Source organism: Salmo salar, chromosome 20 (genome assembly GCF_965601325.2).
Source record: "Salmo salar chromosome 20, fSalSal1, whole genome shotgun sequence".
Classification (NCBI taxonomy): Eukaryota; Metazoa; Chordata; class Actinopteri; order Salmoniformes; family Salmonidae; genus Salmo; species Salmo salar.
Window position 1 is genome coordinate 44373389 of NC_138310.1, and position 105347 is coordinate 44478735.

General features: G+C 42.3%; 3 protein-coding genes and 1 pseudogene across 4 annotated transcripts; 2 read left to right on the plus strand and 2 right to left on the minus strand.

Moving 5' to 3' along the window:
• Positions 1–28058: 28058 nt before the first annotated feature.
• On the minus strand, positions 28059–33807 carry spcs2 (signal peptidase complex subunit 2). The gene is made up of 5 exons (NM_001141370.1): positions 33743–33807; positions 29342–29425; positions 29066–29226; positions 28568–28702; positions 28059–28426 (listed from the first exon to the last, which is right to left on the minus strand). Exons 1-5 carry the CDS (start codon positions 33779–33781, stop codon positions 28240–28242), a joined length of 606 nt encoding a protein of 201 aa, NP_001134842.1. The 5' UTR covers positions 33782–33807; the 3' UTR covers positions 28059–28239.
• Positions 33808–50711: 16904 nt separating this feature from the next.
• Positions 50712–64312, minus strand: rnf169 (ring finger protein 169). The gene is made up of 6 exons (XM_014161980.3): positions 63915–64312; positions 63145–63218; positions 62756–62842; positions 62537–62631; positions 62212–62314; positions 50712–54005 (listed from the first exon to the last, which is right to left on the minus strand). The coding sequence occupies exons 1-6, from the start codon at positions 64300–64302 to the stop codon at positions 52770–52772; spliced, it is 1983 nt and encodes a 660-aa protein (XP_014017455.1). The 5' UTR covers positions 64303–64312; the 3' UTR covers positions 50712–52769.
• A 16313-nt stretch (positions 64313–80625) lies between these two features.
• Positions 80626–87930, plus strand: lipt2 (lipoyl(octanoyl) transferase 2). Its single transcript, XM_014161983.3, has 3 exons — positions 80626–81395; positions 81502–81747; positions 83773–87930. The coding sequence occupies exons 1-2, from the start codon at positions 80951–80953 to the stop codon at positions 81735–81737; spliced, it is 681 nt and encodes a 226-aa protein (XP_014017458.1). The 5' UTR covers positions 80626–80950; the 3' UTR covers positions 81738–81747; positions 83773–87930.
• Positions 87931–88215: 285 nt separating this feature from the next.
• Positions 88216–93977, plus strand: LOC106580701 (glucose 1,6-bisphosphate synthase-like; annotated as a pseudogene). Its single transcript, XR_014381788.1, has 4 exons — positions 88216–88355; positions 90572–90752; positions 91298–91392; positions 91780–93977. The product of XR_014381788.1 is annotated as a glucose 1,6-bisphosphate synthase-like (transcript).
• The last annotated feature ends 11370 nt before the right edge of the window (positions 93978–105347 follow it).

The window sequence follows — 105347 nt, forward strand, 5'->3', positions numbered from 1 at the left end:
ATTGGAGCACAACCCATGAGCCCACCTCATGCATTGCTCACACCTAATCCAGTCACCACCTGTGACTGAAAACAGGGGGAGAGATGCCAATTGAAAAGCTCTCTTAAAAACCTAGCTATCTAGCTATATGACATAAAATGCTGTGTAAAATATTTAAAAGGCTATAAAGTCACATTAACTGTAAAGCAATCAGTCACTAGTGGAAACATTTACAACTGCAATTAAGTTACGTTATATTTTTGTATATTTTACCTCAGACGATCTGGTAGTAAGGTTGCTAGCTAGCACTCCTAGCAGCTTATGCTAACTAGCTAACTGGCTAGCATTTACTGCTAGTGAAGTTGCTAGCTAGCAAGTCAGCATAAACTAGCGCTAACTGAGCTAGTCAGTGTCTAAGTGACAGGTAGAAACACATTCATAACCATAAAGGGGTAACTATCCCCCAGGGGCCAGTTACCCATTAGTAGGGGGGCGAGTTGCCCCCAACATACTCATTCAACATATTACTACTTTACTCAAAAATTATCTACATTTTTCTCTCTAAACAAGTGGATTACTTATCTTAAGGCTTTTCTGCTTGTATATTTAATTATAGATACAGTGGCTTGCGAAAGCATTCACCTCTCTTGGCATTTTTCCTATTTTGTTGCCTTACAACCTGGAATTAAAATTACCCCAGGGGGCTAGTTACCCCCTGGTACCCTACAGGACATACATAGTTAGGCTACAGGTAAGCGTTTTCAGAATTGCCATTTTTACAAGTAGGTCTACCCACTGGGCGCACACTGGTTGAATAAACGTTGTTACCACGTCATTTGAATGAAATTACTTTGAACCAAAGTGGAACAAACTGCACAGTGGGGTAGGCCAATCAACAGATGGCCACTCAATGTTGTTGCTATCAAATCCCTCAACCAATCAACAGGCCTACTAAACTCTGTCTCAAAAGAACAGAGTTGAACATTCCTCAGCTACTAAGGAAAATGTGATAACTGCATAAGATGGGGAAGGGAAATTGTTCTAAAAACATATCAATTATAGTTTTGATGATATTCCCATGAAATATCACATAGGAAAGGATAACCCTAAAATTATAGGCAACATTCATCTTGTGTTCTCTTGTTGTAGGCTATAGAATATATTTTTCATGGACAAAAATGTTATTTGTTATTATGGGGAACAGGGCTCCCAGGTCAGTCAACAGGTTTAGATTTGAGGACAGTAATCTTAACACTCCCTCTTGTGGATAGTTGTGCAAACAACCATCGCATCAGTCATGTTTGCCTAGTGTTCATGAATATTTATACCAGGGACTGCAACTATACTAAACAAAAATCTAAACACAACATGCAACAATTTAAACTAGTTACAGTTCAGCTAGATGTTCTTTACCATTCGGCCATCAGATTCGCCACCAAGGCTCCTTATAGGACACATCACTGCACTCTATACTCCTCTGTAAACTGGTCATCTCTGTATACCCGGTCGCAAGACCCACTGGTTGATGCTTATTTGTAAAACCCTCTTAGGCCTTACTCCCCCCTATCTGAGATATCTACTGCAGCCCTCATCCTCCACATACAACACCCGTGCTGCCAGTCACATTCTGTTAAAGGTCCCCAAAGCACACACATCCCTGGGTCGCTCCTCTTTTCAGTTCGCTGTAGCTAGCAACTGGAACAAGCTGCAACAAACACTCAAACTGGACAGTTTTATCTCAATCTCTTCATTCAAAGACTCAATCATGGACACTCTTACTAACAGTTGTGGCTGCTTTGTCTGATGTATTGCTGTCTCTACCTTTTTGCCCTTTTGTGCTGTTATCTGTGCCCAATAATGTTTGTACCATGTTTTGTGCTGCTACCATGTTGTGCTGCTACCATGTTGTTGTTATGTTGTGTTGCTGCCATGCTGTGTTGTCATGTGTTGCTGCCTTGCTATGTTGTTGTCTTATGTCTCTCTTTATGTAGTGTTGACTCTTGTTGTGATGTGTGTTTTGTCCTATATTTATATTGTATTAATTCTTTATTGTAAATCCCATGCACCCGTCCCCGCAAGAGGCCTTTTGCCTTTTGGTAGGCCGTCATTGTAAATAAGAATTTGTTCTTAACTAACTTGCCTAGTTAAATAAAGGTTCATAAAAATAAAACATAAATATAAGGAAAACAGTAAATTGAAATAAATGAAATAGGCCTTAATCTTTGGATTTCCCATGACTGGGCAGGGGCACAGCCGTGGGTGGGCCTGTGAGGGCATATGCCCACCCACTTGGGAGACTGGCCCACCCACTGGGGAGCAAGGCCTTGCCAATCAGAATAAGTTTTTCCCCACAAAAGGGCTATATTACAGACGGAAATAGTCCTTAGTTCCATCAGCTGTCCGGGTGGCTGGTCTCAGATGATCCCACAGGTGAAGAAGCCGGATATGGAGGTCCTGGGCTGGTGTGGTTACACGTGGTCTGCGGTTGGACTTACTGCCAAATTCTCTAAAACGATGTTGGAGGCGGCTTATGGTAGAGAAATTAACATTCAATTCTCTGGCATCAGCTCTGGTGGACATTCCTGCTGTAAGCATGTCAATTGCAAGCTCCCTCAACTTGAAAAAACTGTGGCATTGTGTTATGCGACACAACTGCACATTTTAGAGTGGTCTTTTATTGTTCCCAGCACAAGGTGCACCTGTGTAATGTAACGTCATTCACATGAAGAAAAGACGGAAAAACAGGGGGCGGAGATCGAGGTGCCTTGTGAGAATTGGTCGGCAAGTGGGTAACCTGTCTCTACCATCCGTTCTATTGGCTAATGTGCAATCACTGGAGAATAAACTGGAGGATCTCCATTAGAGACTATCCCACCAACGGGACATTAAAAACTGTAATATCTTATGTTTCACGAGTCGTGGCTGAACGACAACACGGATAATATACAGTTGGCTGGGTTTTCCGTGCATCGGCAGGACTGAAGAGCTACGTCTGGTAAGACGAGGGGTGGTGTTGTGTGTGTCTATTTGTCAATAACAGCTGGTGTGCTATGTCTAATATTAGGCGAGCAATACCTCTAGACTTCCTTGAGGTAGAGTACCTCATGATAAGCTGTAGACCACACTATCTACCAAGAGCTTTCATCTATATTTTCATAGCTGTTTATTTACCACCACAAACCGATGCTGGCACTAAGACCACACTCAACGTGCTGTATAAGGCCATAAGCAAGCAAGAAAATGCTCATCCAGAAGCGGCGCTCCTAGTGACCGGGGACTTTAACGCACACAAACTTAAATCTGTTTTAACTCATTTCTACCAGCATGTAACAAGTGCAACAACAGGAAAAAAACTCTATACCACCTTTACTCCACACACAAAGATGCATACAAGGCTCTCCCTCGCCCTCCATTTGGCAAATCTGACCATAATTCCAACCTCCTGATTCCTGTTTACAAGCAAAAACTAAAGCAGGAAGTACCAGTGCCTCGCTCAATACGGAAGTGGTCAGATGACGTGGATGCCACACTACAGGACCGTTTTGCTAACACAAAAAATGGAAGGCCCAAAAAATGATAAAAGACTCCAGTCACCCAAGTCGTAGATTGTTCTCTCTGCTTGTTCTCTCAAGCAGTAACGGAGCGCCAAGTCTAGGTCCAAAAGGCTCCTTAACAGCTTCTACCCCCAAGCCATAAGACTATTGAACAATTAATCAAATGGCCACATGCCACATTGATTAATACATTGACACCCCCCCCCCCATTTTCTTTTTACACCTCTGCTACTCGCTGTTTATTATCTATGCATTGTCACTTTACCCCACCTACATGTACAAATTACCTCGACTAACCTGTACCCCCACACGTTGACTCAGTACCGGTACCCCCTGTATGTAGATTTGAATTCTAAATGAAAAATCTAAGTCAAATATTAGGAGAAACCACAATGTCAGAGATGTGTAGGCTGCTAATATAGTTGTAAAAGGCAATGCAGTAGCCTATTTTGTAGCAGTGCTCTACCCCTCACTGGGGTGCTGTGCATGTGGCAGAGGGAGCCAGTCATGTGCCTCTGCTGCTGATGCTGTTGCTACTGCTGCCTGGGATGGGTCGTGAATACTACATTTCTGCTGACAAGGCTGTGTATAGTTCTCCACAGATATGTTTATCGTAATGTTGAAATCTGCAGTGACTCTCAGATATGAACGTGAAACCATCATTTAAGAACTGGTGATAGAATGAAGGACCACCAGGATTTATACTAAATATTAATAGTCCCAATTCTATCTTTTTCACTTACGCGCCATATCCAAATATGGGTTTTGCAAGCTAGTCGACATGAAGCTAATGAAAGCAAATTAAAGCTAATCAGGTATTTTGGCTCAAATGTTTAACAACAGAAAAAGAGGTGGAGTAATCATCAGCAAACACAGGATCTACAAAAGACAAAACTAACCCTGTATAATTTTTCCCTATTTGGTATAGTGATTTAATTTTATCAGGGAAAACAAAAATCCTTGATCACAAAATAGTCTACAGTACAAGTTAGATTGATCACAGCAGTCTTGATCAAATTGATAACACAGTCTTTAGGTCCTCCTCTTCACAGCCATTGTAGCCTGTGTCTTTTGTCAGGTCTCAAGTCTCACTCTCATTCAAGATGATGAAGAAAATTAAGAATGAAAAAGAGGATGGCTTTCTGATATTGATCACAAGAGCAGCTGCTCACTGATTTCACCACTCCAACACAGTTCCACCTCCGACACCGCCAAAACATCCACTATGCGTGTGTCTGCTATCACCGGTTAACACTTGTTCTGATTGAATTCAGGCCCTAGACAGATAATAAAAATTGTGTGTATTTCTTTAATTTAATGTTTGCACTAACATAATGATTCACAGCACCAGATACCAGTAACGGTCTATCATTCTGTCATACAGTACACGCTTGTATTTTTCATACAGTGCACGCCTTCTACATCTAGCTACTGTACATATTGAGCATCCTCTCAGGCTAGGGGCACAACAATGTATGAATTAATGGTTGGATCAGAATCCCCATTATAATCATTGGCAAGTACAGAGAATTAAGTAAAACCACAAGTCCAAATCCCTATCTCCATCCGTGGCTAATTTTAGAAAAGGGACCGTTTTAGCTAGCTAGCTAGCCACCGGAGAACAACAACACAAGTACAGTCGTGGCCAAAAGTTTTGAGAACGACACAAATATTAATTTTCACAACGTTTGCTGCTTCAGTGTCTTCAGATATTTTTGTCAGATGTTACTATGGAATACTGAAGTATAATTACAAGCATTTCAGCATTTCAAGTGTCAAAGGCTTTTATTGACAATTACATGAAGTTGATGCAAAGAGTCAATATTTGCAGTGTTGATCCTTCCTGCTGAACAAAAATATAAACGCAACATGTAAGGTGCTGGTCCCATGTTTCATGAGCTGAAATCAAATAACCCAGAAATGTTGCGCACACATTTATTTACATCCCTGTTGGTGAGCATTTCGTCCAACCAGTCTCAAAACTGCAGACCACGTGTAGCCATGCAAGCCCAGGACCTCCACATCTGGCTTCTTCACCTGTCGGGATCGTCTGAGACCAGCCACCCAGACAGCTGATAAAACCGAGGAGTATTTCTGTCTGTAATAAAGCCTTTTTGGGGGGAAAACTCATTCTGATTGGCAGGGCCTGGCTTCCCAGTGGGTGGGCCTATGCCCTTCCAGGCCCACCCATGGCTGGGCCCCTGCCCAACCATGTGAAATCCATAGATTAGGGACTAATTTATTTATTTCAATTGACTGGTTTCCTATGAACTGTAACTCAGTAAAATGGTTGAAATTGTTGCATGTTGCGTTTATATTTTTGTTCAGTATTGAAACACCGGATTTTCAGTGTAAAATAAAGAAAACATTTTTATTAATAACATTCCACCCATGAGGCCACTAGGTCATTTGACTGCAGGAAATGGTTACTGGATGCCCTTGACACTATTTGTCCCAGCTCCACTGCTCAGAGTACATGCAACAGTGGAAGGGTTAGGCCAGGTCACGTACTTCACCCCCCCTCCCCCCAGATGTCAGTGGGCCCGGCTCTCTCTCGCTGAGTGTTATTGGTGATTATTGTTGATTCCGTAAACTCCCACAACTCCTCCCCCTTGGGGGGTGAAATTCTGTATATAACAGCCACAACAGAGGCAGGCACAGTGCCTGAGGAGTCAGGAGTTTATTGAAGAAACAAAATGAGGAGACTGGGTTTGGTCATGGTAGTTCTGCTGCTGCTGACAGCAGTGCAAGGTATTGTATACTTCAAGATTAACAGAGTGGCATTACTCACAAGACAAGAACTCAATATGTTGGTCATAAAGGGGTACTTTCATTCATTCATCCCAGTCACGTTTTGTTCTATTTTTCTTACAGCTGATGACACAAAGGTTCAGGGCTGGACCTGTGGCTACAGAGGGGCTTGCCGCAAGTACTGCTATGCCCAGGAGTACATGGTTGGCTACCATGGCTGCCCACGCAGATTAAGGTACTATAGTGTGTGTCATGATGCAGACCTATATCAAGCATATTTCAAAAATATTTTCAAAAACTTGGTGTGTTTGATTTAGGAGTTTGCACCTTTGGGACTACTCCATTGGTTCCATAGTACCAGGTGAGCCAAATCAAGCACACCTCAAGTATTTCATAAATATATTTAACCCAGGTCTGGAATAATACCATAAAATGGATAAAGCATCATATTAAAGGATTGAAAATTAATGTATAACATGTGACTCGAACCACTCATTATTCCTATGCAGATGCTGTGCTTTGCGTTTCTAACCTGACATGATACATGACTGCAGGAGATCAACATAAACAATCTGGAGCCAAATTCTGTGACCTTTTTTTTATCAGAATGCATTTGGGAACTAGGAATATTAACCTATAGTTTAACTGCTATGAGGATCCCGTTTCATATCAAAATAGTGCATTAGTGCTTCCTAACAAGGGACTAGTCTCTGTTGAGGCAAGCACGCATTCAGTATGAACATGTAATGCGTCTCTGCTTAGTATTGGCTTTAATTGGATTAGAGAAGTCAAAGCAGCTCTACATTTTACATTTTAGTCATTTAGCAGACGCTCTTATCCAGAGCGGCTTACAGTAGTGAATGCATACATTTCATTTCATGCATTTTTTTGTTTGTTTGTTTTTGTACTGGCCCCCCTAGTTTTATGGTTGTCACGCCATGCCCGGCATTGTGAAGTTCCAGGACAATGACAATTCACTTACCCAAGTTCTGTCTGTTAGCACTATGCATACGATTAAAATAATTGTTGTTCATAGATATTACTGGTGTGAAGAAAATGTTGGAAGCTTTTTCCTTGTGAACTCTTATATTTGTGACAATACATCTGATTAATTGTATTCCATTCATTATCTAACTGTATTAGTTCAAATACAATAAAATATTTTTTACTGTTCATACAGTTTGTTTCATAGTGTGATTGTAATATAATTTCATTGTAACAGAAAACTTCAGGTTGTTGTGTTGTGGAAATACAAATACATGATGCAGCTGCTGAGCAAGAATTGTCATAAGGACAAATGAAAACACTGATGCAACAATTGTTGGGCTCTATATTCTTTTCAACTTGGTAGTGTAACAGTACAGTAACACAGGATTACTTTAGTAAAAAGGATGAGCACTACTGTACATTAAGTAGCTTTCCTCATATAAATATAAACACAGAATATATTGGTTTTTCTATCTTCAGTGCAAAAAATATGCAGCTGGGGGTTATGCTGAGGATAAGACAGCTATTCCTGCACTTGCAGCAAAGCCAGGCAGTTTTGAATCAGAAAAAAAGAGGGTCTGGTCAGACGGGTTCAAATACTATTTGAAATAATTTCACATACAGTACCCTTCAAAAGTATGGACACACCTACTCATTCATGGGTTTGTCTTTATTTGGACTATTTTCTTCATTGTAGAATAATAGTGAAGACATCAAAACTATGAAATAACACATATGGAATCATGTAGTAACCAAAAAAGTGTTAAACAAATCAAAATATATTTTAGATTTGAGATTCTTCAAAGTAGCCACCCTTTGCTTTGATGACAGTTTTGTACACTCTTGGCATTCTCTCAACCAGCCAACTGCTTTTACAACAGTTTTGAAGGAGTTCCCACATATGCTGAGCACTTGTTGGCTGCTTTTATTTCACTCTGCGCTCCAACTCATCCCAAACCATCTCAAGTGGGTTGAGGTTGGGTGATTGTGGAGGCCAGGTCATCTGATGCAGCACTCCATTGCACTCCTTGGTCAAATAGTCTTACACAGCCTGAAGGTATGTTTTGGGTCATTGTCCTGTTGAAAAACAAATGATAGTCCCACTAAGAGCAATCCAGATGGGATGTCATATCGATGCAGAATGCTGTGGAAGCCATGCTGGTTAAGTGTGTCTTGAATTCTAAATAAATCAGTGACAGTGTCACCAGAAAAGCACCTCCACATCATCCCACCTCCTCCACCATGCTTCACGGAGGGATCACACCTGCTCCTCCATGCTTCACGGTGGGAAACACACATAAGGAGATCATCCGTTCACCTACTCTGCGTCTCACAAAGACACGGCGGTTGGAACCAAAAATCTCAAATTTGGACTCATCAGGCCAAAGGACAGATTTCCACCGGTCTAATGTCCATTGATCGTGTTTCTTGGCCCAAGCAAGTCTCTTCTTCTTATTGGTGTCTTAAGTAGTGGTTTCTTTGCAGCAATTCGACCATGAAGGCCTGATTCCTGCAGTCTCCTCTGAAAAGTTGATGTTGAGATGTGTCTGTTACTTGAACTCTGGGAAGCATTTATTTGGGCTACAATCTGAGGTCCAGTTAACTAATGAACTTATCATCTGCAGTAGAGGTAACTCTGGCTTTTCCTTTCCTATTGCGGTCTTGATGAGAGCCAGTTTCATCAAATAGCACCCCTACCTTGTCACAGCACAAGTGATTGGCTCAAACGCATTAAGAAGGAAAGAAATTCCACAAATGAACTTTTAACAAGGCACACCTGTTAATTGAAATGCATTCCAGGTGACTACCTCATAAAGCTGGTTGTGCGAATGACAAGAGTGTGAAAAGCTGTCATCAAGGCAAAGGGTGGCTACTTTGAAGAATCTGAAATAGAAAATATATTTTGGTTACTACATGATTCCCTATGTGTTATTTCATAGTTGTGATGTCTTCACTATTATTCTACAATGTAGAAAATAGTAAAAATGAAGAAAAACCCTTCAATGAGTAGGTGTGTCCAAACTTTTGACTGGTACTTTACTTTAGATGTGCAATGGACCCAATGGAGATCTCCCAAAAGTGCAGGTTAAAGCAAACACTCAAAGTATTTGAAATATTTTGAATAGTATTTGAACCCAGGTCTGGTGAACATAATTTGCTCCTGTTCTACATGGCCTGAATGAAAAACACAATGCATTCTGGTATGGGAGAGGGAGCGTCTGCTAAATGACTTAAATGTAAATGTAAATGTAAAGCCATTCGTGGATTGCCATTCGTAAATATAGCTGCCTGCTGCATTGTCTAGGTTATCTCGCCATACCTCTGCTATTCAGTCAGCACAGCGTGACACTACTACAATGGAGTAAACCCTCACAAATCTGTTTGCATGGGTTTTGCCTCTGACATCACAGCTGTGTCTGAAAACATTACTAGCGGTCAAATCCTTGCTTCCTCCGTCCTTATTTTCTCAATTCCTCTCAAAGCTCATTGGAGGAAGCGTTCCGAGGGAGGAACATCGGTTCCTGTCCGCCAATGCACTGTGAGTGGAATTGAGGAGATGAGTATGGAGGAAGCAAGGATTTGACAGCTAGTAAAGCTTTCAAACACAGCCCACAATAACATCTCTGGAAGATCCCCACACAGAGGCCCATGAGGTCCAAACCCTGTGATGGTTTTTAGGGGGTGTGGAGAGAGGCATGACCCTACAGAATTCTTAATACTGTACCAATTTAGATAGATAATGTAATTATTATCCTTAGATTATTTAAGGTCTATATAAGCAGGAGCCACTTGTATTGGAAGTCCACACAAGATATAACTGACAATTAACCCGTAAGTCTATGTCGTTGTTTTTTGTATGAATTGTTTACGTGTTCGCTATGCAGGGGAAATGATAAAACAAGCGGAACTACGTGGCTAAGAACTGTTGTAACGGGGATTATTATCGTAGCAACACACCTTTGGAGTGAAGCCAATCCCGCGCTGTGTTAGCTAAATTTTCATGTTTTAGGGTGTAGTTCGTAAAGGTTGCAGTGTGTATGTTAGGATGGTAACATTATAATAATTAAGGATGAAAGGTGAATTCATGCCAGGAATAATAAATGTGAAGTTTTTGATTTCCTCCCATCTGTAATAAGCAGCCAATGAGGTATTTTTCCTTTAATCATGTGTTTAATCTGATACTGTTATAGCTCCGGCTAAACTGTTTTCTGTATGAAGCATTTCAGAGTTATATCAAGCTAATAAGTCACTTGTAAGACAAGTTGTAAGAGTGTGCTTAACTGTATTTTCATTTACTTTATAGTTCTCACGGAAGGTGATAATTCTGACTAAAACTACAGAATAAAGGCGCCAGTTAAACATCAAGGAACGGTTGTGCTCGTGGTTACTGGAGGGTGCTACACAAGATTAGCATTGTTTTCAATTGATGCTGCTGCCTGATATTTCTTTAATGTGATTTATCTGAATTGTCTTTGGGACAAATGATTTGTTTTGTTGTAGTTTGTTTTTCCAGAATTGGAAGAGAACAGCAGAACCCACAAAATTCATTTGGGATCCTGTCATTCCCTAGGAGCAATGGAAAGGCTTGTTTGAAACGTACCTGCTAGCTATAGGACTGGATACTGTTGCCGACACCAGGAAACATGCTATATTCCTACACTGCCTCGGAGAGGAGGGGCGCAGCATACAAAGAAACAATAGCAGCTCTTAACAGAATGTTTTTTAAATCTGAAAACGTTCTACTGAGACAGCTTCTGTTCAAACAACTATGTCAGCGAGCTGATGAGTCAGCTAGCCAGTTTATAGCTGATTTGAAAGCTCTAGCACGGTCATGTAATTTTGTAGCAATACAAGACGAACTGATAAGAGATCAGCTGATTGAAAAAATGTCCAACCCCCGGGTACAAGAAAGACTGTTAAATTGAAGATGCTAATTTAACCCTTGCTACTTCACTCACGTTTGCTCTACAAATTGAATCAGCCACTGAATGTGCTGCTAAAATAGGTGAAATACAAGCTTAACCCACAACAAGTGCTAGCATTAGGGAGCAGTCAGTGCAGTAGCTACATACTAGCTATGAAGTGTGTGACACAGACTCAACCATCGCAATACAGCTAGCACGGCCTCACCAAGGGTTCCAGCAGAAGCGCTGTGGAAATGGTGGATCTACCCATCATGCTTCAAGGGCTCCAGATTACCCAGCCAAGGACAAGACATGCAGACGTTGTCAAAAGTTGAACCATTTTGCAAAGTGGTGCCGTTCCACATCCGCCAACGCATCAGTGTAACCACGTGCCTACGACAGCCACAACACACAGGCAGTGATCCATACAGTGGGGCCCCAATCAGTGAACTTTACTATGTGCCCTCCACCTGGAAGAGAGCTGCATTCCCACTCTCCTTGACATCAGTGCCAAGGTGTCTTTGCTAAATGCCACAACATACAACCAGTTCTTCCTGCACGTACCGCTGCAGCCTCCGTCCACCACACTCTGTGGCTACGGTCAGAGCGAGGTAGATAGCCTTGGCCTTCTCCAACTCCCAGTACGTTATGGTTCCAAGGCCTTAGACTCTTTCCCGTTTCACGTCACATGCCAGGGTACAAACATCATGGGCCTGGACCTTTTTGTCAGTCATGGATTCTCTCTACAGCACAACAGTGGGGCCAAGATACTTCATGTGTCTTCTCCATTGTATCAACAGTATCCAGAGCTGTTCAGTGGTTTGGGATGTCTGACTGCATTCACACACAAACCACTCTTTGACCCCAAGGTTCCTCCTGTAATTCAACCGCCGCGTCGGATTTTCCTGGCCCTCCGCAAAGGCGTCGAGGGGGATCTCCAACGTCTCGTGGCTAAGGATCTAATCGAACCCATCGATGCCTCCCTGGGTGTCGAACTTGGTGATCGTTCAGAAGAAATCAGGGGGCATCAGAACCTGCGTTGACATGTGAGCAGCCAACAAAGCAGTGTTGCCTGACAAATATCCACTACCCACAATGGAGGAGCTCACAACACACTTCCATGGCTCCCATATCTTCTCCAAGCTCGACCTCATCCGGAGAGCAGGAACTTAACGGCCTTCATCACTCACACTGGACTGTATTGTTTGTGGTGCATGGGTCAGACGTTGCCACTCATGATGAGCGTCTACGACAGGTGTTCACCAGCCTCAACCGCCATCTCCTTAACCACCATCAGCCATAGACTTTGAGGGGTCCTGGGTGTCATCCCAGGGCATCTCTCCGCTGCAGTTAAATGTGGATGCCATCCTCAAAGTGCCGCCCCTACATCAGCTTCACGGTTGGCATCATTCCTAGGTATGACCGCCTACTACATGTGATTTCTACCAGAATACTTGTTCATCATGTCGCTGCTGTGACAGCTTCTACAGCAGGATGCTCCTTGAAATTGGACTCAGGCAGCGATCGAGGAGCTAAAACGTCTGTTCACCACGTCTCCAACCCTGGCTCATTTCCACTTGAACTGCCCCACGCTGATGACTTGCGACGCCTCAGCAGTGGTTATGGGGCCAGTCCTGTCTCAGCTGCATGATGGCCTCTCGCGCTATCAGTCCGACAGAGCAAAAGTACTCAGTAGGGGAACGTGAGGCTCTCGCTTGCATCTGGGCGTTTATCTGGGCTTGCATCTCTACCTTTATGGTCGCTTCTTCACCCTCAGAACAGACCATCAAGCCCTGATAGCTCTGATGTCCACCACTGACAGGAGACACAGGTCTCTCCGTCTCCATAGGTGGTCAGATTGCTTACAACAGTACGATTTCCAAGTACAGCTCCCTCCAGAACTGACAATGTTGTAGCAGACTTCCTGTCCCGCTCCGTCAACACACAAAGCTCATCTACTCAGATGGTGACAGATGATGAAGAGGAGTTGGTGCATCTTGTCTACTCTCCTCTACAGAACACTGTGTCCCTGCACGAACTCGAGGACACATTGATTGCAGAATCATCATTTGGCACACTCATTGAGTACTTCAGGAAAGGATGGCCTCCCCATGTCCCATTAAAGGTCATCTCAGCATCATCAAACTGAAACAGAGGTATCGTGACATGGTGTGGTGGCCTGGCATAGATCGTAACCTTGAAGATCTCGTCAGGTCCCGCACGTCATGCCTCATCATTGGAAAGACTGGCTCACCTGCTCCTCCCCCTCTACATTCCCTGGACTGGCCATTTGGACCTTGAGTGCACCTACAGCTCGACGTCTGTGGGGAGCTACACAACGTTCCACACTATCAAAGGTTCCTCATTGTGCTGTATGATCTTCACTCGAAATGGCCCAAAGCCATTTCAATGGGCACAGGCACAGCGGAAACCATAGTCAATTTTCTGGATCAGGTCTTCGCTCACTGGGGCCTGCCTCGGCCGTTAACATGGACAATGGACCCCAGTTTCTGTCAAACCACTTCACCTCTTTCCTCGCAGCCAAAGGTGTTACCCACATCCGTACTGCTTTCTATCACCCGCTGGCTAACATGGGGGGTAGGAAAGATTGAATCAGTCCTTAAAAAATGACTGCGCGGACATGGCCGAAGGTTGCTCTCTGGGGACTGCACTCTCCCAGCACCTTCTCCACTACCACGCAGTTTGTCACTCCACTACAGGAGTCTCCCCCACCTCACTCATGTTGGGGCGTGAGCTTGTGCTGCCCTTCACCAAGGGCACTGCTTCACCCACCAAGGGCACTGCTACCTCGCTCACCAGCTGGGTCTTCAGTGCGGAAGCATCAGCATGAAATGAAGCAGAGGTTCGACAAGAAGCACAGAGCTCAGCCATCAATCATCAATGTGTCTGACTGGGTTAGAGCCCGTCGACCTCATCGGGCCAACAAACTGGTTCTCTCCAAGTCAGGTCAGTGTTCAACTGGTTCCAGTGACATTTCATCTGGCAGATGGATCTCGTTGGCACCCCAGCTGTCTACACAGGTTTTCTGCTCCTGTGAACATACCAAACGTGGCCACTGCTCCAGTGGTCAGGCAGGACTTTTCTGTTGCTATGCCACCTGCCCAGCCTCCTGAACAACAGTCAGCTCTGGCTACCCCTGAGCCCAGACCTGTCAGGGCTCATGCACACCCTGGGTGTTTTCAAGACTGTTATAGTATTTTTCATACATAGACTTTGGGGGTGGGGGTTATGTTTGTTATTTAGCTCCTATGAGTTTGTTGTGTGGGTCTTTTGACTCACTATATTGTGCTCCTGAAGGGCCACCGTACTTATCCGAGCTCAGGAAAGTGGGAATGTTACACCATGCCCAAACCGGACGTCCGCATGCGCCATCGTGCGCAAATTGATTTTGTCCCCCCACACCATATGTGATCACGACACGCAGGTTGAAATATCAAAGCAAACTCTGAACTAATTATATTAATTTTGGGGACAGGTCGAAAAGCATTAAACATTTATGGCAATCTAGCTAGCTAGCTTGCTGTTGCTAGCTAATTTGTCCTAGGATATAATCATTGAGTTGTTATTTTACCTGAAATGCACAAGGTCCTCTACTACCGACAATTAATCCACACATAAAACGGACAACCAAATCGTTTCTAGTCATCTCTCCTCCTTCCAGGCTTCTCTTTCTTCTTTGGACTTTATATGCCGATTGGCAACTAACTTTCATAATAAGGTGCATTACCACAACCGACCTCAGTTCATCTTTTAAACATCCACGTGGGTATATGTTCCTAAAAAACAATGAGAAGATGGCACGTTCGTATATGCTTCTAAAAACCAATGAGGAGATGGGAGAGGCAGGACTTGCAGCCCGTTCTGCGTCACAAATGGAACCAACTTCTATTTTAGCGCCTGGCAACGCAGACGTTTGTTGGTGTGCGCGACCAGTGTGGGTGCAATGATTGAATAGCATGTACAGTGGGGAGAACAAGTATTTGATACACTGCCGATTTTGCAGGTTTTCCTACTTACAAAGCATGTAGAGGTCTGTAATTTTTATCATAGGAACACTTCAACTGTGAGAGATGGAATCTAAAACAAAAATCCAGAAAATCACATTGTATGATTTTTAAGTAATTAATTTGCATTTTATTGCATGACATAAGTATTTGATCACCTACCAACCAGTAAGAATTCTGGCTCTCACAGACCTGTTAGTTTTTCTTTAAGGAGCCCTCCTGTTCTCCACTCATTACCTGTAATAACTGCACCTGTTTGAACTCGTTACCTGTATAAAAGACACCTGTCCACACACTCAATCAAACAGACTCCAACCTCTCCACAATGGCCAAGACCAGAGAGCTGTGAAAGGACATCAGGGATAAAATTGTAGACCTGCACAAGGCTGGGATGGGCTACAGGACAATAGGCAAGCTGCTTGGTGAGAAGGCAACAACTGTTGGCGCAATTATTAGAAAATGGAAGAAGTTCAAGATGACAGTCAATCACCCTCAGTCTGGGGCTCCATGCAAGATCTCACCTCGTGGGGCATCAATGATCATGAGGAAGGTGAGAGATCAGCCCAGAACTACACGGCAGGACTTGGTCAATGACCTGAAGAGAGCTGGGACCACAGTCTCAAAGAAAACCATTAGTAACACACTACGCCGTCATGGATTAAAATCCTGCAGCGCACGCAAGGTCCCCCTGCTCAAGCCACGCATGTCCAGGCCCGTCTGAAGTTTGCCAATGACCATCTGGATGATCCAGAGAAGGAATGGGAGAAGGTCATGTGGTCTGATGAGACAAAAATAGAGCTTTTTGGTCTAAACTCCACTCGCTGTGTTTGGAGAAAGAAGAAGGATGAGTACAACCCCAAGAACACAATCCCAACCGTGAAGCATGGAGGTGGAAACATCATTCTTTGGGGATGCCTTTCTGCAAAGGGGACAGGACGACTGCACCGTATTGAGGGGAGGATGGATGGGGCCATGTATCGCGAGATCTTGGCCAACAACTTCCTTCCCTCAGTAAGAGCATTGAAGATGGGTCTTGGCTGGGTCTTCCAGCATGACAACGACCCAAAACACACAGCCAGGGCAACTAAGGAGTGGCTCCGTAAGAAGCATCTCAAGGTCCTGGAGTGGCCTAACCAGTCTCCAGACCTGAACCCAATAGAAAATCTTTGGAGGGAGCTGAAAGTCCGTATTGCCCAGCGACAGCCCCGAAACCTGAAGGTCTGTATGGAGGAGTGTGCAAAAATCCCTGCTGCAGTGTGTGCAAACCTGGTCAAGAACTACAGGAAACGTATGATCTCTGTAATTGCAAACAAAGGTTTCTGTACCAAATATTAAGTTCTGCTTATCTGATGTATCAAATACTTATGTCATGCAATAAAATGCAAATTAATTACTTAAAAATCATACAATGTGATTTTCTGGATTTTTGTTTTAGATTCCGTCTCTCACAGTTGAAGTGTACCTATGATAACAATTACAGACCTCTAAAGCTTTGTAAGTAGAAAAACCTGCAAAATCAGCAGTGTATCAAATACTTGTTCTCCCCACTGTATGATATTATGACGCGACCAGTGTAGTCAGCATGTTAGAGTGATAGCGAATATACTCGTGTCATTGATAAAGAACAAAGTCTTGTTCTTCCAACACAAGAAGCGCATAGCCCCTCGTTGATTATCCCTTACATAGACTACCGATCGCAGTCCATGGTGCTGAAATTGCGATGCGTCAATGCGGCTGCCTATCGAATCAATCATTCGCTTTCCTGTGGTGCCAGGGCATGTAGCCTATAACTTTGCTTTAGCTAATGCATAAAAGTTTATTGGTAGGCTTATTTGGTCGTCCTTTTTTCATGTTAAGCCTAACATTTCATGAAGCTATGTGTTGCAAGGCTGCCAATTACACTGCTGGCTGGTGGCAATAATGTAATAACTTGTTCAGTAATTAAAGTTGGAAATTCAAACATTGCAGATTGCAAAATACATTTTTGATACAACAGCATACTAATCAGCAACAAATGGATAACAAATAAAAAATACAACTGTCCTGTATAGCCTACTTAAGGAAAGACCTACTGGGCACAGACATCAATTCAACGCATGGCCGGCTCCAGGCATAATTGATATAAGCATTTTTACTATTTTCTACATTGTAGAATAATAGTGAAGACATCAAAACTATGAAATAACACATAGGGAATCATGATAGCAACCAAAAAAGTGCTAAACAAATGAAAATATATTTTAGATTCTTGAAAGGAGCCACCCTTTGCCTTGATGACAGCTTTGCGTGCTCTTGGCATTCTCTCAAACAGTTTTATGAGATAGTCACCTGGAATGCATTTCAATTAACAGGTGTGCCTTGTTAAAAGTTCATTTGTGGAATTTCTTTCCCTCTTAATGCATTTGAGCCAATCACTTGTGTTGTGACAAGGTAGGGGTGGTATACAGAAGATAGCCCTATTTGGTAAAAGACCAAGTCCATATTATGGCAAGAACAGCTCAAATAAGCAAAGAGAAAAGACAGTCCATCACTACTTTAAGACATGAAGGTCAGTCAATCCGGAAAATTTCAAGAACTTTGAAAGTTTCTTCAATTGCAGTCGCAAAAACCATCAAGCGCTGTGATGAAACTGGCTCTCATGAGGACCACCACAGTTTAGGAAAAGCCAGAGTTACCTCTGCTGCAGAGGATAAGTTCATTAGAGTTACCAGCATCAGATTGTAGCCCAAATAAATGCTTCACAGAGTTCAAGTAACGGACACATCTCAACATCAACTTTTCAGAGGAGACTGTGTGAATCAACCCTTCATGGTCAAATTGCTGCAAAGAAACCACTACTAAAGGACACTAGTAAGAAGAAGAGACTTGCTTGGGCCAAGAAACACAAGCAATATACATTATATATTATGGCTACCACAGTATTCTGCAGCGATACACCATCCAATCTGGTTTGCGTTTAATGGGACTATCATTTGTTTTTCAACAGGACAATGACCCAAAACACACCTTCAGGCTGTGTAAGGGCTATTTGACCAGGAAAGAGAGTGATGGAGTGCTGCATCAGATGACCTGGGTTCCACAATCACCTGACCTCAACCCAATTGAGATGGTTTGGGATGAGTTGGACCACAGAGTGAAGGAAAAGCAGCCAACAAGTGCTCAGCATATGTGGGAACGACTTCAAAACTGTTGGAAAAGCATTCCTCATGAAACTGGTTGAGAGAATGCCAAGAGTGTGCAAAGCTGTCATCAAGGCAAAGGATGACTACTTTGAATTATCTAAAATATATTTTGATTTGTTTAAATCTTCTTAGGCCTAGGCGTCCCACCATCGGGACACCTGTCGACAACTTCTGGTGAAATTGGAGGGCGCGCAATTAAAATAAATAATCATAAAAATGATGTACATTAAACATTTAGGTATATACAAGTGTCTTATATTGGTTAAAAGCTTAAAGTCTTGTTCATCTAACTGTGTTGTCCGATTTACAATAGGCTTTACAGTGAAAGCATGTCATGCGATTGTTCGAGGACGGCGTCCCACATCGAAATATTTTTCAACCAGTAAAAGCTTCATAAAATCACAAATAGCGATTAAATATTAACTTAATTTTTGAAAATCTTCCTCTGATTTGCAATCCAAAGGGTCCCAGCTACAACATGCAGAATTGTGCGCGTCCTTTTCTTCAAGTGCACTCAGACTGATTTCCAACTCTGACTCCCAGTACTAAAACTCTAAATTCTTCCTCATTTGGGAAGAAACAAGCCTGAAACCTTGAACAAAGACTGTTGACATCTAGTGGAAGCCATAGGAATTGCAATCTGGGAGCTGGATTTGGATATGACCCTATACATTCCATTGGAAGAGCATGGGCTCTCAAAAAAAAAAATTCTGGTTAGTTTTTCTTTGGATTTTACCCTACCATATCTATTGTGTTATAGTCTCATACATTATTTTAACATTTCTATAAAATTCAAAGTGTTTTCTATCCATTGGTACCGATTATATGCATATCCAGGCTTCTGGGCCTGAGTAACAGGCAGTTTACTTTGGGCACGTCAGTCAGACAGGAAGTGGAGAAAAATAGACCCTAGCCTGAAAGAAGTTTTAACACTTTTTGGGCTACTACATGATTCCATATGTGTTATTTCATAGTTTTGATGTCTTCACTATTATTGTACAATGTAGAAAATACTTTAAAAAAAGAAAAACCCTTCAATGAGTAGGTGTGTCCAAACTTTTGACTGGTACTGTATATATTTTATTTTTAGGAATTCAGTCGGTGTCTCAACTATTGAGAGCACGATTCATAAAATACACCAGGTGCAATTTCAAAATGTGGTTGTGCATCAGTAGTTTTTCTCTTGTTATGTCAGTCATGGGCCTTGACCTCTAGGGGGCCCCAATTGATTTTGTCATTCTCACTCAGATATCAAATTAACATGGCATAAGTCATTGCAAAATGTGTAGAATTGTAGGATTTTATCTTTAAATGCCACCCCCAGAGGGCAATGCCGCCCCTATTTCAAAATAATTCCTGTCCTATAGTGGAAATTCTCATTTAGGTTCCACTTCCAAAGAATGACGCAGGCTGCTAATACCTATTCAGAAATTGGGGTTGGGAACGTTGTGGCGATTTCTACGGGGAGTGGAGAAATAACAACAAGTAGAGTACTGACAGATGTCATTGTAGCTATCAAGCATGCTAATCTTATCTGCATAGCTAGCTAATGTTATCTGTTGTTGCTACACCGTATTCAAAAGATTAGCCAGCTGGCTAGGCTATGACTGGTTCTGGAGCTGGATTTTCCATAAGCATTTATGGACAACTTCACCACGGATTGATAGGGGAAAACCAGCATCTTTGACTTTGCCATCTATTGTTATCTCCAAAGTTTTTGCATGTTCCATAAATTGCAGCCGCGAATCCACCATAGAAATAGAAAGAGTAAGATGAAGCTCTGGTTATATGAATAGCCTACTGTAACTATTGAATGGTTTGGACTAGAGACACATTTCTCTACATTGTAATGGACACGGTGCAACATTTGATAGGCTGCTGTAAGGCTATGCGGCTGTGCTACAGCAATACAAGGTCAGCCCATGCTCATGCTATGGTTCTCACAGCTAGGGGAAGTAAAATAATAGGCTACAATGACTTTGCTCCAGTGGCATGTATTCATGGATGCCAAGGGAAAAAAGTCTTCCCCAAATATTTGACCAATACATTTTTTTTTTTTATTATAAAATCATTTCTCTTTCATCTCTTTGGGTTTTCATAATTTTCCTTCAATTTGCAAGTGGCTGAATCTCACCGGAGAAATCATCAGAGCGAGGGAAACAGCGCCCCTCTGTCTCAGTATCTGTAGCTCATAAGTTCAATATGTAGCCTAGATGTAGTCTAGTAGGCTGAAAATATATATATAAATGCCACATGCAACAATTTCAAAGATTTTACTGAGTTACAGTTCATATAAGGAAATCAGTCAATTGAAAAAAATTAATTAGGCCCTAATCTATGTATTTCACATTTATTACAGACATAAATACTCCTCTGACGATAAATACTCCTCTGACAATCCCAAAGGTGAAGAAGCCAGATGTGGAGGTCCTGGCTGGCGTGTTTACACATGGTCTGCGGTTGTGAGGCCTGTTGGACATACTGACAAATTCTCTAAAATGACATTACGTTTTCTGGAAACAGCTCTGGTGGACATTCCTGCAATCAGCATGCCATTTGCACGCTCCCTCAAAACTTGAGACATTTGTGGCATTGTGTTGTGTGACAAAACTGCACATTTTAGAGTGGCCTTTTATTGTACCCAGCACAAGATGCACCTGTGTAATGATCATGCTGTTTAATCAGCTTCTTGATATGCCACACCTATCAGGCGGATGGATTATCTTGACAAAGGATACAATTCTCACTAACAGGGATGTAAACAAATTTGTGCACAACATTTTAGAGAAATACGTTTTTGTGCATATGGAACATTTCTGGGATCTTTTATTTCAGCTCATGAAACATTGGACCAGCACTTTACATGTTGTGTTTATATTTTGGTTCAGTGTAGCTAGCAAACTTAGCTGGTCCATTGTTGCCCAAGCACGGATGTTTTTCTAGCTAGCAAGCATTTTAGCTAGGTAGATTATGACAACACAAACTAAATGCGTACTGTATGACAGAGCAATAGACCATTTTGCCAACATGAAAAAGATGAGGATGGCATTCAACTAGTCTAAAAGTAGGTTGAGTCAACTTTTTTTTAAACTTGCGCACACACACAAAGACAGAAATAAGTACCATGGACAGCCACATGATATTTAGCTACATTGATTGGACTAAATTGTATTTGGTTATTGGTATCTTTATGTTTGTTTTGTATTTGTATTTTGTATTTATTATGGATCCACATTAGCTGCTGCCAAAGCAGCAGTATGTGTGTTATCGTGTGAGTGTGTGTGTGTGTGTGTGTGTGTGTGTGTGTGTGTGTGTGTGTGTGTGTGTGTGTGTGTGTGTGCGCCAATGTTTGTGTTGCTTCACAGTCCCCGCTGTTCCATAACGTGTTTTTTTAATCTGTTTTTTAAATCTAATTTTGCTGCTTGCATCAGTTACTCTATGTGGAATAGAGTTCCATGTAGTTGTCATGACGTTGCCCTCTTTGAGTACAGGGAGGACCGTTGACCCCCTCCCCCTTGCACCATCCCCCAACCTACCTCCCCCCACCCAGAGGGGTTGGGGGGAGGTAGACACAGAGGGGTTTCATAGAGGGGTTTCATAGAGAGACAGGAAATTCTTCCAACTCACAGAATTGGGGAACCGAACGACATTTATGTTCTGGAGAAGGTATAAAAGATTGGTGAAGAATCCAGCTACGAACTGGTCAGCTTGGTACAATTTTGGGATACTCAGAAGAGACAATATAGCCATATTACCATAAAACTGTTTATATAATAGCCTCAGCTATGGGACTTGCATCCAAATGGTTGTATAAAATGTATTAATAAGGATAAAGCTATTTGGAATACGTTGAGATGCCATGTACTGATGTTAATGTGATAGAATGTATTTCTGTTCAAAGCATCGGCACGCCCCCATGGACACAGACAGGACCAGGCATCATGTGACAAGCCTGTTCTATGTTCACGTATAAAACCCCACCCTGATTTACTTTCTCCAGACCAGCTTACCTCAGAAGAGAGAGCCAAGGTTTGACCACCCAATTCCTCTACTGAAAGTTACCTATACCACGTGGTTAAACTTTTAGACTATCGAGACCGACAGAATAAGAACAAGTCTTTGATATTAATTATTAGTCTGCAGCTAAGTAAATTATATAATTGAACGCGAAGACCAACGAAACATCCATTCTAAAACGACATTAATGAATGTTGCTTTGAAAGATCCATTCTAACCGAGAGTGAAAGAGAGAGAGAGAGAGAGAGAGAGAGAGAGAGAGAGAGAGAGAGAGAGAGAGAGAGAAAACTCTCCAACAGAACGACTCTCCAACAAGGATCCCGACGACACACTGAGCGTAAATATATATTGATTGCAATTGTTCCCGAATGAGTGAGCGTTCATGTGCAAAGGCTTAGCATATCAATTGTTAATATTAATGAACTCTGTGTGCCTCCTCAGCTGCCCTTTATGACCCTTTGTTTAACAAGACACCAGCCATGCCTGTTTAGCCCACTAGGGCACATTACTCTACCAATTCTTTGTGATGATAATTACTGTTTGTATGCTTTCTGTGAATTACTTAGTTTAGTAAATAAATTATTTTAAGACAATTGATGTATGGATGACTTTAGTAAAGGCTGGATTCGTGCAGATAGAACAATTTACGACGTTTGGAATGAGACTGGACACGAGGTAAAATACACCATTTAAACCAGAAGATAATCGGCCTATACTATAATATAATATAATATACTATACTAATATATAATATAATATATAATGTTATAATATTAGGAAAATTATAACTTTGTAATCTGAATATTTTCCTTGGTGCCCCGATCTCCTAGTTAATTACAATTAAACGATTAATCAGTTTAATCGCGTGATAATAATTACAGGGAGTTAATTGATAAACATGTCTTCAGTTTAATGGTGCCCCAAAGACACGACATAGTCATGGCTCTATGTACATTTACAGTTACGTCATTTAGCAGACGCTCTTATCCAGAGCGACTTACAAATTGGTGCATTCACCTTATGATATCCAGTGGAACAACCACTTTACAATAGTACATCTATATCTTTTTTTGGGGGGGGGGGTTAGAAGGATTACTATATCCTATCCCAGGTATTCCTTAAAGAGGTGGGGTTTCAGGTGTCTACGGAAGGTGGTGATTGACTCCGCAGTCCTGGCGTGGTACTGTGTGCCTCCCATAGTCTGTTCTGGACTTGGGGACTGTGAAGATACCTCTTGTGGCATGTCTTGTGGGGTATGCATGGGTGTCCGAGCTGTGTGCTAGTAGTTTAGACAGACAGCTTGGTGCATTCAACTTGTCAATATCTCTCATAAATAAAAGTAGTGATGAAGTCAATCTCTCCACTGTCAGCCAGGAGAGATTGACATGCATATTAGGAAAATTGCAATTGGCTCAGAACAGGGCAGCACGGCTGGCCCTTGGATGTACACAGAGATCTAATATTAATAAGTCCTTTTTTGTGGCACCTGACCACATGACTGAACAGTAGTCAAGGTGCGACAAAACTAGGGCCTGTAGGACCTGCCTTGTTGATAGTGTTGTTAAGAAGGCAGAGCATCGTTTTCTTATAGACAGACTTCTCCCTATCTTAGCTACTACTGCATCAATATGTTTTGACCATGACAGTTTACAATTTTGGGTTACTCCAAGCAGTGTCCCTCCCGCGGGACGGTTAAACTAACGTAGGCTAATGTGATTCGCATGAGATTGTAAGTAACAAAAACATTTCCCAGGACATAGACATATCTGATATGGGCAGAAAGCTTAAATTCTTGTTAATCTAACTGCACTGTCCAATTTATAGTAGCTATTACAGTGAAAGAATGCCATGCTATTGTTTGAGGAGAGTGCACAATTATAAACTTGAAAATGTATTAATAAACCAATTAGGCACATTTGGCCAGTCTTGATACAACATTTTGAACAGATATGTAATGGTTCATTGGATCAGTCTAAAACTTTTCACATACACTGCTGCCATCTAGTGGCCAAAATAGAAATTGCACCGGGACTGGAATAATTCATTATGGCCTTTCTCTTGCATTTCTAAGATGATGGTACAAAGAAAATCATGTTTTTTTCTTTGTATTATCTTTTACCAGATGTAATGTGTTATATTCTCCTACATTCATTTTACATTTCCACAAACTTCAAAGTGTTTCCTTTCAAATGGTATCAAGAATATGCATATCCTTGCTTCAGGTCCTGAGCTACAGGCAGTTAGATTTGTATTTTTAGGCGAACATTCGTTATTTATTATCATGTTTAGTTCATTTATAAGGACTTAGCACAACAAAGTGTAATTATCACCAATAAGCAGTAAAATTAGATATACTTGCAATCATTTAGTTAGCTTTTTTGAGAATAGTCTTACTTATTCATCAAGTGATGAATAATGCTTCAACTGTTGGCACTAACAACACAGATAACATTGTGACAGCTTGCCCCATACCCGCTACGGGGCAAGTTGTCAAAACTGCTCAGTGTTTATCAGTAATAACTTAATTTTGCAATAAGTTTTGAGAAAAGTGAAAGTGCACATTTTTTGGCAAGACTTTGATCTATTCATCAATATTTAGATTGGTCTTAATAGATATACCAATGCTGAGAAATCTACACTTCAGTGAAAAGTGTGACAACATGTCCCGGTCTCTCCTAAATTACGCCTCAGGTGAAATCATTGTCAAAAGCACAAGAGATACTGTTGCATGTGGGTCTAGATGGGTTGATCATATAGAAATATCAAAACATTCTTTCAACAACTCCAAAGCAATTGCCTGTCTGTGCCTTTTTCTATATCGAGTCACCTGCTGGTAACTCTTAACTGTTTAGGACAGCTCATGAGGTCTCATATGTCGACAAGGTGGGACTCGATTTATGAGGCTTCATGCATACACATTCAGTGTGGGAAAAAAGTATTTGATCCCCTGCTGATTTTGTACATTTGCCCACTGACGGAGAAATGATCGGTCTATAATTTTAATGGTAGGTTTATTTGAACAGTGAGAGACAGCATAACAACAAAAAAATCCAGAAAAACATGTCAAAAATGTTATAAATTGATTTGCATTTTAATGAAGGAAATGAGTATTTGACCCCCTCTGCAAAACATGACTTAGTACTTGGTGGCAAAACCCTTGTTGGCAATCACAGAGGTCAGACGTTTCTTGTAGTTGGCCACCAGGTTTGCACACATCTCAGGAGGGATTTTGTCCCACTCCTCTTTGCAGATCTTCTCCAAGTCATTAAGGTTTCGAGGCTGACATTTGGCAACTCGAACCTTCAGCTCCCTCCACAGATATTTTATGGGATTAAGGTCTGGAGACTGGCTAGGCCACTCCAGGACCTTAATGTGCTTCTTCTTGAGCCACTCCTTTGTTGCCTTGGCCGTGTGTTTTGGGTCATTGTCATGCTGGAATACCCATCCACGACCAATTTTCAATGCCCTGGCTGAGGGAAGGAGGTTCTCACCCAAGATTTGACGGTACATGGCCCCGTCCATCGTCCCTTTGATGCGGTGAAGTTGTCCTGTCCCCTTAGCAGAAAAACACCCCCAAAGCATAATGTTTCCACCTCCATGTTTGACGGTGGGGATGGTGTTCTTGGAGTCATAGGCAGCATTCCTCCTCCTCCAAACACAGCGAGTTGAGTTGATGCCAAAGAGCTCCATTTTGGTCTCAACACTTTCACCCAGTTGACCTCTGAATCATTCAGATGTTCTTTGGCAAACTTCAGATGGGCATGTATATGTGCTTTCTTGAGCAGGGGGACCTTGCGGGCGCTGCAGGATTTCAGTCCTTCACGGCGTAGTGTGTTACCAATTGTTTTCTTGGTGACTATGGTCCCAGCTGCCTTGAGATCATTGACAAGATCCTCCCGTGTAGTTCTGGTCTGATTCCTCACCGTTCTCATGATCGTTGCAACTCCACGAGGTGAGATCTTGCAAGGAGCCCCAGGCCAAGGGAGATTGACAGTTCTTTTGTGTTTCTTCCATTTGTGAATAATCGCACCAACTGTTGTCACCTTCTCACCAAGCTGCTTGGCGATGGTCTTGTAGCCCATTCCAGCCTTGTGTAGGTCTACAATCTTGTCCCTGACATCCTTGGAGAGCTCTTTGGTCTTGGCCATGGTGGAGAGTTTGGAATCTGATTGATTGATTGCTTCTGTGGACAGGTGTCTTTTATATAGGTAACAAGCTGAGATTAGGAGCACTCCCTTTAAGAGTGTGCTCCAAATCTCAGCTCGTTACCTGTATAAAAGACACCGGGGAACCAGAAATCTGATTGAGGGGGGGTCAAATACGTATTTCCCTCATTAAAATGCAAATCAATTTATAACATTTTTGACATGCGTTTTTCTGGATTTTTTTGTTGTTATTCTGTCTCTCACTGTTCAAATAAACCTACCATTAAAATTATAGACTGATCATTTCTTTGTCAGTGGGCAAACGTACAAAATGAGCAGGGATCAAATACTTTTCCCCCCCCACTCTTGCCAGCACCTAGGACCACTTTTCTACTCTGAGACACTGTGTGGATACAGGCCCCGATCAGCACTTCTATTCATTGAGACACAGACCAAATAAGTAGACAGTGTAAAAATGCTTTCTAACTTTATTTTAAACTTATATGAAGAACAGGCACGTACAATAAGGTTGCTAAAGCCAAAAATCTACAGACAAAAACGTCAATGTCTCTGTACCACTCACTTTTAAAGTCATACTACAGAGAAATAAACTGCATCCAGGAAACTTTACCAATATAAGTCAACAAAAAAAATTTGCTTGTGTATTCAATATTCTGTGAGACTGGAAATTGAAAACCAATGGTCATGCACTCCTAAGTGAGGATAACTGATCAATACTATTTTGTTTCCAAATCGTTGACAAAACATGTACATCAAAACAATTACCCCTGCTTTAAAGCTGAGAGCCGCAAAAGATGAAACAGCGCCACTGATCATATATACCAGTGGCGCTGTTATATACAAATAAAATCGCAGTACATACTCTGCGGTTCTTCACTGCCTGCAATGATGTTCCAATATCTGGAGGTGGAAAAAAAACATTTTTCTAAGTAACATATTTGTTGTTGTAATATCGCAGAAGGACGTGGCAGTTTCACCAAAACGGAGTCCAACTTTAAAGAAATACTTCCAACAAACCATGTACTGAAGAGAGGAATGGTGATGACACTAGTAAATGTGTGGATACAGTCCCTTTTCAGATCGTTTCATTTGCCCTTTAAAGCCTTATGGTAACTACATACTGTAGTAACAAAATCCATAAACAGAAAAATACATGTAGAATTGCAAAGCTTTTAAAATACACTAGTTACATTGAATAAGGCTTTCAGGGCAAAAAAAATATACGTATTTGACATAATTTCCAACAAAAATGATCTGGTCATTCACTGCACGCATTATGTAAGGCAGCATAAAATGTGGGGAAGAGAAGTAAAAAAAAAAAAAAAAAAAGGACCGATCTCTTCATTTAGAACGACCATTCAATGGTGAAGATAACTTGAGTGGTGCAAGAAATATTTGATTCATCTTTGTTTTGAGTTGTCTTAGGGGTTCTTAAAAGCAATGTCTAGATGAGACTTGTATCAAGGTAAACATAGGAAGAAAAAAAAATTATGCACAACAAGTCAACATTTATTGGACAAATTAAACAATGGACAACGAATGCTGGCGTGCAGACTTTTATAACAACCAATAACTAATTCAAATGCACCCAGGACCATACAATACCAGTGTGCTCTACTGCGGTTTCTGCCAGTGTGGTGCAGCATTGTAAAGAAGGCTATGTCTGATCATTATTATTTTGTCTTCTTTTCAGTGGCCAAGGTATCATGGAGTTTTGACACACACTTTTCAAACTGGTCCATGACCAGTGTTCCGTTCCCGTCAAAGAAAGCCCCCACAGACTTCGTGATCTCTTGCACCCGCGTGTGTTTGGACTTCCCATCTGTGAAGGACACTCTTAGTGTGTACTGGTCATCAAACCTGCAGAGAGTAGAAGTCACAATTTGCTAGGCAGGACTTTTCAAAGTCAAGATAAATTAAAAACATTACCAGGCTTCATCTCTCAGAAAATGTCTTACTACCAAAAAACTGCACAAAAAGTAGACCATGAAAAAAAAATACCTTTTCAGACTAGATGAAAGCTGCCAAGTGTGGTCAGGGTCCATGCCAGCGGGGTCCTTCTGGACAGAAACAAGGAAGATGTTCTTTTCTTGGTAGGAGGTGTATAAGGTTAGAATGCCCATCATTATGAAATACGTATGGATCAGTTAGGGAAAACTTGGATATATAAATGCCAGAATCCAATAATGAACATTTTTGGAAGGACAATTAAGTTACTAAGCCGTGAGAATGTCAATTTGGGCTATACAAGATTTTGGGTGAGTAATAATAGCCTATCAAAAACATGTTATCAGCATCAGTCTGTTAATCTAAAAAAGAAATACAACTGTAGAGGACTTTAAAGCAATATCCACAGTTGGAATTATTTTTATAAAAGCAATAAGGCATGCTAGGTTGTAGTACTAAATTACCTCAAACTATAGGCAATCATGCCATCTTCATACATGTCTGTTATTGTGACAAAGCAGTAATTTCATTATTTTTCCATTAAAAGGATATGATATGACACAGATTGCCAGGACTGGCTTGGACTCAGGGAATGGATAAAGGAAGTCCCAAATTAAAGCTACGATGGCGAAGAGGCAGGAGATTGTGCAAATAAGGAGACGTCCATCTACGAGATTGAAGTTCTCTGCATAACCATACTTCTCCAAGAGGACCTGATGAATGTTGGAAAAATACGATCAAAACATATGTAAAATATCAAAACCATACACTTTAACATACAAGAGAATGTTGAAACATTTTTTCCCCCTCAATGTACTGTATGCAAACCTTCTTCGCTGCATCATCAAGAGAATTCTTGACAGCTGCACCATCCCATTTGTCAATCTTCACAGGTTTCTCATCAATCCTCCACTGAAAGCAAATGACAAATGGTCAATAGAATGAGTAACACAGTTCTTGACAGAGTTTCCTCCTGTACCAAACTCCTATTGCAGATTACAATTAAGCCTTGTTCACATTGCAGGCCTTTAATGCTCAAATCCATTTTGGACTACTGACTGTCCAAACAGCAAGTTACGAGTGACCATATCGGATGTGTGTGTGTGTGTTCAGACAGCAGTCATTTGCTGACGAGGCTATGCTAGTTGTCATAGTAACGAGGGGTGTGTGTGTGCAGTTGTGTAAACTGATTTCTGGTGGTGCTCGTGCTTTCTATCACTCAGAAGTTATGTAGCTAAGCTAAGGTGACAATGCCTGCCATGGATGTTTCTTAGTTGCTTTGAATGTTCAAAATCATAAGGTAAGAACACTTTTAAAGCCACAAAGGATATAAGATGATCCAACTTGCAAAACTTCCTAGCACGTTCACTAATTTGTTTGTAAACAATTAACAAGCTAGTTAGCTACCACACATTCCTGAAAAACTGTCAACAGAGCAGCTAGCAACAACAAGATATGCCAATAACAGTCTAAAAAAAACACTTGAGCAAAGAAATCAGATTTGACCATTCAGACAAGTCACATGGCCAGGAATCAGATTTGTATCAGACTTTAAAACCACCTACGAAGGTGGCTTGAAATATCCGATTCCATGTGCTTTTTGGCTGTTCAGAATGCAGGAAAAAGAACCGATTTGAATCGGATATGCAAATAAATAAAATTTAAGTCACTTCACACTGCCAATGTGAACACTGCTTTAAACTTTAAATGTAGCTAGGCTTCAGGTGATATAAATCTGAACACACTACCAGTGCTTTGAAAAGTTTATGTAATTATACTTTCCTGTGGATATATTGTCTCACATTTCTAAATATAAACTGTATTGAACATTCTGGCTTGTATAGGTCGTGAGAGAACTTTCCTGTTTTAAATGCTGATTTCTGCATTTCTGTACACCGACATTAATTCATCCAGGCCTAAAATGGCAGTTTGATAATCAAAACGAATTATTACAAAATATTTAGATAATTTATCTTTGGTCATACATTATAAAAGCAGTTGCCTGCAAACCCGACGTTAAATTGCATTGAATTCTACGTCGGGCAGAAATCAGCGTTTAAAACAGGAAAGTTCTCTCACGACCTATACAAGCCAGAATGTTCAATACAATTTATATTTAGAAATGTGAGACAATATATCCACAGGAAAGTATAATTACATAAACTTTTCAAAGCACTGGTAGTACGTTCAGACTTATATCACCTGAAGCATGCGCAGAACCATATAAACACACGCACGAGCTCAGCAAGTATCTGGTGCATGTATTTTTATCTTGTGAGCATGCTTCAGGTGATAGAAGGCACTACCAGCGCTTGGAAAAGTTGATGTAATTACACTTTCCTGTAGTGCTGAGCGATTAAACTACATTCTGTTGTTTCCGGTTATTAAACAAGTAATTGACCAATATCTGTTCAATTACTTGAACTCAATTTAGTACTTTTTTTTGTGAGCCAAACAGTCATTTCTCTAGAGAGAAATCAAGTCAAGAACTGTGTGGGATGCTGGGCTGAAGGAAGCAAATACTCAATGAATTAACTACAATGACCAAAATCCATTGCGCCTTTATTCCCAGCTTGAACTGAGATGGATACACTTTTATGCCTGCTATATTAGGTTAGATACACACAGACCGCATGAGAGGAATGTACACAGCTATGAGAGAGCAGGAATGAGACAGTTTGTGAAAGTACGCCTTATCTACTTTCAAGAACTCAGCACATGATTGTCAGACAACTCTGCAGCATGCTTAGGCAGGCTAGCTAAATAGGATAACTAAAGACAGTACAGCAGGGTTCCCCAACTGTTTTCTTTGGCCCCCCCAAGCTTTAAGATTAAACAAATCAAAAATATAAAAAAATAAAACATACAGTTGAAGTCGGAAGTTCACGTACACCTTAACCAAATACATTTAAACTCAGTTGTTCACAATTCCTGACATTTAATCCTAATAAAAATTCCCTGTCGTAGGTCAGTTAGGATCACCACTTTATTTTAAGAATGTGAAAAGTCAGAATAATAGTAGAGAGAATTATTTATTTCAGCTTTGATTTCTTTCATCACATTCCCAGTGGGTCAGAAGCGAACAACAAGTGGCAACCTAGCTAATACTTACAAGGATTCCTAACTCATTGCTAACAATAATATAAATGACTGCAGTTTCTACTGGTCATTGTTTTCAGGCTGGTTGTATTGGTGCTAGCTAGGTACCAAGCTAAAGCTAGCTACAGCAGAAGTTGCGATCAAACAAATTATTCTTTATTACCAACTCTGTATTGTAAACATCATTTGTGGCCGGTGTTTGTTTGCAGACTTTTTTGTACAGCTTTGGCAGTGTTACTGTATCTTTTTTGACACACAAAGACCCAAACGGCATTCCATAGTATGCATGTCGTGAAGCTAATAGCAGTGATGCTATTACTGTGTAACTCCGGTAGGGCAACATCTGAAAAATAGCACACTTGGTAGTGTGTACCGGTGCTCGACCAGTCGGCGAAAGCCAACATCACCCACGACAGAGAACGGTTGAATGACAAGGGCAATGAATTCCATTATCTTGGCTTTAATGGATTTCGCCTTTTACTTGTCTTACTATAATGTCTTACTCTTTCAAATGACTGCTCGACCGGGCTAGGTTAGGAACGCTTTGTTGAAAGTGTAGCGCAAAATTTTACATGCCGTTATTACGTCATGTACCTACGTAATATAGGTATGCACGGTAGCTTTGACATCGGTTTTTAACATCGGTGTTAAACTAGACATCGGGCCAATACCGATGTTGGCATTTTTAGCTAATAACGACCGATTCCGATATGTTCACCGATATATCATGCATCCCTAGTATAAATCATTTAAAATTCCTTATTTTAAGGAAAGCAGAAGGCACCATTTTCTTGTTTTTAAAATGTATGGATAGCCATGGGCACACATAAACCCTCAGACATCATTTACAAAATATGGATTTGTCTTTGGTGAGTCCGTCAGATCAGAGGCAGAAGGGATGACCATGTCTTGATAAGTGCGTGAATTGGAGCATTTTCCTGTCCTGCAAAGCATTCAAAATGTAACGAGTACTTTTGGGTGTCAGGTAAAATGTATGTAGCAAAAAGTACATTATTTTCTTTAGGAATGTAGTGAAGTAAAAGTAAAAGTTGTCAAAAATATTAATAGAAAAGTACAGATACCCCCCAAAAAATATTTAAGTAGTACTTTAAAGTATTTTAGCTTGTCTGTCGGACTGCCAGATGGTGAAGTGTGATTCATCACTCCAAAGATTCTTGCCACTCCAGCCGTCTTTTGATATTGCGCATGGTGATCTTAGGCTTGTGTGCGACTGCTCAGTCATGTTAACCAATTTCATGAAGCTCCCGATAAACAGTTCTTGTGCTGACATTGCTTCCAAAGGCAGTTTGGAACTCGGTAGTGAGTGTTGCAACCGAATACTTTTACACGCTACAGCACCCAGCAGTCAATTTCTGTGAGCTTGTGTGGCCTACCACTTCACAGCTGAGCCGTTTTTGCTCCTAGACGTTTCCAGTTCACAATAACAGCACTTACAGTTGTTCGGGACAACTCTAGCAGGGTAGAAATGTTATGAACTGACTTGTTGGAAAAGTGACGGTGGCACGTTGAATGTCACGGAGTTCTTCAGTAGGGCCATGCTTCTGCCTATTTTTGTCTATGGAGATTGCATGGCTGTGTGCTCGATTTTATACACCTGTCAGTAACGGGTGTGGCTGAAATAGCCGAATCCACTAATTTGAAGGGATGTCTACATACTTTTGGATATATAACGTTAGTGTATCTAGCGCGTAGTGTTAACATCGGACTAGCCAACAACAACCAGGAAGAATATTAGCTAGCATGCTAGGCTAGCCATAACTTAGCCAAGTTAGCTAGCTGGTCAAACAGCTTCCCTCACTTCAAAGAAGATCTGCGTTCCTCTTGAAATTACAAAATACAAATAACGTTACCACTAAAGCCCACGTTATTTGCATAGCCAATTCCTTTATTTCATTCTAGCCGTATAAAATTACAGAAGCTTGCTAAAAACTACTGTTAGCTTAAGCTCAAAATGAAGGGTCTGTCTGATACACATGCTCCATGGATACTCCATTGCCGTGGAGTAATATAATATCGGCTAGGCGGCCAACTATTGAAAAAGACCCAAGCACGACAGGTTTAATTACCGATCCCTGTGTCTTATAAATGACGGTGTAAAATAATTCTTACTTTCTCAAGTAGACCATTTTTCCCATTTCTGGCTGCCATCTTTCCTTCCTGTACATTTGGTGTGTGACCTGGGACAATATGATTGGCTAAAATCGTAATTTTTGCAGCCAACCAAATTAACTGGGAACGATGTACGTATACGGAAGTCGTCTGGACTCTCATTTATTTTTTATTAACAATTATCAACAAACAAAAAGAGGAATAGTCATATGCAAACAAGCATACATACAAACTATTTACATTGCCAGGAATCCTAAACAAACAAATAATATTCATTAATAATACAACAAGTTTGAATCGCCTTTTTGTTTTTCATTTTAGTTAAAGTAGTGCCATATTGTTTCAATTCATTTATAAAGTGAAAAAGTTAGGTTTTTTAATTATACCATTTGCATTTGTGAATATGAAATGTACCTAATATTATTAGCAGTTGATGGATGCTTAAAACAAACGGTTACAACAAAGAATGACGTTTCAATGGGCGAATTCGATTATGCTGAACTACAGGGAACCTGAACACGGCCCGCGCTGCTCGGTCATGTTGTGAACAAGGCAGCATGGTGCATCAACCAGAAACATACAATATCTCTTTCCATAAAATATATGTCAACATTTTTTATCAAAAGCAATCACTTTTGTATGGGAAAACACAGAATCCACGTCATAACTCCACGTGCTTAATTACGTCACTTTTGTTTGAGCCTACTTCGCCGTGGGCTTTGAACGGGGCGCCTGGCTCGCGCCCGGGAGGCAGCCCGGATGCCAAACAAATACAATCACTGTCAACCAATGCAAAACTCGCATACCCAGGCGCCCGGGCCAGACTAATCGAATCCCCTTATTTTAGCTCGCATAGGGTCGTCAACTAACAGGGCAAGCGGCAAAGTCATAAACCCCGCCCATTTCTACAATTGATCTTCTTAATATCTGATTTGAAACCTAACCCTAACCACACTGATAAACTTATGCCTAACCCTAACCTTAAATTAAGACCAAAAAGCTCATTTTTAGTTTTCATGATGTAATTGAGGGGGGACTATGGATCTTTCTCTGTCCTAGTATGTAGGTATGTATGCATGTATGTATCATAGGAGGTTGGTGGCAACTTAATTGGGGAAAACGGGCTTGTGGTCATGACTGGAGCAGATGAGTGGAATGGTTGGCCCAAGGGGGGCGCTATAGTAATCAACTGAAATTCTAAACTTTGAGCAAGCATATCTCCTGTACCGTTTGAGCTACAGTCGTATATGTTTTTACATATATGCATCTCCTCATGAGCAACATGTTTTCCATAAGGACCTATAAGCTCGGCCCATTACACACAGCGCGGCGGAAAATAATTGTTATATCTGCTGCATCATTTGTGGGGGACGTCATGTTTACTGTTGCCTTGTTTTGACTTTGGCGCTTGCCCATCTAATGGGAACCAGTACCGAGTGGGCTGAGTTTGCACTGGTTTAAAAGTGATTGCATCTGTTTTGTAACCAGGCTGCCTCCCGGCCATGAACCATATGCCATAAATAAAATGTTATAGGTCACATACACATGGTTAGCAGATGTTAATGCGAGTGTAACGAAATGCTTGTGCTTCTAGTTCCGACAGTACAGTAATATCTAACAAGTAATCAGACTGACTGGGATAGGGATTGGTTGAATATGTCTGTAAACACACCAGCCAGCTGGTCTGCGCATGCTCTGAGGATGCCGCTAGGGATGCCGTCTGGGCCAGCAGCCCTGCAAGGGTTAACACGTTTAAATGTCTTACTCACGTCGGCCACGGAGAAGGAGAGGGGGGCCCACAGTCCTTGGTAGCAGGCCGCATCAGTGGCACTGTATTATCCTCAAAGCGGGCAAAGAAGGTATTTAGTTTGTCTGGAAGCAAGACGTCGGTGTCTGTGACGTGGCTGGTTGTCGTTTTGTAGTCCATAATTGCCACTCCCTATACCGATATTTCGCTTGTTTGATTGCCTTGCGGAAGGAATAACTACACTGTTTATATTCGGCCATATTCCCTGTAATCTTTCCATGGTTAAATGTGGTGGTTCGTGCTTTCAGTTTTGCACAAATTCCGCCATCTATCCACGGTTTCTGGTTAGGGTAGGTTTTAATAGTCACAGTGGGTACAACGTCTCCAATGCACTTCCTTATAAACTCTATCACAGAGTCAGCTGAATTCTCTTGGGAGATAACATGATCGGCATTTGGTTGTTAGGAATTCTAGGTCAGGTGAACAGAAGAACTTGAGTTCCTGTATGTTGTTATGATTACACCATGAATTGTTAATCATGAAGCATACACCTCCGCCCTTCTTCTTCCCAGAGAGATGTTTATTTCTGTCGGCGCAAAGCATGAAGAAACCCGGTGGCTGAACAGACTCCGACAACATATCCTTAGACAGCCATGTTTCCGTGAAACAGAGAATGTTACAATCTCTGATGTCTCTCTGGAAGGCAACCCTTGCCCTAATTTCATCCACCTTGTTGTCTAGAGACTGGACATTGGCGAGTAATATACTCGGAAGCAGCGGGTGGTGTGCACGTCTTCGAAATCTGACCAGGAGGACTCTGTATACCTCTTCTGCGGCAACGTTGTTTTGGGCTCTGGGATTAGATCCAATGTCCTGGGTGGTGGTCCAAACAAAGGATCCACTTTGGGAAAGTCTCACTTATGGTCGTAATGTTGGTAAGTTGACGTCGATTTTATATCCAATAGTTCTTCCCGGCTGTATGTAATAACACTTAAGATTTTCTGGGATAACAATGTAAGAAATAATACATAAAAAAACTAAATACTGTATAGTTTCCTAAGGACTGGAAGCGAGGCGACCATCTCTGTCGGCGCCATCTTTGTTCTAAAGCCCTGTGCACCCACGTTCATTCTAATTGTGCATTCGACTTATCCAAACCTCTGTAGTTTGGGATGGAGTAAAGGTCAACTGCCCCTTAGAACCAACTTATCTGGTTTTAAACAGCCTATGTGGCATCCATATGAGTCAGAAACATACATTCTAGTGTCAAAACTGACTACAAAATGTAAATAGGATGATTTTGGTAATCAAGTCAGTCTAGTCCAAAACAGAGTTTTGTGAGTTCATCACAATTCACTAGAGGGTTGGGTATGGATTACTTACATGCCCACTTTTGCCAATGATGCCCTATTGCCCATCCGTGGTCCCACATCACCTCTCCAAGTTGGGACAAACAATTAATTAGTTATCTCGTCCCCACTCAGTGTGTGCACTTCCTGGGCTTGGCACTGGACAATCAAATCATGGGAGCAACACGCTCTCCAGAAAGAGTGGACATTCAACATTCGAACTGAGAAAACAGGTGACAGTGCTAGAGAGTCAGAGGCTCCTAAGCCTCCTAGCTCCTGCGGTCCATGCTGTACTGTTGGGCTTGCTCCACATGCGGTCAATACAGCACTGGTACAACAGACACAATCTGTGTCCCAGAAGGGACAAACACAAAAAGCTGACAATTTCAATTAGTTGCTGGAGAGCAATACAATAGTAGCACCTAACACTACAAACTCCCAGTGGAGTTCTAGGTGAAGTTTACAACCGGGTGACTTTGACCACAGTCACCTCCCTACAGGGATGGGAAGCAGTCTTGAACCAGTCAGGGTCCATGGTGTATAGTACATCAACATGGACAACAGCTCACATCAACGTACTGGAGCTCAAGGCGGTTCACCTTGCACTCCGGTACTTCCTCCCAGTACTTCCGGCACTTCCTCCCAGTACTGAGAGGACAGACATATCAAGCGCCAGGGTGGATTGAGGTCAATGGCACTGCACCAGGTAGGAAGGGAGCTACTGCTTTGGACAAACAAATACCTTACATCCCTTATTACACAGAGATGGAGAAGAGGGTGGGGAAAATAGAGAGATAGGGAAAAAGGGACATTTATCATACGTTTGGAAACTACGCTCACAGTAACCATATACCTTACACACGAGCCACCGCCCGTTTGGGTAAGAAATGCAATGTATTTACGTGTAGATGTCTTTGTTCGTCGTCTCTCTGTTGAAACCAATTGATCCTTCTATAAATGGCTCGATGGGTGTAAAGCTCTGGTTGTCCACCAGAGGTCACAATGTCCTTCTTCGTAGTTGTCTTGATCTTGTAGTGGAGTGTTCAAATAGAACAGATCTTCACATGAACCAATGGTTGTCTGAGATGGGATTTACTTCCTTCCCACCTTGTGTCTTTAGTCAAAGATCTAGGACCACTTTTACATGCCCAGCTGCAGACTGGCAATGTTAAGGTCTAGTCTTTCTCTTGTTCAACTTGTGTGGAGATTCAAAGTTCTTACTATTTTCAGTCGTGTTTTCTGGTCTTAGAGTTTCAACCATTTGTAACGTTTAGCTCACACTTCACATCCGCTCGTCTGGTATGTTAATTCTTAGCGAGTCCTTTTAACTTGTTATGGATAGGGGGCAGTATTTTCACGGCCGGATAAAAAACGTACCCGATTTAATCTGATTATTACTCCTGCCCAGAAACTAGAATATGCATATAATTATTAGCTTTGGATAGAAAACACTCCAAAGTTTCTAAAACTGTTTGAATGGTGTCTGTGAGTATAACAGAACTCATTTGGCAGGCCAAAACCTGAGAAGATTCCTTACAAGAAGTGCCCTCTCTGATAATTTCTTGGCCTTCTACACTCTCTTTATTGAAAACTGAGGATCTCTGCTGTAACGTGACACTTCCTACGGCTCCCATAGGCTCTCAGAAGGCGGCAGAACGGTGAATGATGACTTTGCAGGCCATGGCTGAAAAACAGTAGCGCATTTGGATAGTGGTCGATCTGAGAACAATGAGACTGGGGGCGCGTGCACGAGAAGACTCCATGTTATTATTTTCAGTCTTTGAACGAAAACAACGACTCCCGGTCGGAATATTATCGCTATTTTACGAGAAAAATCGCATAAAAATTGATTTTAAACAGCGTTTGACATGCTTCGAAGTACGGTAATGGAATATTTTGAATTTTTTTGTCACGAAATGCGCCGGGCCCTTCGTCACCGTTCGGATAGTGTCTTGAACGCACAACAAAACGCCGCTATTTGGATATAACTATGGATTATTTTGAACCAAACCAACATTTGTTATTGAAGTAGAAGTCCTGGGAGTGCATTCTGACGAAGAACCGCAAAGGTAATCCAATTTTTCTTATAGTAAATCTGAGTTTGGTGTGGGCCAAACTTGGTGGGTGTCAAAATAGCTAGCCCGTGATGGCGAGCTATCTACTCAGAATATTGCAAAATGTGCTTTCACCGAAAAGCTATTTTAAAATCGGACATAGCGATTGCATAAAGGAGTTCTGTATCTATAATTCTTAAAATAATTGTTATGTTTTTTGTGAACGTTTATCGTGAGTAATTTAGTAAATTCACCAGAAGTTTCGGTGGATATGCTAGTTCTGAACGTCACATGCTAATGTAAAAAGCTGTTTTTTGATATAAATATGAACTTGATTGAACAAAACATGCATGTATTGTATAACATAATGTCCTAGGAGTGTCATCTGATGAAGATCATCAAAGGTTAGTGCTGCATTTAGCTGTGGTTTTGTTTTTTGTGACATTATATGCTAGCTTGAAAAATGGGTGTCTGATTATTTCTGGCTGGGTACTCTGCTGACATAATCTAATGTTTTGCTTTCGCTGTAAAGCCTTTTTGAAATCGGACAGTGTGGTTAGATAAAGGAGAGTCTTGTCTTTAAAATGGTGTAAAATAGTCATATGTTTGAAAAATTGAAGTTTTCGGATTTTCGAGGACTTTGTATTTCGCGCCACGCCCATCATTGGATATTGGATCAGGTGTTCCGCTAGCGGAACGTTTAGATGTAAGAGGTTAAGCAGTCTGGTCAAAAAGGGCGGTTCCATCACACTGACACGCTCTTCTGACCTCATTAGGGGCGTGGCTTAGTTAATGTGCAAAGGACATGAAAACTGTGATCTCGTTAGAAAACTGAAATCACATTAATATCTTAACAAAAATAGTTTCATCGTTCTTCATATTTTCTACACAACGTAAAGGTTGTAAACCTGACATACACCGTTTGAAAGCTATTCAAGTTACAGTATTTTCGTTACAGTTTTTAATGACATCACAAAATGAAAAACAATATCACATGATTATTCTTTAGATACCACTGACCATAGCTAACATTCCTTTCTTAGAAATATTGTTCCAATATTCACTTTTTGGACGTTAGACTTTTTGGGCGGGCAACAGACTCTCTAGACAAAGGCATTCCTTTTGTTGATACTGAAGAGCAGGAGAGGGTTCTCTGCTGCATAAGATTTTACGATTGCCATGAGGTGTCATAAAACTGGCCCAGCCACCCCTCTCCTCTCTTGTGAGAGAGAGGGGGCTCTGGCTATCTGTCAGCCATTTACCAAGCTGATCTGAGGCCTTGGATCCTCGACCAGGAGACTTATGACAGAGTTCACATCAATATTATTCGTAGCCATCTATTTACCACCACAAACCAATGCTGGCACTAAGACTGCACTCAACGAGCTGTATAAAGCCATAAGCAAACAAGAAAATGCTCATCCAGAAGCGACGCTCCTAGTGGCCGGGGACTTTAATGCAGGCAAACAAATCTGTTTTACCTAATTTCTACCAGCATGTCACGTGTGCAACCAGAGGAAAGAAAACTCTAGACCACCTTTACTCCACACACAGAGACACATACAAAGCTCTCCCTCGCCCTCCATTTGGCAAATCTGACCATAATTCCAACCTCCTGATTCCTGCTTACAAGCAAAAACTAAAGCAGGAAGTACCAGTGACTCGCTCAACAAGGAAGTGGTCAGATGACGCGGATGCTATGCTACAGAACTATTTTGCTAGCACAGACTGGAATATGTTCCGGGATTCATCCAATGGCATTGAGGAGTATACCCCCTCAGTCACTGGCTTCATCAATAAGTGCATCGACGATGTCATCCCCACAGTGACCGTATGTACATTTCCCAACCAGAAGCCATGGATTACAGGCAACATCCACACCAAGTTAAAGGCTAGAGCTGCCGCTTTCAAGGAGCGGGACACTAATCCGGATGCTTATAAGAAATCCTACTACACCGCCTCTGACGCTCGTCGGATGTGGCAGGGCTTGAAAAGTATAATGGTCTACAAAGGGAAACCCAGCCGCGAGCTTCCCAGTGACGCGAGCCTACGAGACAAGCTAAATTACTTTTATGTTCGCTTTGAGGCAAGCAACACTGAAGCATGCATGAGAGTACCAGCTCCAACACCATCATTAAGTTTGCTGATGACACAACAGTGGTAGGCCTGATCACCTACAACAATGAGACAGCCTATAGGGAGGAGGTCAGAGACCTGGCAGTGTGGTGCCAGGACAATATCCTCTCTATCAATGTGAGCAAGACAAAGGAGCTGATCATGGACTATTGTAAACGGAGGGCCAAACAGGCCCCCATTTACATAAACGGGACTGAAGTGGAGGAGGTCAAGAGTTTCAAGTTCCTTGGTGTCCACATCACCAACAAACTATCATGGTCCAAACACACCAAGACAGTTGTGAAAAGGGCACGAAAACACATTTTCCCCTCAGGAGACTGAAAAGATTTGGCATAGGTCCCGAGATCCTCAAAAGGTTCTACAGCTGCACAATCGAGAGCATCCTGACCAGTTGCATCACCGCCTGGTATGGCAACTGCTCGGCATCTGACCATAAGGCGCTACAGAGGGTAGTGTGTATGGCCCAGTACATCACTGCGGCCAAGCTTCCTGACATCCAGGACCTATATACTAGGTGGTGTCAGAGGAAGGTGCAAAAAATTGTCAAAGACTCCAGTCACCCAAGTCATAGACTGTTCTCTCTGCTACCGCACGGCAAGAGGTATTGGAGCGCCAAGTCTAGGACCAAAAGTCTCCTTAACAGATTCTACTCCAAAACCATAAGACTGCTCTACAACTAAACTAATCAAATAGCCACCCGGACTATTTACATCGAACCCCCACACTGTTGTACACTGCTGCTACACGCTGTTTATCATATATGCATAGTCACTTTACAAATTACCTCGACTAACCTGTACCCCCGCACATTGCCACATTATTGTTATGTACATTTCTTGTGTTACTTTTTGATTGATTTTATTATTTATTCATTTTTTACTATGTTTATTTAGTAAATATTTTATTAATGTCACGACTTCTGCCGAAGTCGGTTCCTCTCCTTGTTCGGGCGGTGTTCGGCGGTCGACGTCACCAGTCTTCTAGCAATCACCGGTCTTCTAGCAATCGCAGATCCATTTTTCATTTTCCATTTGTTTTGTCTTGTTTTCCCACACACATGGTTTTCATTCCCTCATTACGTGTTGTGTATTTAACCCTCTGTTCCCCCCCATTTCTTTGTGTGGTATTGTTTGTTTGTAAGTGCTTGTGCACATGTGGACTGGTGCGCGTCGGGTTTTGTACCCAAGTTGTTATTTTCTTGATGCCGTTGGTTTTGGAATTAAACTGCTCCGGCTATTACCTAGTTCTGCTCTCCTGCGTCTGACTTCCCTGCCACAAGTTACGCACCCCTTACAGAATAGCACACCCGAATATGGAGTCAGCAGGAGCAGGTGCCCCTGGTATGGAGATCGAGGAGCGCGTCCAGGAACACACAGCGATGCTCCATCATCTCGGCGCCGCCATGAACCGCGTCGTCCAAGCTATGGACCGCCATCACCTCCACCAGCACAACAGGGGCCTCCACTACTCACTCCCCCTGCACCCGGTTCCAGTGGGATTCGCCTCACCCTCCCCGGGGAGTACGATGGGACGGCTGCCCACTGCCAGGGTTTCCTGTTGCAGTTGGAGTTATACCTGGCAACCGTCCACCCGGCTCCTTCGGGCCGTGAGAGGGTGTCCGCCCTCGTCTCATGCCTCTCGGGGAAAGCCCTGGAGTGGGCCAACGCCGTGTGGGTGGAAGGAGTTGCAGTGCTGGGCCACTTTGAGGAGTTCACCCGTCGTTTCCGGGCAGTCTTCGACCACCCGCCCGAGGGCAGAGCGGCGGGTGAACGTCTTTTCCACCTGCGGCAGGGGACGAGGAGCGCACAGGAGTTCGCTTTGGACTTTCGGACCCTGGCCTCCGGAGCGGGATGGAATGACAGGGCCCTGATCGACCACTATCGCTGCAGTTTGCGCGAGGATGTTCGTCGAGAGTTGGCCTGCAGGGACACCACCCTCAACTTTGACCAGCTGGTGGACCTGTCCATTCGGCTGGATAACGTGCTGGCAACTCACGGGCGTCCAGATCAGGGTCTGTTGGTTCCATCCCCCAGCACCACCGCTCCGATGCCCATGGAGTTGGGAGGTGCTGCGCTCAGGGAGACTGGAGGAGGTTCCGTCTCGTGCACCATCTGTGGCTGCAGAGGTCACACTGCCGGTCGGTGCCGGGTTGGTTCCTCTGGGGGTCGAGGCAGCAGACAGGGCACTCTGGCATCACCCCAGGTGAGAAGGCACCATTCTCACCCAGAGTTTTCCCTGCATTCCCAGCATAAGGCCCTCGTCGATTCAGGCGCGGCTGGGAAATTTATTGACAGATCATTTGCCCATAGTTTAGGGATCCCCATCGTTCCTGTGGATATGACCTTCCCAGTTCACGCCTTAGATAGTCGACCATTAGGGTCAGGGTTGATTAGGGAGGCCACCGCTCCTCTGGGCATGGTGACGCAGGGGGGTCACACGAAGAGAATCAGTCTCTTTGTCATTGATTCTCCTGCGTTTCCCGTGGTGCTAGGCTTACCCTGGTTAGCTTGTCATGACCCCACTGTTTCATGGCAACGGAGGGCTCTCATGGGCTGGTCGCGAGAGTGCTCAGGGAGGTGTTTAGAGGTTTCCGTAGGTGCTACTACAGTGGAAAGTCCAGACCAGGTCTCCACCGTGTGCATTCCCCCCGAATATGCCGATTTGGCTCTCGCCTTCTCCAAAAAGAAGGCGCCTCAATTACCACCCCATCGACGGGGGGATTGTGCGATAAATCTCCTGGTAGATGCTGCACTTCCCAGGAGTCACGTGTATCCTCTGTCACAGGCGGAGACGGGGGCTATGGAAACATATGTCTCCGAATCCCTGTGTCAGGGGTACATTCGGTCCTCCACTTCCCCCGCCTCCTCGAGTTTCTTTTTTGTGAAGAAGAAGGAGGGAGGTCTGCGCCCGTGTATTGACTATCGAGGCCTTAATCAGATAACTGTGAGGTACAGTTACCCGCTACCTCTTATCGCCACGGCGATTGAGTCAATGCACGGGGCGTGCTTCTTCGCCAAACTTGATCTCAGGAGTGCTTAAAACCTGGTGCGTATCCGGGAGGGAGACGAGTGGAAGACGGCGTTCAGTATGACCTCAGGGCATTATGAGTACCTCGTCATGCCGTACAGGTTGATGAATGCTCCATCAGTCTTCCAAGCCTTTGTAGATGAGATTTTCAGGGACCTGCACGGGCAGGGTGTAGTGGTGTATATTGATGACATTCTGATATAAACTGCTACACGCGCCGAGCATGTGTCCCCGGTGCGCAAGGTGCTTGGTTGACTGTTGGAGCATGACCTGCACGCCAAGGCTGAGAAATGTCTGTTCTTTCAACAGTCCATCTCCTTCCTAGGGTACCGCATTTCCACCTCAGGGGTGGAGATGGAGAGTGACCGCATCTCAGCCGTGCGTAATTGGCCAACTCCCACCACGGTAAAGGAGGTGCAGCGGTTTCTAGGGTTTGCCAATTACTACCGGAGGTTTATCCGGGGTTTTGGTCAGGTAGTGGCTCCCATTACCTCACTGCTGAAGGGGGGACCGGTACGTTTGCAGTGGTCGGCTGAGGCGGACAGGGCCTTTGGTCACCTGAGGGCTCTGTTTACCTCGGCTCCCGTGCTGGCCCATCCTGATCCCTCTTTGGCATTCATAGTGGAGGTGGACGCGTCCGAGGCTCGGATTAGAGCCGTGCTCTCTCGGCGCTCGGGTATGCCACCGAAGCTCCGCCCCTGTGCCTTCTTCTCGAGGAAGCTCAGCCCGGCGGAGCGAAACTATGACGTGGGGGACCGGGAGCTGTTGGCTGTTGTCAAGGCTTTGAAGGCGTGGAGACATTGGCTTGAGGGGGCTAAACACCCTTTTCTCATCTGGACTGACCACCGCAATCTGGAGTATATCCGGGCGGCGAGGAGACTGAACCCTCGCCAAGCAAGGTGGGCCATGTTTTTCACCCGTTTTGTTTTCACTCTTTCTTACAGACCAGGTTCCCAGAACATGAAGGCAGACGCACTGTCCCGGCTGTATGACACAGAGGAGCGGCCCATGGATCCCACCCCCATACTCCCGGCCTCCTACCTGGTGGCGCCGGTTGTCTGGGAGCAGGACGCGGACATTGAGCAGGCGTTGCATGCAGAGCCCGCTCCCGTCCGTCTGCTGTCCATGACTGGCTGATCTATTGGGCCCACACATCACCCTCCTCTGGTCATCCAGGCATCGGTTGGACGGTGCGCTGTCTGAGTGGGAAGTACTGGTGGCCCACTCTGGCTAAGGACGTGAGGGTTTATGTTTCCTCCTGCTCGGTGTGCGCCCAGTGTAAGGCTCCTAGGCACCTGCCCAGAGGTAAGCTACACCCCTTACCCGTTCCACAGCGGCCATGGTCACACCTGTCGATTGATTTCCTGACCGATCTCCCCCCATCACAGGGAAACACCAAGATCCTGGTTGTTGTGGATCGTTTCTCTAAGTCCTGCCATCTCCTCCCGCTGTTCGGTCTCCCTACGGCCCTACAGACTGCGGAGGCCTTGTTTACACACGTCTTCCGGCACTACGGGGTGCCTGAGGACATAGTGTCTGATTGGGGTCCCCAGTTCACTTCGAGGGTCTGGAGGGCATTCATGGAACGTCTGGGGGTCTCGATCAGCCTTACCTCGAGTTTTCACCCCGAGAGTAACGGGCAGGTGGAGAGAGTAAACCAGGATGTGGGTAGGTTTCTGCGGTCTTATTGCCAGGACCGGCTGTGGGAGTGGGCGGCGTTCGTGCCCTGGGTTAGAGATGGCCCAGAACTCGCTCCGCCACTCCTCCACTAACCTCTCTCCCTTCCAGTGCGTACTGGGGTATCAGCCGGTTCTGGCTCCTTGGCATCAGAGTCAGACCGAGGCTCCTGCGGTGGATGACTGGTTCCGGCGCGCAGAGGAAACATGGGACGCCGTCCATGTTCACCTTCAGCGCGCCGTGCTGCACCAGAAAGTCACCGTGACACCGGGGGACCGGGTCTGGCTCTCGACCCGAAACCTGCCCCTCCGCCTGCCCTGGAAGCTGGGTCCACGGTTTGTGGGGCCATTTAAAGTCCTGAGGAGACTGAATGAGGTGAGTTACAGGTTACAGCTTCCCCCCGATTACCTTATTCACCCCTCGTTCCATGTCTCTCCTCAGGCCGGTGGTGGCTGGCACACTCCAGGAGTCTGAGGTGCGGGAGGTTCCTCCGCCCCCTCTGGACAGAGGGGGCCCCGGCGTACTCCGTTCGTTCCATAATGGATTCGAGGGGTATCGGGTGAGGGGCCTTCAGTACCTCGTGGACTGGGAGGGGTATGGTCCGGAGGAGAGATGCTGGGTTCCGGTGGAGGACGTGTTGGACCATTCAATGATGTGGCAGTTCCACCGTCTCCATCCGGATCGCCCTCCGGGTCGTCCCTGAGGCCGGTGTCGGCGCGCTGCTAGAGCCGCGCGTCAAGGGGGGGGTACTGTCACGACTTCTACCGAAGTCGGTTCCTCTCCTTGTTTGGGCGATGTTTGGCGGTCAACGTCACCGGTCTTCTAGCCATCTCCGATCCATTTTTCATTTTCCATTTGTTTTGTCTTGTTTTCCCACCCACCTGGTTTTCATTCCCTCATTATGTGTTGTGTATTTAACCCTCTGTTCCCCCCATTTCTTTGTGTGGTATTGTTTGTTTGTAAGTGCTTGTGCACATGTGGACTGGTGCACGTCGGGTTTTGTATCCAAGTTGTTAATGCCGTTGGTTTTGGAATTAAACTGCTCTGGCTATTACCTAGTTCTGCTCTCCTGCATCTGACTTCCCTGCCACCAGTTACGCACCCCTTACAATTAACTCTGTTTCTTGAACTGCATTGTTGGTTAAGGGCTTGTAAGTAAGCATTAAACAGTAAGGTCTACACCTGTTGTATTCGGCGAATGTAACAAATAACATTTTATTTTATTTGAATCAGGTGCGCTAGATTAGAGTTGGAGTGAAAACCTACAGGACGGTAGTTCTCCAGGAACAGGGTTGGAAAGCCCTGCGCTAAGCAAACCTTGTATTCCTACAAGTAAAATGTTCAGGAAGTGGTGTGTTGACAATGCAGAATCGTCATTTTCCTGCCCAATTTCTGTCATTTTGACTTTCCTCCAGAACCTTGTGGCTGCAGGGAAGTCCGCATCTACAGTACATTGAAAATGTATATGGCAGACATCTCTCGGGGTCATGACCAGATTGCAGGTGCATCACTAGGAGCAGACCCTCTTGTCTAGCAATTAATGAAAGGTGCCTGTAGGCTACGGTCCCCCAAGACTACTTCAGTACCCTCATGGGAGTTAGATGTTTTCTTACGATCAACTATGAGTCCACCATTTGAGCCAATTTTCACTTGAGCTACGTGAGCTCTCAGTAAAGACTGCCTTTCTATTGGCTATTGTTTCAGCCAAGCGTGTTGGAGAATTACATGTGCTTTCTATCCATCCTTCACGTCTCACTTTAGCAGAAGATGGATCTAAGGCAGTGCTTCGGCCAATTCCAGCATTCTTACCTGAATTGCTTTCATCATCACATGCTAACCAGCCCTTAATCATAACTAGCATAACTAGAGACTAGCACATTGGATTACCAATGCGGTATCAAAATCATACGCTGCAGCATGTAGACCTTCTCCAGACGGTGTGGTAGCACACTCCACCAGGGGTATGGCCACTTCATGGACCCTGTTCAGAGGGACCTCCCTGGACTCTACCTGTGCTGCTGCAAGTTGGGCAGCACCCATGACTTTCATGAGGTAGTACAGACTCAATGTTATGTCCACATCATCATTGGGCCTGTGGTTCTGGACACGGCACACTCTCTAAACCCAGATAAGTGAACATATTGTGAACCTTGTACATACTTATCAATCATCAGTGAGATGGATGTTCTATACAGAGGCCTTTTACTCTTGGTGCTGTTGCTCCCAATTAAAACCTCATGATAAATTTCTAGCTTTCAGCTTGCTTGTGTATACGGTTGTGTACCACAGTTGAATTCTGTGTTACCATTTGGGTATTTATATTCTGTTGCATCCTTTGGTGGATACAAAGACATCCCAGGGACTCATCTGGACTAAGTTAAATGGTGAGTTATCCCAGTCTGTTGTCCGAATGACCTCTTTGGTACAGCCTCTCCCATACGTAATTTGTCGACAAGTTGCGAAAACGAAAGAGAACGTTGGGTTATGGATGCAGTGGTGTAAAGTACTGAGGTAAAAATACTTTAAAGTACTACTTAAATTGTTTTTGGGGATATCTGTACTTCACTATTTATATTTTGGACTACTTTTACATCAATAAATTTCGGAAGAAAACAATGTACTTTTTACTCCATACATTCTCCCTAAGACCCAAAAGTACTTGTTACATTTTTTATGCTTAGCAGGACAGGAAAATTGTCAAATTCACACACAGATCAAGAGAATATCCCTGGTCATCCCTACTGCCTCTGATCTGGCGGATTCACGAAACACAAATGCTTCATTTGTAAATTATGTAATATAAGGAATTGTTCAATTCTTTTTACTTTTACTACTTAAGTATATTTTAGCAATTACATTTACCTTTGATACATAAGTACAGTTGCAGTCGGAAGTTTACATACACTTAGGTTGGTGTCACGTCCTGACCAGCAGAGGGAGCAATTGTAGTAGTTTTGGTCAGGACGTGGCAGAGATTTTTATGCTACGTGTGAGTTGGTTGTTGGACTCCCAATTGAAGGCAGGTGTGTTGAGTTGCCTTTGATTGGGAGTCCGATATAGTAGTGTGTGTTTTTCCTTGTGGTTGTGGGTAATTGTTTCTGTTCAGTTGTGTTTCAGCTGTCAGTGCTGTTGAGCTGTCGGTGTTTTCTTGTTTTGTAGTGTTCCAGTGTTCTTTTTGAATTAAATCATGAACACTAACTCCGCTGCACCCTGGTCTTCTTCTCTCCATGACGACAGCCCTTAAAGTTGGAGTCATTAAAACTCATTTTTCAACCACTCCACAAATTTCTTGTCAACAAACTATAGTTTTGGCAAGTTGGTTAGGACATCTACTATGTGCATGACACAAGTAATTTTTCCAACAATTGTTTACAGACAGATTATTTCACTGTGTCACAATTCCAGTGGGACAGAAGTTTACATACACTAAGTTGACTGTGCCTTTAAACAGCTTGGAAAATTCCAGAAAATAATGTCATGGCTTTAGAAGCTTCTGATAAATTGCCATCATTTGAGTCAATTGGAGGTGTACCTGTGGATGTATTTCAAGGCCTACCTTCAAACTCAGTGCCTCTTTGCTTGACATCATGGTAAAATCAAAAAAATTGGAGAGCTCCACAAGTCTGGTTCATCCTTGGGAGCAATTTCCAAATGCCTGAAGGTACCACGTTCATCTGTACAAACAATAGTACACAAGTATAAACACCATGGGACCACGCAGCCGTCATACCGCTCTTGAAGGAGACACGTTCTGTCTCCTAGAGATAAACGTACTTTGGTGCGAAAAGTGCAAATCAATCCCAGAACAACAGCAAAGGACCTTGTGAAGATGCTGGAGGAAACAGGTACAAAAGTATCTATACCCACAGTAAAACAAGCCCTATATCGACATAACCTGAAAGGCCGCTCAGCAAGGAAGAAGCCACTGCTCCAAAACCGCCATAGAAAAGCCAGACTACGATTGGGGACACATGTGGACACAGATCTTACTTTTAGGAGAAATGTCCTCTGGTCTGATGAAACAAAAATAGAACTGTTTGCCAATAATAACCATCGTTATGTTTGGAGGAAAAGGGGGATGCTTGCAAGGCGAAGAACACCATCCCAACCTTGAAGCACGGGGTGGCAGCATCATGTTGTGGGGGTCCTTTGCTGCAGGAGGGACTGGTGCACTTCACAAAATAGATGGCATCATAAGCAAGGAAAATGATGTGGATATATTGAAGCAAAATCTCAAGACATCAGTCAGGAAGTTAAAGCTTGGTCGCAAATGGGTCTTCCAAATGGACAATGACCCCAAGCATACTTCCAAAGTTGTGGAAAAATGGCTTAAGAACAACAAAGTCAAGGTATTGGAGTGGCCATCACAAAGCCCCGACCTCATTCCTATATAAAATTTGTTGGCAGAACTGAAAAAGCGTGTGCGAGCAAGGAGGCCTACAAACATGACTCAGTTACACCAGCTCTGTCAGGAGGAATGGGTCAAAATTCACCCAACTTATTGTGGGAAGACTGTGGAAGGCTACCCGAAACGTTTGACCCAAGTTAAACAATTTAAAGGCAATACTACCAAATACTAATTGTGTGTATGTAAACTTCTGACCCACTGGGAATGTGATGAAAGAAATAAAAGCTTAAATAAATCATTCTCTCTACTATTATTCTGACATTTCACATTCTTAAAATAAAGTGGCGATCCTAACTGACCTAAGACAGTGAATTTTTACTAGGATTAAATGTCAGTAATTGTGAAAAACTGAGTTTCAATGTATTTGACTAAGGTGTTTGTAAACTTCCCGACTTCAACTGTAGCTACACAAGGAAATTAGCTTGAAGAAAAATAGAAGCTTAAAAGATTGTAAGATTTATGGAATTTTGCTAAAAACTCAAGTTTAAATTAATTATTTGAAGCGATAATAACTGATGTTTATTTAAAGCATTTTTTTAGTTTCATGTATGACCTCCAATGAGTTGAAATATAATTGCAAACCAATGATTTTAATATTATGTGCGGGAGATTACAAGTCTTTGCTGTCATTGTGTTGAGTTGAGTGGTCAAATCAATGTCTTGGAAAGCCATTCAGCATTCAAACATTTCAATACCAGATACCGAAAAAAACAGATACAGAATAACATAAATGCCAACTTCTTTACATACTTAAAGTGAAAGATAAAACAAGACAAGCGCTTGAATGAAAAAAAGCAATTCACCTCTAATTTGCATTTGAATGTGTTATTGTGTTTCACAGTTCCTTCAGAATTTGGATGGACATGATCAGAACAAGTTGTTTCCTTCAAAGTATAGTTTTGTCAATGAATCATGTAGGCTATTCAAGTGGTACATTCTGATTACTATAAAGAATCAATAACCTAATCTTTAAATCAGGAAAGTAAACAAAAAAACTGCAGATGTATGACACAGTCGACAGAAATCAGCCATTTGGCACTAACCTATTTCTCCCCTCCAATACTAAAATATGCATCTGAGTATTTATACTGTATGTACAAAGGTAAGTATACAAGCATTTGTGTACATAATTATGTGCAAAACAATATTGCAATATCTTGTTCTTTAAAAATGTTAAGTAGTAATGGACATTAAAGCTCATATTTTTGGCATATGCCATTGGAAAAATATACATTTTTAGGAAAACAAGAATCAAATAGAATATGAAAGACATTTATCAAATAAAATATAATAGCCCTTTGAATAAGCGTCTCAAACAATATAGTAACTACAACTCAAAGATGCGAAAAATAACAATGCTGATTAAATATATTAATGTGGAATCTCCAATAGAAATATTGCATAAAGCAATTATCCTAATTAATACCATACTATAGCAGCCAACCCATGATTAATATACATCAAAACTATAAAGCTTTGGCAGCGCTAAAACTTTATAAAGCAGTGCCATACACATGCATAGAGACATTTTGGTTTGTGGTAGTCAAAAAGAGGGCATAAATCATTGAGAAAAGCAACAACGCAACAGTGAGTGTAGAGGTAGAAGTGTGGGCATAAGATTGACAGAAAATACATACTGGAATTGAATTTGATCAGAAAATCACCATCCAAAAAGGATGTTAATATTGTGCCCCTTACCAATATTACTGTAATAGTTTACAGCAAAGAGTTTACACATATTGCATATATTTAACCTGGCCACACTGATCCTTTAACTCAACAATATGACATGACCAGAAGCTGTGTTGTAACCGAAGATGTTAGAGTGTGAGTGGCTGAACACCTCAACACCCACACGTTTCAGGCATTGTAGTTGTTCTGTGCAGATTTTCAGATCGTTAAATCTTATTGATGGGGTTTAATTATAACCATTTACTCTTGCAAAACCTGTCTAACATTGACAGAACCCAATCAATATGACTTGTGGATCATGAAATAATCAATAGGATGGTAGTGCAGCTCTCGGATCACCTTTCACTATTCAAATGTGCACAACACTAACACTGGATCAGCATCTGAGGTCTGTGTTCAATTTGATCATAGGAATTACTGGTGATTTGCCCCATGGGAAACAGAATACGACCCAGGTGTTACTCCACCGGTTAATGGGAATCTGAATGGAGGGTCTGACAAAGTAATAGTGCTAGATCTTGTGTCCACATCCTTGGCTGAGCTAGAATCAGAATCATACATGAGCCTGAACACAGATTTTGACGTGTCTGCACAGAATCTCAACACAACCTCATACTGTGAATAATTTTTGCTTTTTCTCACAGTGCATTAACTGCACGATGATTTAGTGTATATAACAATTTTATGAGAAACTGCAAACGAGAAGAAAATAAATAACGATAGTACCTAACGTTTCAGCAAAACCATGTTCGTAGAAACTACATCTAATAGGAATACAACAAAATGAACATGAACAATTTATGACATAGGCTAGCAAGGGTTTAGTTTCTGTTTAAAAGCAATGAATTTGGAACCTGGGCGACAAAAGCAGTATAGTTCTTGTATGCAAGAAGTTGTCTGACTTAATTTTTTTTTTTTAAAGCACAAGAATAACCATTTAATAATAGCAATTAAAGTGCTCATTCTTTTTGGAAATTCTTCCTGATCTGCGTGGATTGCATTTGATTCTGTTTTCACTGGACATGCAGGACCGGAGAAAGTACTTGTCAGGACTGGTCTTTTGCTTGTCTTCTTGTTGCTGTTCTCTGTCAAACTGTCTTTGAAGATTCAAAGCTAGCTCTCTGTCCTCTCTCTCTTGCTGTACCTGTTGAATGTACAGTTCAGCCTGCGCACACTCTATATTGAAACCATCTTGGCTCTGGGATCTTGACCTCTTGAGTCCAGACTCTGTCTCTTCCAGGTGTTTGGTCTTCTGGCTCCTCTTCTTGCCCCTCCTTGAGGTAGGTTGGTTCTGGGCACAGTTTCTATTGTCAAACTCTTTTCTCTGATCCTGTGAGTCTTTTGATTTAAGTTTGCAACTCCTAACACTGGCATTTATATCGTGTGGTACTAAGGTTGGATTTTGATAAATTGAAGTTGGTCCACAATGTGATTCAGGTACCACCACAGACTCAAAAGAAACCCCACATTCTTTTACAGTCTCCTCACTGGTTAAGGCTACAAATGGAGTATGAAACTTTGTGAATTGTTTTTGATGGAAGGCCGTCTCTCCAATGGCCTGATCAAATATCAGTCTTCGTTTATTATGTATACAAGTTCTTTCATTCTCTTGCCCAGAGGAATCCGTCTTGGCACACATAACCATGTGTTCTTTTCCCTTATTTGCTGCTGGAGCACAGCTACAGGGCTTGCCGTCCTTCTCCTCTACGGGGCTTGGTTTGAAGACAAGGTCCTCGTTCATGGGGTTGGTCAAGGTGCCCTTCGAGGTCACTTTGACAGACTGACGGTCCACCTCTATCTGCTTCCATTTCTGGAGGATAGTAGGGCTGGCTTCATAACTGGTGGGCCTCTCCAGGCTGCGGAATAAGTTCCGGGGGGTGGACTTCACAATTGTGGGTTCCATCACTCGCCCGTCAGGTAGTCGCTTTGGTGGGGTGCACGGTGAGCACACTATTGGCTTGAAGTGATTCAGCTCCTCAGAAATACTGTCATTGCTCTCAGGGCTAATGGACCTCTCCTGTTTCGACTGGGGGACCATAAAAGGTGTTGATGATGCCATGATGACGCCTCGCCAGCTATGCCTCTTGTCTTGGACAATGATGGGTGCCGAAAGAGATCGGCTGTTCTCAGAGGACAGAAGGATTCCTGCATTGTAGCTGTGAGCAATACTTGCCTGTACAGAGACAACAAACCAACAAAAAAAGGAAGATCAATGTTTTAAAAGGTCATGAACAGTCAGAATCATATTTTTCTTGAAGTTTGATATTTGGATGAAACCAGATGAAAGTATTATGACCAAAGCATGAAAAATTACTGTTGCTTCTACATTGATCAAGTTTGATCTTAAAGTTACTGGTCCCCTCTTCCATCTCAAACACAGATTCAAGTGGGGGGATTAATAAAGGGATATGGTGACATCACTAATGTTCCCTTAAATTGTAGGTCTTGTGAGAGTAAACTTGAACGTTGTGAGAATTTTGTGCAACTTCCGGCTTGCGTTTACAGTGCACACTAAGGCTGTACAACCTTATAGTTTTAGACAGTAGCCAAAAGGCTATTTGAGCATAATGTAGACCTACCAACAAAACCAAATGGAGCAAATTCCATAACATTCTCACATGGAAATAGCTTTTATTTCTATGATATAGCCTACACAGTATGTGGTGTTCAATGCAGGCCTACATTGCATGAGACTTTAAAAAACATTTTTACATTATGAAAGGCTTGACATGAATTACTTTTTACTTAGTCTGTAACACCATGGGCCAAATAGGTGACTGTAAATTGCATTGTATGATGCAAGAAACCACTTTACAAAATAACATGAATTAGTATTACCATACAGAGAATTAGACAATGTAGGCTACCCCTCTGCCAATTGGCTTATTTACATATTCAAGCCGGTCTCAAAATACAACACTGCCCATTTAATTAAGACATAAGCTTTTTACCTGACTCGCTTTTCAAAGACAGCTTGAAATGTAGCCAACAGGTTTTATGCTCTTGTAGAAAGCAGTAACTCCCCATTTCTGACCTGTACTTATCTATAACTGGGCTAATAACTCGCTAACTAGCAAAGAATATCAACAAATGTTCACATGCATAACTTTGATCTGAAAAGCCTATTAATTCATTTGCAGGTGATTTAAAGACCCCTCATGGGCTACCTGCCTGAATTCTACTCCTTTGTGCTCTGGCTATTCCTACAACAAAATCACAGACTCAATCTTGCAAAGTTAGATTTGTTTTGGTTTGTTGCATTGAAAAGGGACTGATATAACATTGATTCGATCCCAGAAAAAACGTTCATCTATATTGTGCAAACTAATGGGGTGAACTCAGTTAAGTTCAATCTCTTGTGCCTCTGCGCGGCCTGGCATTTCTTCTGCCCATCAGTCCTGGAGGAGGTGTGCGGCCTTGCACAGGCACAGCTTAGAGGGAACATTGGACATTAACCTAACTCTCATTTTAATGCACCAATGGTAACATGGTATTCTCTTACCTAATTTAAATTAGTACCGTCTTGTAACCAACAGCTGAGAAGGCGTATTTGCAGAGGGCCGTGGTTTGTATACAATGCCGTCAGAAAGTATTCATACTCCTGGACTTATTCGACATTTTGTTGTGTTACAGCCTGAATTCAAAATTGATTTAATAGATATATTTTCTCACCCATCCACACACATCCCTAAAGTGAAATTTTAGCAATTTTATTGAAAATGAAATACATGACCAAAAGTATGTGGACATCTACTCATCAAACATCTCATTCCAAAGTCATGGGCATTAATATGGAGTTGGTAACCTCTTGTTGCTATAACAGCCTCCACTCTTCTGGGAAGGCTTTCCACTAGATGTTGGAACATTGCTGCGAGGACTTGCTTCCATTCAGCCACTAGAGCATTAGTGAGGTCGGGCACTGATGTTGGGCGATTAGGCCTGGCTCGCATTCGGCGTTCCAATTCATCCCAAAGGTGTTCGATGGAATTGAGGTCAGGGCTCTGTGCAAGCCATTCAAGATCTTCCACACAGATCTTGACAAACCATTTCTGTATGGACCTCGCTTTGTGCATGGGGAAATTGTCATGCTGAAACAGGAAAGGGCCTTCCCCAAACTGCTGCCACAAAGTTGGAAGCACAGAATCATCTAGAATGTCATTGTATGCTGTAACGTTAAGATTTCCCTTCACTGGAACTAAGGGGCCTATTCCGAACTATGAAAAACAGCCCCAGACCATTATTCCTCCTCCACCAAACTTTACAGTTGGAACTATGCACTGGGGCAGGTAGCGTTCTCCTGGCATCCGCCAAACCCAGATTTGTCCATCGGACTGCCAGAGGGTGACGGGTGATTCGTCACTCCAGAGAATGCATTTGCACTGCTCCAGAGTCCAATAGCGGCAAGTTTTACACCACTCCAGCTGGCGCTAGGCAATGCACATGGTTATCTTAGGTTTGTGTGCGGTTGCTAGGCCATGGAAGCCTGTTTCATGAAGCACCCAATGAACAGTTCTTGTGCTGACGTTGCGTCCAGAGGCAGTTTGAAACTCAGTAGTGAGTGTTGCAACCGAGGAAAGACGATTTCTACCCATTATTCCCCCTTTCTACCCGTCAGCACTCGGCGGTCCCGTTCTGTGAGCTTGTGTGGCCTACCACTTCACTGTTGTTGCTCCTAGACATTTACACTTCAAAATAACCGCACTAACAGTTGACTGGGGCAGCTCTAGCAGGGCAGAAATTTGACAAATTGACTTGTTGGAAAGATGGCATCCTATGCCATGTTGAAAGTCACTGAGCTCTTCAGTAAGGCCCTTCTGCTGCCAATGTTTGTCTATGGAGATCGCATGGCTGTGTGCTTGATTTGAAACACCTGTCAGCAATGAAAAAGATGAATCCACTAATTTGAAGGGGTGTTCACATACACTATACAGTTGAAGTCGGAAGTTTACATACACCTTAGCCAAAAACATTTAAACGCAGTTTTTTACAATTCCTCACATTTAATCCACAAATTCCCTGTCTTAGGTCAGTTAGGATCACCACTTTATTTTAAGAATGTGAAATGTCAGAATAATAGTTGAGAGAATTATTTATTTCAGCTTGTATTTCTTTCATCACATTCCCAGTGGGTCAGAAGTTTACATACACTCAATTAGCATTTGGTAGCATTGCCTTTAAATAGTTTAACTTGGGTCAAATGTTTCGGGTAGCCTTCCACAAGCTTCCCACAATAAGTTGGGTGAATTTTGGCCCATTCCTCCTGACAGAGCTGGTGTAACTGAGTCAGGTTTGTAGGCATCCTTGCTCGCACACACCTTTTCAGTTCGGCCCACAAATGTTCTATAGGATCGAGGTCAGGGCTTTGTGATGGCCACTCCAATACCTTGACTTTGTTGTCCTTAAGCCATTTTGCCACAACTTTGGAAGTATGCTTGGAGTCATTGTTCATTTGGAAGACCCATTTGCGACCAAGCTTTAACTTCCTGACTGATGTCTTGAGATGTTGCTTCAATATATCCAAATAATTTTCCTGCCTCATGATGCCATCTATTTTGTGAAGTGCACCAGTCCCTCCTGCAGCAAAGCACCCCCACAACATGATGCTGCCACCCCGTGCTTCACGGTTGGGATGGTGTTCTTCAGCTTGCAAGCATCCCCGTTCTCCTCCAAACATAACGATGGTCATTATGGCCAAACAGTTCTATTTTTGTTTTATCAGACCAGAGGACATTTCTCCAAAAAGTACCATCTTTGTCCCCATGTGCAGTTGCAAACCATAGTCTGGCTTTTTTTATGGCGGTTTTGGAGCAGTGGCTTCTTCCTTGCTGAGTGGCCTTTCAGGTTATGTCGATATAGGGCTTGTTTTACTGTGGATATAGATACTTTTGTACCTGTTTCCTCCAGCATCTTCACAAGGTCCTTTGCTGTTGTTGTGGGATTGATTTGCACTTTTCGCACCAAAGCACGTTCATCTCTAGGAGACAGAACACGTCTCCTTCCTGAGCGGTGTGACGGCTGTGTGGTCCCATGGTGTTTATACTTTGCGTACTGTTGTTTGTACAGATGAACGTGGTACCCTCAGGCATTTGGGAATTGCTTCCAAGGATGAACCAGACTTGTGGAGGTCTACAATTGTTTTTCTGAGGTCTTGGCTGATTTCTTTTGATTTTCCCATGATGAAAGAGGTACTGAGTTTGAAGGTAGGCCTTGAAATACATCCACAGGTAAACCTCCAATTGAGTCAAATTATGTCAATTAGCCTATCAGAAGCTTCTAAAGCCATGACATCATTTTATGGAATTTTCCAAGCTGTTTAACCTCTCTAAGGTAGGGGGCAGTATTTTCACGGCCGGATAAAAAACGTACCCAATTTCAACAGGTTACTACTCTTTTCCAGAAACGAGAATATGCATATAATTGGTAGATTTGGATAGAAAACACTCTAAAGTTTATAAAACTGTTTGAATGGTGTCTGTGTATAACAGAACTCATATGGCAGGCCAAAACCTGAGAAGATTCCATACAGGAAGTGCCCTCTCTGACCATTTCTTGAGCTTCTGTGGCATCTCTGTCCAAAATACAGGATCTCTGCTGTAACGTGACAATTTCTAAGGCTCCCATAGGCTCTCTGAAGGCGCCAGAAAGTGGAATGAGATCTCTGCTGTCTCTGGGCTAAGTACAGGAGCGCTGTTTGTGAGTGGTCAGGCTGGTGGCTCAGAGACAGGAGATGCGCGGCCCCGAGAAGTGGCCATGTTTTTCTTTCAGCCTTTGAACGAAAACAACGTCGCCTGGTTGGAATATTATCGCTATTTTACGAGAAAAATAGCATAAAAATTTATTTTAAACAGCGTTTGACATGCTTCGAAGTACGGTAATGGAATATTTAGAATTTTTTTGTCACGACATGCATCCGCGCGTCACCGTTCGGATAGGGACCTGAACGCACGAACACAACGGAGGATATTTGAACATAACTATGGATTATTTTGAACCAAAACAACATTTGTGGTTGAAGTAGAAGTCCTGGGAGTGCATTCTGACGAAGAACAGCAAAGGTAATCCAATTTTTCTTATAGTGATTCTGAGTTTAGTGAACGCCAAACTTGGTGGGTGTCAAATTAGCTAGCCCGTGATGGCGAGCTATCTACTCAGAATATTGCAATGTGCTTTTGCCAAAAAGCTATTTTAAAATCTGACACCGCGATTGCATAAAGGAGTTCTGTATCTATAATTCTGTAAATAATTGTTATGTATTTTGTAAATGATTATCAAGAGTAATCTAGTAAATTCACCGGAAGTTTTCGGTGTGTTTGCTAGTTCTGAACGTCACATGCTAATGTAAAAAGCTGTTTTTTGATATAAATATAAACTTGATTGAACAAAACATGCATGTATTGTATAACATAATGTCCTATGAGTGTCATCTGATGAAGATCATCAAAGGTTAGTGCTGCATTTAGCTGTGGTTTTGGTTTTTGTGACATATATTTTAGCTTGAAAAATGGCTGTGTGATTATTTCTGGCTGGGTACTCTCCTAACATAATCTAATGTTTTGCTTTCGCTGTAAAGCCTTTTTGAAATCAGACAATGTGGTTAGATTAACGAGAGTCTTGTCTTTAAAATGGTGTAAAATAGTCATATGTTTGAGAAATTGAAGTTATAGCATTTTTAAGGTTTTTGTATTTCGCGCCACTCGATTCCACTGGCTGTTGACTAGGTGGGACGATTTCATCCCACATACCCGAGAGAGGTTAAAGGCACAGTCAACTTAGTGTATGTAAACTTCTGACCTACTGGAATTGTGATACAGTGAATTATAAGTGAAATAATCTGTCTGTAAACAATTGTTGGAAAAATGACTTGTGTCATGCACAAAGTAGATGTCCTAACCGACTTGACAAAACTATAGTTTGTTAACAAGAAATTTGTGGAGTAGTTGAAAAACGAGTTTATGACTCCAACCTAAGTGTATGTAAACTTCCGACTTCAACTGTATATACAAAAATATCTAATTTACAGTATTAATTTAAGTATTCATACCCCTGAGTCAATGCATGTTAGAATCACCATCGGCAGCGATTATAGTTGTGAGTCTTTCTGGGTAAGTCTCTAAGAGCTTTGCACACCTGGATTGTACAATATTTGCACATTATTATTTTTAAATTCTTCAAAATCTGTCAAGTTGGTTGTTGATCATTGCTAGACAATCATTTTCAAGTCTTGCCACAGATTTTCAAGCCGATTTAAATAAAAAATGTAACTAATCCCATCAGGAACATTCAATGTCGTCTTGGTAAGCAACTCCAGTGTATATTTGGCCTTGTATTTTAGATTATTGTCCTGATGAAAGGTGAATTTGTCTCCCAGTGTCTGTTGGAAAGCAGACTGAACAAGGTTTTCCGCTAGGATTTTGTCTGTGCTTAGCTCTATTCTGTTTCCTTTAATCCTAAAAAAAAAATACCTATTCTTTGCCGATGACAAGCATACCGATAACATGATGCAGCCCCCACCATGTTTAAAAATATGAAGAGTGGCACTAAGTGATGTGTTGTTTTGGATTTGCCCCAAACATAACACTTTGTATTCAGGACAAAAAGTTAATTTCTTTGTCGCATTTTTTAAAACTTTAGTGTCTTATTGCAAATAGGATGTATGTTTTGGAATATTTTTATTCTGCACAGGCTTCCTTCTTTTCACTCTGTCATCCATCCTCAGTTTTCTCCTATCACAGCCATTAAACTCAAATTGTTTTAAAGTCACCATTGGCCTCATGATGAAATCCCTGAGCGGTTTCCTTCCTCTTCTGCAACTGAGTTAGGAAGGACGCATGTATCTTTGTAGTGACTGAGTGTATAAATGCACCATCCAAATTGTAAATAATAACTTCACCATGCTCAAAGGGATATTCAGTGTCTGCTTTTATTTTTTATACCCATCTACCAATAGGAGCCCTTCTTTGCAAGGCATTGGAAAACCTCCCTTGTCTTTGTGGTTGAATCTGTGTTTGAAATTCACTGCTTGACTGAGGGACCAGTCACTGCTTGACTGTGGGGTATAGAGATGAGGTAGCCATTCAAAACTGGACAGAGTCCATTGCAACTTATGTGACTTGTTAAGCAAATGTTTACTCCTGAACTTATTTAGGCTTGCCATAACAAAGGGGTTGAATACTTATTGTCTCATTTTAAAGGAAAGAGATGGGAGAACCTTCCAGAAGGACAACCATCTCCACAGAGGAAATCTGGAGCTCGGTCAGAGTGACCATCGGGTTCTTGGTCACCTCACTGACCAAGGCCCTTCTCCCCCCCGATTGCTCAGTTTGGCCGGATGGCCAGCTCTAGGAAGGGTCTTGGTGGTTCCAAATTTCTTCAATTTAAGAATGATGGAGGCCACTGTGTTCTTGGGGACCTTCAATGCTGCAGAAATGTTTTGGTACCCTTCCCCAGATCTGTGCCTTGACACAATTCTGTCTCAGAGCTCTACGGACAATTCCTTTGGCCTCATGGCTTGGTTTTTGCTCTGACATGCACTGTCAACTGTGGGACCTTATATAGACATGAGTGTGCCTTTCCAAATCATGTCCAATCAATTGAATTTTCCACAGGTGGACTCCAATCAAGTTGTAGAAACATCTGAAGGATGATCAATGGAAACAGGAGGCACCTGAGCTCAATTTCGAGTCTCATAGCAAAGGGTCTGAATACTTATGTAAATAAGGTATTTCTGTTTTTGTATTTTTAGTAAATGTGCAAAAAAATCTAAAAACCTGCTTTTGCTTTGTCATTATGGGGTATTGTGTGTAGATGGATGAGGCAATGTTTTTATTTAATACATTTTAGAATAAGGCTGTAACGTAACAAAATGTGGAAAAAGTCAAGGGGTCTGAATACTTTCCAAATGCACTGTATGTCTCCCCTTTCATCTGTGTCTGGTGTTAGCTAGTTACTGGCTAGCTAGGTCTTTAGCCAGCATGAAACAGAACGGGGAGGGGGTCGTTCAAAACTATGATGCCGTTGTCATGTAAACACATCCGTTAGTGTGGCTGTGAACCGCATCAAGAGCGACATGCCAATTTCAATGTTATTTGAATTCCTTTGTGTAACACCAAATTTGTTTGAGAAGATTTTACTGCAGTACTGCATCCAAGTTTCTTGACCTCGGTGTTTCAAAGAGCTATCAGTCAAGGGGAGCTCGTGAATATAAGCTCCCCGCCCACTCATTTTCTTTTCAAACTTCCTGGTTGTTAGCCATGAGAGAAAAAAAAATTCTACAATTTTGAGTATTTCTATCCCCCAAATATATTAAGGGGTCTACAGTATCTTAGTCACTCAAAAGGCTACTTTACATGGGAATCATAATTAAAAGCACAGCATCATACCTTGTCCAGTCCAGGAAGATGAGTAGATACCCTCATTTTTCGCCTTCCCTCTTCTGGATCAGTACAGCTCTGGCTTCTCTGCACCACATTGGTATGTAGACCACTGAGGGAAAAGGGGACTGAGTAAATAACTGAATTAAAAGCACAAAAAAACATTCAAGGTAACATCAATTGTTCAATGGCATTGAAAATGTATGTGTGCAAAGAATCAATACTGCACCATTAAGTAAAAAAAAAATAATTGCAACATGATTATTCATTACTGTTATATGAGGACATTATTACACAGTTACAAGCAGCCCTAAATGTCAAATATAACACAAACGCTGAGATCTTTGTTCTTCTAACAAACGCAGACACATTTCTGGTTCTCTTCCCAATGGGTTCTTCATTCTCCGAGTCTGACAGCAACCCATAGAACTGGAAGAGAGGTTTGTATATCTTAGCATCATGTTTACACTTATTCATCAATGTGTTGGCATACCATTCTAAGCAACAATCCATTCCCAATCTATTCATAAGAGGGTTACAAGATAAAACGTACAGGATCTTGAAAGTGCTTGAGAGTTCCACATCCCTCTCTGTGGTGGACTTTCCTCCTCCCCTCTTCTTTCTCTTCATTGATTGGTACCTGAAAAAGAAAAATCACTTCTTACTGATAGTAACTGAAGTGATCATTCACATAACCCGTGGTTGTTTAAAATCAATGTGTTGTGTGCCAATCTACAACAGTGGAATTTGTGATAGGAATAAGATGATGATATCAATATATTTTTTCTCTAATCCAAGTCTCAAACACATAGGTCTCTCCTTTTGAGGGGTTTATGGGTATTGTACAATGTTAAAAAAAAATATGCACTACGGGACACAAAACCTCTACTATTGTATTTAAATAATCAACAATTGTTATAATAACACATATTACAATGTTACCTTTACTTTCTGCTTTCCATACTCCAGTCGGATCTCTCCAGATTTGGATACCTGAGCAGGCGAGCGGAAAATGTCTGAGGAGAAAAAAATATATGTAAATGATCAAAATCACTCAAAAAGATTCTGAAAACAAGAGCTGGGTCAAAAAGGTTTAGGAACCACTGTATAGAACATGTATACACAAATATATATAATATATATATATATTACAAAATATTACATTTTAAAACACCCCAGACAGTACAGATGGTGTCAATAGAGTAGCACCTCCCACAAAAAGCTCCACAAGTCTGGGCAAGTCACAGTGAAACTTTCTATGCCTAGACAAGTCGGGTATATCAAAACTGACTGGTCTGGTTCTTCACCCTTGTACAAGAGCCTATTGGTGCGTACGGGAGATCGCATAGCGCCGAGCTGAATAGCATTTGTTACAGTGTAACAGAATCTGTTCTAATTCCAAATAATATCGTTGTAACAACAAAGTAACACACTATTGTAAATTTGAAAAAGACCAACATGAATCTGTATGCACTGCAGTGTGGTGTTGCCAACATGGAATGACCGCACCACTGTCAGTTACAATGTTTGCCGCGAATAAAAACGATAAACCTATATATTTTCCTACTTTGTGTTCGTGGTCATAACCTATAATTGGAAACAAATTAAGAGGACATCATTACGACATACACAAATGTATGTACCCTAACCCAATACAACCGCAAAAAGCCTAAAACGGAATTGTAATAAATGTTGTAATCAAAAAAGCATACCTTCTCCACCAGTCTCACAGTCTCTCTGCTCCATTCTCATCTCGCATCGTTGTGGGTAACTCTGTCGAACCATTTCCCAGAGTTCGATGTTAACTAGGCTTTTCTCCCGGGATTGTTTACGGGCCCAGCTGGATACTCGCAGCCGGCAGAGGGGACAGCACAGACTGGTGAATTCAACTGTCCGCTTGAAACAGTGCAGACACACCGAGTGGCTACATGGCATAGTTACGGGCTCTAATAAAATTTCCGAACAAACCGGACACCTTGCCTCCTCCAAGGTCAACAGCTGTGAATGTGTCCGAGTGTTCAGCATATCGGCGGGCCTGGCTTTGCATTTGTGCCCCAATCCACTGGTGGATCTGGCGGACCCTGTCGCCGCCATTTTCATTGGTCTCTCCCTACCGAAGATGGTGGATAAATGAAGAGAGGTTACTCAGGCCGTTTACCATTGAAAACAATGGTCAGTTCTGGTCTGCTTAAGGGGGTGGTTCCATAGACACCAGTGCGATAGCAGCTGGTTCTGGTCTAATTAGTTCATTGAGCCATGCACGGACCTTTTGGGGAGAATGTGCTCGATCAACAACAACAAAAAGGCACCCCAATTCGCCCTACCGCGATCACGGACTTGTTGAGCATTTTTTACAAGAAGAGGAGAAAGCAGCACAAACTGATGAGTAAAGTATTTAGCAAAACTATTTTGAACTGGAATAAATGCTGCACTTATTAACAATGATCAACACAATTCCAGTCAAAATAGAAGCGTGTAAGAAATACTGTAGCCTATCATTACTATATCTAACCCAGCGTGTTGCCACTATCCTGTATTCAAACATTTAGACAAGCGACCCCCAAAAGCAAGTCGTAAAAAACTTTTGACGCGCACAATCGCTGTCCAAATGTATAGCCTGTCATTACAGCCATAAAGAGTGATGTATTTTGAAAACTTGCCTACAGAAATACAATGCGTTTTACACCTGCATTTGGAGCTGAAACTCATTAATGTTAGCAGACAATATAGAGTAGGGATATAGCATGTCCAGAGCAAGGAAAATCATATTAAATCATATTAAAATGATCTATCAAATCGTCACGTTTCATTGTTCTGGCTATGAGTGAGTAGTAGATTTCTAAAAATGTATTTTAGATTTATGATAAAGTAGGCCTACTCTGTTTTTCCAGGAAAACGGGAGGAAATGAAACATGTTATTTCTGGTCGCTAATCAGAATATGAAAACCCGCCTTTGCGCGCCAATGGTGATGAATGATCATTGGTCAGCAATCAAGATGTGCGTTTTGGTTCTCAAGCATAGATGATAATGTAACGATGACTTGCTTGCAGTGGGTTCAGAACAATAAGGACACAAAAATGTATAGCATTTGTTTTATACCACCACCGAAAAGGGCACTAGGAGGACAAAGGGGCATTTGCTTTGCACAGGTAGAGCCCTATCTATGCACGTGCCTGATTGACTGTAATTTAACCATGAAAAATTAGGGAGTGGGTTGTCTCGCTTCCTCTTCAGTCTTTGTCCCATCTCTAGGTTTGAAAACAATCCCCGCCCAGTCACTCAACGCATCAACGGCAGCAGAGGCATACAAATTAGGTGTGCTTGATTTAGCTTGCCGGATGAACGGAGTTCGCACCTTGGAATAGCCTACACGTGCCGAGCCCTAGTGCCTACACGTGCCGAGACCTACTTTTGCCCATTGGAATTTTAGTAAAACTTAAAATAAGCACAATGTTTTGTGTAGGTTTACCCTGGTGTGACGTTTTGATACGTGGAAATCTCTCTAGGACAACGTGACTTTTATCAATATATTCGCCCCCCCCCCCCCCCCCCAAAAAAAAAATACAAAAACCATGATGATCTGGAAGAGACTGGCAAATCGAAGCAATTGTAAAAATGCCTGGATTAACTATCTAATGTTACCTACATTTAGTAATGAATTGAGGAAAAAATATGATCAATTGACAATTCTGTGAACTGTGTTAGCAAAGGTGTCAGCTAGAGATGACTTGCAGGCAGTGGTGGAAAAAGTACCCAATTTTCATACTTGGGTAAAAGTAAAGATCCCTTAATAGAAAATGACCCAGTAAAAGTGAGTCACACAGTAAAATACTACTTCAGTAAAATTCTCAAAGTATTTGGTTTTAAATATACACAAAAATAAAAGTATAAATTATTTTAAATGATTGCATAAATTGGGCATGCATTGGATTGCAATGCCGGTGCGGTAAAATAATCCAGTCCAGTTTAACGAATTACAGTGTAGGCTAACCCAAGTGTAGATTATGACACAATGTACATGAAGAAGAATGCTAAAACGCGGTCAGCGGCGTATCAAAATAGTGGCACGAAGTCTCTGGGTGAATGGAGAAGTTGTCCATGGTGCTGTCATTTAAGGTGCTTTATTTTATATATATGCAAATGGCATAATTCTCAATCAAAGTTTGTACAGACAGATGTAGCCTATTGAATAGCCTCTCATGGCTCCTCAACCCTGTTCCTGGAGTGCTACCGTTATGTAGGGTTTCAGTCCAACCCGAGTTGTAACTAACCCGATTTATTTTATAAACCAGCTAATTATTAGAATCAAGTGCACTAGATTATGGTTGTGATGAAAACCTACAGCTTGGTCGTTCTCCAGGAACAGGGTTGGAGAGCACTGTTATAAAATATGCATAAAAAGCATCCTACAATTGCAACATTTTCCTATGCCCACACATATTGTCTCAAGAAAATGCTATATCTTTAATACCCTCAATTACCAAGTTAGGCATACCTAATTTCAAAATAGGCCATCACTGTTAATCCTGAATGATAATTATTCACGTTTTACCGGTGGCACGCAGATGCAGTTTCAATCATTTGATTGATCTCAATCAGTTTCATGTGAATAGCTTATGCATTTCAATCTTCTTGATTTACTGTTTCGTGAGTGAATTAGAGCAGATGATGTCAAAACTATTAGCCTTTCTTGTATTTTGTTTCAATCAAAGCATATACTGTATCCTGCATAGTGGCTCAGCGTTTTGGTGTATGATATATCTTTGACTATTCAGCTTCAGTTAACCATCCTAAAATAACATTATAAATTAGGTGTTTTTGGTGTAACGGTAATGTTATAGGCCTGCTAAACAGGCTATATGGACCCAAACACATGTGTCACGGTTGTCGTAGGAATGAGCGGACCAAAGTGCAGCATGTGTTCCACGTTTTATTTATACTGTGAAACTATGCAATACATAAATAAACTTGAATGACAAAAAAACAACAAACCGTGACGCAGAGGTGAAACAGACACTACTCAAAACTAATCTCCCACAAACCTAGGTGGAAAAAAAACCCTACTTAAGTATGATCTCCAATTAGAGACAACAAGGACCAGCTGACTCTAATTGGAGATCATCCCAAACAAAACCAACACAGAAATACAAAACTAGAACATGAACATAGAAATACAAAACATAGAACGCCCGTCACACCCTGACCTACTCTACCATAGAAAATAACATCTTACTATGGTCAGGACTCCGACCGCACCTAAACAAAACAACAAACCCCCCCCCCCCCCAAAAAAAACAAAAGGGAGGGTAGGGTGGGTAACTACTGTCTATGGCGGCTCTGGTGCAGTACACATAACCTTCTTATCCCGCGGATCCTCCAACAGAGGAGGTTCAGGGCGTAACCCCCGCTCCGCCTGCTGATCCCTCTGCTTCTGTGCCGCCGGACCATGGATCATCGCCGGAGGTTCTGGGCTGCAGGCCGCCGCTGGAGGTTCCGGGCTGGAGGCCGCCGCCGGAGGTTCCGGGCTGGAGGCCGCCGCCGGAGGCTCCGGGCTGGCAACGGTCGCCGGAAGCTCCGGGCTGGCAACGGTCGCCGGAAGCTCCGGGCTGGCAACGGTCGCCGGAAGCTCCGGGCTGGGAACTGTCGCCGGAAGCTCCGGGCTGGGAACTGTCGCCGGAAGCTCCGGGCTGGGAATGCGCACTGGAGGCCTGATGCGTGGGGCTGGCACAGGTGGCGTCAGACTGGTAACACGCACCTCAGGGCGAGTGCGAGGAGGAGGCACAGGACGTTCTGGGCTGTGGAGGCGCACTGGAGGCCTGATGCGTGGGACTGGTACAGGTGGAACCGGATTGATGACGCGCACCTCAGGGCGAGTGCGGGGAGGTAGCACAGGACGCACCGGACTGATGTCACGCTCCTCAGCACGCCCGCTCCTCAGCGCTCTCCACGTCAGCTCCTCGCTCCGGAATCTTGCGTTCGAGCTCCTCACTCGACTCCCTGACTGGCTCTGGTTCACCACTCGGCTCTCCACGGTAAGCACGGAAGTTGGCTCAGGTCTCCACCCTGACTCTGCCAATCTCCCCGTGTGCCCCCCAATTTTTGGGGGGAGGCTGCCTCTTGCACTTGCCTCGTGGTTGGTATAGTGCCTCATAATATCGCCGCTCCGCCTTCGCTGCCTCAATCTCCTCCTTAGGAAGGTGATAATCCCCAGCCTGACTCCAGGGTCCTTTCCCGTCCAGTATCTCCTCCCAGGTCCATTCCTGTCTCTCCTGGGCACGCTGCTTGGTCCATTGGTGGTGGGAGATTCTGTCACGGTTGTCGTAGGAATGAGCGGACCAAAGTGCAGCTTGTGTGTCATTCCACATTTTATTTATACTGTGAAAATATGCAATAAATAAACTTGAATGACAAAAAAAATAACAAACCATGATGCAGAGGTGAACAGACACTACTCAAAACTAATTTCCCACAAACCCAGGTGGAGAAAACCCTACTTAAGTATGATCTCCAATTAGAGACAACGAGGACCAGCTGCCTCTAATTGGAGATCATCCCAAACAAAACCAACCTAGAAATACAAAACTAGAACATGAACATAGAAATACAAAACATAGAAAAACACCCCTGTCACGCCCTGACCTACTCTACCATAGAAAATAACATCTTACTATGGTCAGGACGTGACAACATGCTTGATGCACAAAGAACAATAGAGCAATGTAGAAATATCTACACATTATAAAACATAATAAGCATGAGCGATCTACAACCGAAAATAGCCTAGCACCACAGACAAATGCTAATCGCTATTTAGCATACTAAATAGTAATGCATTCCGGATGACAATGCTAATGCTAGCGGGAGTACAAAAGCTATTTTACCACAAATAGAACATATTTACAACAGACACTATTTAGCTCCAAACAACAAGACATCAGGAATTTGGCACTTAGATTTTGCTGCACGCACAAACATCAGAAAGAAAATAAATGTATTCTAACGAGGTAGAATAAGCAGGAGAGAAAAACAGGACATCAGAATGCCTGAGGCCTGCCTGGTCGGGTATTAAGCTAAATCCCTGGAAAAAGGCTGCTGATTGGCATGACTTTATTCCAGTAGGAAAACCAAAAGAAAGTTGGGGTCTTGGAAAGGAAATGAGCTGGCCATTTTACAGCTGCCACCAAATGGATTTTACATATTTGCTTCAACTGACAAGCCAGCTAAGGGTTAGGACCTTCTTGAAGAAGGGCGGGCAGCTGGATGAGTCGAGCAACAGGCCTGACGTAGGTTCTGTCCTAAACCTGGATCTCTGCTGTCCTCACTTTCGCATCTGCTCCAGGGATAGCTGACTTGACAGATCCAACTTGCCAGAGTGCCCTAGGAGACTGATCATCACAACGGTCCCAACTACAAGGTCTTCCTTATCCTGAAATCAAATCAAATATATTTATAAAGCCCTTCTTACATCAGCTGATATCTCAAAGTGCTGTACAAAACCCAGCCTAAAACCCCAAACAGTAAGCAATGCAGGTTTAGAAGCCATTATGGCGGCCTTGAAGTGTGGGTAAGTATTTCCGTGGGAAGCAGTGCCAGAAATGGTCGGCTAGAACCAGGCTGTGTCTCCATCTTTTGCGACTGAGCAGTTCAGACTCTGGGTAGACCACCTGTGGTAGTGACGAGTCTGGCCGCCCCATGAGAAGAGTTAGGAGTGATTGGATCCGTATCTGCGATGTCCGACGACACATATCCCAAGGGCTTGGAGTTTAAGATCCCTTCTATTTCAATTAGAACAGTCCTCAGCACCTCTTCGGAGATTGTCTGCGCACCAAGGGTAGTTTGCACGGCAGTCTTGATGGATCTGCTCTCCCTCTTCCAGCATCCTCCAAAGTGTGGTGCACTTGGTGGGTTGAAGGCGAAGTGAATCTTCTGACTGGCTAACTGCTCCTGGGTGGAGAGTCATGAAGGTCTCTTGTAGCTCTCTCCCTTTCCTTGAGATTTGTTCCTTGATTAGACAGGATCTCAAAGGGTTTTCCTCTTCAAGCGATGTAGCGTCTCAATGCCATTAGCAACGAATCAGAATCCATGTTTGTCAGTAGATCCACGTGTACAGCCTGGTTGGTCATGTACTTAAAGATGATACCCAATTACTTCCAAAGCAGTCCACGCCTATAGAATAAAATGTGGGCTTGTGGAGCTGCAGTCAGGCTGTAGGCAGGTCAGTCATCCTAGGCACATCTGGCTGGCCTCGCCACTACCTGCATTCGGTGCAGTCAAGCTGAAAACGTTGAATGGCTGCCCTCCCTCTCAGAACCCAGAACCTTCGACTTAACTCAGCAAACACCCTCTCTGGGCCCGGGTGCCTCAGCTGCTCATCATATTTCTTGATCAGCAACCTGGTGAGCGGATGACCTGGGTCCAGAACCAATGGGTGAAGAATGTCAGGGCCCAGCTGGTCACACCTCCAAAGCCTACCTCCAACATGAATCAGTCTGGTGTCGTTATCATACTCTGGGGCCAGCATCAACAGATCAATCAATCAATCAAATGTATTTATAAAACCCTTCTTACATCAGCTGATGTCACAAAGTGCTGTACAGAAACCCAGTCTAAAGCCCCAAACAGCAAGCAATGCAGGTGTAGAAGCACGGTGGCTAGGAAAAACTTCCTAGAAAGGACAGAACCTAGGAAGAAACCTAGAGAGGAACCAGGCTATGAGGGGTGGCCAGTCCTCTCCTGGCTGTGCCGGGTGGAGATTATAACAGAACATGGCCAAGATGTTCAAATGTTCATAGATGACCAGCAGGGTCAAATAATAACAATCACAGTGGTCGTCAAGGATGAAATAGGTCAGCACCTCAGGAGTAAATGTCAGTTGGCTTTTCATAGCCGATCATTCAGAGTATCTCTACTGCTCCTGCTGTCTCTAGAGAGTTGTAAACAGCAGGTCTGGGACAGGTAGCACGTCCGGTGAACAGGTCAGGGTTCCATAGCCGCAGGCAGAACAGTTGAAACTGGAGCAGCAGCATGTCCAGGTGGGCTGGGGACAGCAAGGAGTTATCAGGCCAGGTAGTCCTGAGGCATAGGGCTCAGGTCCTCCGAGAAAGAATTAGAAAGCAAACTTAAATTCACACAGGACACCGGATAAGACAGGAGAAATACTCCAGATATAACAGACTGACCCTAGCCCCCCAACACATAAACTACTGCAGCATAAATGGCTGAGACAGGAGGGGTCGGGAGACACTGTGGCCCCATCCGACGATACCCCCGGACAGGGCCAAATAGGCAGGATATAACCGCACCCACTTTGCCAAAGCACAGCCCCCACACCACTAGAGGGATATCTTCAACCACCAACTTACCATCCTGAGACAAGGCCGAGTATAGCCCACAAAGATCTCCGCCACTGCACAACCCAAGGGGGGCGTCAACCCGGACAGAAAGATCACGTCAGTGACTCAACCCACTCAAGTGACGCAACCCTCCTAGGGACGGCATGGAAGAGCACCAGTAAGCCAGTGACTCAGCCCCTGTAATAGGGTTAGAGGCAGAGAATCCCAGTGGAGAGAGGGGAACCGGCCAGGCAGAGACAGCAAGGGCGGTTCGTTGCTCCAGTGCCTTTCCATTCACCTTCACAATCCTGGGCCAGACTACACTCAATCATAGGACCTACTGAAGAGATGAGTCTTCAATAAAGACTTAAAGGTTGTGACCGAGTCTGCGTCTCTCACATGGGTAGGCAGACCATTCCATAAAAATGGAGCTCTATAGGAGAAAGCCCTGCCTCCAGCTGTTTGCTTAGAAATTCTAGGGACAGTTAGGAGGCCTGCGTCTTGTGACCGTAGCGTACATGTAGGTATGTACGGCAAGACCAAATCGGAAAGATGGGTAGGAGCAAGCCCATGTAATGCTTTGTAGGTTAGCAGTAAAACCTTGAAGTCAGCCCTTGCCTTAACAGGAAGCCAGTGTAGAGAGGCTAGCGCTGGAGTAATATGATCAAATTCTTTGGTATTTTCTGTATACCAGGGAGCTAGTTTCTTAAGACAAATGTTTTTGGTTTTTAGGGGTGCGACTGCATCTAGGATATTGCGCAAGTTTAAATTGAGTTCCTCAGTTAGGTGGTTAACTGATTTTTGTACTCTGACGTCCTTGGGTAGGCGGAGGGAGTCTGGAAGGGCATCTAGGAATCTTTGGGTTGTCCAAGAATTTATAGCACGACTTTTGATAATCATTGGTTGGGGTCTGAGCAGACTATTTGTTGCAATTGTAAACGTAATAAAATGGTGATCCGATAGTCCATGAGTTATGAGGAAAAACATTCAAATCCACAACATTTATTCCACGGGACAAAACTAGGTCCAGAGTATGACTGTGGCAGTGAGTAGGTCCAGAGACATGTTGGACAAAACCCACTGAGTCGACGATGGCTCTGAAAGCCTTTTGGAGTGGGTCTGTGGACTTTTCCATGTGAATATTAAAGTCACCAAAAATGATTATCTAATATTATCTGCCATGACTACAAGGTCCGATAGGAATTCAGCGAACTCAGTGAGGAACGCTGTATATGGCCCAGGACGCCTGTAAACAGTAGCTATACAAAGTGATTGAGTAGACAGCATAGATTTCATGACTAGAAGCTCAAAGGACGAAACGTCTTTTTTTTTGTAAATTGACATTTATGATAGCAAATTTTAGCAACACCTCCGCCTTTGTGGGATGCGCGGGGGATATGGTCACTAGTGTAACCAGGAGGTGAGGCCTCATTTAACACAGTAAATGAATCAGGCTTAAGCCATGTTTCAGTCAGGCCAATCACATCAAGATTATGATCAGTGATTAGTTCATTGACTATAACTGCCTTGGAAGTGAGGGATCTAACATTAAGTAGCCCTATTTTGAGATGTGAGGTATCACAATCTCTTTCAATAATGGCAGGAATGGAGGAGGTCTTTATTCCAGTGAGATTGCTAAGGCGAACACCACCATGTTTAGTTTTGCCCAACCTAGGTCAAGGCACAGACACGGTCTCAATGGGGATAGCTGAGCTGACTACACTGACTGTGCTAATGGCAGACTCCATTAAGCTGGCAGGCTGGCTAACAGCCAGTTGTGAGACTCTGCTGTAGAGCTCATCACTCCCCCTAACTGGGAGGGGGCCAGAGACAATTACTTGATGCCGACACATCTTTGTAGCTGATTTACACGCTGAAGCTATGTTGCGCTTGGTGACCTCTGACTGTTTCATCCTAACATTGTTGGTGCCGACGTGGATAACAATATCCCTATACTCTCTACACTCGCCAGTTTTAGCTTTAGCCAGCACCATCTTCAGATTAGCCTTAACGTCGGTAGCCCTGCCCCCTGGGAAACAGTGTATGATCGCTGGATGATTCGTTTTAAGTCTAATACTGCGGGTAATGGAGTCGCCAATGACTAGGGTTTTCAATTTGTCAGAGCTAATGATGGGAGGCTTCGGCGTCTCAGACCCCGTAACGGGAGGAGGCTCGGCCTCTGGCTCCGAAGGCTCGGCCTCTGACTCCGACTCGCTGCTTAATGGGGAGAGCCGGTTGAAAGTTTCTGTGGGCTGAATGAGTGACACCGGTTGAGCATTCCTACAGCATTTCCTTCCAGAAGCCATGAGAAAGTTGTCCGGCTGCGGGGACTGTGCGAGGGGATTTATACTACTATCTGTACTTACTGGTGGCACAGACGCTGTTTCATCCTTTCCTACACTTAAATTACTCTTGCCTAACGATTGTGTCTGAAGCTGGGCTTGTAGCACAGCTATCCTCGCCGTAAGGCGATCGTTCTCCTGTACATTATGAGTACAGCGACTGCAATTAGAAGGCATCATGTTAATGTTACTACTTAGCTTCGGTCGGTGGAGGTCCTGACGAACCAAGTCCAGATAAAGCGTCTGGAGAGAAAAAGTTGAATGAAAAAAGTCGATCGAGGGGAAAAACTAAAAATATAAACGTAATTAAAAAGTAAAAACCGTAAAGTTGGCAGGTAGCAAAGTAAGGAGCAGATGGCTGCTCGGGGGGATTGTCTTGCCTGACTCTAGTAGGGAGAGGTCATCTGGGAAGCATGTCTGAGTACTTCTGAGTTCTGTTTGCTTGAAATCGTCGGCTGAAGGTCTGTCTGCACTACTGGCCGCCCCATGTAGCAAGTGCACTGTGGCTTACACCAGCTCATGGAAAGTATTGAACTGGGCAACATCGGGGAGAGACGACTTGGTGTCCGCTGACAGGAGTCCACAGAAGGTAGGCTTCCGCAGATCCTCTGCATCATCAGAAGGTACTTGGTCTGGTCTTCTCAGCCAGGATGACTGGGCCTAGCACAGGAATGGAGGACCTTGCCTCCAACGGTTGTGTTCTAAAAGCTGAGATGGCATCTTGCAGCATTTGATATCGTCAGCTGGATTTTTGGGCCTGTGGTCCATAAGCTCCTGTATTTCTGTGACTCTTGTGCCTACAAATACTTTGTACCTGCAGGAGTCTGACTGGAGCCAGGTTAAGGCTGTTGTAGAATCCGACCAGTACGTGACCTCATGGATTCCCAGGGTGAGTTATTTTCGGATGATCACGGCCAGCTGGGCACCGGTGAGTGCAGCGCAGAGCTCAAGTCTTGGCATCAACTGTTGTCGTTCGGGGCCACTCTTCATCTTGATGCATGGAATGCCACTTGGATCCGTCCATTGGTGTCTTCAGTACGGAGGTACGCAACAGCACCATATGCACATTCTGAGGCATCACTGAAGACATGAACACTTGTTGTGCTGGTTGGAAGATCCATGTCGGGCTGACGTAACACCTTGTCAGTGTGACCTGAGACAGCTGTGGAAGTTTGTTCTCCCAAATAAGCCACACTTGGAGAATATCTTCAGGTAGGTCAGGGTAATCCCACCCTCTTTTCTTATTCCAGAGCCTCGGGACCACAACCTTGGCCTGTGTGGTGTATGGGACTATGAAGCCGAGTGGATCCTACTGGCTGGCAAGGATCCGATTATATGGTGGGTTCAACTTTCTCCATGTGATCTTGCTTGTAGCCAATAGTGTCGGACAGACATTGCCATTGTAATCCAAAGGTATGGTCTTGGGGTTCCACACCATCCTGGGTGAACCACAGCTCACTGCTCTCAGCCCTGGACTCTTGAGGTAGGTGTTCGATGACTGCTGGAGATTGTTGGCCCACTGGCGTAGATCGAATCCTCCCTCAGCAAGAAGGTGCTTCTGCTTGTACACCAGTTTCTTGGCTGCACCTGCAGAGGGGAGGCTTTGTAGACAGTCTACATAGAAATAGCGTTCTACAGAAAAGCGCACATCTTCTTCAGGCTCCCTGTGGTCGAACATATGCTTCTGGAAGGCAAATGTGGCGCAGCAGAGGCTACATGTCATCCCAAAGGGAAGAACCTGCCACTCATAGACATCAGGGCAATCATCATGGTTTAGGTCTCGCCACACAAACCGGAGAAGAGGCTGGTCTTTGGGTAGCAGGCGGACTTGATGGAAAATCCCCTTTGTCACTGCTGATGGCCAGTGTTCCCTGGAAACGGAGAAGGACTCCAAACAGAGTGGCTCCCAAGGTGGGTCCGGAAAAGAGTTGTTCGTTTTAGCTCTTGCCCTTGTAGTTGAAGGACAGTTGAAGACAACTCTGATTTCCCCATTGTGATGGACCATATGATGGGGAATGTACCAACCCTGGTACTCTTCGACTGCTACTAGGTATACCTTCTTAACGTGGCCGGACTCCACCAACTTGTGAACCTCTGCGTTGTACACTGCTCCTTTCTCTGGATCCTTGGACAGACACTTCTCTGTCCCTCGCAGATGAGCCAGTACTTCTTCCACAAAAGGGGAGTGGTGTACCTTTTGAACCACATCCACTTCAACCCTGACTGTCTTCTCCAGTAGATGCATGGCTTCTACATCTTGTCTGGACTGTGTGATGAGCTTCTCACTCCTGTACGGTAGCGTATCCAATTGCCAGAGCTTCTCTACGTGGCTTAAGAGCTCTGCAGATGGAGAGAAAAGGGATGTATGACGGCACTGTTGTGGAGTAATAAAATGATTGGCGTGACCTTATTCCAATAGGAAAACCAAAAGAAAGTTGGGGTCTTGGAAAGGAGATGAGCTTGCCGTTTTTACAATTACCTTCAACTTGTCCCAATTCACATTTCCAATTTCCAACCCTGACATAGACTACCCTAACGGGCCGTGCGTCTCAACCAATATTCAACATAGGCTAAAGATCCCAAGCAGGGCTACAGCAACTTCCAGAGAGTGTCAGGTTCTTGGTCTTTACGGTGGCCACTCTGGTTTGGGTGTGCTCGGCAGAATGGTGTTGCTGTAACAAGTGGTCATATGTAACGGCCGTCGTCAGAATGAGACCAAGGTGCAGCGGAGGATGTGTTCATCTTGAAATTTAATGCAAAAATGAACACTTTACAAATTAAACAAAAATAACAGCCGACAGTTCCGTCAGGTACTTACAACTAAACAGAAAGCATTCACCCACAAACCCCAAAGGAAAAACAGGCTGCCAATGTATGACTCTCAATCAGCAACAACGATCTACGCCTGTTCCTGATTGAGAGCCATACACAGCCGAAACAAAGAAAACCACCAACATAGAAAAAGAAACCTAGAACGCCCACCCATGTCACACCCTGGCCTAACCAAAAATAGAGAACAAAAAACCCTCTCTATGGCCAGGGCGTTACATCATATTATTGTTCTGGGTTCCACTGTGCAAGAGCAGGTCGGTGGAGTTTTCTGAACATCAAGGCAGACCGGTGACTTTCTTTTTTTAACATTCTAAAGTTGTCAAGCCTCCAATGGGCCTCTGCAGTGCACACACGTAGCCTACAGTTCTTCATTATTCGCCAGAGAGAAGACAGGGAAAACACCATTTACCTACCTCTAGGTTACTGTAGTCTACATATTTATTTGGTTTGTCATTCTCTTGTTTTTCCATGGAATGTTTATTGCAATTAAATATAATTTTATTTAGAATTGATCAGAATAAATTTCCCTTGTATTCTCAAATTGAAAAAAGTGAGGGAGCACTGCACTACACACCTGATTACTTGTGAAGCTAAGGCAGCTGCACTGCGCTATAAAAAAAATTGGTTTAAAACATTTGGGGTGGGATTATTCCCTTAGCTATGCTGTTAGGGAAGATAAGCAACGCAGATACTATCCGACTCTCAATCTCACAGGCATAAACATGACCACGGTAACCTCCTGGCCTTAAAGGGGCAGGTGAAAATATGTTCAATCTGTGACATTTTGGTTAAATGACTCAGGTCACAAAAAAATGAAATTAAACAATATACCACATCACTTTTTACTAGTAATATATTTGTTTTAGAAACATTACAGGGCATGCTCATCTGTTTTTTGTGTGTAATTTCAGCCCAAAATGATATTTTGGCAGGTAAATCTGATTGGCTGGCAGATTTTTTTTTTAATGTTCCAAAAAGATACATTTTGGCCCTGGCCGTTAGCAAGTGGTGGCGCTCAAAAAGGTCAAGTGACCATTCTTCAGTGACTGAAGAGGGAGGGTGAAGCAGACAGTGAAGGCTGGGGAACACACACACACATACATTCTTTATTGTATATTGTTGTGTTATGTTTCATGGGGCAGCTGGTGCCGGAATGTAAATGTCTAACTTATGTTTATTCAGTAACCAGTTTGAAATAAGATTGTTCTCTCTTAGATATATTGTATACATGGGGTTAACATGTTCAATTAATAAATTAATATTAATAATGTTGTCTGATTTCATTAAGATGCAAAGTTTTTTTAACTAACAAATTAAGTGTATGTAATACAAACTGTATCTGTCTCAGAAATACACCAATTACTTTAAAAGCACTGCAAATGACCTAGACCCATGTTGGCATATCAAAACATTTTAAAAAGCATTTTAATTTTGTGATGGTTCAGTTTTGGAAAGTTGAAATTACGCTTCGGGACAGTACCGGGAGGGTGAGGGGAAAAAGTCGAGAGCCCTGGCCACAGAGGTCAACTAGCTAGCTAGGCAGTTGTTTAGCTTTCTAGCACATTCATTCATTCGTTTGTAAACCATTAACAAGCTAGTTAGCTACCACATGTTCTTGTCAAACGTTCAACAGCGTAGCTAGCAACAACAAGATATGCTGAATAACAGTCTAAAAACCACTTGCGGGAAAATAAATCAGATTTGACCATTCAGACACAAGTCACATGGCTAGGAATCAGATTTGTATCTGACTTCAAACCACCTGCAAAGGTGGTTTGAAATGTTGCTTGAAATATCTGATTCCATGTGCTTTTTGGCTGTTCAGACTGCAGGAAAAAGAACAGATTCGAATCAGATATGCAAATAAATAGGATTTGAGTCACTTCAAAATGCCAATGTGAACAAGGCTTTAGAGATCGGATTGCATTGTTGCCTCAGCTTCAGGCTTAGCTCAAGTTGCTCTCTACACTGCCCAACCACATCATAGCCAGTATTACGCAACAGCAATGTAATATTTTCCATTCTCATTTTATTTTGAAGTAGTGTTTTAAAATGTCAAACCATTTAATTTCAAAACATGTTGTACGTGTGATAATCATGCCAGTGTAGTTGGTATTGAAGAAAAGTTGGAGGAACATCAATGCAGACAAAGGGAGTATCTGTGAATGCATGTCTTATAATCACTGTCTTCAATTGCAAGATGATAAATGCCAAAGTGCATAGATAAGTGACTGTTGCGTTGATTTAGCTGGAAGTTTAGGCGCAGGACAAAAACTGAAGAGATTTAGAAGACGTGGGCGACACAGCATCTGAAAGAGAGACAGATGTTTTAATAGTAGTACTTTACATTGGCAACCGCTAAATCAATATTCAACACAATACAGCATTTTGAAAAGTACACATCGTAGCTCTCAAACCGAGCCTATGCATCACATTTTATGTACACACTACTACAGTAATTTTATAACATTAATCACGGTAGCAATAAACATACACAAATCCTTTTGCACATCCAAAAGGTCCAAATGGTAGTTCTGCTGACAGACAGACAGCACGGCAGATCCCACTGTAGTTTGAGCATCCCCATGGAATTGGAAATGCAGCTGCCTCATTTACATCACCTGTCATTTAAAAAACAGGATGTTTTTATTTGCCTTTGTATCATTTTAAGTATCTTCATTTTATTAAATTACCTTTCACATGTTCTTGAAATGTAAGTACAGAATTATAAATAGTTTCTTAGATGTTTATAGCAATTACGTATTTATCACCAGAGAAAATGTATCTGCTGAGCAACAATTAATAGTTTTACAGTATTGTAACAGTTTAAAGACTTGCAAATGATGGTCTGTGGTAAAACTAAATAGCAAAATATCACTCAAACAGCTAGATGAGTCAATAATAATTTCAGTAATTCTGACCTTGTCTGTTTCACAAGAGGGTAGTTTTCAAGACTTACATGTGATGGCCAAGAAAGCGAGGAGCACCAAGAGCATCGTGCAGTGATATTTCATGATGATTTGCTGATGTTGACTGTTCTTTAGAAGAGTTGCAATGTGACGGTTTCTCTCAGGCTTAGTCTATTCTTTGCAATCAGTCCCAGTTAACTTGATAAGGCTAGTAGTCATGAGTCAGAGCTTGTGCTTCAAATAAGGAGGGGAAAAAACTGACCTGGAACATGGGGACCAGTGGGAAGTACACATTGGAATTGAATCAAATCATGTGTAATTACATTAGCCTATTCTTAGATCGGCCCTTCTTGCTCTTGTCTGAATAATGTTAGAGCTACTAGTGAAAGAAAAAATGGATTCCGCCTGATGTAAGACTTATGCCTCCCCACTTAATTTAAACACTCAAGGAACCAATAAGGGCTGCATGACAATCTACATTTACTCCTTCATTCCATTCCTTTCATCTGCACTGATTTAAAAATACTGGATAGGTGAAAGCAATGTGGTGTGGGCCCCCTATCCTACCTGGCATATGCTTTTACCAGTCCTGTTTTTTCAGGTCAGTGTAGATGGAGGGAAATTGACAAGAAGGTACAGTAGGTACCACCTCTACCCCCAACACCCAGTCCTGGTTCAGGTACTGATGAAATCAATGTATCATTGTCTCCATATCCTGGATCTAACAGGACAGATGGGTGAAAGCAAGGAGTTGCATTAACTTTCACAAATCCACTATAAGCCTACCAGATTTTACCTTAGGGAAAGGCGCAAGGAAGTATGCATTTTCAAAATATTCAGAGGGGGCCACATAAATATTTTGTCTCTGATGTTGTTCGAACACTAAAACGCCAGAGGGCGGTAACGTAACCCTCTGTGCCTCATATCAGAAAGCCTTGCGGTTACAACCCCGTCCAGTTGGTGGCGATAACGCACCACTCAGCTGGTTGAACCACCATTAAATATAAAATAACGAATCTAATATGGCTGCGCCCATGGCATGGATGTCAAGTATGCACACTATTGATTATGTCGCCATTGTCCAGTCATTATCAAACAGACTACAAATGATGTCAATTTAACATTAGTCGACCAGCGACGTTCAACGTATCTGCCCCCATCTACAAGTTCTCGACACTGGATAACCTGCATCATGGATGCAACGTTCGTTGTGAGAGGCGAGCTGTATGGTCAGTGTTACTACTGTACGTTATGTTCTTCACAATAGAAACGTGGCATTGTCTGTCTTCTGAAAACCTTGAATAAGGAGTTTACACTCAATTATCATCAAAAATGTACCCTTCAAAAGCAGCAGTTGAAGTGATCCAGTTGGGTCGTATTTCCTATGGGCGTGCATTACAGGTACAGCAACTCTATGTCAGGAGACATCTGGATTCTAAAGACAAATTGCACAATGCGCTGCTACTATGTGAACACCCGCCAGTCTACACCATTGGGATCAGACAGGCACTATACTCATTCGAAGAGGAGCAAAGACTCAAACTCCTTGGTGCTGAATTCTTTCGTAGCAACCGTGGCGGACTCATAACGTTCCATGGTCCAGGGCAGTTGGTGTGCTACCCAATTCTCAACTTGGGCTGCTTCAAGAAAAGCGTGCGATGGTACGTGTGTGAGCTGGAGAGGACTGTCATCGACCTTTGCAGAAAGTATGGGATAAAAGCATCCACCTCCCCAAACACTGGGGTCTGGGTTGGAGACAACAAGATATGTGCCATAGGTAGGTTAACCTTCTAAATGAATGATTACCCCATTTTTGCAATGTTTACAACAACAAAGCTACAATATGTCATTCTTGATATTACAGTCAATGTTTCCTCTTTCAGGAATCCATTGCGGGAGATACATAACATCTCATGGCTTGGCACTGAACTGCAACACAGACATGGGCTGGTTTGAAAATATTGTGCCTTGTGGGATTGTAGGGAAAGGTGTCACATCCCTCAGTCAAGAACTGGGAAGAGATGTCTCTATTGAAGAATCCATCCCACGACTGCTGGAAACTTTCAGTGATCAGTTTGACTGCACACTGCATCATGGAGAATATTCTAATAATGAATAAACTCTGCTCGGTAAATTTCACATGTATATTTTCGCAATCATAAAATGTTGTCCTCTCTCACCTGTCAGCTAAGAAACTATGTTTCCCAGATTGTGCTATGAGGTCGTACGTCCGCTGTTTGTTATGGTGGGGGTAAATGTGGCGGTCTAATGCACTGCGTCTCCGTGCTAGAGGCGTCACTACCGGCCGTGATTGGGAGTCACTTAGGGCTGCGCTCAATTGGCCCAGCGTCGTCCGTGTTTGGCCGGTGTATGCGTCATTGTAAATACGAATTTGTTCTTAACTGACTTGCCTAGATTAGTAAAGGTTAAAAATAATAATAATGTAGCGCGACTGAAGGCTACTAGTTGGTCGTCACTAGTTACCACAGTCACAAAGTCATAATGATGGCTAAACCCCGACTATTTCTAAAATGTAATAGATTTTAAAACGAACCTTAACCACACTGCTAACCATAATTTAAGACCAAAAAGCTCATTTTGATTTCATGAATTTTTACGACATAGCCAATGTTGACTTTGTGGCTGTGGTAACCGAATCTCAGTCTGCTAAACAAGGACTAAGGTAGCGAACTAACTAGTTTAACAGTAATAAAGACAACTTGAGTGCCAAGATAGGACAAGCGTGGTAATGCGGGGCCATTATGTTGCTACGCTAGATAACTAATTATAACGACCGAGTTTACTGCGTTTCAAGGGTGATTACCCCAGCCAGATGACCACTGCAGATAAGATGGCATGGGGTAGCTAGTTAGCTCGGTCGCTCAACACCACCACCACTCTAGCGAGTCAAGCTAGGTAGCGTCCTAACGGTTTGTTAGATAAGACATGTATTATCTTGGCTGATGATTATATTTTAGATATGTAGCTAGCTCTATCTGTTTCGGTAGCCAAAGCAAACAGACGTCAAGACCGATAACTAGGGACGTTCTGCCCTGCCTGGCCTATTGCTAGCCTGCTAGTTTTGTAAACTAACGTTGGTTAACGTTATCTACGTAGCTAGCTAGCTTGATGTTTTGCTGCACAATATCCTGCTATGGAGACTGGACCTAAATTGCCATGCAACTGGGGACGTGCGACTTGATAAGGCTATTTACCAGTGGATAAGGTCAGTGAGCAAAATCCATATGGTCTTCTGAAATCCCTGCAGTGTGTGTTTCTTGCATATTCGTGGCAGGTAGCCTAGCGGTTAAGAGCGTTAGAGCAGTAACCTTAAGGTTGCTGGTTCAAATCCCAAGCCCACTAGGTAAGAACATCTGTCAAACCCATATTGCTCTACATAAAATACTAAAATGTTAAAAATAATAATTTAAGTAAATGAGGGCAGGATCTGTTTGTGCTAACATTCCACTCCTTGTCATTATGCCAAACATTTTGGCATATGATAAGGGGTGGAATGTTAGCACAAACAAGTCTGGTACCCAGGCTACAATTGTACAGTGCCAGGCTCATGCAAAAAGTACAGTGCCAGGCTCATGCAGCCTCTACTCCACACCAAACACTTGCACTGCCACCCTAGTTTAGAAAGGGTGTAAAAGCAATGGATCTGTCTGACCCCTTAATAACTTGACTCGGACTGTCAGATGCAGCATGGAACTGTGAGAGCCCAGATCTACAGTACCAGTCAAAAGTTTGGTTACAACATGATTCCATGTGTGTTATTTCATAGTTTTGATGTCTTCACTAATATTCTACAATATAGAAAATAGTAAAATAAAGAAAAAAGAACTGGAAGGAGGAGGTGTTTCCAAACGTATGACTGGTACTGTATGTCTAGATTTAATAGGATATTCTGTATCAACAAATGCTTATTTATCAAACAAGATTAGGCTACATTTAGCAACAAAAAATATTTTTGTTCAGTTCCAGTGTAGCTCAACCATAATGCTGAAGCAGTGGGTATTGTATATTTGACTCAATCAACAAGCAAGTTAGTCTTAAATTAAGTGGTGTGTAACTGTGTTGACATGACATTAACGATGTCGTTAAGAGAATGCTGAATGTGTAGCTAATTTGTGATGTTCTTTCCCATTCAGAATCGATGGACCAGAGCTCAGATAGAGGCCCTATTGCAGGATAGGCAAGTGGAGGAGCTTAGACTGTGCTGCAGGATGTCATTTGGGACGGCAGGGCTGAGGGCAGCCATGGGCGTAGGCTTTGCCCTCATAAAGGATATGACAATCATCCAGTCCACACAGGTTAATAATAGTTTCCTTCTCTGAGCAAGTTATGTTAAAGGTATAGACTCACTCAGCTATATGGCATTGTGTACAGGGGAGCGACTTCCTGGTTACAGATCAACAACAACAAAATTGGAAGAGCTGAGGTCCTCTGTGGCAGTAAATCATCAACCTTGGATTTATACAGTGCATTCGGAAAGTTTTCAGACCCCTTGACTTTTTCAACATTTTGTTAGTTTACAGCCTTATTCTAACATTGATTAAATTGCTTTTTTTCCCTCAATCTACACACAATACCCCGTAATGAAAAGGGGAAAAAATGAAATTTTAGCAAAAGTATAAAAATGAGATACCACATTTTTATTAAGTGTTCAGACCCTGTACTCAGTACTTTGTTAAAGTGCCTTTGGCAATGATTACACCCTCAAGTCTTCTTGGGTATGACGCGACAAGCTTGGCACACCTGTATTTGGGGAGTTTCTCTCATTCTCTGCAGATCCTCTCAAGCTCTGTCTGGTTGGATGGGGAGCGTCGGTGCACAGCTATTTTCAGGTCTCTCCGGAGATGTTAAAGTCTGGGCTGTAGTTGGCCACCCAAGGATATTCAGAGACTTGTCCCAAAGCCACTCCTGCATTATCTTGGCTGTGTTCTTAGGGTCGTTGTCTGAGGGGGGTTGCAACTCAATATTAGCAAGGTGTTCCTAATGTTTGGTATACTCGGTGTTTGTATACACTGAGTGAGTGTACAAAACATTAGGAACACCTTGTTAATATTGAGTTGCATCCCCTTTTGCCCTCAGAACAGCCTTCATTTCTTGGGGCATGGACTCTACAAGGTGTTGAAAGCGTTCCACGTGGATGTTGGCCCATGTTGAGTCATGCTTCCCACAGTTGTCAAGTTGGCTGGATGTCCTTTGGGGGGGGGTGGATCATTCATGATACACACGGGAGACTGTTGAGTGTGAAAAACCCAGCAACGTTGCAGTTCTTGACACAAATCGGTGTGCCTGGCACCTACCCCGTTCAAAGGTGCTTACAGTTGAAGTCGGAAGTTTACATACACCAGAGCCAAATACATTTAAATTAAGTTTTTCACAATTTCTGACATTTAATCCTAGTAAAAATTCCCTGTCTTAGGTCAGTTAGGATCACCACTTTATTTTAAGAATGTGAAATGTCAGAATAATAGTAGAGAGAACGATTTTTCAGGTTTTATTTCTTTGTCACATTCCCAGTGGGTCAGAAGTTTACATGCACTCAATTAGTATTTGGTAGCATTGCCTTTAAATTGTTTAACTTGGGTCAAATGTTTTGGGTAGCTTTCCATAAGTTGGGTGAATTTTGGCCCATTCCTCCTGACAGAGCTAGTGTAACTGAGTCAGGTTTGTAGGCCTCCTTGCTCGCACACGCTTTTTCAGTTCTGCCCACACATTTTCTATAGGATTGAGGTCAGGGCTTTGTGATGGCCACTCCAATACCTTGACTTTGTTGTCCTTAAGACATTTTGCCAGAACTTTGGAAGTATGCTTGGGGTCATTGTCCATTTGGAAGACCCATTTGTGACCAAGCATTAACTTCCTGACTGATGTCTTGAGATGTTGCTTCAATATATCCACATAATTTTCCTTGCTCATGATTCCATCTATTTTGTGAAGTGCACCAGTCCCTCCTGCAGCAAAACACCCCCACAACATGATGCTGCCACCCCCGTACTTCACTGTTGGGATGGTGTTCTAAGGCTTGCAAGCCTCCCCTTTTTTCCTCCAAACATAACGATGGTCATTATGGCCTAACAGTTATATTTTTGTTTCATCAGACCAGAGGACATTTCTCCAAAAAGTACGATCTTTGTCCCCATGTGCAGTTTCAAACCGTAGTCTGGCTTTTTATGACGGTTTTGGAGCAGTGGCTTCTTCCTTGCTGAGCGGCCTTTCAGGTTATGTCGATTTAGGGCTTGTTTTACTGTGGATATAGATACTTTTGTACCTGTTTCCTCCAGCATCTTCACAAGGTCCTTTGCTGTTGTTCTGGGATTGATTTGCACTTTTCGCACCAAAGTACGTTCATCTCTAGGAGACAGAACGCGTCTCTTTCCTGAGCGGTATGACAGCTGCGTGGTCCCATGGTGTTTATACTTGTGTACTATTGTTTGTACAGATGAACGTGGTACCTTCAGGCGTTTGGAAATTGCTCCCAAGGATGAACCAGACTTGTGGAGGTCTACCATTTTTTTTTCTGAGGTGTTGGCTGATTTCTTTTGATTTTCCCATGATGTCAAGCAAAGAGGCACTGAGTTTGAAGGTAGGCCTTGAAATACATCCACAGGTACACCTCCACTTGACTCAAATGATGTCAATTAGCCTATCAGAAGCTTCTAAAGCCATGATATAATTTTCTGGAATTTTCCAAGCTGTTTAAAGGCACACTAAGTTGACTGTATGTAAACTTCTGACCCACTGGAACTGTGACACAGTGAAATAATCTGTCTTTAAACAATTGTTGGAAAAATGACTTGTGTCATGCACAAAGTAGATGTCCTAACTGACTTGCCAAAACTATAGTTTGTTAACAAGAAGTTTATGGAGTGGTTGAAAAACGAGTTTTAATGACTCCAACCTAAGTGTATGTCAACTTCTGACTTCAACTGTAAATATGTCTTGCCCATTCACCCTCTTAATGGCACACATGCACAATCATTGTCTCATGGCTTAACAATCCTTCTTTAACCTGTCTCCTCCCCTCCACCTACACTGACTGAAGTAGATTTAACAGGTGACGTCAATAAGGGATCATACAGGCTAGACCACTTTACAATGCAAGAAATTACTTTGTAGGCTAACTTCCCTTGCTAGTTTACAGCTGAAGCTAACATCAATTCACAAGTGCTTTGTTTGTGATTATGTGCCGTAACGCAGAATATGCTGATTGCCACAAAACATTTAATTCACTTAATCGGTCTCGTCACGTCGCTCCATCAGCCAGAGACAATCTATTTCCTGAGCGAACTGCATGTCTGTGTGTGTGTGTGAAAAGGGTCGCACCCCTCTTGCTTTCTGAATGACATTATTACTGGTTCTATGCAAATGTTGTTGATCAGTACAATAAAATGAGGCCTAAATGGAAGGGAAACATTATCTGTAGCTAGGTTTGTAAAATTCCTGGAACTTTCAATAAATTCCTTGGTTTTCCAGAAATCCTGGTTGGAGGTATCTGGATTTTTTGCTTATTCCCTCCTGGTTCTGGGAATCCTCCAAACGGGATTTAGGTAAAACTAGGTAATTGATTAAAAGTTCCAGGAATTTTGCAACCCTATCTGTAGCCCCATGAAATCAGCCAAAATCAGCTCAAGAACTCCATGCATGCACACACACTCCTATTGAATATGCATTCACCTGTGTTGTGAATAGGCCCAAGCCACAACTTGATTTACCCAGTTTATCAATAGAGATTTACATTTAAATAAATTATTACTATTTTGTAATGTAGTTCGATTGGTAAAAACAAAGTCAAATTGATTGTATAATTGATTGATTAATGCATACCTGGCTGTGTCTGAAAAATGTACGTAAAAATGAAATTAAATAAATAGTATGAAATGATACTCAACGTTTGAACAGAGCAGTAGCTGAGTTTCTGTCTGGATTTGACATTTTGAACATTGAGATATTAAAGACATGATAGATCAGACTCATAGTATATTAAGGAGTGAGATCTGTAGGTAGACTGAGTGGCTGTGGAATGTGCTGGGTGGACGGGAGGAGATCAAAGGATTGCTATAGGGAGACATATGGACATCTGTGGACTAGGCGAAGGAGGGGTTGAGGTCAGATCCCCTGAAGGGAGTAATAAGGGTTTAGTATCCTGTTACTCTTTTCCTGAAGAACCATAAGATGTAAGGATTGGAGAGAAGGAGTGTCTTAAGTGTGATACATATATCTGTGATGGGAGAAATGTTGGGTTGTCTGAATTACAGCTGTACAGACCCTGTGGGCAGAATTAAACTTGGTTAAAGCTTCTCTAGAGTCTGTGTTATTTACTCTGAACAATAAGAACCTAACAGGATCAAGTGCCATTCTGTGACTTTGGCTAATATCGTTTTGGTATCAACTCGTGATGGTATCGAGTATAGTGATACTAACCTGGTATCGAAGGCAAAATTCTGGTATTGTGACAAACTGTCTCAAGGGGCAGAGCACCCACAGTCTAACAACCCACCCACCTACCAGAGTTTTCCTTACCTCCTATACAAAGTGAAAACATGAAGGTTAATGGGAAAACATTTTTAAAAAAAGCTATAGACATGGCCTCATCATTCCATTCCTCCTCACTGCAGGGTATGTACAAATACCTGGCCATGTCTTTCCCAGACTTTGGTAGCCGTGGCATAGTGGTTGGATATGACACGCGAGCGCAGGAAGCCATTAGTTGCAACAGTGAACGGTACTTTACCTCTTCCTTCTTTCTCATACCACAACTTGCAAACACGTATAACTGGCTACATATTAGAAAGTCTGATTCATGTAAATTAATAAAAAATTGGCTGTAAATATCAGTGAGCCTTTTAAGTTATCTAATAAATAACTCCTCGCGTATTGCTGATAGTGGCTTTGGCTTGCTCTGTGATAAAGTGTATAAAGAGGTCACATTCCTGCCTGAAGTTGTGTGATGGCAAAATAGTCGTGAATACAGATGGGCTGAGTGAGGACATTGATTCGATTCTTGACCTACTGTTAACTACACACATTTCGAGAGCCAAAATAAAAACAGGACAATCATTTTTTTAGGACGTGTGTAGGCTGTTTCTCAGTTGACAAGCAGGGAACCAAAAGCTAGAGATGTAGAATACAAGAAATTCGAGTTTGGAGCGGCGGGTAGCCTAGAGGTTAGAGCGGTAGGAACAATAGAATAGGCTAACATGTTTCAATGCCCATAGCATTATGAAGGAAATGGAACAATAGTACAGCCACTTTACAAAATTATGACCACTCTGGAATGAGTGGCCTAAAGCAACTTTAACTCTGGCTTTTTTCACACACATTAGATCAGGGACCACAACGCTAGTACAGTTCTCAAACTATATATATAAACTTGTAGACAAATACATGAAGATACATAAACAATAAACACATTAAATTATAAAACAGCACTATTGGTTAGAGCCTGTAAGTATGCATTTCACTGTAAGGTCCTGTTGTATTCGGCGCACGTGACAAATAAACTTTGATTTGAACAGTTCTCGACAATAGAGAGGGAGAGGAAAGAGAGAAGAGAGCAAGATCAGGTGTGTGTGTGTGTGTGTGTATGTATAAGTACGTATGTGTAAGCAAGCATGTAATTGAGTACGTGTGTGTTCATGTCCACTTTATAATGTTCAGATACTTTTACAGTTCCCATACCTTATTTTTTTTCGCAACCTGAAGTCCCTGTAGAATTTAGTACAGCCATGGTGTTATGGAGCTCTCTCGGAATAGCTGTCCATCTATAAAGAGTTTGTCCACAATGATAAAGACATGCTTACCCTTCTCCCTTTGTTGTCTGTGTACCGGATACAGCCTCTTACGACGTTCGTTTATCTCCCTTATGAATTGGTCATTGAGACTGAATTTGGTCCCTTTAAGATCCCTTCCCTGCTTTTGATCAGCTCCTTTTGTTGGTAGTGTTCAAATTTTGCGATGATTGGTCGGGGACCCTTGGTCTTGTCGCTCCGAGCTCCATGTCTGTGTGCTCGGTGGAAAGCCACCTTGTTTACAGTCTCTATAGGAAGTTTCAAGGCAGATTGCATGAATGCTCTGATCGCGCCCTCTGGATTATTGGTTGCGTCCCCAGGAATCCCAGAAAAGAAATAGATTTTCACGCATGCTACGACTTTGTATGTCTAGTAGCGACTCCTTCATCACCCTGTTTTCCCTGAGTAGACAATCCATGTTGGAATCGTGGCTTTTTACCTTGGCTGTGAGTGTCTTGTTTTCTCTTTGGAGCGTGACATTTTCACTCTGGCTAAACTCTAAACTCCCCCTCAGCCCTGCTACCTCCTCACACAACTTTTCCAGTGTTGCATGGATTCCAGCCAGAGCACTAGCCTCTACTTCAATGGTAAGGAAATCGTCCGTGTCTGTAGATTAATCTGTTTTTCTTTTCTTTTTTGTCGGGTTAAAGTTATTTTGTGAGGTGGTCGGATCTTTCCATGATGGAGTATGTTGTTCCTCCATAGCGTAAAGCTGTTGGTACTCGTCGATTTCCCTCAGGATCTCCTTGGTATCCAGGTTGGCTCTACTGCAACCAGTTGTTTTAAAAGATAACAATGAGTCTTTCCCACGACGATGACAGGTGTCTGTAGTACAGCCAGCTAGCACTCGCGGAGTCCACGCAACAACAAAAAAGGAACACAAACTTTCAGTCCCAGCCGTAAAGGCTAACCGCGTCGTGGAATCGTTAGCAACAAAACGTTTGTTCTGATTAAACAATTATTTAATGAAAATGTTTTAATATAAGCAACAAACCAAGTGTAGCCAGTACAATGTTCTGTTACGCACTCTGATGATGTAGATGACGTCTAGGAATATACAGATTTATTGTTAGCTACAATACAGTTTCCCTGCTGAGATGACATGAGAAAAAAGCTCTCGACCTTAGCTTTGTCATCCTGTTCTGTCAAGGTGTGGATGGGAAGTCTTCACTGGTAATGAGCTTGCCGCTCTGCTGGGCTGGTGGATGCTGTTCAATTGGAAGGAGACTCACTCAGACCCAGCTGCTACGGAGAGGATGTACATGCTGGCCACCACCGTTTCCTCCAAGATCCTCAAGGCCTTTGCACGGATAGAGGGCTTCCATTTTGAAGTACGTAAGTTTACCTCCTCCAGGTAAATGAAGGATGGTTGAAGGTCAAGCAATATACACCCTTAACTGTATTCACTAGGAACCAAACAGAAGCAGAGAGAAAGAGACGAAGCGAGGCGAGAGGGATAACTGGTTCCAAAATCTGTCTCCTCCAGCAGGTGCCGTTTTTTTTTTTTTTTCTTCGCTTACCAAGCGAGGAGTTTAAATTTGTATAACAACAAATGTAATGGCGTATTTGCTACGTGAGGCTTATTTGATCGAATATAAGTTTCGTAATGCTTAGGTTGTTAAGTGTACTGATATAAGTAAGGACATGTCAACTTTGAGAAAAAACACTTTATATCGAATGGTCCCACCTGATCTTGCCTCCTGACTGCTAACTGCATTTTTTTAAAACATTATTTTCATTGTTAGAGCGACCACTTAAGCATCTGGTCAATATAATGGAGAATATGTGACGGATGGAAATGGGGACGGACCAACCTGAATTTCTCTAATAAACACTGTGTGCACTAATGAATGCACCTCTGTTCACTCTGTTTCAGGAACCATTGCCTGGTTTCAAATGGATCGCAAAGAAAATACACGAGTTGGCAAAAATGGGGAATGAAGTGATTTTTGCCTTTTGAGGAGTCTACAGGTAAACACATCTCTTTGTTCTTACAAAATGTGATTTGTCCTTTATGGTCATAGTTGTGTATGCATAGTTGTGGTATGCACTAATGCAAACAATTAACGATCAATCCTGAACATAAGGTTTTATCAAATTATTTTGAGTTGATCCTCCTTTGGATCAACCTATTTGCATATGTTACATGTCAAGTTGCCTTTATTGCATATTATAGAAAATGGTTTAATTGAATTGAGAATATGAAGCGAAATTGTTAACATTTGCAGTTGTACCAAATGGGTTGATCAGTACACTGTTTACCCGAGGTACAGGCAGGAGGGAGAATTGCAGTGACCATTGGACTAATATTTGATAAATATTCCCTGATATGTGTTTTTTTTGTCTGGTGTGTTTCAGGGTTCCTGTGTGGCAGCATGGTCCCAGATAAGGATGGAGTGAGTGCAGCTGTGGTTGTGGCAGCTGGAAAACATCTTTGAAACGTAGGTGTCATTCCAGGTTCCTCCTATACCCCGTGTTCTGGTTTACTGTTTATTTGGTGTCACTTTACATTAAGTGGCCTAAAATCCCTGTATCTACATGGTAGTCAGACAAGTACAGAGGAATAACTAGGGAGTAGGTACACATTGTTCCATAGCACTTACAACTGTGATACCATACCATGACTATGTAACTTAATGTTACACGGTATACCAAGACTTCGGGTACTTTTTTGATACTAGAACATGAAAAATGGTTTGGTAGTAGAATTGTTACTTTCGGTACTTCTATCAAATAAGTCTCACGTTGTATAATGACTGAGCGGATCATGTCTGTTTAGTAATTTGTCCGAATTTTCTCAAAGGGGGCAGTAGTAGGCTAGGCTTCTTCATCTTGCACATGCAATGGTGAGTACGCTGACATAGCTCAAGCCACTTGAGAAGCTAGGAGTGTGAGAGAAGATAGAGAGAGATATAGAGCTTCTGCCAACAAAATGAGTAACAAACAGCAAAATCAGACAACCCCATAGTAGAATAGTTTAGCTATTTACCTAGTCAGCTTGTCATTGTGTGTTCCAATGTGACAAATTCCTCTCGAGGCACATTCAAGTTGCGAGTGAAACAGGCAGGGAACCATGCATTCTAATAAGCAGTCAATGCAATTGCGGGAAAACACTTTTGATGCCATTTTGATGGCTTTCAAAAAAAGGAGGATTCCATCTTTCCATCGCTACCTCATTTCTCAACTCCTAAAAATGAATGCAAACTGCACTGTTTTAAAACAGAGTATTTTAGTTAAAAAAAGGCAGTTGGTGCTCTGTAAATTCTCTGTGACTGCATAGGGTAGACCGGGGCTAAATGTAACAAAGGTCAATTGTAACCAGTAGGCCTACATTATACTCACTGTTTATGCAATTTTTTGAGGGACATTAAAAAGTCATCATTATGTTTAGAGTTTGGGATCTAGCTAATGATTAGCCCAATGGGGTATGCATATGGGAACCCCATTGCTTCAGCCTATTTATCATCAGCCTGTTCAGTCTATTCAGCATCAGTTGGGCTACAGATGATCATGCTTATTGATAATATGGCCATGTATAGGCTATGGTAAAAGTGTCAGTCCTGATTTCTTTTTTTTTAAATTCTTTTTTTTTTTATCAATATGTTATTGTGTTTAGTTCTGGGGAAATGAGAACTGACCTCAGTCCTTCTACAAACACATTCTCCCTGCTTACTACTTTTGCTGTGGTATCGTTTTGATACCTAGTATCATGATACTTAACCTGGTATCGAAGTAAAAAATCTGGTATCGTGACAACACTAATTTAACTACCATAGAAATACAAATAGTTTCTGATAAATGAAAGTTTGTGGTGTACTGTATTTGCACCATAAAATTGGGCCGTTTTTATTTCAGCTTTAGCCTGTTAGGGCTAGGGGGCAGTATTTACACGGCCGGATAAAAAAACGTACCCGATTTAATCTGGTTATTACTACTGCCCAGAAACTAGAATATGCATATAATTATTGGCTTTGGATAGAAAACACCCTAAAGTTTATAAAACTGTTTGAATGGTGTCTGTGAGTATAACAGAACTCATATGGCAGGAAAAAACCTGAGAAGATTCTGTACAGGAAGTGCCCTCTCTGACAATTCCTTGGGCTTCTTGACTCTTTTTATTGAAAACTTAGGATCTTTGCTGTAACGTCACACTTCCTACGGCTCCCATAGGCTCTCAGAACCCGGGAAAAAGCTGAATGATGTCGAGGCAGCCCCTGGCTGAAAAACATTAGCGCCTTTGGTAATTGGTCTATCAGAGGACAATGAGACTGAGGCGCATGCACGAGGCGACCCCATGTTTTTATTTTCTCTCTCTTTGTACTAAAACACAGATTCCCGGTCGGAATATTATCGCTTTTTTACGAGAAAAATGGCATAAAAATTGATTTTAAACAGCGGTTGACATGCTTCGAAGTACAGTAATGGAATATTTAGAATTTTTTTGTCACGAAACGCATCGGGCGCGTCACCCTTCTTTACACTTCGGATAGTGTCTTGAACGCACGAACAAAACAGAGGATATTTGAACATAACTATGGATTATTTTGAACCAAACCAACATTTGTTATTGAAGTAGAAGTCCTGGGAGTGCATTCTGACGAAGAACAGCAAAGGTAATAACATTTTTCTTATAGTAAATCTGACTTTGGTGAGTGCCAAACTTGGTGGGTGTCTAAATAGCTAGCCCTGTGATGCCGGGCTATCTACTTAGAATATTGCAAAATGTGCTTTCACCGAAAATCTATTTTAAAATCGGACATAGCGAGTGCATAGAGGAGTTCTGTATCTATAATTCTTAAAATAATTGTTATGTTTTTTGTGAACGTTTATCGTGAGTAATTTAGTAAATTCACCGGAAGTTTGCGGGGGGTATGCTAGTTCCGAACGTCACATGCTAATGTAAAAAGCTGGTTTTTGATATAAATATGAACTTGATTGAACAAAACATGCATGTATTGTATAACATAATGTCCTAGGCGTGTCATCTGATGAAGATCATCAAAGGTTAGTGCTGCATATAGCTGTGGTTTGGGTTTATGTGACATTATATGCTAGCTTGAAAAATGGGTGTCTGATTATTTCTGCCTGGGTACTCTGCTGACATAATCTAATGTTTTGCTTTCGTTGTAAAGCCTTTTTGAAATCGGACAGTGTGGTTAGATTAACGAGAGTCTTGTCTTTAAAATGGTGTAAAATAGTCATATGTTTGAGAAATTGAAGTAATAGCATTTCTACGGTATTTGAATAATGCGCCACAGGATTCCACTGGCTGTTACGTAGGTGGGACGATTTCGTCCCACCTTCCCTAGAGAGGTTAATGATCTGCTATAAATCTACCTTGTCTCTTCTCCAGTCAAATGCTAATATTCTTTACTGTTGTTGTCCTTCGGTTACTGTTATCACATTTCCACTATGTCCTATGTCATCTGCCACGACCCCCCTACGGTCAATAAAATATTAACATGTCTCCGGAACTTTGAGGGAGAGAACACTTACCCCAAATCCTCGGGTGGACATAGCATTGTGGAAGTGAGAGATGTAACCACAGGATATGATAGTAGTCAACCTGACCAACTTTGCATAAGTGTAATGTTGTGGTTAAATGTTTTATTTCATACGTTAGTGTGCTTCAAATTGAGTGGTTCATAATGAGAGGTGTAGGTAGAAACTCCTCATCTCTCTCAGGTGCTACCTGTGACAGAGTAGCCAAATGATCACCTTCACTCTGCAGAATGGGATCGTGGCCACACTAAGGACCAGTGGCACAGAGCCAAAGATTAAGTTCTACACAGAATTCTGTACACTGCCTGGAAAAAGGTTTGTGTTGAGTGTAACGATGCCCCCTTCTACTATTAATGACACACACTGGAGGACCAGCCAGAGCTAGCTACAGTGTTAAGGAATAGCACCAGAATAATGTCTCAGTATTATAGTGGCAGAGATGGTAGGAAACAGTAAGTCGGACCTTGTTTAAGCTATAGTGTAAGATGATTGGCTGTGCATTTGGGGCAATTAAGATAAAGCCAAAGACCAAGTCTTGAGGAGGAGCTTAAGAAAGTAACAGAGACTCTCGTCGAGGAGTTTCTGGAGCCTGATAAAAACAACTTGATTCGCCAATCATTCTATTTGGGCTTTTAATCTTGGTCTATACAGATGCATCGGATAGTATTGTTGTATTATCCTGCTTGTGTTCTGTGAATGTTTTTCCTAACTGTGAAACCAAAATGTTTTTCAGACTATTTCTTGTCTGGGTTTTTTAATTTGTGTGCAAGGTGGGTTACGTGGATTAATATGCAGGAGTAGAATTTATCTAAAATAAGTAGCCTAAGGTATACAGTCGTGGCCAAAAGTTTTGAGAATGACACAAATATTAATTTCCACCAAGTTTGCTGTTTCAGTGTCTTTAGATATTTTTGTCAGATGTTACTATGGAATACTGAAGTATAATTACAAGCATTTCATAAGTGTCAAAGGCTTTTATTGACAATTACATGAAGTTGATGCAAAGAGTCAATATTTGCAGTGTTGACCCTTCTTTTCCAACACCTGCAATCTGCCCTGGCATGCTGTCAATTAACTTCTGGGCCACATCCTGACTTATGGCAGCCCATTCTTGCATAATCAATGCTTGGACGTGGTCAGAATTTGTGGGTTTTTGTTTGTCTACCCGCCTCTTTAGGATTGACCACAAGTTCTCAATGGGATTAAGGTCTGGGGAGTTTCCTGACCATGGACCCAAAATATCGATGTTTTGTTCCCTGAGCCACTTAGTTATCACTTTTGCCTTATCATGCTGGAAAAGGCATTGTTCGTCACCAAACTGTTCCTGGATGGTTGGGAGAAGTTGCTCTTGGAGGATGTGTTGGTACCATTCTTTATTCATGGCTGTGTTCTTATGAAAAATTGTGAGTTAGCCCACTCTCTTGACTGAGAAGCAACCCCACACATGAATGGTCTCAGGATGCTTTACTGTTGAATGGAAGCAAGTCCCCGCAGCAATGTTCCAACATTTTGTGGAGAGCCTTCCCAGAAGAGTGGAGGCTGTTTTGGCAGCAAAGGGGGACCTACTCCATATTAATGCCCATGATTTTGCAATGAGATGTTTGATGAGCAGGTGTCCACATACTTTTGGTCATGTGTTGTATCAATTTTGTCCCATATACTCACTATATTAACTAGGCCTAGTATACCTATTTAAGTTGCAGTGGGTAAATTAGTGTTCTACATTTCATTGATGAATGGGTGGTGGATTACACCAAAAAAACATGCAAAATACCTTTTAGAGCCTTCTGTTTGTTGCTTTCTAGCACCTGTTTTGCACCTTTTTGTAAGTTCAATTGTATGACTGTTTTCCTCATTTGGAGGCTTTGTAGTCACAGCAATATGTTTTAACTTACTTTGAAAGGGGAATTCAACAAATGTTCATATTAGACCAAAAATTATAACCTTGAAATGTAAGAAATTAAGTGGCATGGAATTCCAAAGTGTTACTGCAACTGTCGTTTTGAAAATTACTCTTTAGTAGCAATATTTTTTTCAGGTAAAAAAAATGATACAAATTGTAATGAAGTGTTACTGTTTGTACAATTTAGCGCAGTTGAGTAGTTGACTTCCTTGAATTTCAAAGTATTAGCTTGTATGTATTGTCAGCCTAAAAATTGAGTTGTATTACTTAAAAGGAAACATCTTTTGGTGTTTTTCATTAGTCCATTGTTGATATAGTCCAAAATATGTTTAGCATGTTTTATTTTTATGTTTTATTTCACCAGGTATGTCAGTTGAGAACAAGTTCTCATTTACACCTGCGACCTGGCCAAGGTAAAGCAAAGCAGTGCGACACAAACAACAGAGTTACACATGCGATAAACAAATGCACAGTCAATAACACAATAGAATAATCTATACACAGTGTGTGCAAATGTAGTAAGATTAGGGAGGTAAGGCAATAAATAGGCCATAGTGGTGAAATAATTACAATTTAGCGTTAACACTGGAGTGATAGATGTGCAGAAGATGATGTGCAAGTAGAGATACTGGGGTGCAAAGGAGCAAAGAAATATAACAATATGGGGATGAGGTAGTTGGGTTGGCTATTTACAGATGGGCTGTGTACAGGTGCAATGATCGGTAAGCTGCTCTGACAGCTGATGCTTAAAGTTAGTGAGGGAGATATAAGATTCCAGCTTCAGTGATTTTTGCAATTCGTTCCAGTCATTGGCAGCAGAGAACTGGAAGGAAAGGCAGCCAATAATTTTAGAAAGAGAGGGTCCAGATTGTCTAGCCCAGCTGATTTGTACGGGTCCAGATTTTGCAGCTCTTTCAGAACATCAGCTATCTGGATTTGGGTGAAGGAGAAGTGGGGGAGGCTTGGGCAAGTTGCTGTGGGGGGTGCAGAGCTGTTGACCGGGGTAGGGGTAGCCAGGTGGAAAGCATGGCCAGCCGTAGAAAAATGCTTATTGTCAGAAAATACCAAAGATAATTTGAGTGGATTTTCCCTTTAAGCAAATGTTTGTAAAACAATTTGTGCAGTTTTTATTTCTTTTTATGTAACTGTTTGTTTACTCTGTTCTCCATACACACCTCTACTTACATTATATAATTTGAGTACATTTATATTTTTATTCAAAACATTTAGCCAATGCCTATAGTTAATATCAATAATTCAATACCATACCCTGTAAGAATGAGTATTGTACATATTTAAGATATCGGATGGCAATCCCAAAGTAAAGACATTCTATTGAATTGTCAGAATGAATGTAGAGCATATATTTTCAATTGTATCTAGGAGAAGAAAAATTACGTTTTTGAGAAAATGTTTATTCAATGTATGACTTCTGTTCATTATTGTTTTTATGCAATTATATTAGTATACCAATCCAAATGTGTACATTCAACCACATATTCTTATTGTACCAATAAACTCTGGTTTGCCTGAAACACGTGGTTGTGATCAATTTATTCTGAGGAACACTAAAGAACCTTCTTGCTAACACTAAAAAAAGGGGCATAATGATGAGCACAAAGGAGCATGATTTACAGCTGTGTTTGTCACCGCTCTATAATCTTCAAAACAATTTCCCCAGTACTATAACCACTATGTATTGATGAACACAATCAATTGTATTTTTCAAGCAGCTTTCATTTACAGAAAGAAATCACTGAAATTACTAATTGTAATTCACACACTAATCAAAAGAATGTACCTGGTCATCCCTACTACCTCTGATCTGACAAACTCAGTAAACACGTGATTTGTTAGCCCCTGGCAATCCATATTTTGTTTTACAAGAAAATCGAGCTGTCTGATTTGCTTGATATAAGGAATGTGAAATGACTTGTACTTTTGATACTTAAAACCAAACTTTACTCTATTTTACTGTGTGACTTTTACTTTAGTAATTTTCTATTAACGCATCTTTACTTTTACTCAGGTATGACAATTGGGTAATTTTTCCACCACTGTGTATAACACTGCCACTACCAGTGACTACCTTAATTGTTCTGATACCACAAAGTAGAATCCCTTAGGTGGTTTATGAAGAAATCCTCTGAATTTTTGAAGCCTCCATGCCTGGGGCCTCATCAATAGTGTAGAATCTATTCTAAAATACTGGTCAAAAAATGCATTGTGAATGGTTGAGACGCGATCTGAGACAGTTTATTACAGGGAGGCCTATGAAGCAAAAATGGGTACCGTGTTTTCTGTTCCATCTGAGAAATCACTGCACATCCACTGCACATCCACTGTCCTATCAGCCCAGCCGGTCAATTCATTAACTTGATCTCCACTGTAAAAAGCATCTGGACCTTAATGTCCCCTTGCTTCTAGCCTAACATTTTGTTTTGCAACAGGGGTTTGTACAAACATTCGTCTGCCTTAACTTTTGCAACATTGTTTCAATTTGGAATAGCCATCTCCACTCGTCCCATTTATGAAAACTATCATTGTGCAATACATTCAACATTGCCCATATAAATCTATATTGAAGTATTGTCTATATACACTATAGTATTCCCTACAGTAGTGTTTGTAGACTACTGTAGTATTCTCTGTTGTGTTTTGCAGACTTGACAATGCAGTATTTTTGGTGGAAATACTGCAGTGTTTGTTGGGACATGACTAGACTATTGTAACACCTGCCGACCAGGGTTAGCTAAAATGGCACAACTACAAACTGCCAGTACCCCAGGGGAACTCCTCACCCAGAACATAGACACAGGTTCGTGACCGATCACCTATTGAGTTGTGAACAACGCAACAGACCAAACGACACTAAAGCAAAAACATAAATGTTATTACAATTGTAACAACATCTAAACGTTATACGTTCTAGGCCCATTAAAGGGAAACCGTACAGAGGCAGACAAAGAACAAGCAAAGTTTATTAAAGCTTAGAGGATTAGGTTTGTGTGTGACAGAAATACACATCACATGATGACCAAAACCAGTGACAAACAATACTGTCAGTGGTGGGAAAAGTACCCAATCATCATACTTGAGTAAAAGTAAAGATACTTGGGCCTCCCGAGTGGCGCAGTGGTCTAAGCCACTAGAGAGTCTGGGATCGAGTTCAGGCTGTGTCGCAGCCGAACACGACTGGGAGACCAGTGGGGCGGCGCACAATTGGCCCAGCGACATCTGGGTTAGGGGAGGGTTTGGCCAGCAGGGATGTCCTTGTCCCATCACACACTAGCGACTCCTGTGGTAGGCCGGGCGCAGTGCACGCTAACACGGTAGCCAGGTGTACGGGCGTTTCCTTCAACACACTGGCTTCCTGGTTAAGTGGGCATTGTGTCAAAAAGCAGTGCGTCTTGGTTGGGGTGTGTTTCGGAGGATGCATGGCTCTCGACCTTCGCCTCTCCGTACGGGAGTTGCAGCGATGAGACAAGATAGTAACTACCAATTGGATACCACGAAATTGGGGAGAAAAAGGGGTGTAAAAAAAGTCCAATTGAAAGTCACCCAGTAAAACTTTAAAAAAATAAAAATAAAATAAAAAATTGAATAAATCTAAAAGTGTTAGGTTTTAAATATACTTAGAATCAAACGTAAAATATAATTGCCAAAATATACTTAAGTATCAAATGTAAAAGTATAAATAATTTCAAATTCCTTATATTAAGCAAACCATTTTCTTGTTAAATATTTTATTTATTTACGGATAGCCAGGGTCACACTCAAACGCTCAGACTTAATTTATAGACTAAGCATGTGTTTAGTGAATCCGCCAGATCAGAGGCAATAGGGATGACCAGGGATGTTCTCTTGATAAGTGTGTATGAATTGGACCATTTTCCTGTCCTGCTAAGTATTCAAAATGTAACGAATACTTTTGGGTGTCAGGGAAAATGTATGGAGTAAAAAAGTACATTATTTTCTTTAGAAATGTAGTGAAGTAAAAGTTGTCAAAAATATAAATAGTACAGATACCCCAAAAAACTACTTAACCTGTTAGGGCTAGGGGGCAGTATTGACACGGCTGGATAAAAAACGTACCCGATTTAATCTGGTTACTACTCCTGCCCAGTAACTAGAATATGCATATAATTATTGGCTTTGGATAGAAAACACCCTAAAGTTTCTAAAACTGTTTGAATGGTGTCTGTGAGTATAACAGAACTCAAATGGCAGGTCAAAACCTGAGAAGATTCTGTACAGGAAGTACCCTGTCTGACCATTTCTTGAACTTCTTTGCCATCTCTATCAATTACAAAGGATCTCTGCTATAACGTGACACTTCCTACGGCTCACATGGTCTCTCAGAAGGCGGCAAAAAGCTGAATCGTGGCTTTGCAGGCTCTGGCTGAAACAAAGTAGCGCGTTTGGGTAGTGGCTGGTTACAGTACTGTGAGACTCAGGCTCGTGCCCGCGTCGACCGAAAGCTTTCTTTTCCTTTGTCTGTTTACCTAAAAAGATATTCCCGGTCGGAATATTATCGCTTTTTTACGAGAAAAATGGCATAAAAATGGATTTTAAACAGAGGTTGACATGCTTCGAAGTACGGTAATGGAATATTTAGAATTTTTTTTGTCACGAATTGCGCCATGCTCGTAACCCTGATTTACCCTTTAGGATAGTTTCTGGAACGCACGAACAAAACGCCGCTATTCAGATATAACGATGGATTATTTGGGACCAAACCAACATTTGTTATTGAAGTAGCAGTCCTGGGAGTGCATTCTGACGAAGACAACAAAAGGTAATCAAACTTTTGTAATAGTAAATCTGATTTTGGTGAAGGCTAAACTTGCCGGGTGTCTAAATAGCTAGCCCGTGATGGCTGGGCTATGTACTTAGAATATTGCAAAATGTGCTTTCACCAAAAAGCTATTTTAAAATCGGACATATCGAGTGCATAGAGGAGTTCTGTATCTATAATTCTTAAAATAATTGTTATGCTTTTTGTGAACGTTTATCGTGAGTAATTTAGTAAATTGTTAGTAAATTCCCCGGAAGTTTGCGGGGGGGTATGCTAGTTCTGAACGTCACATGCCAATGTAAAAAGCTGTTTTTTGATATAAATATGAACTTGATTGAACAAAACATGCATGTATTGTATAATATAATGTCCTAGGGTTGTCATCTGATGAAGATCATCAAAGGTTAGTGCTGCATTTAGCTGTGGTTTGGGTTTTTGTGACATTATATGCTAGCTTGAAAAATGGGTGTCTGATTATTTCTGGCTGGGTACTCTGCTGACATAATCTAATGTTTTGCTTTCGTTGTAAAGCCTTTTTGAAATCGGACAGTGTGGTTAGATTAACGAGAGTCTTGTCTTTAAATAGCTGTAAAATAGTCATATGTTTGAGAAATTGAAGTAATAGCATTTCTAAGGTATTTGAAAATCGCGCCACTGGATTAGACTGGCTGTTGCGTAGGTGGGACGAATTCGTCCCGCCTAGCCCAGAGAGGTTTTAAGTAGTACTTTAAAGTATTGTATGCCACTGAATACTGTATTTCTGATGGTAGAAAAGAACAGTTAACCACTGCATTTACATAAACAGATATTTTAGAAATACAAATTACTTAAAGACAGTCACCTTATTGGAGGGCGCTGCCAATAAACTGCCTGGACCTCAAACCAGCAAAGCATCTCCAAAGAAACCAACTGAAAACAAACTGACATTATTGTGGTGGCTTTCCTTGAAAACATTTATAAATAAACAAATACTATACAATCTAACACTACACTCACAATAAAAAAAATTAAAAAATAAAAGGATGGGACACCACCACTTAACACACCCTGTTACTCTTCTGATGTCAAGTCTCACACACCCAAATACCTCTCTGCAGCTGCCACCACAACCTCAATTATCTGCGACTTACGTTCCATCCCTGCAGTACAGTTGATAACCATTGCTATAAATCCAATCTTACTGAAACATATGGTTGGCCTATCCCTCTGTCCTGGTACAGATCGACTACTCACAACATTCCTCTCAGGATCCCTCCCCCTTGACCCTTCTTCCTCTACTTTCTTCACTGCCTCAGCATATGACAACTTATGCGCTACTCTAACCCTGGAAACCTCAATCTGCCTCTTTCGCACGGGACGTTTCTGATCCCCAGCAACATGGGTACCCCTACAATTAACACATACCACTACTTTCCCCAATGCTACATATTTCTTTGTCTCATGCCCTTCTGCACACTTCTCACACCTAGGAACCTCCCTCCTGCTGCCACATGCCCATAAGCTTGATACCTGTAACAACATAATGTATTTGGCACAAAAGCTTGTACAGGATAACTTATATATCCTAACATCACTTTGTCGCGCAAAAATTCAACATCAAAACTCAAAAGAACAGAATGACTTTGTTTCACCACTCACGCAACCCTGTCTGACCAGCAGAAACAAACAATTATCACAAGACCACTTCTGATTACCCTCACCGATTCCACAGTACCCAACTCTGTTTTCACCCACACTGAAACCACAAATGGATCAGCCAAAAGGCAAGGGCCACTTTTTCCCAAAACTTCACTCCTACTGTCACAGACTCATCTTTATCCTGACCCTCGGTGCAAGCCTCGGGCTCCGAGAACTTCACCACACCTACCACCTCCGATACTTCGACCTCATTCACATCCATTTCTCCTCCTGTCTTCAGCTCACTCTGCTTACACTTTCTACCATTCTTCTTAAACAAACAATCTCCCCTTTTACCTCCATTTTGAACCGACTCAAGCTCACAATCTCCGTACAATCAGCACGAACCCCTCGGGATGTAGCGCTCAACAGTGCATCCCACTTTTAAAGCAGCTGCTTCGTCTGTGTTCTTCTTTATCAAAAGCTACCACAACGCTTTTCCATTTCAAACAAGCGTGCTCTCACAACTGTCCTAAGTTGTTCTTCTGCTCTGCTCTTACCTGAACATGACCAAAGGCTGCTTTTATACATTTCCTTCATGTTTTTCCCTAATAAGAGTCACCAGGGAAACACTGACCAAAATGTTGGTTGTCACACAATATTATTCAGTTACAAAACTGTTTAGGTGAGGGTTATGGTAATGCACATCTACTGTGGGACTCAAAGAACAGGCAGAGTCAGAGATGGAGGAGACAGAAAGGTGCAAATAATAACGGGCTACAGCAATTAGCATAAGTAATTGTCTATGAATGGAAATAATCAATGACAATATGCAAATGCAGTAAGCATACAAAATGTGTACATCTATGCATAAATATAGCAGCAGTTAACAATGAATGGCCAGAAAAGGTTTGCAATAGCATGCAGCATGGTAGGCTGAAGCTATAGCAGGCTAATCTATCAATGGCTACATAACATAACATAGCAAGCAAACTAAAAACATAAAAGCAGGCTTAGTTAGCATATTAGACAATGCGCAAAAAGTGCAGCACTTAAAGGAAAATTCCACCCCAAAACTACAGTGAATACTATAGTATACTACAGTCATAAATATTTAACACGTTTGAACTATGACCACAATGGATTTTTTTCGTTTAAATGTCTAAATGCATTGCATCCACATGTGGTTTTATTGTTTTTTCAAAAAGTAAAATAAAATCAAACTAGTGTTAGTTTGATACTAGTATTCTACAGTATACTACACAATTCTATAGTAAGCACTACACAATTGAGGAGGAACCTCCAAGGACAGCACGTTCAAATCAAAACAGCATCGACCAAGCTAGCAGTAAAGCTAGCTAGGACTACAATTGATCTAAAAAGTCTAAGTAAGCACTATGTGATCAAGGGATACAAAAGTGTGTTTTCTACACAGTATACTACAACATTCTAAGGTAAGCGCTACACGATTGAGGGATACCACACTGTGTAGTATAGAATTCTCCAGTATATTACGAGATTCTATAGTAAGCATTGCACAATCGAGCAATACTACAGTGTATAGTATTCTACAGTATACTACAAAATTATAAAGAAAGTACTACACATGATGAAGAGAGAGTGCAGTGTGTGGTATAGTATTCTACAGTATACTACAAAAGTACATAGTAAGCACTACATGATCGAGGGATACTACAGTGTACTACTTTGCTACATTGTTTCCAACTGTTAGCTAACTATCTGCAAGTAGCCGAATGTAATATCACCTTTTGATTTGACCTTTCCCCTGAAGGACCACGAAGAAGATGAAGTAGGCCTACATGTTGATCAGCCCACCGTTATAAGTGAAACTGTGGTCGATGATATTGAGTAGAGAAGGAACGAAGTCAGGACGATAAGGCAAACTGAATGGGCTATCGGAGAAGGGCATTCAGGTGGACTTAAAGACCATACTGAAGTGTGACCTGAATGTCATCCTCCAAGAGTTTTATGTAACAGTGCGGAATGTAAAGGGAGAGGAGTACGGCATAGCCAGCTATAGCGGGTTGCGGGCCAGGTTAAACCGCTTCATTAATGACCCTCCCCTGAGCCTGAGCCTGTCCTGGG

Bases quoted from the DNA above. Each gene is read 5' to 3' on its own strand.
- lipt2 (XM_014161983.3), top strand. From the start codon at position 80,951: ATGTACCCTTCAAAAGCAGCAGTTGAAGTGATCCAGTTGGGTCGTATT. The intron at 81,396-81,501 runs GTAGGTTAACCT...TTCCTCTTTCAG, and splicing joins CAACAAGATATGTGCCATAG to GAATCCATTGCGGGAGATAC.
- rnf169 (XM_014161980.3), bottom strand. From the start codon at position 64,302: ATGAAAATGGCGGCGACAGGGTCCGCCAGATCCACCAGTGGATTGGGG. The intron at 62,315-62,536 runs GTTTGTGTTATA...CTTTTCCCTCAG, and splicing joins AGAAGAACAAAGATCTCAGC to TGGTCTACATACCAATGTGG. The intron at 54,006-62,211 runs GTATGATGCTGT...GTCTCTGTACAG, and splicing joins ATCTTCCTGGACTGGACAAG to GCAAGTATTGCTCACAGCTA.
- spcs2 (NM_001141370.1), bottom strand. From the start codon at position 33,781: ATGGCAGCCAGAAATGGGAAAAATGGTCTACTTGAGAAA. The intron at 29,426-33,742 runs GTAAGAATTATT...ATTTGCTTTCAG, and splicing joins AAAATGGTCTACTTGAGAAA to TGGAGGATTGATGAGAAACC. The intron at 28,703-29,065 runs ATATCCTTTTAA...ACTGATCCATAC, and splicing joins CTGGCAATCTGTGTCATATC to GTATTTCATAATGATGGGCA.